The sequence below is a fragment of the Drosophila gunungcola genome, unplaced genomic scaffold, assembly GCF_025200985.1.
Source record: "Drosophila gunungcola strain Sukarami unplaced genomic scaffold, Dgunungcola_SK_2 000059F, whole genome shotgun sequence".
Classification (NCBI taxonomy): Eukaryota; Metazoa; Arthropoda; class Insecta; order Diptera; family Drosophilidae; genus Drosophila; species Drosophila gunungcola.
In genome coordinates, this window is record NW_026453222.1 from 201,841 (window position 1) to 327,722 (window position 125,882).

Sequence of the window (125,882 nt, forward strand, 5' to 3'; positions counted from 1 at the left end):
AACGTACTTCTTCATATATAGCTTTTGCTACTGTACATATTTACACTTTTATTCGGTATTGGAATTGCTATAAGATATTTTGTTAAATCGCAGATTAGAGTTACTGCATATTCATTTCCTTGTTCAGATTTGGGTAGTGGACCGATCGTATCCACAATTACCCTCTCGAAAGCCATTTGTGGCGTTTCAGTGATAGTCAATGGGGTCTTTGTGTGTTTCGTTGTTTTTGATTTTTGGCATTTTCTTATATACTTTGATATGTCTCTGGTCATGTTTTTCCAATAATAATACCTTTTTATTTTTGCTAATGTTCGAGCTATGCCTGTATGACCTCCTTGTATTGGATCGTCATGGAGTGTAAACAGTATTGCTTTCTTCTCTTTATCATTATTTGATAATAGGGTCACCGGCTTGAGTAGCGCTACTCTTAGAGATTGTTATATTTTATTGCCCATTATTTTGAAAGATTCCATTGAGATGGTGTCAAAGATCTTTTCGCTCGGTGCCTCTTTGAGTAGGCTGATATTTAGTATACCGGCTTGCTTTTCAAGCCTTTGAAAGAACTGACCTAAGTCGAGAATTCCATTGGTGTACATATCGCTAACGTAAATTCTTGATATAACTTTCTCTCCATGCTTTAGCAAGCAAAGTGAATTCATTAATCGCAAGGTCACTACTTTTCATACCTCATCATTTACAATGACTTCGTATACGTTGGGCTGAGAAGCTTCATTTAGAGTATGCCTAGGCAAATCTTTTTTTCTTGTTCTGTTCCTGCGCAGGAATTTTACTGTTTACTTTGGTTTCTGGTAGTGACTTTTGGAATTTTATTATTCGTTTGAATATTTTTTAAGTCCGTTATGGTTATTCGAGATATTGCGCCTGCAATGTGATTGTTAATTCCCTTAAGATATTCAACAGTAAAATCGTATTCCTCTAAGTCAAGTCTCATTCTGGTTAATTTTAAACTTGGGTTAGTCATTTTTTTTGTTTACATATGCATTTTATTTATTGAAACTTCTTTGAATTGAGACTAACAATAAGTATATAAAATCTTAAATTAAAACTATATCTGACAGTCAAGATGACTGACGCGAGATGTAAGGGCTCTGATAACTATTGCTGAGCTGGAAGGTCATTTCGTTGTAATCGGGTCCGGTTGGAAACCCTGGCTAGGCCCCTGGCGAGCTGGTTTGAATGAGAAGTTAGTTTGGTGTGGTAGGACGCTTTTTGTTTTGATATTTCATCTTTTACGGGTAGAATGCCAAGATCTCTGTGGAAGTTGTCGTTCCGAACATACCAAGGTGCCCCAGTGATAGTTCTCAGGATTTTTGATTGTGCTCGCTGGATAATATCGATGTTACTGCTGCTCGCGTTTCCCCACAATTGGGAGCCGTAAGCCAGACTGTCTTAAGCGTTGAGTTGTAGAGCAGGACCTTGAAGTCTAGGCAGAGGGGGGAGCGAGCGTTTATGAGCCAATGAAGGCTATTAGATTTTAATTTAAGATGCATTTTCTTAGCTTCGATATGTCTCCGTCTAGGTGGACGCCAAGGTACGTTACAACGTCAGCTTGTGGAAGTGGCGTGTTATTCAGTGTTAGCTGGGGACACGTTTGTCTGTTAAGAGTAAACGTTATGTGTTTACACTTTTGCGCATTTATTTTTTTTTGCCTGAATTGGGCATTTGGACCGCGGTATCGTCTGCGAATGTAGAAGTAGTTAGCCGCTCGTTCGTGGGAATATCTGCGGTGTAAAGGAGAAATAGAGTTGGACCAAGGAACTCCAGCCTTTATCGTGTAATCGTCGGATATTGTAGTGTTGCATCTCACGGCGAAGGCTCTGTTGTAAAGGTACGATTCAAGTATCCTGTGAGTGTTTTCCGGCAGTAACATCCTGATTTTATGCATTTATGGCCATCGAGCCAGACTCGGTCGAAAGCCTGCGCAACGTCAAAGAATACCGCACTGCAGTATTCCCGAAGCTCGAATGCAGTTCGTATTTCTGTTGTTAATCTATTGACTTGCTCTATTGTTCCATGGCTTTCTCAAAAGCCAAATTGATGTGCCGGAATAACGTTGTGATCTTTCAGATGTGGGATTATGCGCGTCAGAAGGTTTTTTTTGAGCAGTTTTGACAGACACGAGAGAAAACTTATCGGTCTGTATGAAACTGGTACTGTGTGATCCTTTCCTGGCTTTGGGATCATTATGATTACCGACTTTTTCCATTTTTTTGGGAAGTGGCCAAGTCGTGTAATCCCGTTTAAGAGTTTACAAATTACCTCAACTGCATAGTTAGGGAGTTCAATTAGAATCTTAGAAGTTATTAGTTACTTTAATTGCTCGCTGATGACTTTTGTAACTTCGTTTGGTTGAAACAGAATTGGCGCCGTCTCAGTTCCAATTTGAATTAACGGCGACGGTAGTGTGAATGAATTATTTGCAGGGTTTGGCTGAAAAACATTTCGAAGGTGTAAAGCAAATGTACAAGCATTGTCTTTGTCGCTTTTAGCCCAGCTGCCTGAAGAGTGTCTTATGGGAGTTACTGTTTCGGCCGGCGCACTTAGATTTGGGTGGGACCTCCACAAGGGATGCTTGGTGCTGGTGGGTGAAAGTTTCTCAATGTACTGGCGTTGTGCTTTTTCTTCTTCGTGCCTTAGAGCCCTGGTAAGTCTGCGACCAGCTTCCTTAAGGCTATGTTTTGAGGATGGCGATCTGCTGGCTTGCCAAGCACGCCTCAAACGTCTTTTCTCCAAAACAAGCTGTTCGATTTCAAGGTTAGTTTTGTGCTGGTGTGTGCCCATCCCTCCCTTGCGGTGTAGAGACTTTGGCTGCTACGACGAGTACAGACTCCAGTGCATCGGCATAGCAGTCGATTTCCTCCTTGATGTTGAGCTGTGGAGTTAGTTCAATGTGGGAACTTACGTACTTTTTGAACTTCAGCCAGTTGGTTCGATGCGACGTCAACCTGCAAGGGTGCTCGATTAGTTCCAGGTTTTGAAGAAAAGTTATTAGCTCTGGTGAGTGGTCCGATGATGGATCCAAAAGCGATTTTGCAGATATTAGATTGCGAGGAATATTTTTTGTCACAGCAAAATCAATTAAATCAGGTAGTTTTCTAGGATCTGTAGGCCAGTATGTAGGACTACCTGGTGAAACGTAGTCCAGTTTGTTGCATGTTTTGGTGAGTGCATTATATAGTTGCCTGGCGTTGTAATCACCTGCTGCTATGAATCGCTCTCCAAGTGAATTGTAGAAGTCCATGAATTGGTCTTCGGAGACTGTAAAGCGGGGTGGGCAGTAGACAGCGGTAATGGCAAGGTTGCAGTTGCCCAATTGCAATTTTATCGATGTAGCTTGCAGATAATTTTTTGCAAACCGTTGGTGAAAGTGGTGTTTGATGCGGTCTCTTATTAGGATGCCGTTTCCGCCATGAGCTTTCCCATCTGGATGATCGGTGCCGTAGAACGTGTATCCCCGTATTTGAAAGTTATATTTGCTGGTGAGATGCGTTTCTGCCAGCAACATAACGTCGATGTGGTTTTCGTTCAGAAATTGAGTTATTTCGGGTATATGCCGTGAAACTCCGTTGGTGTTCCACAGAGTTATTCGAAGGCTAGGCATAATTTATTTGGACTGCTGAGCTGCAAGCATTTGTAACAAGATATTATGGTTTATCATTAGAGTTTGCATGGTGGTTTTTATGAAGGACATAAATTCCATCATATTTTGTTGCAAAGTTATCAAGCCTGCCCCATGGCCTGCTCTATTTTATCGATTTTCGGCTCTATGTGAGCTGTGCCTGATCTTAGAGCGCTGGCGTAGGAAATGCCGTTGGTGGTAACTGGCTGCTTTTGCGAAGAAAACTTCCGGTGTCGTTTGTGATTTCATGTAGATGTTCTGGCGTGCCGTTGTCGCTCGTTGCATACGACTTTTCATCTCCTTGTAGACTGGACAGCCTATGTAGTTTGCTGTGTGGTTTTCTTGGAAGTTTACACACTTTTTAGTGAGAGAGTCTTCCGTGTGGGCAGGTCAGGGTTCGGAGCCGTGGCAGTTTCCACAAGCTACAAAAACTGACCTGAGGGTGCAGTAAGCCCTTGTGTGTCCGTATTCCTGGCAATTTGTGCATTGCACTGGCCCGTTCCGTTTGTGCGGCTCTTGGACAGTGATCCTACGGTACAGAAGGTACTGCAACTTGTAGATTGGGTGCACTGCGTTTTTTTTTCAAAGTTCTGCTGTATGGCTCCAGCTCGACATTGAAAAGTGGTTGCGGCTTCTTGTTTTTGTTTACAATATTTATAACATGTTTTGCGCAAAAACCGTTTTCTTTTAAAGCCTCTATAATTTCGGAGGGGGTCACATCGGGTTCTATTCCCTTGAGCACAACTTGTAAGCCTTCGCAACTTTTCAGTTGGTACGTGTAGTAATTCTTTTTGACAACATTTAAGTACTTCGACACTGCTCGGAAATCATCTTCGGTTTTGGTTTGAAGTTTGGTTTCGCTTATATTCCCTTTTATAAGCGGAATAACATGAAAATTATTTTTTCCGACAAGCTCAACTATTTTGTTGACTAGGATGATCGAGATCTTCTCCCGAACAAAAATAGGTAATGGCTTAAGATTCTTTGGGGCTAGTTCTTCAGACTCTGTTTCAGGCTCCGCCAGAATGGAAAATCTATTTGTTGGTACGGTTTATTTTGGGCATATTGCCGTCAGATTTTTTTGGAAATATTAATGTAGCGATCCATGCCTGACTGCATGTCCGAACCCGCTTGCGGAATTGTCATTTCACCTACCCTAGCTTTGTTTTTGCCGCTTGACCCGATTTTTGCTCTTAGTTGTGTTGTTGCTTTACCCAATGCAGAAGAAGAGAGCGGAGTCGTTACTGCATTGTTGGCGACAGAGACCGTTGTGGTTGACGTAGTAGTTACTGTTGTTGTTGCACTAGGTGGCAGAAGCTCGCTCCAAGGCGTTTGAGCGGTGAAAAGTAGGGCGGGAGAGTAAGAACTAGCTCTCTGGTTTTCGGCGGTCAGTAAACTTGCACTTTCTTGCACTTTCAGTTCTAGAGTATTACTCGTGAAAGAGAAATAAGCATTGTTACGGGCCAAGAAAAGACGACGTTTGTCTTGCTCTCTCTGAGCTTTTTCACGGGCTTCGTATTGTTGTTTTTGGCGTTGAGTGCGCTGATCCACGTTCTTACTCATTTGTTTATTGTTAATGCGTAAAGATTAATTAATTAATTAATTAAAACTTTAGTTTACGATATGCGAATTAGCATCGCGAATCGCAAAATCTCGCGTTTATAAATTTTTTCGAACGTTTTCGACTGAGAGACTATTTGTTTTTCCGGAGCGTTAAGAATACACGTCCACACGCGACCGGAGCTTTTCACTTGAGGGTTAGTCATTGAAAATATATATGTTAGTGGTCTGTTTTTACTGTGAAGTGTTTTCCGTATATACATGGTCTAAAGTGTTTAATTGCCCAATGTATAGCTGCTAATTCTCGTTCTGTCGTGTTTTTATTACTTTCTCAGTTGTATTTTTAGGTACTCGAAGGCTTTTTGACATTGATCTGTCACTTCGTGTCTGAAAAATGTGCACTTTTTTGGGTGCAATTTAAGGTTGTGTTTCCTGCATAAATCAAAAACGTTTGTGAGGTTTTTAATCAGATGCTTTTCTGAACAACCAATGACAATTAGGTCATCCATATACGGGATGCCCGTGAAGGTTCGATACCTGAAAATGCAATTGTCATCGTTCTTTGGAAAGAATTTGGTGCTATTTTTAAGCCATAAGGTATTCGCGTGAAACGATAGGAGCCGTTGCCCGTGGAAAATGACGTTATATTCCGAGAGTTTTCTTCGAGTTCTATTTGATGAAATCCTGACATTAAATCTAAACATGAGAAGTATTTTGCTCTGCCTAGTTTATCGAGAATGGTAATGGGAATTTATCGGATAAGATTTTCTTATTGATATGGCGGTAGTCAATTACTAATCGCCATCTTTTATCGGTTGAATTGGGTAGTGACTTAGTAGTGGAAATTGTTATTCAATTTCTTTAAAGTATCTGTATTGTTGTCATTTTCGTTTGCTTTTACTATTTCGTAGTCATCTAATGGTTCAATTTTTAGTTCCTTTAAATTGATAATTTCGTTTTTATTTGTAGTAATTAATATTCGTACAAAAGTATTTTTTGAATCTGCAATGGAGTTTCCAATGAATACTCCGTTTTTGTGTTCTTGGTTTGGTATAAATACATACTTGGTTGCTGCATTTATAGCAATTTTTCGGACAACTTCGGACCTTGCTGGTAGAATTGTCAAATTGTTTTGAAGTATATGATTTATTGGAATGTTTATTGGGTGATCAAGATTGTTGGGCCTTAGTATAAGCCAATCGTTTTCTGGTTTTAAGTCTATTTGACAATTATATTTTTTCATGAAGTCGATGCCAATTATTCCATCATATGGAATTGGAAAATCTGTTGTTACTAAATAGAAATTATTTGGGATGGCATTGTTATTTGAAAGAAGTTATTGAAGTTAGTCCCTCAGAGTTGGTTGTTCCTTCACCAGCACATGATATTTAAATAATATTTGTGTGATCTACGTTAAATGAATCTGAATTTTCTTTTATTAATGAAATATCTGCACCAGTATCAACTAATAATGTATATAAAATCTTAGTTTGTTCATTCCGGAGTGAAACGAAAAGATTGAAATTAAGATTGATTGTATGAACCGTTTGCTTTACGTTTGTTTCTATCTTAAAGGAGTTTACGAGTTTTCCGTCGTAGCTTGTACAGTTCGGACATTATTATTATTATTATTACTATTATTATTATTAATATTATTATTTCTGTTTGCATTGTTATTGTTGTTGTAGTTACCGTTATTGGGTCCGCCACGGTTGTTACCTCTGTAACTTCCACGACCTTTATTATTATATTTGTTGGTCCGGTTATCATAACTTTGATTAAAACCGTTGTATCGGTTATATCAATTGTTTTGGTATTGGTAGTGACCGTTGTAGTTACCAAGGCCTCCTCTACCACGAAAAGAACCTTGTCCTCCACGTGCGTATAATATGGAGTTAGCGTTGCCCGTCATTTCCGTACGTCTTTATATATACTTTGTGATAGCATCATTCATTGTGGTAAAGTTACCAGCTTCTAGAATTGTTTTAAGTCTGCCATGCTCACAGTTTTTAACCATTGTGTTGATGGCTTCTTTTGTGCTGAACTTATCAGCATGTGCGGCTGATAGCCCTTCATCGATATTCAAAGCTTCAAGTAGCTTTCGTAAATTGTCTATTCCAGTGGTAAATTTTTCAGCAGTTTTTCCTTTCCGCGTTGTCTTAGTCATTTTAACCTTTAGTACATCAGATGTTTCACCGACGACATTGGCTTCCAGCTTCGCAATTATTGCCGTAATAGTGGTTTCATTTAGCACCTTGTATAAGGTTGACCAATTTGACTGCTGTTATGAATCTTCGTAGATTCAATTTTTGGCCATTAAGTTAGGGTATGGCGCTTTATATATCTTTTATGTATGCCCGCTGGGCAATGGTTTCGTCTGCCATTATGGTAGGCTTGGATTCTATTATTTCCAGTATCCTCGGGTAGATCGGTTTCTTCTAACTCAGTTTCTTCCTCTACCCCAGAGCTTTTTTGTGTGTATGACTCAGTTGGGTCAGGGTTATTTGATTCAAGTTTTTCACTTGGATCTATTGTCAGAGGGGTATTTAAAATTGTTGGTATAGTAATATCCAATTTATACCTCTCTCTGACTGTTAATAACTTCGAACGTAACTTGATCAATAATTTTGATACCTTTGACCAGTTCGTTTTACTTATTATTTTTCTATTTTCATGCACTAATGTTCTTGCCTTATTAAATAAGTCGACAAGTATTTTTGGATGTTTTCTTATTTATCTTATTTTATTGTCCTTTTTTGTGCTTAAACACTTATAGGATTTATAAAAGTGTCTTTTATTCTATGGATATGAATAGTTGATTCCTCCCATTCTATACTAAGGCTTTTTGTAAGCGACGAAATCTAGTGTTCGTCCTAAATATTTAATTTAGTTTATAATTGATTTTTCGAACACTCCTGGAATTGTTGATAATACAATTCCTGTTTGTGTTCTTGAGCAATGAATCATTGGTGAAAAATCTAACCTGAATAAATCTATGGAACTGTATTCGAGCTATAATATGCTCCTCGGGGTCGTTGAGACCAATTGTAGAATTCTATGTCGAAAATTTGGGTCATTCGTATAGACCTCTGTAATAGCTTCTAGAGTGTTCATTTTTGGTTATTTAAAAAAAATAAGAATGATATTGGGAATTATTGTAAGTTGAATGACTCGATCTTATTTAAAACGTTTGCCGTTGAGTCTACCACTTTGGTGTCTACTAAATTCATTTTGGGTGTTTTATAATTTATTCCAATTATATTTGGTGTTTTTCTCAATTTGTAATTAATGTGCCATGTATATTGGCTCATGAAAAAAAATGATATAATTGTTTTATTTTTAAATGAATTTTTTTTTTAATTTAATTTTTAATTAATTAATTAATTTTGTTTTAAAATTTTTTTAGATAGTTTAATTTTGTATTTTGTTTTTACATGTTTTCCCTAATTTTTCGTATGGCCTTACAGGCCATGATTCTAACTGGGCAGAATAGGTTCCGCTCGGTTTTCCAAAAATTATATTATATTATTAAAAATAAATATGTATGGGGCGGTGAGCCTCTGGTGCAGTTGTCCATGGCACAGGTCGTGGGCTTCATGCAGGTTGATTTGCACACCGGGCTATATAGTGGTCCCGGGCAATCGTTGTGGCAGGATTTCTCTTTCCTCGGTAATGGCTTTAGAAAAGGTGGTTTCGTTATTTTGATTTTATTGATAACTTAAATATTTGCTGAGTGAGCTTGCGTTGTTGGGTTTTTATTTTTTATTTCCTTCAAGCCTGGCCTGTAGCTCAGGAGTTGTCTCCTCGGTGTTTTAGATTTTCTTTACCCATCACTCACAATACTTTACTCACTCAGCTTCTATCTTTTCCCCTTTGCCAGTGTTCCATATATCCTTGTTAGATCCAGGTCCTCCAGGACCATGTCACGGTCGCCATAAAGTAGAACCTTCCAGATCTCACATAAAAACATTAAGTTCTTTGAAATATTTATTTAATTCTTTATTTGACGAAGCAGCAATGGTGCCGCTTCAACGTTTAAATGTTTCTGATTCTTACATTATTCTTTTAATTCTAAGTAAGGCTAAGTCTCGTCGCTGCGCTGCCCACAGACGGCGGCAGAGAGACGGCTATGTATATGCTTAAGTATATGGGCTATGCTCTCTTAAGCGGGAGCGCGAGGTAAGTGCACATGAGGTCCGTTCGTGTTGCAATTATGCCGACGCTAGCACTTTCGGTGTGTAGTCCAAGGCATAGCGATCGGTTCATATTTCGGACACTTGGGCTTATGACCGGGGCAAGATTGATTATGTAAACACTACAACAAAGTGTTACAGTGTGTACCCTTTAAGTAATCTTGGTACAGTGGGTATTCAATATGTGTGCAAACTACACCAGAGATGGAACCATTCGCATTCGCATACCCGGCTGACATAGTGGTCATCGAACGATCGAAACGTTAACACCTGGAGAAAATGCAAGAAGTTATGAGATGACTTCGCAAGGCAAACCGAAGAATCAACACGGAGAAATTCCACTTTTACAAAGAAGATCTAAAATATCTTAGTCAGTTAGCCAACGCAAGAGGCATACAAACTGATCCGGAAAAACTAATCGCAATCCTCAACATACCAAGCCCACAGACGACGAAACAAGTACACAGCTTACTTGGGGTAGTCCACAGAACTGGCGCAACCGATATATAACCTGGTCAAGAAGAGCACAAAGCTTAAATGTTGCAAGGAGACAAAGGAGGCAACCAAAATTTTGAAGAAAGCTCTATCAGAAGCACCAGTCCTAAAGTGCCCTGACTTTGGCAAGACCTTTGTACTCCAGACGCCAGTAACTTGGTCCTCAAGAACTAGTGGGATGGTTCGAAGGGAGGCTTAGCTGAGGCCACCAGGCGGGTCGCAGGTTGCGGATAGCGAACGACCTTCTGGGAAGGTTAGTTGCGAATAAGCGTAAGCAAATAAGCAACCCCGGACAAACAGCGGGTATACCGATGGAGGTATACCGACAAGACGCTTGTTTGGCCGTCTTAACACCGTAGCCTTACACACCCCCTCCCTCACAACTACCTACCTCCATCCTATCCCCCACATCTCACCTTGGTGCCGGACTAAGGTGTCATTCGACCCGTGCCGATAGTCAGCCTGGCTGGGGGCCCGAGTTAACAAATAGCCCAGTCGCAAACGGAGGGTTCAGGCAAGTGGCGACCGTCTGTCCTAAATACGCCTTACCCGGGTACGGCGGATCTCTGCCCGGGCGGACCACATACTTCTCCGCAACTCGTGGGACCCCATGAAGAAAAATAAAACAATAAAAATCCCGCAGGATATCCCTGCAACCGGTGTCGCAAGACACTTCGAGGAAAGATCCCTCGAAGGCGACAGACCCCAGGCGGCAGCGCACCCGCCTAGGACTACACCAGCAGCCCAGACATTCCCAGCCAGGGAGCGTGGGGTGCCAGCAGGAGCTACCCTGCCAGCACGCCCACCTCTCGCATCTGATAGGCCAACCTCTATCAGACAGCTGAAGAAGCAGGACGCCCTTCCAGCCCTGGGACAGCCCGGAGGACTGGACGACCCCAACAGGCGTTGCCTGCCAGGGTCAAAGGTAAAGTGGTACCTGAGGTACCTCATGCAGGGCATGACACCGGAGGAGGCCTTGAAGAAGGCAAAGGAGCCGAGGGAGCACGCCGCACACCACCAACGGACACCCCCAAAAGGTCTAGGCACGGCCCACGGGCTAGTGAGACGTCCTCACGGGTCCCTGAGCAAGAGGGGCCTAGCACATCAGCAGCAGCGGCAGAAAAGGCAAAAGTGCAGGCCAGGAAGATACCTTCCCAGCCCCACCAAAACCAGAAGCCGACAACCGCTGGAGGAAGACCCTCTAGCTCGGCACCCCGGTCATCGGACCCCGTCCGACTTACGCGTAGGCTGCCAAGAAAGCCACCCTCATTAGGGTGGCTATACTCCCGGAGGGTTTCCCGGCGGCCAGCCTGACCGCAGAGGAACTATCCGGGCTCCAGGAGTCGGTCATGGACGAGATGCTCACGTCAGCGTCGTGTTCAGGGGAATCCACTTCAGGGTGGGTTACCTGATTATCGACTGCCTGGATGATGGCTCAGCTGATTGGCTCAAGATTGCCGTACCTCAGCTGCGGACGTGGAAGGGAGTACCCCTAGAAACCCGCACGGGAGCAGACATCCCGGCAGCGTACAACGCCACGTTGTTCTGCCCGAGGAGCTCCGACCGGACCAATGAGGAAATATTGGCCTTCATTGGTTTCCAAAACCGGGTCGAGACGAACGCCTGGAAGGTCATCTCCAGGAAGAACGACGGAGCTGGTGCACTTCTGGTCGTAGGGATGGACCAGACCGGAAGGGATGAGATAGTGGAGCGGTCTGAAAAAGTCCAAGAGAGCTCCGGAAGAGACGCCCAATGACGGCACATGCAAGGTTGTCGAGGATACCCTCGAACCACTGAATGTGGGGCCGAAGCTATAGAGTGGTGAGCAGGATGAACAATCCATCACCAGCATGGACATTGGGGACGACCAAGGGGATGGACACCCTATGTCATCCCAAGAGCTGGCCCAGGAGCTCCTCCTGGACGAAAGCTGCGAAGAAGCCGAGGTTACCGTGATAGACGGTGGTGGAGAGACTTGCTCTCTCTCTTCACCAGACCTCACGGAGCATCAAACCTCGGAGTGATGGCTGCAACAAGCAGCACTCGGCTAGCCCAGGTAAACATCCATCGGGCCAAAGCAGCATCTGCTGTCTTGGCGAGGATGTTCACCTCCCAACACCTCGGGCTAGCCCTTGTACAGGAGCCATGGTGGCACCATGGCATAAAAGGCCTGTACACGAAGGACACTAAGGTAATATGCGATCCAGGAGGATAACCTCCCAGATCATGCATCGTTATAAGGAAAGATATCAATTATAGTATCTTTTCAGTGTTCATGAGCAGAGACTGCGTCGCCGTAACCATCAACGGCACAGAAGCTGCACCGAAGCTAGCAGTGGCCTCCGCCTACTTTGCCGGGGAGGAGGCCTGTCCACCGCCAGAAATACCCGGGCTAGTGGACCACTGCCGGACGAACAAGATCCCCCTCATCATAGGATGTGATGCCAACGCACATCACGTGATCTGGGGTAGCACGGATGTCAACAACAGAGGTGAGCAATTACTAGAATTTATTTTAAACAATAACCTAGAGATCTGTAATGTCGGCGCCAGGCCGACATTTGTTACTAGGGTACGAGAAGAGGTGCTAGACATAACTCTAGTAACCAATTCTTTTAAACCCCACATTAAGAACTGGCATGTGTCACCAGAAGAATCAATGTCCGACCACAGGACAATTTATTGTTTGAAGGCTACTTACTAAAAGAAACCCCAGAAAAACAAACTGGGACAAATTCAGGTCAACTCTAGAGCTCAATCTTTCCAACGAACCGTCAGGATACCCTAGACATCCCTTGGAATTAGACAGAGCGGTAGACAACCTGGGCCACAAGATAGTAAATGCCTTTGAAGACAGTTGTCCTCTAGGCAGACAGAGGCGGGAAACAGACGCACCATGGTGGAATGCTAGTCTTGAACGACTACGAGTAACCACTCGGAAGCTCTTCAACAAACCAAAAACTGATAGAAACTGGGAACTATACAGGCAAAGCCTGACGCTCTACAACAAAGAGATCAGGAAGGCCAAACGAATAAACTATAGGAACTTCTGTGAGGCAATAAGCAACGTCAACGAGGGCGCGAGACTGCAAAAAGCAATGGCTAAAAGTGCAGCGGATAGTAATTTAGCCCTGAGGAAAGGGAATAACACCTTCACCTCCACGGATCGGGAGAAATTAGAATTGCTATTTGACACGCATTTCCCGGGGAATACTCCCACTATGGGAAACGCAAGGCGTGATCAACATAGAACCCCTAGGACAGTAGCCAGTGACTGGGCAGCAGCCAAATCTATAGTTACGCCCGAGAAACTCAAATGGGCTATTGGAACCTTCCAAGCATTTAAATCACCGGGATTAGACATGATCTCTCCAGCTTTCTTACAGCAGGGGCAGGAACTACTCCTAACCCGCCTAAGAAGACTAATGATGAGCAGCCTAGCCCTCGGGTATATCCCAAGTGCATGGTGCAGCGCTAGGGTGGTCTTCATCCCCAAGATCGGGAAGAAAGACATAACCAGCCCAAAGTCCTTCAGACCTATCAGCTTAACTTCGTTTTGTCTTAAAACGCTGGAAAAACTGGTAGACTACAACATCAGAAGAACAGCTCTCAGAGACTGTCCGCTGCAAAACACACAGCATGCATAAAGAGCAGGCCCTTCAACAGACACTGCACTTTATCAACTATGTCGCACCCTAGAAGGGGCAATTGACAGCAAAGAAATAGCTATCTGTGCCTTTCTAGACATAGAGGGAGCCTTCGACAACACATCACATGATGCAGTTCGAGCTGCCCTGTCCAGAAGGAACATAGACACTACTACGAGCAAATGGATTGGCAACCTACTTGAATCCAGGCAAGCAACATGTACACTGGGTTCGGAAAGAGTGACAATTGCTACCAGCAAAGGCTGCCCGCAAGGAGGAGTACTGTCCCCTCTGCTATGGAGTCTGCTAGTAGATGACCTTCTCAGCAAACTTGCTGGAAAAGGAATTCAATGTCAGGGATACGCCGATGACATCGTGATAATCGCCAGAGGCAAATTTGAAGCGACACTCTGCGACATCGTCCAACTCGGACTAAGGACAACGCTGGACTGGTGCAGGGAGGTTGGACTCAACTTAAATCCTGCTAAGACAGTCATCGTTCCTTTCACAAGGAAGTACAAACTACAGAGAATGAGACAAATCTCACTGCTAGGAACTCCTATAGAAACTAGCCGAGAGGTTAAATATCTAGGAATCACTTTAGATAGTAAACTGACTTTCGCTTCCCATGTCCAAAAGACATTGGAAAAGTGTTACAGAGCACTCTATACCTGTCGGAAAATTGCTGGGAAATCCTGGGGAACCAAGCCTCAGATAATACGATGGCTATACTTAATGATCGTGAGACCAATCCTCACTTACGGAGCACTTGCATGGGGCAAACGAGCTAAGCTCATCAGCATGCAAAACCAGCTAGGAAAACTACAAAGACTTGCCTGCGTATGCATGACAGGGGCAATGAGGACCTGTCCTACAACTGCCCTAGAAGTTTTGATGGAGCTAACACCACTCCACTATGTGATTGATATCCAACGCAAAGCTACACTCCTGAGAATAAGCACTGAGGGCACAGGTAGTGGTTGCATTCTAAATAACAGGGATGCGACTAATCTGTTAGGTGAGGTGCCCCTAATACTCCACCCTAGGGAAATGACAGCCGAACTAATCTTCGAGCAGAACTTCACAGCACACCTAGGCAATAAGAAAGATTGGACCACATTGTCTGAAGTGCACCCGATGGCTAAACACACCATTGCATGGTACACAGATGGATCCCTGACACAACAAGGCACGGGCCTTGGAGTGGTAGGACCTCGCATAAAATACCACGAATCCCTTGGCCAATACACCAGCATATTCCAGGCTGAGGTATGTGCCATTGGACGTTGTGCGGAGCTCAACATACAGCGTGGATATAAGGAAAAGGACATATCGATCCTTTCGGACAGCCGAGCAGCAATTACTGCTTTACATAGCAACAAAATCACCTCGAAGCTAGTCCTAGAGGTGAAGAATAAGCTAAATATACTGGGCAGCCGAAACAGGCTGGCCCTCAGATGGATTCCGGGACATAAGGATATATCCGGAAATGAACTTGCCGATAAAATGGCAAAATTAGGAGCCGAACAGCCCCTGGTAGGCCCAGAGCCCTACTGTGGCATAGGGAGGCACACTATAAAAGAATACCTTAGGAAAGTGGAAGGCGCCATGAGACAAGAACACTGGAAAAGTGTTACAGAGCACTCTATACCTGTCGGAAAATTGCTGGGAAATCCTGGGGAACCAAGCCTCAGATAATACGATGGCTATACTTAATGATCGTGAGACCAATCCTCACTTACGGAGCACTTGCATGGGGCAAACGAGCTAAGCTCATCAGCATGCAAAACCAGCTAGGAAAACTACAAAGACTTGCCTGCGTATGCATGACAGGGGCAATGAGGACCTGTCCTACAACTGCCCTAGAAGTTTTGATGGAGCTAACACCACTCCACTATGTGATTGATATCCAACGCAAAGCTACACTCCTGAGAATAAGCACTGAGGGCACAGGTAGTGGTTGCATTCTAAATAACAGGGATGCGACTAATCTGTTAGGTGAGGTGCCCCTAATACTCCACCCTAGGGAAATGACAGCCGAACTAATCTTCGAGCAGAACTTCACAGCACACCTAGGCAATAAGAAAGATTGGACCACATTGTCTGAAGTGCACCCGATGGCTAAACACACCATTGCATGGTACACAGATGGATCCCTGACACAACAAGGCACGGGCCTTGGAGTGGTAGGACCTCGCATAAAATACCACGAATCCCTTGGCCAATACACCAGCATATTCCAGGCTGAGGTATGTGCCATTGGACGTTGTGCGGAGCTCAACATACAGCGTGGATATAAGGAAAAGGACATATCGATCCTTTCGGACAGCCGAGCAGCAATTACTGCTTTACATAGCAACAAAATCACCTCGAAGCTAGTCCTAGAGGTGAAGAATAAGCTAAATATACTGGGCAGCCGAAACAGGCTGGCCCTCAGATGGATTCCGGGACATAAGGATATATCCGGAAATGAACTTGCCGATAAAATGGCAAAACTAGGAGCCGAACAGCCCCTGGTAGGCCCAGAGCCCTACTGTGGCATAGGGAGGCACACTATAAAAGAATACCTTAGGAAAGTGGAAGGCGCCATGAGACAAGAACACTGGAGAAATACCCCAGGCCTAAGGCAAGCCAAAACTCAAATAAATAACTATAACAAGAAGAGGTTCAAGGAACTTATTCAACTGGGGAAAAATTCACTTAGGATCGTTACCGGGTTACTAACCGGGCACTGTAGACTGAAAAGTCACCTAGGTAAGATGGGAATAACCAGCAGTAGAACTTGCAGATTCTGCGACATAGAGGACGAAACCTCTAGACACATCATTGCAGACTGTCCAGCGTTAGCAAGTATAAGATGTAAAATCTTAGGAACCAGAACTCTTACACCTGAGCTCCTAGGAAGAATCAACCCACTAAAACTCCTCGACTTTATTCAAGGAAGCGGGTTGATATCTGAGCTGTAGGCTCTGAATGGGGGTACAATAGATCTTACAGGTCGCGGTACACTGGACACCCCGATATTAATAATAATAACTGCGGATCGGGAGCAGTTTTAACACAAGAGGCGAACACGTCATCTCATACGAACACGGCATCCAGAATATGAGAATGTACTGGAGGGATATCACTTAGTCGTCATCACTGACCACCAAGCCAGATGGGCATTGACAATGCAGACATACTCTTTTGAGGTACGCTACCGAAATGGAAAGCTCAATGTCTGTCCAGAAGCACGGACAGATAGCGCAGTAATGGATGGAAAGCTTTATAGACACCTACCGTCATGGGCCGCAGACGAAGACACGCAACCGTGGAAACTATGCGAGGCAAGGAACCAACGGGAACGGGTTGTGAGAGAAAACCACAGCGATGCAAGGGCATGTCATCTAGGGATCAGAATTACTAAGCACCAGATAATAATGTCATACTACTGGCAAGGCATGCAAAGGGATATACAGCGGTACGTATGGCGCTGCGAAACATGCTAACGTCAAAAGCCTTCACAATAAAAGGCGGCGAGAAAAATGCTGACACAAATAGCAAAGGCACCTTTGGAAACCCTCTGCATAGACTTCATTGGCCCACTACCGATATCTAGCCACGGCAACAACATGCTACTGGTGGTCTTCGACAAGTTCTCGAAATCGGAGGAACTAGCAGCCGTCAGAAAGAAACGACGGAAATCGTGATAAAGGTACTACGAGAGCAAATCCTAACACGGTATGGAGCACCGGAAAAACTTATCTCGGACAACTCCTACCAGGAAGCCTGTCTATCGAAACCACACCCGGATACGGAATGGTGGAGTAGACTATGTATCACGACTTCAAAAAATAGTAGAAACAAGTACGTTGGCACATCAGAACATGGGAAAGGCAGCACAAGACCAAGCCAGTGCATATAACCTACGGAAGATGGACTGGAGGCCCAAGATAGGAGATCTCGTATGGGAACAACAAGCGGCTATTGGTTTCGCATCCAAAATACGAAGTCTTATTTAAATTGACAGGCTTCGTGTCTTCAGTGATAGCAACAATCAAACACATCGTGACAAAGAAGACACACAGAGCGTAAATTAACGAACTGAAACCCATTGTACATACCGAAGTAACCCAAAACTAACCACAAGTATTAAATTAGACTTCACCCTAAACACCAGGTCATCCCTTACAGGATTGACAACAAATTAAAAAACTGACACGCAAAGTACAGGGAGCGCCTGGAACGCTTGAACCAGCAGCGGCGTCGGGTAATTACACTCGAGGCTGTGGACTTTGCAGGCCCAGCAGGAGTAAGGACCGACCAGGGCAGCACCAGTCGGGAGACAGGCACCAGCCCGAGAAGGCATATCATCAAACACCCCGACGACGACACGGAAGACACATGGCAACGAAGAAGGACAACGGAACAAAGAACGACGAGTACAAGGAAAAAATAGCCCAACCCCCGATCACTATCCCCCAGACCAATGACAACAGCCGGGACAAAGCGCCACCAACTGATTTCCAACGCCCGAAGCCAAATTGAGTGACCCCAAGACGCCTCTCCACACTAGAGTATCCTTGCGTGAAACCGATAGACTTTCCAGAGAATACAGACGAGGAGTGGGAGCCGAAGCAACCGGCATCTTAGAAAGTTCCTCCCAGAGGTCACATTTCCGGCTCCTGACCCGGAAACTTTTCGGAACTAACGGCAGGTCGAAACTAACGATGCCCGGCAAGTCGAAGCTTACGATGCCCTACACTCCCACATCCCACTGGAAAACCAACTAGATCGTTTCTGCCAACAACCGAGAACACTATGTACCAAACGTACTCGAACGACGATATAGTGCCAAACCGGCCATTCCACAGCACCAACACGCGGAGCAAGCAGTGCGCAACCGACCATCCCACAATACCAACACGACGGAGCTAGCGCTGCGCAATCGGTTACCTATAGCACCGACGCGACAGACAGTACTTAGCTATACACTTCCGCAGGGCCGACCCCGTAGAAAATATAAGTATATTGCGTTCTTTCTCTGTGTCATTATTGGGGAAAGGAAGGTAAACCGATCTATAGAGGAAATAAATTTCTGTCTCGAACCCTGGGCACGGCGAGCAATACCGCCTACCGAAACAGGGGGGGTTTCACTAGCGCCCGAGCAAATGAAAGACAATTGACCTCGAAAGACAATTGGAGTAACCTCGAATAAGAACACCAAAGATCGTTTACCCTCTTCCTCAACACAACACAAAATAAACACAATGGCAGACAAGTTAACTCGAGGCTGTATAAGCGACACCAATAAAACCTAACTGGAAGCCTATCTGATAGAATTCAAAATCAAGCCAGAAGTACTGTGCGAGGATTTGTGCAGGCATATTTTGGAGTTGATAAAGAACGGCAACCACAGCGAGGGAACTATCAAACGCCTTCCATTCTTCTACTACCCCACTGAAAGAAAAACCAGTACCCAAACCCACAAGGACCGACGGGAATAAAGTTACCACAATGGGAGTAATACGAAGTTGCGAAGAAGAATACGACAGCACTCGCGACTTGACAGAGTTCATAAGCAGAACGGAGGAATTAGCCGAGGCTTACGGGATAGAACTCGATCACGCAGCGGGAGCCATGGTATTATTACTCAGAGGCTGTGCCTTGGACTGGTGGAACACCCACCCAACCCCAATGCCATCATGGAGTACTTTCAGAAAAGAAATCCTGGAGTACTACATACCAGCGAACCACGAGGAAAAAGCAATGGAAAGCATCACACGTAGGCACCAGGGTGAGGATGAGCCAGCGAACTCCGCAAAATCATGAGATTCACTACGCTTACAGAAGAGAAAAAACTGGAGTGGGTCTACCGAAAAAAATCGAGTAGAGTTCAAACGGTATGCTAAACGTAAAGAACGTCCAAAACTAGCGGAATATCTCCGACTAGCCGGTACCCAAACCCACAAGGACCGACGGGAATAAAGTTACCACAATGGGAGTAATACGAAGTTGCGAAGAAGAATACGACAGCACTCGCGACTTGACAGAGTTCATAAGCAGAACGGAGGAATTAGCCGAGGCTTACGGGATAGAACTCGATCACGCAGCGGGAGCCATGGTATTATTACTCAGAGGCTGTGCCTTGGACTGGTGGAACACCCACCCAACCCCAATGCCATCATGGAGTACTTTCAGAAAAGAAATCCTGGAGTACTACAGACCAGCGAACCACGAGGAAAAAGCAATGGAAAGCATCACACGTAGGCACCAGGGTGAGGATGAGCCAGCGAACTCCGCAAAATCATGAGATTCACTACGCTTACAGAAGAGAAAAAACTGGAGTGGGTCTACCGAAAAAAATCGAGTAGAGTTCAAACGGTATGCTAAACGTAAAGAACGTCCAAAACTAGCGGAATATCTCCGACTAGCCGAGGATTTTGAGGCTCTCCAATCACAGAAACACACAACACAGCAGAAAACACAACAATCGGAAACGCACTGGGGTCACCAGCAACCATCTGGAATTTACTGGAGACACGCAGACAGGATGGAACACGTACGATTTACTGCTGTCGCCGGAATGAAACGGGAAACGACAGGCCCATGGGATCAGAACGGGCACCCAGGGCACACACCACACCCGCAACGGAAATATCATTCAATGGCCGACGCTTGCTCGCACAAGTCAATATAGGCAACACAGGAGCTCGCGGTGCCATTGACTCTGGAGCCACACGGATTTTCATCTTCAGAGAACTAGCCAACAGAATAGCCAGACACGGGAAAAGAAAGCGAGTAACCGAAGCCAATAGACTAGCAAACGGAACAAACCCGACAGTCACAGAGGCTCAGGAAGTACCAATACAGCTTGGGAACCAAACGAGCACAACGACACTGCTACTCCTCGACGAGGTAATCGGAGACCTGCTACTGGGAGTAGATATCTTAGAACAGTGTAACTCCACATTAGAATGCGGAGGCATCACAGCAATAATCAAACAGAGCAAGATAAACCAACGCATGAATAAAAAGCACAAGAGACATGGCATCGGATCGCTAGCAACAGGCGATTTAACAGAGGCATAGGTCCAAGAAACCCTCAAAAGGGAATGGAGATCATGGGCCAAATCCAGGGATTTCACTTTGCCAACCACAAAATTTTTATGAGCATGACCGCCCAATCAAACAGAGGTATTACCCTCGAAACGCGGCAATGCAATCAATCATATATAGCAAGTGGACGAACTCCTGGCACAAGACCTCATAGAACACCCGCTTTCCGCTTACAGCTCGCCAGTAGCAATCTTAGAAAAGAATAACAAGGCATGGCTGAAGGAGCACTCAAAACGAGAGACCCAGTACCTCGAATGGATCACATTCTCAACCAGCTACGTGAGGCAAAAGGCAGCTACGGGACAAAGCGCCTCCAACTCGATTTCCAGCGCCCGAAGACGAATTGGATGACCCCAAGACGCCTCTCCACACTAGAGTATCCTTGCGTGAAACCGAAAGACTTTTCGCAGAAAACAGACGAGGAGTGGAAGCCGAAGCAACCGGAATCTCAGTAAGTTCCTCCCAGAAGACACTTTTCCGGCTCCCGACCCGGAAACTATACGAAATAAACGGCAGGTCGAAACTAACGATGCCCGGCAGGTCGAAGCTTACGATGCCCTACACTCCCTCATCCCACTAGAAAACCAATTAGATCGTTTCTCCCAACGACCCAGAACACTATGTACCCGACGAACTCGAACGACGATATAGTGCCAAACCGGCCATTCCACAGCACCAACACGCGGAGCAAGCAGTGCGCAACCGACCAACCCACAATACCAACACGACGGAGCTAGTGCTGCGCAATCGGTCACCCCACAGCGCCAACACGACGGAGCAACCAGTGCCCAACCAACCATTTCGCAGCGCTTACGTAACTAAGCAAGCAGATACACATCTCGGTCTTTCCCAACTGGAAGCCTATCTGATAGAATTCCAAATCAAGCCAGAAGTACTGTGCGAGGATTTGCGGAGGCAGATGTCGGAGCTCATATAGAACGGCAACCACAGCGAGGGAACTATCAAACGCCTTCCATTCTTCTTCTACCCTACCGAAAGGAAAACCAGTACCCAAACCCAAAAGGACCGACGGAAATAAAGTGACCACAATGGGAGTAATACGAAGTTGGGGAGAAAAATACGACAGCTCTGGCGACTTGGCAGAGTTCATAAGCAGAACGGAGTAATTAGCCGAGGCTTACGGGATAGAACTCGATCACGCAGCTGGAGCCATGGTATTATTACTCAGAGGCTGTGCCTTGGTCTGGTGGAACACCCACCCAACCCCAATGCCATCATGCCCAGTACTTTTAGAAAAGAAATCCTGGAGTACTACAGACCAGCGGACCACGAGGAAAAGCAATGGAAAGCATCACTCGTAGGCACCAGGGTGAGGATGAGCCAGCGAAGCAATATACGCGCGAACTCTGCAAAATCATGAGATTTACTACGCTTACAGATAAGAAAAAAAACTGGAGTGGGTCTACCGAAAAAAACGAGTAGAATTCAAACGTAGAGAATGCCGAACACAAGCGCAATATTTTCGATTAGCTGAGGAATTCGACGCCCTCCAAATACAGGCCCATGGGATCAAAACGGGCACCCAGAGCACACACCACACCCGCAACGGAAATATCATTCAATGGCCGACGCTTGCTCGCACAAGTCAATATAGGCAACACAGGAGCTCGCGGTGCCATTGACACTGGAGCCACACGGAGTTTCATCGGCAGAGAACTAGCCAACAGAATAGCCAGACACGGGAAAAGAAAGCGAGTAACCGAAGCCAATAGACTAGCAGACGGAACAAACCCGACAGTCACAGAGCGATTTAACAGAGGCATAGGTCCAAGAAACCCGCAAAGGGATTTGGAGATGACGGGCCAATTCCAGGGAGTTCATCACATTGCCAACCACAAAATCTTTATGAAGCATGACCGCCCAATCAAACAGATTCGAGATACCCTCGAAACCCGACAATGCAATTAATCATAGATAAATAAGTGGACGAACTCTTGGCACTAGACCTCATAGCACCCCCGCATTCCGCTTACAGCTCGTAGAAAAGAAAAACAAGGAATGGAGATTATGCATAGACTACAGGCAGCTGAACGAGCACTCAGAACGAGATGCATACCTAGTACCTCGAATGGATCACATACTGAACATGCTACGGGAGGCAAAATATATAAGCACTCTAGATCTGAAAAGTGGCTACTGGCAGATACCGATGGACAAAAAAAGCAAACAGTACACTACTTTTACCGTACCAGGACGCGGGCTGTGTCAATAGAAAGTAATGCCGTTTAGAAAGAATACAGCCCCCGCCCCTTTTCAAAGAGCCCTCTACTTAGTCATCGGACCAGAGATGGATGACGTAGTGGTCATCGGACGAACGAAACGTGAACACATGGAGAAACTGCAAGAAGTGATGAGACGATTTCGCATTGCAAACCTAAGGATCAACACGGAGAAATGCTACTTCTTCAACGAATGCTAAAATAGCTTGGTCATGGAACATGAGGTGCGTTCCTAACTTCAAAGAACTGGCGCAACCGATATACAACCTGGTCAAGAAGGGTACGAAGATTAAATAGAACAAGGAGACAAAGGAGGCAACCAAAAACTCGAAGAAAGCTCTATCAGAAGCAACAGTCCTAAAGTGATCTGACTTTGGCAAGACCTTTGTACTCCAGACGGACACCAATAACTGCGGATCGGGAGCAGTTCTAACACAAGAGGCGAATACGTCATCTCATACGAACACGGCACTTCGTCGTCATCACTGACCACCAAGCCAGATGGGCATTGGCAATGCAGACATACTCTTTTGAGGTACGCTACCGAAATGGAAAGCTCAATGTCTGTCCAGAAGCATGGACAGATTACGCAGTAATGGAAGGAAAGCTATATAGACATCTACCGTCATGGGCCGCAGACGAAGACACGCAAACGTGGAAACTATGCGATGCAAAGAACCAAGGGGAACGAGTTGTGAGGAAAACCACAGCGATGCAACGGCATGTCATCTTCGGAACAGAATAACTAAGCACCAGATAATGGTGTCTACTACTGGCAAGGCATGCACAGAGATATACAGCGGTACGAAACATGCGAAACATGCTGTAACGAACTGATTTTCTTTGTTATCTGCTCGCTACAAATGTCGTGCGGCTAGCTCAGAAGATGTAAGTGTGCGTCCCACCAAATTTATATATACGTGACCGCCCTGTTGACCAGTGAAAACGCACAGAAAGACTGGGAGTATACAGTGATCTTTTATTCGCCGACTTGACCCTCGGCCAGGGTGGTGTATTGATAATGTAGAACTATGTTCTGCCGTCGTCTCCTTCCCACGTTGAACGTCTCGCTGGATAGTGCTGGCTGCGAAGTGGTGTCTCCCTCGCCGGTTTCGCTTGCGATGTCTTCTGCTGCCCTTGGCTCGGCGGGTTACAGGGATTAGGGATGCGTCACCGTTCCCAGACTAGGGTGAACAGGCACTGTGCTCTCAAGGCGTACGCCTCTCGCAACCGCAGCCTCCTGTCCCTTGCTCTGTCCCGGCCGTTCGCACCGGACGTCGGCTCAGTTTCTCCCTGACGGTTCAGGCGTACGCCGGAAGCCGCCAACGCAGTCCCTGGGTCAAACGCCAGGTTCTAAACGAGCGCTTCCACCCTACCCTCTCTGCCGCAGGCTTAAGACGCTCGTTGTTCGTCGACCTGGGGTCCTCGTTGTCCTTGTTCTGCCTCCAGGTATCTGCTCCTTGTTGGCGACTCGGTAAGCTGCCGTTCTGGGACTCTAGCAGGGGACCGCTGTGCTCTCAACGCATACGCCTTTCGAGACACCAGCTGAACAAACCCGCGTCCTTCCGGGCTTCCTTGAAGGCAGGCAGATAGTTCTAGACAACTTTACTTCTGAGCCCACGGTTCTTTGTCGAAGGACTCTATTTGTTCAGCTCTGCTCTTACTTGTTGACTTGGTAGAAATCGACTGATTCAGCTTCCTGCGCTCGGCCGGTTTATATAGGCCTCCGTTTACCGCTAGTTATCGGAGTCTCATTGCCTCCTAGTCCAAAATCCATGATTTTACAGTTCGACCTTTCGCCCTCTGCGCACGGCACCAATATCAGGGTCCAAAGTCCGGTGCCGTCCCGTTACTTTCTTCTGCCCAGGGCCCTTCGCCGCTCTCTTCTATTGCTGTCCCTCCCGGACTCTTCTTGTCCTTGTCTGGTGCTCAGTGCACCACTTTCTCTCGCCGCACTACCGTTACTACGGGCGAATTCGCCGCGTATCTGGTAACTGGTAGGCCACTGCTTGCATGCGCTTACTCTCCCACATTCTCCCGTTACTTCGGGAATGAAAAAGAGACTCGCTGTTTTCTCTGCCTTGGTATACTCCACATTCTGACATCCTTCCCTCGACGTGTCTTCTCCTCGCACTTGTCCTCGTTTGCTTGTAGTCTTCTAGTCGACTCGCTCCTCCAGACGGTTCCCACGACGCTCACAGCTCCTTCTTGAGTTCCACAGCGCCGATCCTCCTTCCAGATTTTGAATCTCCCGCCCCAGACGTTTCCCCCGTAGACTTTAAATTCCCCCCAAGACGTTTCCCCTGTAGACTTTCGAATTCACGCCCCAGACGTTTTCCCCGCAGACTTTAGAATTCCCGCCCCAGACGTTTCCCCCGATGACTTTCTCGATCTCCATGATTTGTCTTTTCCGTCGGATGGTCACTCTACGTCGTGCCGATCGGTCTCCAGTCGTAATCGGTGTTATCGATATTCTCCCGTGTGACTGTATGTTGTATGGTATGTTGTATCGGTCTCCAGTTGTTATCGGTTCCGTGACCCAACGTGGCGTTGCCACCCAATGTATCGATGTTCCACAGTGTGACTCCTTGTGCCGATATTTTCAGTATTTTGTGCCCACCGATCGACACTATCGTCTAATGCCAATCGACCGCCATGAATCGAAGTGCCCCCATCCCTTGTTTATAGTGACTTCGCACAATGATATGGTAAGCGCAACCTCCTATCTACTTCGTGTTTACTTATTGTCTCTTCCCTTCAAAGCTTGGCCCAGGACTGCCGAGTTGACCTTTCCTACCCTTGGTACCTCCTTGTTTCCTGCGTTCTAGTCCGTACTTTTTGTCGTTGAATGCTCGTGTTATCCTGCGATCTATATCGACTCTGGCTTATGCCCGACGATATAGTCCGTACTTTTTGTCGTTGCATGCTCGTGTTATCCTGCGGTCTATATAGACTCTGGCCTATGCCCGGCGCTATAGTCCGCACTACTTGTTGTTGTTTCCTGCTTGTGTTGTCCTGCGTTCTATATAGACTCTGGCATATGCCCGACGCAATAGTCCTCACTACTTGTTGTCCTTGCATGCTCGTTTTATCCTGCGTTCTATATAGACTCTGGCATATGCCCGACGCTATAGTCCACACTACTTGTTGTTCCTGCCTGCTTGTGTTGTCCTGCGTTCTATATAGACTCTGGCATATGCCCGACGCTATAGTCTGTACTACTTGTTGTTGTTGCCTGCTTGCGTTTGTTGTTTAAGCTCACTGACGTGGACGGTTCGTTCTTTTTGTGTATCCTTGTGGCGGATTCTACAAATGACTGTTGAGACGAAGTCTATTACCGTGTACGGTCCGTCATATCTCGGCGCTAGCTTTGCCGCGAAACCCTCGGCTGACTTTGACAAATGGTGCTCCTTCGCCCAGACTGTGTCCCCTATTGTTGGATTCCATTGCCTCCTTCGTAGATTGTAACGCCTGGCTTGGTCCTGAGCAGCTTTCTCCATGTTCCGGCGCACAATTTCGAAGATCTCCTTCATCTTATTGGCCTTATCTTCAGGCGTTTCCGTCTGCTTTCCTGTGCCGAAGGTTTCCCTGTCGTACAGGGCGCTGGGCAATCGAGGCTCCCGAGTCTGCGTGAGGAAACACGGGGAGTACCCTGTTGCTTCCGACGTTCCGCATTGATTTCCCCTTGAACCTTTGGATTTTTCATGTAGTATCTCTGTTTGATTGGTTTGTCGTCATGGGCAATCGTTTTTTGCCGAATTCGATCTCCACATCGAGCTGCGTGTTTATCCCGCTGCACCTGCCATCTGCCAACCTATCTTGCCTTCTCGTCCTTGTAATCTTTCCATAAGCAGCCAGTATATCCGTTAGCTCCTCGCTTATAAAGCTCGCTGTTGCTCCGGTGTCGATTGTGGCTTTGTGTGAGGTTCCGCCAATCTTTACCGCTGCGGATAACTGCTGCTCTTCTTCGAATAATTTGCCAGTTAGTTTGGAGAGACAACACCTTGCGACCCCTGCTCGCCTCTCTACGGCTGGGATCGCGGGCCATTTCCCGATCTCTGGCAGCACTCTACACTCCTAACACCAACCTTGCCGCAATTCCAGCAGAACAATAGCCGCTGGTTTTGGCATCCTCTGGCCCAGTGCCCGTGACCGCCACACCGCCTACATGCTTCGTGTGGGTTCACGATGTGTGTCTGTGACTTGTGGTTTCTTGGTGCTGCGCTGGGTGGCCTCTGATTGGTAGCAGGTGGCCTCCATATCGTGTTCTGGTGGTTGTAGGTGTTTGGAGTCCATTGGCTCGGTCCGTCGATGGGTGCTTGATGTCCGCCTTTTTCTTTGCACCTTCTATACGTGACTGGCTGCTGTTGCTTTGCTTCGCGAGAATTTATTTTCTTGAATAAATGCTTCTCGCTCTTTCTCGAGCTCTTCATACTCGTCAGCCAGCACCATTAGAGACTCTAGATCGTCTATCTTATACGTCCTCAGGGAAATCCTCAGGTCAGGCGTGCAGTTTTCCTTTATCAGCTCGAGTGTTTCTTTTGGGGAGTAGCCGAGTGGTCTCATCATGGTCTGCATGTCAACCATATAGTCCTTGAACGACTCTCTGAAGCCCTGTTTCCTTTGTTTGACCGGATCTGCGAGCTTTGAGAAGAAACCCCTTGGCAGGAAATACGTTTGAAAACTGTCGCTGAACTCTCCCCATGTCCTCCAGTGTTTATTGTTTGATATAAACCACTTTAGGGCCTTGCCTTGCAGCAATTCAGGCATGGCTCGGGGAATGAGGCTCAGGTTCAAACCGTATGTGTTTGCTGACCATTCCACTTGTTCCAGAAACTCCAGTGGTTTCTCCGTGCCGTCAAACTTAAACGACCATTCCCTGACTTGCTTTGCGACTTTTGCATAGTCTGGTGCGCTAGGCCTTTGCTGTTCTGTTCGTCTTTTCTGGCTTGGGCCCCTGGATCTTCCTGCCTCCTTCATGCTCTCCACGCCCAGGCCAGCTATGAGCTGTTCGGCGTCTGGGACTTGAAACTTGCCACTTGAGCCTGGTTTGTCGTACAATTCCTCCAGCTCAGCCCAAATTTCCGCCATTTTTGGGTCGTTTTGTGTCTTCGTAGCATACTCTGAATGGGCTTTTCGCATGTCGTCCGACCTGCCCTCCAGGATGATGCCAAGCTTGGCTGCCACCTTTGGGAAATCCTCTTTCTTGAGGAGATAAATCCAATTTTTCCCCATTTCTGTTTAATGCCGTTCTTTCACTGTCAGGACAATCACGTTGGGGGCCAGATGTAACGAACTGATTTTCTTTGTTATCTGCTCGCTACGAATGTCGTGCGGCTAGCTCAGATAATGTAAATGTTCGTCCCACCAAATTTATATATACGTGACCGCCCTGTTGACCAGTGAAAACGCACAGAAAGACTGGGAGTATACAGTGATCTTTTATTCGCCGACTTGACCCTCGGCCAGGGTGGTGTATTGATAATGTAGAACTATGTTCTGCCGTCGTCTCCTTCCCACGTTGAATGTCTCGCTGGATCGTGCTGGCTGCGAAGTGGTGTCTCCCTCGCCGGAAGTGGTGTCTTCCTCGCCGGTTTCGCTTGCGATGTCTTCTGCTGCTCTTGGCTCGGCGGGTTACAGGGATTAGGGATGCGTCACCGTTCCCAGACTAGGGTGAACAGGCACTGTGCTCTCAAGGCGTACGCCTCTCGCAGCCGCAGCCTCCTGTCCCTTGCTCTGTCCCGGCCGGTCGCACCGGACGTCGGCTCAGTTTCTACCTGACGGTTCAGGCGTACGCCAGGTTCTAGACGAACGCTTCAACCCTAACCTCTCTGCCGCAGGCTTAAGAATTCGAAGTATACGCTGCTCGCCCGACGCTCGTTGTTCGTCGTCCTGGGGTCCTCGTTGTCCTTGTTCTGCCTCCAGGTATCTCGACCGGCTCTGCTCCTTGTTGGCGACTCGGTAAGCTGCCGTTCTGGGACTCTAGCAGTGGACCGCTGTGCTCTCAACGCATACGCCTTTCGAGACACCAGCTGAACAACCACGCGTCCTTCCGGGCTAGTCGCACCAGGACCTTGTACAGTTCCTGCAGGACGATCAGGCATACGCCGAAGTTCGCCAATGCAGTCCGTGTAGGCAGGCTCCGCTCCTTGTTGGCGACTCGGTAAGCTGCCGTTCTGGGACTCTAGCGGTGGACCGCTGTGCTCTCAACGCATACGCCTTTCGAGACACCAGCTGAACAAACGCGCGTCCTTCCGGGCTAGTCGCACCAGGACCTTGTACAGTTCCTGCAGGACGATCAGGCATACGCCGGAGTTCGCCAGTGCAGTCCTTGTAGGCAGGCAGCTAGTTCTAGACAACTTTCCTCCTGAGCCCACGGTTCTTTGTCGAAGGACTCTATTTGTTCAACTCTGCCGGACACGCCGGGTGGGATGCCAAGCTCAAATCGCGACAGAAGTTGTGATAAAGCGCCTGGACTTAGCCATGTGATGCCGTAAGGACCTCAGCTACCTGTGTCTCAATTCGGAGACTTCAGCTCTAAGTCCCGAACGTCTCGACGTAGCGATCTTGTTTCCTTGATGACTCCGCACGGCTTTAGCTCCTTCACGTTGTTTCACTGGTTACTGGTTCACTTGATGACTGTTACTTGTTGACTTGGTAGAAATCGACTGATCCAGCTTCCAGCGCTCGGCCGGTTTATATAGGCCTCCGTTTACCGCTAGTTATCGGCGTCTCCTTGCCTCCTGGTCCAAAGTCCATGATTTTACCGTTCGACCTTTCGCCCACTGCGCACGGCACCAATATCAGGGTCCAAAGTCCGGTGCCGTCCCGTTACTTCCTTCTGCCCACGGCCCTTCGACGCTTTCTTCTATTGCTGGCCCTCTCGGACTCTCCTTGTCCTTGTCTGGTGCTCAGTGCACCACTCTCTCTCGCCGCACTACCGTTACTACGGGCGAATTCGCCGCGTAACTGGTAACTGGTAGGCCACTGCTTGCATGCGCTTACTCTGCTTGCTTTCTAACTTGTGGGGAGTTATTCAACTCCTCACAATGCTAACGTTAAAAGACTTCACAATAACAGCCGGTAAGAAAAATGCTGACACAAATACCAAAGGCACCTTGGGAAAGCCACGGCAACAACATGCTACTGGTGGTCTTCGACAAGTTCGCAAAATGGGTGGAACTATCGGCCGTCAGAAAGCAATGGTGATAAAGGTACTACGAGAGCAAATCCTAACACGGTATGGAGCACCTAAAAAACTTATTTCGGACAACGCCTACCAGGAAGCCTGTCCAACGAAACCACACCCGGGTCCGGAATAGTGGAGGAGACTATGGAATCTCGACTTCAAAAAATGGTAGAAACAAGCAAGTTGGCACATCGGAACATGGGAAATGCAGCACAAGACCAAGTCAGTGCATAAAACCTCGATTTCCAGCGTCCGAAGACAAAATGGGTGACCCCAAGACGCCTCTCCACACTCGAGTATCCCGGCGTGAAACCGATAGACCTTTCGGAGGTTACAGACGAGCACAAGCATCCGGCATCTCAGTAATTTCCTCCCAGAAGTCACTTTTCCGTCTCCCGACCCGAAAAGGGTACGGAATGAACGGCAGGTCGAAACTAACGATGCCCGGCAAGTCGAAACTAACGATGCCCTACACTCCCACATCCCACTAGAAAACCAAGTATATCGTTTCTCCCAACGACCCAGAACACTACGTACCCAACGTACTCGAACGCCGATACAGTGCGCTACCGGCCAATTTACATCTCAAACACGGCAGAGCAAGCAGTGCGAAGCACAACTCGGTCCTTCTAATTTTTTTTTTTAATTTTATTTGTTTTAGTATTTCGACGATATAAGACTAAGTCTTTTCAGATTCATCGGTCACTTTGTGATTGTTACATTTAAACTTAAATACTTTGGGATTCGTGCAATAAAACTTAAATACTAGAAGTACAATTACATTACATTACGTTACAATAACAATACGCATTTTAACATTTACAGGATAATACATTTCATAAGTTATGGTGACATGAGTACCATAAAAAAAAATGAATTGAATTTGAAACAAAATGAGATTAACATTAAAAATAATAAATTAAGAATAAAATAAGAATAAGAATTAGCTTGTGCCCTTTAAATAGTTAATAAGTTCGTTTTTAAAGTGCGTTTCATTTCGTATAGTTTTAATATTGTTTGGGAGGTTATTCCAATAGCGAACAGCCTGTATGAAAAAGTGTTTTTCAGTTATCGCCAATTTTAATCTTTTGCAGACAATGTTGTTTGTTCTAGCAGACGAAGCCAGTTGCACATGTTCAATTAAGTACTGCGGCTCTTTTTTAGTCAGGAGTTTATGCAGAAATAAGAGGGTTTTTAACTTAATCCATGACTCAAGGCTTAGTTCAAAAATTTTGTTTGAGTAACATGTTATGTGCTCCCTGCGGTTTAAATTAAAAACATATCGCGCAATTGAGTTGAAGGCAACTTTTAGTTTTCTCATGCTTATGGCGTCACAGGAACCAAATACTTCAATACCGTAAAACAACGTTGGAATTATGCAGGTTTTCGCTAAAAGCATCCTGATATTCTGTGGTATAAGGAATCTGGATAAGGAAAGCTGCCTGAGCAGGCCATATGCTTTTCCTGTGGCATTGCTCACATGGTCATCCCACTTTAAGGTAGAATTAAATTCTATTCCCAGATTTGTGGCTCGATTAACAAATTCTATTTCAACATTTTTTACCTCAATCTTTGGAAGACAGCTAAAGTCAATTGATTTTTTATGAATTAGATTGCACTTTGATTTGGATGGATTGAGTCTTAACCCGTTCGCATCAGCCCAATCATTTATTTGTTTAATTTCATTGTTGCTTATTCTAATACACTCACTAATTTGACTTAGGGGACGGCTAACATATAACTGGACATCATCTGCATATAGGTGCACATCACAAACAGAAATACATTTAGGGAGATCATTTACATATAACGAGAAAAGCAGTGGACCTAAAACTGAGCCTTGTGGGACTCCTTTTGTGAGAGGCAGAAATGAAGATTTTTGCGACCCGGAGACGACGACCTGCACCCTGTTTGTGAGATATGTTCAGATGAGGTTTATTACACTTGAAGAGAAATTGTACAGTGTGCGAAACTTTGTGCAGAGTATTTCGTGGTTTATCGACTCAAATGCTTTGCTAAAGTCAATAAGTGTTAGGAGGGTTACTTTGCTGTCATCAATTTTTTAGCGAATGTCTTAGGATATCATTAAAATGGCAGTTGTACAACTTCTGTGCTTTTTAAATTCAGATTGCTTGCAACTTAGAAAATTATTGTTCTCCAGGTCAGTTTGCATCTGCAGGGCAACTAATTGCTCAAAAGACTTAGCAAGGAAAGGCAAGATGGAAATTGGTCTAAATACATTTTTTTTTTTATTTCGGGACGGGCAAAATTATAGCAATTTTCCAGCAATCAGGAAACATTGACGTTGTAAAAACTGTATTAAAAATATGGGTAATATAACAAATTAGTTTTGGGAGCAAAATTTTTATAAATTTGGGACTAACATTATCTAGACCTTCTGCATTTGATTTTACTTTAAGTATACATTTAAGGACATCACATGGACGTACACACATAAAGCTAAAAATAATATCACAGAATGTTGTTGAGTTCAGGTACAAAATATGTGTAGGAATGACGGAAGGAACCTCTGAGAATTTCTTAATAAGGGCGCCTACATCAATGTCCGATTAAGTCATAGCATTTTGTTTTCCTATACCTAGGCTTCTCAAATCCGTCCAAACTGGACCAGGAGTCTCTGCATTGGCAAATTTATCATTATAAATGATTTTATCATTAGTCACAAAGAGATCGAGTTGTGACTAAGTTTCTCAGTTGTTTAAAAATGATGTGCAGGCTTTCAGTTTTATACCTTTTCCAGTGTTTGTTGGCATTATCTTGCAGGCGAATTTCTTTTTTAATTTTTAAATTAAACCATGGCTGTACGGCAGGTTTTTGTGTTCTTGTTCTTAATGGAACACAGTGTTCAAATAACCGTCGAGTGTTGGAGTTAAATAATAGAAGTTGATCCTGTGGCGAAGTCAAGTCATAAATATTTGTCCAGTCATAATTGTCAGATTCAGTTAGTAGGTTGTTGAGATTGATTGATTTATAGTCCCTATAGTTTAAAAATCGTGTTGAATTGTCAGAAATAAAATCTTATGTCATAAATATCAAGTCATGTTTAGAGAACGCTGGCACACACAACTGGTCATAGAGAAGGATTTTCGACGATTCACTCATAAAAAAAACATCTAACAAAGAGCTACAGATACTTGTGAAATGCGTAGGTAGTTGGCAGTTTACCAAACTTAGGCCATGAGAGTTAAAGTCATTTTGTACACTTTGTTCTCTGATCATGTTGCTGTTAAGATCTCCAGCCAGGATTACGTTTTCGTACGCCACAGATATGTCTGATACGGACTCTAAGAGATCAGTTCGGTCATTCGATGGGGGTATAAATACAACAGATAAACATTTTTGACTTGAAACTAGGATCTACGACTTCTACAAACAAATATTCAACTCTACCTTCGATCGGGTTTGATTTAATAAGTTTCGAAGTGTATTTGTTGCTTACAAAAATCGCTACACCACCTGCGTGCTTTAATCTGTCGGACCTATGCAGCACGTAGCCAAAATCAAAGGGACGTCACTGTAGCCACTTACAAACCATGTTTCTGAAAAACACACTACATCAACATTTGATCTGCTCAGCAGACTGCTCGCTGTTGCATTATTTGTATTGACCTGCATTAATAGTGGGGTATAAGGTAAATTGGGAAACGCACATATGAATTGAGAGAGCACAAGCTAGATTTGAACGAAAAAAGATTACTACTAGAAAACCTAAATTACTCTTAAGAACTATAAAAATAAAGAGGTCAGAGAGATGTTATTTACGAAAGCTATTTTGGACAGCACGAGGGGTAACTTCGGCAACCAGTGCGCTGGATCCAGAAAGGGGGAGAGCAGACTCAGCAGCCGTGATCGCTGAGAGCTCATCAAGCTGCAGGATAATGTCCTCCCTCCCACTGCACTTCATATGCATAATCCCATGGCGCGTAAAAACAGCAGCAAGAGATTTCCGCTTCATCAAACGCATGGCTTCTTTAAATATAAGGAAATTATCTCTCGTGTGCTGCTCATTAACGCAGAGAGCGGCCACGTGCGCACGCCACGCATTTGGCACGCTGTGCGTCAAGCTTTCCTTGCACCGTGCCAATTTGGCAATTTAGAAGGGTAGCTCCTCAACCTCCTGCTCCAGCTGCAAAATGCGATCGGCCATCTGCTTCATCTCCGTGGTGACACCCAAGAGCGGTTCCTGTAGCACCTCGAGCATCCTCATCTCGACCTCACGGATTCTTTCCAGCTGCTTGAGTGTTTTTTGCTTTGTTGAGCCTCCTCCAAGTTTGCGCCGTTGTATTGTGTATGTTTGTGTGTGCAGGTTTAATGAAATGGATCGATGAGTGAGTTTTTATATTGAGTCAAATTTTTAAGTTAACATCAGAGATATCAACAAATTTGCTCATTCAATAGAAAAAAATTAAAAAAATTACGTCCGGCTTTGTTAGTTTATACGATTGTATTATATATGCATTTAGCTTTGCGTTTACTTTTGTAATTGCCTTTATTTTTGGGCACTATTCTGGCTTAGTTTTAGACACTTCGCTATGGGAAATACTGGGATTTATTTGTTGTAGGCCATAGCTGTTGGTTAGCAGCGCGCAGACGGATTTAGAATCATTTTTTTTTTTTTGGTATCATATGTCTGTCGAATTAATTGAAATGCATAGCCAAAAAATTAATTCGACAGACGTATGATACCAAAAAAAAAATGCGTTTTAAACTATTGCGGCATGCGTTTGGCGCTGGCTATGTTGACTTCCTGATGGGGTTTTCTTGTCCTCCCTACACCGGGATTTAAATGAAGACTAATACGAACTGAGCTGGCCTCTTGGAGCAGCAATTTATACTGATATGTTCGCTACTTCTGGTTTCGCGGCAGAGGTACTCGGCGACGACAAATAAAACGCCTGAATGAGGGCATGTTCACTTGCACCGGTTTTAGGTTATGACTTACACGTGAGGGTGACAAATTTGGACAAAATTGGTTCACTGCCACTGTAAAAGCTTATGCTGCGCAAAATGTGTGCAGCGGTGAGCTGCGAAAGTCTTGATCGGCCACAACCTATTTACTTTCAATGTATAATCGCTGTACTTATGCCAGCTATACAACGCTCAGGTCGAGACTCAGATTAAGAAGAAATCATGAGGTTTTCAAGGGCGGATATTACAAGATGGGTTACAACCGGGTTTAGAGCTGGGTTATCTCTAAAAACGTTAACGCTAATGCAGACCTCGATTAATCTCTCACGGATAAGGTTGCATTTTACGGCCGATAGGTGGCGCATCTAAGCATATGATCTGTGGTTCTATACTCCACTAAAGATTTGAATAAAATAAAAGCGTAATTATAAACTATTAAATTATTACTATGACTAAAGAATTTAAAAAAGGATTTTTTTTATATTTTGATCATTCCCTTGGGAGACAGACGGACATGGCTAGATCGACTCTCCTAGTGATGCTGTTAAGAATAAATATACTTAATAGGGTCGGAAATTCCCCCTTTACTGCTTTGCAAAGGGTATATAAAAAAGGGATACTGAGAGTCCAGTAAATTTTGTAAGTTTATTAGTTATCTATATAATTTGTATTACAATAAAAAACCAAAATTGCTAATGGACAAGCTTTGTAGTTTCTCTCAAAAAATTGTTTTGTAGCGGAGAAGCTTCTTTCCACGTCACACGATGTAATTAAAGCAAATTTAAATTTCATAATATTCTTGTTTTTGACTGGTTTAATCCCAGAGAGCACTGAGATTAAGAGTCTTATCTTTTTTTTTAAATTAAAATTGCTTCAAATTTTGTCTTTAACTCCGATCCAACGTTACCAGTTATGCCAAATACAAAAGCTTCAGCTTCCTTAAACAAATGCATTGACTTTGTCAAAAGCAGTTCCTTCGTTTCCAATAAAGTTAAATGTTATTTGTTGTTTTACCTCTGTCATTTTGTCCATGTTGTTTTCATAAAATAATGCTGCCTTCAACCATGCTCACCATCTGGTTAGGAAGGGTTCCGGTGGAAACTCCTTATCTAGTATTTTCGATACAACGTTTTACTCTAAGCGGAGCTTTTACGAAAAATGATGTAAATTTGGGGCTAACATTATCGAGAAATTTTACTTTGAATATACATTCAAGGACATCACATGGACGTACACACATAAAGCTAAAAATAATATCACAGGATGTTGTTGAGTTCAGGTACAAATTATGTGTAGGAATGACGGAAGAAACTTCTGAAAATTTCTTATTAAGGGCGTCTACATAAAAGTCCGATTTAGCCACTGCACTTTGTTTTTCTATGCGTTTGTAGGCGTTATCCCGCAGGCGAATTTGTGTTTTAATTTTTAAGTTAAGCCCTGGCTGTACGGCAGGTTTTTGTGTTTTTGTTTTTAATGGAACACAGTGTTCAAATAACCGTCGAATGTTGGAGTTAAATAATATAAGTTGTTCCTGTGGCGAAGTCAGATCATAAATGTTTGTCTAGTCATAATTGTCAAATTCAGTTAGTAGGTTGTTGAAATTGATTGATTTGATCATGTTGCTGTTAAGATATCCAGCCAGGATTACGTTTTCGTACGCCACATATATGTCTGATACGGAGTCTAAGAGATCAGTATATTCGGTCATTCGATGGGGTCTATAAATACAACAGATAAACATTTTTGAATTGAAACTAGGATCTACGACTTCCAGGAACAAATATTCAACTCTACCTTCGATCGGGATTGATTTAATAAGCTTCGTAGTGTATTTGTTGCTTACAAAAATCGCCACACCACCTGCGTGTTTTAATCTGTCGGACCTATGCAACACGTAGCCATCACATTCAAAAGGGACGTCACTGTAGCCACTTACAAACCATGTTTCTGAAACACACACTATATCAACATTTGATCCTACAAAAAGTAGGAAACTCATCCATTTTTCTGACCAAGCTTTGAGCATTTATGTGGACAATCTTCAGATCAACTTTCTGTTTACACAGAATTCTCAGCAGACTGCTCGCTGTTGCATTATTTGTATTCCCCTGCATTAATAGTGGGGTATAAGGTAAATTGGGAAACGCACATATAAATTGAGAAGGCACAAGCTAGATTTGAACGAAAAAAGATTACCACTAGAAAACCTAAATTACTCTTAAAAACTATAAAAATAAAGAGCTTAGCTACATAAGAGATGTTATTTACGAAAGCTATTTTGGGCAGCACGAGGGGTAACTTCGGCAACCAGTGCGCTGGATCCAGAGAGGGCGAAAGCAGACTCAGCAGCCGTGATCACTTAGAGCTCATCAAGTTGCTGGATAATGTAAATGTCCTCTCTCCCACTGCAAAAACAGCAGCAAGTGATTTCTGCTTTTTCAAACGCATGGCTTCTTTAAATATAAGGAAATTATCTCTCGTGAGCTGCTCATTAACATAGAGAGCAGCCGGCGAGTCAAAGCCCAATAGGTGTATGCTCAGTTGCTGTTTTGTTGTTCGTCGGAAATCAGCCAGTGCGCGAAGAAGTGAAACTTTTTCCCTCGTAGTTTCCAATTTTATCAGGCGGGTCAACCAGTGAATTTTACGATTTTCGGACCCTAAAAATGTCGCGGACTCTCGGAGCCGGAACAAGGTTTGTCGCGAAGCACAGCTTGTTAAACAGCGGCCTTAATTTTTCTCCTTCCACAAAAGGAACGCCATGCATACGCACTGCGCACGCCTCGCTTTCGGCACGCTGTGCGTCAAGCTTACCTTGCACCGTGCCAATTTGGGATTTTAGGGAGCGCAGCTCCTCAACCTCCTGCTCCAGCTGCAACATGCGATCGGCCATCTGCTTCATCTCCGTGGTGACACCCAAGAGCCGTTCCTGCAGCACCTCAAGCATCCTCTCCTCGACCTCACGGATGGTAGACTTGATCAGCTGGACTTGTTCATCAAAAGGGCTATTCATTGCCGCGATAAGCATTGGTGAGGCAGTCTCATAGGCAGCGTCAGAAGGGCGCCCGCGCTTAGAGCCAGAGGTTTCTTTCAAGCGTGTTTCCTCTGGCAAAACCATATTTTGTTTTGTTTTTATTCTTCGTTGAGTTGGTCTTGTGTTGGTGTCGAGAGTTTTTCGAGTGAGTGTTTGATGTGTTGAGTGTTTTGTCTCTGTGCTCTTGTGTTATGTTATGCACTGTTTCTTAAATGATTTGTTGTTGCACTTAAAATTGTGCAGCGCTGACGCTACGAATCAAACAGTAACCCAACTCGGTCTTTCCGCAGCACCGGCGCGACAGGCAGTACGTAGCTCTGCATACTTTATACTTAGTTTTATCCAACCGTGGAAAATATAAGTATATGTATGTCGGAGAATTAAAGTCATCCCCTTGTAAGTCGTCGTTGCTGGTTACTTGATCGTTTGGTTGTTGATTGCCTGAACTTAATTCTGGCAAATGCAGCGAGTCTTCGATGCCTTTGTTGCTCATAATTCTCTCTTAAGGATCAAGCACGTGTCTATCTCACGGCACGCTACTAACCAGAAGCATGAAAAAAGAGAGGCCAGACCTAGCAACGCATACGAAGCCACACTCGGCCTCAGCTCGCAAACTGAGTCCCCATTCTACCAAAACTAGTATCAAGTATATCTAGTATACCCAGCACAACCCATGGTCATACCTGTCGAGATGCTGCACTACATACTCTCCGACACGGCCATTCTGACATAGACATAATAAACCATTTCTTTCATTTACATTTCCAGTCAAAAGATCATTTAAACATTATCAAATTATAAATTAATCATTTCAAATCATTAAGTCATAATCCATGAAACATAACTTGTCTTATACTAGCCAACTTTTAAATATTCATCAATCGCCAAACACATTGGCTTCACGCATTTTATTATGCTCTCAGCTCGTCCATCGATCCAACCTTCGATCATCGCCAATCACATGGCTTCACGACAGTCTTCTGTTTCAAAAGACTTTTCTAACAGACTTTGTTCTTTAAAACAACTTAACTTTCTCAAACTTTCGTTTTTTTTTTTTTTTTTTGCGTAAATTTTAAAACATGCTGTCTCCCTCCAATGCCTCAACGAAGGACCCTCTAAACTTTGGATCCAATTTCGTTTGCTGTTTCCCACTGTTTTTGAGCACAAAGTCACCCACACTGAATCTAATTACCTTAGCCTTGCTTTCGTCAAATTTTGTTTTCTTATATCTTGTCAATTTCAGTTTCAGTATTTCAATCAAAAGTTCATATATACAATTAGTACTACGATTCACTTAAGGGTCATCTGTACCTCCACTAGTGCTTCTTGCCACGACATAGAGCTTGTCTCAACAGCCGTCAACAGATTCGTAAGGGTTCTCATAAGCCTTTCAACTTGACCGTTGACTCGACTTACACCTGTGGCAATTAAATGTAGATCTATCTATTGATAAGAACAATTGCATAAACTTTGAACCAGTCAAGCTTCGCCGCTGATCGCCAATTAGACGTGTTGTCACACCTTAAATGACTATCGTAGATTTCAGTGGGTTAATACAAGTATAAGCATCAATAAAGAAGGTGCAAAACATATAAACAAACTAAGTAAAAGCATCAATTGGAAACTAAGGATCAAAAATAATCAATACTGGCTTGTTCGTTAATACAGTGATTATTCTTTTGCTAATTTCTTCGTGCTCTACATTCCAAAACAAGCTATTATTTTCAGATGTGAGAAAATACAAAGGGTTCAAAAATTGTGCAAAAACCTCGGAACAAATTTTCGAAAATACGACATCAAACCGATGAGCTGTCGTAATGTAGCGATTGATTTCGATGTTGCTTTAATTTTTCGCCCCGTTTACCTCATAACCAATGTACCGAACTATAGTTTTCAGAAAGAAACATTTTGAAATGTTAAATAAAAATCCATCTTTCACTAAAATTTCTATTTCTATTGATTTCGATTTTGCTTTAATTTTCCGCCGCGTTTACCTCATAACCAATGTACCGAACTATTGTTTTCAAAAAGAAACATTTTGAAATGTTAAATAAACATTCATCTTTCACTAAAATTTCTATAACAATTTCCAACCGTTCTTTGAAACACAGAAAAAGCGTTCTTTAATCCAAATGGCATCGATAGAAATTCGTTCATCCGATCAGGTGTAACAAAAGCAGTATTTGATTGTTCCGAGGGCATTGGAATCTGATGAAATCCACTAGACATGACAAGAGAAGTGAAATAATTTGCTCCCCGAAGTCTAGCTACTTTATCTGATATCAGAATTAACGGAATTTTATCAACTACTGTATTTTTATTTAATTCCCGATAATCAACTCAAAGTTTTGCTGAACCATTCTTTTTATAAATAACAAATGGAGATTTACTAGGTCTGATAACTTTATACTCAATTAATTCTCTATTTTTGCCACGTACTAGCGCCCACTCACTTGGACCAAATCTTAGTTGATTCAACCAGTCATATACAAAAAAAAAAAAAAACAAAAACTTTACCAAAAACATTGAACCAATATTTGTCTGCCAATGACAATATTATTTTTGATTCCACAATCTGGTAATATGTGAAACAAAACTACCAAAGAATTACCATCAACTGATATCTTGATTTTCGAAGTACTGTAGTACTGTACTTTCTTTAATTAATGAACACTTAGCTTCCGGATGAAATGTTATTGGAAATCTCTCACCATTAACCAGCATACTCAATTTAGGCTCCACCATAGTGCACAGCACCACTCTCTTCCGATCTTACTCCCAATCCGGTATTCTGCACTTTTTTGGGACAATTTGTGGCAATGTGCCCCGGCTCCTGGCATTTGTAACAAGTTACATTTGCCCTTCCATGAGGAGGCTGCCCATAACGCCGCTCCTTTTCAGTTGATGAAAAGTGATTTGTTGTTGCACTTAAAATTGTGGATTTATTAGGAAGCAATTTTTGTAGCTTAGAACCGATTTATTCCAGGCAAAATGAATTTTTATGTAGTAAACAGTTTTTAGTCTTTTTAAAGCCGTGTTTAAGGTATTTTTGGTGTTAAAGCGGAGCTTCACAAAAGTGCGTCTATTGGATTCGATAACGATTTGATTTTTTTTCCGCAGCGCTGACGCTACGAATCAAGCAGTAACCCAACTCGGTCTTTCCGCAGCACCGACGCGACAGGCAGTACGTAGCTCTGCATACTTTATACTTAGTTTTATCCAACCGTGGAAAATATAAGTATATGTCGGAGAATTAAAGTCATCCCCTTGTAAGTCGTCATTGCTGGTTACTTTATCGTTTGGTTGTTGATTTCCTGAACTAAATTCTGGCAAATGCAGCGAGTCTTTGATGCCTTTGTTGCTCATAATTCTCTCTTAAGGATCAAGCACGTGTCTATCTCACGTCACGCTACTAACCAGAAGCATGAAAAAAGAGAGACCAGACCTAGCAACGCATACGAAGCCACACTCGGCCTCAGCTCGCAAACTGAATCCCCATTCTACCAAAACTAGTATCTAGTATATCTAGTATACCCAGCACAACCCATGGTCATACCTGTCGAGATGCTGCACTACATACTCTCCGACACGGCCATTCTGACATAGGCACGACCTCGTGTCTACAATAAACCTCTTAGTTTCATTCCAACATTATAATACTATTGAATACTTCAGAAATCTTAACCAAGCAATCTCAGTTTCATAGAATATTTCAAATCATTACGTTTTCTAATAAACCATTTTTTTCATTTACATTTCCAGTCAAAAGATCATTTATACATTTTCAAATAAATTAATCATTTCAAATCATTAAATCATAATCCATGAAACATAACTTGTCTTATACTAGCCAACTTTTGAATATTCATCAATCGCCAAACACATTGGCTTCACGCATTTTATTATGCTCTCAGCTCGTCCATCGCCCAACACTAAGCTTCACGAATTCATCAACCTCATCGCTCGTCCATCGCCCAATACTTGGCTTCACGAATTCATCAACCACATCGCTCGTCCATCGTCCAATACTTGGCTTCACGAATTCATCAACCACATCGCTCGTCCATCGCCCAATACTTAGCTTCACGAATTCATCAACCACATTTCTAAAGCAACCTTCGATTATCGCCAATCACATGGCTTCACGACACTCTTCTGTTTCAAAAGACTTTTCTAACAGACTTTGTTCTTTAAAATTTGCATCAAGCTCTTTGCAATTTACACATCCAGTAACTTTCTCAAACTTTCGTGTTTTTTTTTTTTTTTTTTTGCGTAAATTTTAAAACATGTTGTCTCCCTCCAATGCCTCAACGAAAGACCCTCTAAACTTTGGATCCAACTTCGTTTGCTGTGTTCCACTGTTTTTGAGCACAAAGTCACCCACACTGAATCTAATTACCTTAGCCTTGCTTTCGTCAAATTTTGTTTTCTTATATCTTGTCAATTTCAGTTTCAGTATTTCAATCAAAAGTTCTAATGGACTACATAAAGTACTACGATTCACTTAAGGGTCATCTGTACCTCCACTAGTGCTTCTTGCCACGACATAGAGCTTGTCTCAACAGCCGTCAACAGATTCTTAAGGGTTCTCATAACCCTTTCAACTTGACCGTTGACTCGACTTACACCTGTGGCAATTAAATGTAGATCTATCTATTGATAAGAACAAAATTGCATAAACTTTGAACCAGTCAAGCTTCGCCGCTGATCGCCAATTAGACGTGTTGTCACACCTTAAATGACTATCGTAGATTTCAGTGGGTTAATACAAGTATAAGCATCAATAAAGAAGGTGCAAAACATATAAACAAACTAAGTAATTTTGCTTTAATTTTCCGCCGCGTTTACCGAACTATTGTTTTCAAAAAGAAACATTTTGAAATGTTAAATAAAAATTCATCTTTCACTAAAATTTCTATAACAATTTCCAACCGTTCTTTGAAACAAAGAAAAATCGTTCTTTAATCCAAATGGCATCGATAGAAATTCGTTCTTCCGATCAGGTGTAACATAAGCAGTATTTGATTGTTCCGAGTGCATTCGAATCTGATGAAATCCACTAGACATGACAAGAAAGTGAAATAATTTGCTCCCCGAAGTCTATCTACTTTATCTGACATCAGAGGTAATGGAATTTTATCAACTACTGTATTTTTATTTAATTCCCGATAATCAACTCAAATTTTTGCTGAACCATTCTTTTTATATTTACAAATAACAAATGGAGATTTACTAGGTCTGATAACTTTATACTTAATTAATTCTCTATTTTTGCCACGTACTAGCGCCCTCTCACTTGAACCAAATCTATATGGTTGCTTTTGAACAGTCTTGGTTGATTCAACCAGTCAAATACAAAAAAAAAAAAAACAAAAACTATTTGTATTTGTATTTATTATAAAAATTCATCCTAACGCTACAAGTTTGGAACTTATAAATTAATGCGATAGTCACTAAGAGTTTGCAAATATTGAATTGTTACATTAAACTTAAAACTAATTTTCATAAAAACTAACTTAAGTCGCCTTCTATTTTTACTTTAATTTACGTAATAGTGTTATTAAGGTGTGTGAATAATTTTATCTTGAATTGCGTGCACTGCTAATATCTTTAAGACGGTTTGGGAGCTGATTCCATGATCGAATATCATTAATTAAAAATTGTCTTTCGGATGTCAATGATCTAGGTCTTATGCAAGTAAGATTATTTGCTCTTCTAGAGGATGTAAATTGAAGTTTTTCGAAAAGATACAAAGGTTCTTTTTGGAAAATAATTTTTTGCAGAAAAATTAAGTTCCGCATCTTTATCCATTCATTTAGCGAGATATCGAATATTTTCAGCGAAAATTCGGATACGTGATCTGTACGTGGTTGGTTGAATATATACCTGGCTATGCAATTAAATAGAACTTTAATTTTGTTCTTACTGGTAGTGTCACAGTTTGAAAAAACTTCTACTCCATAAAAAAGCGCTGGGACAATGCAGGTTTTAGCTATTAGTTAACGTATATGGGTGGGCAGGCAATTTTTAGTTACGGCTAATGTCCTTATTATGCCATATGTTTTCCCTACAGACTTTGTAATATGATCATTCCAGGTAAGAGTTCTGTTGAATGTAAAACCTAAGTTTACAGCTGTATTAACGTACTCAAGTGGCGTGCTATTCATACTCAGTGGCTGCAAATTGTTAAAAATTATCTTTCTTTTACTTATGACAAGACATTTTGATTTTGATGGGTTGATCCCAAGTCCATTGTTGCCGGCCCACTCATTTAAACGTTCAAGTTCTCTGTTACAAACATCTATACATTCATTTATTCTGTTTAAAGGACGACTCACATACATTTGGACATCATCAGCACACAAGTGTACATTATATTCAGATAACGCATTGGAAAGGTCATTAACATATAAGGTAAACAATAAGGGACCAAGCACGGACTTTTAAGGTACACCACGATTAACATTTTCATATGAAGACGAAACGCTAGACAGTACAACAGATTGACGACGATTTTGTAGGTACGAAGACACAAGTTTGACAGAAGTTTAAGGAAACATAAACATATTACGTAGTTTTGCACAAAGGACATTATGGTTTACTGTATCGAAGGCCTTACTATAGTCCAGTAAAACTAAGAGTGTAACATTGTTTTTGTCTATTTGATCCCTTATGTCGTCTGCAATTTTTAAAATAGCTGAGGTACAGCTTCTGTTTACTCATTATTTGATTTACTCATTATTTGATTTAGGAATCGGAATAATTTTTGCCGCTTTCCAACAGTCCGGATAAGTAGATTTTGTCAGTACAGTATTAAAGGAATAGGTTATGTATGGCAGGATTTTTGGCAGCAGAATTTTTAAGAATTTATTGTTTATGTTGTCAGACCCAGTGGCGTCACTCTTAATTCTTAGTATACTTTGAAGGACATCACACTTATTAACACACAAAAAGCTAAATCTAATATCACAGACAGTTTCAGGTACAAATCGTGGGTTCAGATATTTATTATCAGTGATTTCAGATACTGTGCAGCTAAATAACTTTTTATTAAGTTCATTTACATTCATGTCTTGTTCAAGTCTTGGTTTAACTTTGCATATTTCTAGGTTTTTAATTATTTTCCATGTCTGAGCAGTGGAAGATTCGTTGTTGAATTTATGGGAATAGAAATTTGTCTTTGCGGTGTCAGTATGTTTGGTCACTTTTTTTCTCAATGACTTGAACACTGCGTAAGCTTGAGGTGTCCTGTACCTTCTCCACTTATTGTACGCCCCGTCATGCTGTAATATTGCGTCTTTGATGTTTCTTTGCAACCATGGTTTTTCAGAAAAACGAATAACTTTGCTACGAACAGGTACAAGACAGTTATATAAATAACAAATATTGTTTTGTAAAAGGTTAACTTGTTCGTCTACTTCGGAAAGGGAATGTATGTCATTCCAATTGCACAAATTAAAGGTGGAGTCCAAAAGGTCATAGTTGATATTTCTAAAGTCCCTAAAAACTATTGGATGGTCAAGGTATTGTAGGTCAAGTGCGTAAGTCAAGTATATGAGGCCGTGTTTTGAAAACGATGGGACAATAAGTTGGTCATATGTAGCTACTTTGTCTGTATTAGACACAAAAAATAAGTCTAAAAGCGAGTTGCGGGTTTTGGTAAAATGCGTAGGGGACACAAAGTTAACCAACTTCATCCCCAGCGATTTCATGTCCTCTGCAAGGTGGGATTCGCTTAAAATATCGCTATTAAAATCGCCTGTTATAATGACGTCTGAATAATTAATTGACACGTCAGGAATGATGTTTAAAAATTGTTCATAGTCAATCTGGCAGTTAGGATGGTATATACACCCAATTAGTAGCTTATCAGCATATCTATGGCATCTAATTTCTATAAATAAATATTCAACTGCACTACTGGGTGAGTGTTTACATATAAACGTGGAACATAACTTTTTACTAACATATATTGCAACCCCACCCCCATGACTATCACGATCAGAGCGATGCAAATTATAGCCATCACATTCAACTAAAACATAAATTAGGAACAACCCAAGTTTCAGAAACACATATAACATCTACGCTCGAATTGATAAAGAGGTATCTAAATTCTTCAATTTTTCGTGTGAGGCTTTGAGCATTTATATGACACACATTAAGACCAGCTCTCTTCTTTCCGAGAATCCTTAACATCGCATGGCTATTTGATCGATTTGGATTTATGTTTATGTTATTGTTGTTGCTGTCACCCATTTTAAATTATTTAATTGAAATATTAGCTGCGCTCGCAGTCTATAAATATTTATGACATAAAGACACTACACCAAGAAACAAAATAAAATTAAAATTAATGCGACTGATACTAATCCTAAGTAAATATAATAAAACTACTGATAATTTCACAACAATGGAATATAAATAAAAACGCCTCTTAGGTGCGAAATGAATTATCATTTAATGTCCCAGAACTAGCAGCTTCCAGCGCAGCTAATTCATCGGGGGTGTAAATCTTCATTTGAGCCAGTTCGCCCAGGCTTTGCACATATGGGTTTATTTTAAGAAACATCATTTACATCATCGCCACCCTCTTGCATTATTTTTGAAGATCTCACCAGTAAAGTAAATTATTTTGACTTGGCCTTGCTATATTTGCCTGGGAGAAGGTTTTGGTTTTGAGGGACTCTATAATATAAAGTACGTTGTGTTGTGTTTAAACTTCAGCAATAACATACCCCACCCGGAATTAGCTGCCGTTTAAAGGGTCCCGGCGCCGCTGATCGTACTTAAACATTACCATGCAAAGCATAAGTGCGTTGGAAGGCCAGCAGCCAGCTAAAAAGTTTCTCGCCCACGCCCTAGCATGCGTCAAAAACACGGCAAACAAGAAATAACACAAAAAATAAATTAATAAATGTCATTAAAATGTAGTAAATGTAATTTTTTACTAGGAGGATTACTGTGGTGATTATTGGGGATTTTCAATAGAATTCTCCCGTAATTTGTGTGGATTTTGATTAGGATTTCCGGTGGGATTCCTCCAAAAATAACAATGATAACATTTAAACGATGGAAAAAAAAGACAGTAGAAGATTAAATCAAAGGTTAATTTAATAAAAAAATAAAAAAAAGGGCCTAGAATTTTTACTTCAAAATGTAGACGTTCCATCAAGTCTAGTAAATTGTTCAATTGAAAAACTGCTGAAACGTGTAAGGACTTTTTCGTAGGCTGGTATAGGCTTCAGTCCGGCCAGAGTCCTCTACACTTAAATTTGTAGAAAAACAGGAGACGAAAACGGGGCTGGGAGTTGCCGCCGGGATTTTGTTATCGGGATCACGTGGCCTCCTGTAGAGAAAACAGACCTCGGAAACACAACACGAAAAACGGGACCGGCGCAGATTTAACTCGCGGGGATTTCGACTGGGTCCTGCGCGGAACGAAGGGGGGGCGGGGAAATCGACGGAAATTCGCCCGTCCGATAAGCGTTCGGAAACGAAATACGGGAACTTGTCCGACGTGAATAGGCACGCGGGCAGCTTTGGCGTCCGCGTTGCGTAGAGAAAACAAACCTCGGAAACGCAACTCAGAAGCCTCACTGACCCGAAAAACCCCTCCGTGAAATTCACTAAATTTTATTAACCTGTCCCTATCCTGGACGTGAGTAGAAAAGGCCGATAGCTTCCCGCGTTTTTCTCCGGTCTGGTAAGCGTTCGTGTTGCGTAGAGAGAACAGACCTCGGAGACGCAACACGAGAACTTGTCCGACCTGGAGTAGCACGTGGGCAGCTTTGGCGTCCGCGTTGCGTAGAGAAAACAAACCTCGGAAACGCAACTCAGAAGCCCCTTCGTGAAATTCACTAAATTTTATTAGCCTGTCCAGCACTTGGGGTTTTAATTTCACAAATTTATCTTCCCTTTAATCATTCATCTATTCTCCCTAACCTTCGCACTCAGTTTTGTCTGTCTCTGATCTCTGCTTCTTATCTTACTTCGGAGCTTGGTCTGATGTCGCCGCCCGCTGGTCCATGTTGGTGATTGCGATAACTTATCGATACTATCGACATTCGACCCGACTGGCCAGCTGACCGATCTTGCTGATCAACACTGGCAACCTCGCGCGCTTATATTTGAAACTAGGATAACTTTGGTTTTAAGCTTAAATTTATATTTGAAAACTTAACATATAATGAGACCTTCAATTGCTGGAATATAATAATGCCTTCAATTGCTGGAACAATTGGCTTAGCTGCTGGGTTTCAAGTAGGGAGATGTGAGGCGCCTTAAGCGTCGTCACAAACGGAAAATAATACATTTCGTTAACGCTCATTGTGAAATCTGTTGTAAAATTGTATGTTTAATTTGAAGAAAAGGAATATGGAATTGAGCGCAATGAATTAAAATGTATTCTAAATCGAAGTGTCGTCATTGTACGAAAACAAATTCCAATAACTTTGGGATATGACATAACCATTTATAAAAGCCAAGGGCTATCGATCACCTCTTGATATTAATGGCAGTGTTTTTGCAAATGGACAAACGTTACACATTCTTAGCCTAAGCCCAAAAAATAACATATTAAAACAAATGCATTTTTGTTTTAGATTTTATAAGAAAATTGAAAATGTAATACTAGTTTTTATTAACGAACGCGAAACTTGTGTGACTGCAGTAGGATTCGAGATTATTTATTTGCGATAATAACTTGTGTAAAGCTAGCGAAAATGCGACGACGAAAGGGAGTGGTTTTGATGAAGTTCAAATGATCACTAAATTTAATGTTAGGTTTTTCTTAGAACCTAACTTATGCTAAGGTGGCAAGAGACGGGGCGAATTCGCAAGAGCGAACGGACGAAAGCTCTCGCTCTACAACAAGTGACTTCAATTTAAATAAACGCGCCCGCCCCCTCTGAAGGTACGACGTCCTTCAGCCCAGAACGGGCAACAGGGCCAGTCGATGGAACCGTCTCCGACACTCCCCCTCCTGCGTCCTGACGTCCACCACGCGAACCTTGTTATCGGCGCCGGCGTGCACCGCTGCCACTCGGTCTTTTCCCCACTGCTGTGGCGGAAGATTGTCTTCAGCGACGACGACGAGGACGCTTAAGGCGCCTCACATCTTCCCTACTTGAAACCCAGCAGCTAAGCCAATTGTTCCAGCAATTGGTGTTGGGCTGCCTCTGGTGCCACTTGGACCATCGATTCCAAAACCTGTGCCTGAGAGACGAGACACCTCGCCATCGTCGCAAGCAGGTCAGGATGATCTGGTCCGGGAGCGCCGCTGATGGTGGGGCCAGAAGAGGGCCGCCTATGAGCAGATGAACGGGGGTCCGGGCTTCGCCGTCGTTCGGGTCGCCTGGAATTGAGCACGTCCTCCACGCTGGTGAGCAGAGTTCCGAGCTCCTCCGTGGTCCGAAAGTCTTGGCCTACCGTCCGAAGGAACAGGTGCTTTGCAGACTTCACACCTGCATCCCATAGTCCGCCGAAGTGCGGTGCTCTGGGCGGTATGAAGCCAAACTCGCATCCTTTTTCTGATGCGAATGTTTCGATACCGCCCCCCTGCTCTTCCAGACGGGCTCGGAACTCCCTCATGTGCCGATCTGCGCCGACGAAGTTGGTGGCGTTGTCGCACAACACCTTCTCCGAAATCCCGCGACGACTCACGAACCTTTGAAATGCCAGACACGAATTCTAAGTGGACCGCCTTGGACGCAAAACAGGCGAACAAGGCCACGTAAGTCTTGTACGGTGGCTTTCCACGGATACGATACGTTGTGCTGAAGGGACCACAAAAATCAAAACCACATATATTGAACGGGCGGAGAGCTCGAAGTCTATCTGCTGGCAAGTTCCCCATAATTTACGTCAAGAGTTGCGATTTGCAGCGAAAGCAGCGCATGCACGACCGAACTGTTCGTCGGCAGACTTCTTGAGCATTAACTAGCCATATTTTCTCGCGCAGACGACTTACGATAGCTCGTGGGCCAGCGTGACAATTTGAATTTTCGAAGCCACAGTTCCTGCAACAACATCTTTGCCTTTGTGACCAAAGAACACAAGAGGCCAAGTGGGTCGGAAAGTCGAGCAGTCAGGAAAGAGTCATCCAACCGAAATTGAAAGTAATCTTTAACCGGTAACCAAACCACGCCAAGAGTCTTAGTTACGTCTGAGTCTGCATCCGGCGCCAGTCATCAAATCGTCAAAATAAAAATCATTCTGAATAACCTTTGCGGCCTTTGGATGAGTTGCTTGCGTCATTTCTCCTAGCCGCATTAAACACCGAATCGCCAAAAAGGGTGCTGGCGAAGTTCCATATGTAACGGTGTTTAACTTAAAGATTTTCAGGGACTCGGAAGGATCTCGTCTCCATACTATGAGCTGGAAGTTTCGGCCAGCTTCGTCCACCATCACTTGGCGATACATTTCTTTGACGTCGGCCGCAAGGGCAAACTTATGCATTCTAAACTGAAGCAGAGTCGAGTACAGCTCCTATTGGATAGTTGGGCCACCATCAAGATGTCATTCAACGCTACCTGTGTGGAAGCAACTCTCAACTTAGTTGAAGTACTTTGTGGCCGTATAACGTGCGGAATGAAATAGTGCGGAGTTTTCGGAATTTTGTCATGTGGCCCATTGAAACGTATTCCTCCATGAATTCAAGATACATCTTGTTCAGCGAAGGGTCCTTTGACAATTTCCTTTCTAGCGACAAAAATCTACGTTTCGCAACTTCGTATAATGAACCAAGAGTATTTGGGTCAGATTTGAACGGCAAACGAACCGAAAATCTACCGGACGACAATCTTTGAGTATTTTTCTCAAAGTGTTGTTGGCGGAGTTGTTGCTCAGGAGTATGGACTTTAGCCTTGGGCGGCAAGTCCTTCACAGACCAAAATTTCTGCAGGGTTGTGTCAATTAACTCCAACGCTTCCTCCTGGCAGCTGAGATGTACCATTTTTTCAGCAATTACTTTATTTTCAGAGTTACATCTCCCTGGCACTATCCAGCCGAGAACTGTCTTTTGTAAAATGGGGAGTTCAGGCCCCTGCTTTACCTGGCCAATAGATAAAAGTTCAAAGAACGTATCAGCATATCTATTTTTTGGAGCTTGAAGAAGAATGGATCTGCCAACTGAATATTTTCAGGCACCCTCCACCCGCTGGTGTTCACCGCTTGATCCGGATGATAACCAGAAATATTTTTCATAATCCAAAAATCGGACGACAACTGTCTGTTCCCTTCTTGCGACTTCACAATCGTGTGTATTTTTTTTTGGCTTGGGCATTAGTTCCACCAATGCCTCGCAAGCTCATGCACACGTCCTCTCTTGTAGTTTGGAGCCTCTGAGTGAGCTCATCGGTCACAAAATTTATTTGTGAACCAGAGTCGAGCAACGCTCGAGCTAATACAAACTCGCCACTTTTGGTTTGAACGCTCAAATTAGCAGTTGCAAGAACGACTCGATCAGATACAGTCCCATGCAAAACATGCCAATTGGATGGAGTCTCCTGCATGAGCGTGGGATGAGAAGGGGGTGGCAACGCGAGATTTGTGTTTGGGGAATATATGTGTAGCAAAGTGTGATGTGAGTGACCCTTTCTTAAGCAGTTAATGCATAAGGGTGCTCTTTTAGCGAAATCCAATCTTTGCTGAACTGTTAGGGCTGCGAAGAAAACGCAGTTTCCAATCTGATGTTGCAATACACGCATTGAGCAGAGTCGTTCTTGGCAGCGACAAACGAAAAACTCCTATTTCCATTCTTCTTAGGATTAGATTGGGTCTGCTAAACAATTTTGGGCTTGGAAGCCTCTTCCGCTGCCATATGTTGGTATCGCCTGTTGAGGGCCGCCTCACATTCGCACCAAAGTGGAAGCGAAGTATAATCTAGCTGTTCTTCCCATTTTCTTTTATTTCCTGCATCGACTTTGCTCATTACCAGATGTATTCAAATAGAATTAGTAATGCGTCTATCATCCCAATAGACAGCAAGGAGTCATACAAGGTTGTGACCGTGTCGATTAGGGTTCTCAAGGCTGTAGCTAAAGGCTGGTAAATTTTTTGTAAATTAATCAGTGTCGGTATGTTGTCAAAAAAAATAAGACAATCATTATCGTACACCAGCTTCAGGATAGCAAGGCCCTAACTGTTCCTAAAGCGTCTCCAACTAAACACGAAATTAAATGATTGAATTTTTCAATGTCGTGTAAGGTGTCGTCTTTGTCAACGAAAGTTTCGAAAAGGCTTATAACATTTTTAATTCGGAGTGTTTTCCGCTAAAAGTTGGGAGAGCAACGCTTGGCAGGCGGCATTGAGGCGGGCGATTTGATGGCGGAGCGGATTTCTCGATATTATTTTGTTTGCACTTATTTAAAATCGAAATCAGCAATGACTTTGTCAATACGGCCCTCTCTTCCAACTCTTCGCGGTAAAGATCTTTTGTAATTTTCTTTTCTATTTGGTTTTGCAAAAGTAAAGCATTTTCAATGTGCGTATTTAGAATCTCTAATCGACACTCAAGCTCAACCAGATTCACAGATAATTTAGCTTCTTTTAATACTTTTCATGCAAACAACGCGTTGGTGTATAAGCTCTTCGATATTCTTGGTTGCCACTGCGTTTATTTGTATTTATTTTGTTGGTATCGAAGAGGTGTTAAATATTTATTTTTATTAATATTAATTATTTGGAACCAACGAGTAAGTGCCGAGAGAAGTACAGCCAAAAATATCTAAATAGAGTTTTTATATTTTTTTATATAAGCCCTGCGACAGGAGCTAACGCTCAAGCTCAAGCATACCAAAAAAACGAACAAACGTTTAAGCAGACCGAAAATTGCACTGCTGCAGCGATCCAGAACGAAAACGGCCAAAGATAACTGGAAGTAGCGGCAGCGGTGTCGGTGTGAGTGTGTATGTGTACGCGGTTAGCGGCTCTTCCTAGGCAAATGCTAACGGAGAATGATACACTGACCGATAACTAAGGGCAACAAATATATAAGCCTAATGCCGAAAGGCGCGCAAAAATTATGAAAAGCGCGGGAAAATGTTAAGACAAACTGCGGCGAAAGTTTTTGCCGCTAATTTTTGAGAACTACACTTTTCACAATTTGCACTTTTTTCCAGCTATTTTTTTTATACTCTAAATTGGAGCTCACTACGACGAAAAATGGGAGTATTAATTTTGCTTGTTTATGGGCCAAAGCGATTCACATATAATTCGAAATAGCTCGAAAGTTTATTGCTCGAGCTAATACATGCAAATTTTTATTTCTTGGTTAGAATGCTCACTATCAACCGATTTTTACACGAATGCAAAAAGTTGAAAGATGGGCCAAAACACAATTAACAAAGCTCCACAGATTAACTTTCAACTTTTAGCACTTTATACCTGGTTGGCCGACTCGACAATTGCTACTTCCTTTTTTACATCCATGTTCCAGCGGCAGTAGCAAATTAAACAATTAAAGTTGCAGCGGCGGAAGAAACGTCTTGGGTATCAACCAAAGGAACGGCATAAAATTTCCACCGACGAAATGTATTTCAAAATTTAATTTTTTAGCCGAACCGACACGAATAAATTGCTTTTGTGTGTTTGTTGGTAATTATTCTAGTTTTTCAAAAAAATGGGAAGCAAATCCCAAATTAAAATATTAATACTAGTATGCATTAACGAACGCGAAACTTGTGTGACTGCAGTAGGATTCGAGATTATTTATTTGCGATAATAACTTGTGTTAAGCTAGCGAAAATGCGACGACGAAAAGGAGTGGCTTCGATGAAGTTCAAATGATCATTAAATTTAATGTTCCAATAATATTTCTTAGAACCTAACTTATGCTAAGGTGGCGAGAGACGGGTCGAATTCGCAAGAGCAAACGGACGAAAGCATTATTGGCTCCCGCTCTCGCCCTGCAACTAGTGACTTCAATTTAAATAAACGCGCCAAGTGCGCAAACAAATATTTAATTTTTTTCCATAGCCGCAAGGGTATATGTTAAGGCCTCCAAATTAAGGAGATAGTAAATATGATTCGTGAAAGGCGTCCAACCAATTTACTTCGTGTACTTATTTCGCTTCCTTGAAGCATACAACTTTCCGTGTATGGTAAAAGCAAGAGAATTCTTAACAACAAGTTTAGAGATAAATGTAAATAATAATATAAGAGAGTGACCATGAGTGATTACATTAAACATATTCCGCGCGTTGAAAGCACGATGTCAAACGTCATTATCTAAATGCAACGGCAAAAGCAGTGGAGCAACCTTGTGGATTGGATCAAAATGGCCTTAACTTCTATTACGATGGTTTGTATCTCCTCGAAGGCTAAATTTAATTCTGCAGCGTTTTTAACAAGTAAAAAATTCATATTTTTCGACAGCTTCCCATAGCAGCTTCACGGCGAGCTACAAATCGTTTCAAGCAGAGAAGAAATATGTTTGTCAATAAATCAGACGAACATTGCGACGTATGTTTTATACGGTGTTCTTCCTCGAATTCTATGTGTAGTATAAAACAATCCACATAAATCTACTCCAGATATCAAAAAGAAAGGAAGCAAACTTCGGCAAGTCGAAGTTTATATACCCTTGCAGCTATTGCAAAAATTAAATATTCTTGAAAACATTCAACAACTTGCGTATATGTTTAAAAACGTTGAGGCTATGATGATTTGCAGCTCAATTATTCGATTTTAATAAAATTAAAAGCGTAATTCGGAACTGTCAAATTATTAAGAAGTCATAAAGAAAAAATTATTTTTATATTTTTATTGTTTTTATGGAAGCTATAGGAGCTATAGTCGCCCGATTTTTATGAATTTTAAACCGTAATTTTGAAATATTAAACCATTACTAAATGACGAAGAACTAAAAAAATATTAAATAACATCAGTTATACTTTTTTTTTCATTTATGTATACGATTGTTCCTATGGGAGCTAGATGCTATATGCGTTCGATCCGGCTCGTTCCGACTTATGTACTACCTGCAATAGAAAGTCAACTTTTGGGAAAATTTCATGCAGACAGCTTTAAAACTGAGAGACTAGTTTGAGTAGAAACGGACGGACAGACGGACATGGCTTGATCGACTCTCCTAGTGATGCTGATCAAGAATGTCTCCTTCACTGCGTTGCAAACTTCTGACTGAAATAATAATAAACTCTGCAAGGGTATAAGAAGGATATCGATCAAGAAAGCGATCAGAAGGTAATCATTATTTGTGTCAACAATTTTGGCTTATAATGAAAGCAATGCACACACTTTCGAACTACCTGGCGAAGAAAAGTTCGGGCATTAATAATCCAGGCTTCTATTCGAACAATTCTAATTAAAGCCTTAGGCGCAGCGTGCATTGGCTTCTTGTGTAAGGGTTCGGCAAAATGCCGAAGAATGATCGGAAACCTTGCATTGACGCTGATTGGTGCTTTTAATAGGCGTCCTCCAACACGTATTAAATTAAAAGTTCCAGTTCGTGTTTTTGTTTTGGAAAGAAAAGCTGTTAATCTTTGAAGTTCGTGGCTAAGAAATTTGTTAGCTTCTAACGCTGCGATCTTCATAGAATATTCTTTCCGATCATAAAGGCGATACGAAGAAAGGTTTCTTTTGTTTCGAGAGGTGATAAAGTCTTGACATCATCAATTGTTAATTGTCGCTCAGGAGATGTGCGGTTAAAGGACACAATAAATGCTTATTTTGTTCCATGTTTTGCAAAGTAAAACTGCTACGCACAACTCCAATTTCGGAAGAAATGCTGCATTATTGAGTGCGACCTTAGACTTGGCTCTTAACAAGGAGCAACAAGCTACTGTTGCTCCCACTGGAGCGTATGTACAAGCAGCATCAATATGCACGTTGTGATGCATCGGCAAATCCATGAATTGAAAATAGTCTGTAAGCATCTATATTTACTTAGCGTGAAATTTCAATCCTGTGCAATTGGGAAAAGTCCGATTGTAAGTTCAGGCGTAATTGGATCATCCCAATTTTTCATCTGATGATCATTGGGCTCAGCATGCCAAGCGGATCGTAAATTCTGGGCACCACCGATACTATTGAGCGTCTGGTCATCACCTCAATTGTGGTTAGTTCATAGGTGTCCATACGAGGTTTCCAATCCTTCGATATCTCCTCATCGTCGACTTCTATTTTAACTTCTTTGTTTCCTTTTCTCCGCTTCTCATGGTTTGAGTTCCATTTTGCTAGTTGTAATCCAGCATTCGCTATAAGAGAACTGACTTTATCAGCCTGGCGCTCAAATTCTGTCAGTGTATCTACACCTGTCAATAAATAATCCACCTACATATTAGAGCGCAAGATTTAAGCTCCGATGGGATTCTCCGCTGGATGGGTAATAACCAGATAGGGTGCCTCGAAAGTCCATAAGTTACTGTATTTAACTTAAACAATTAAATAGGATCTGTAGTATTGTTTCTCCACAGAATCACCTGGAAGCATCGAAGCATCATCGACGCTCATCGGGGCGTTGAGGCTGCTTCTTATGAATGCACTTTAGGATTCACGATTTGACAGTGATAAAAATATCTTTTAAGTCACCCCGACTATTATCACCTGGACTCAATTTTTCAATTTGTGCTTGTATATGAACAGCCTGCCTAAAATTTGACTCCAAATTTTGTAACCTACGTTCGAAAATATTTTGATCAGCAGTCGACGATTCTTCCTGTTCTTTACGTTTTGTACTTTCAAAGTGACGGGTCAGAGTTGTTCGCTGATGGACTAGTTTGCGTAGAAACGGACGGACAGAAGGACACACGGACTTACAGTCGGACTTGGCTATCTTATATCCTATATCTCACTTGAATTTATTTATTTATTTTCAATATTATTATTTACATTATTATTTATTTTTTCATGCCCAATTCGTCCACGTGCCAAAACAAAAGTGACGCGTGCCAAGACAAAAGCGCGTAAAAAAGAGCAGACAAAACAAATCCCAAAAATGCAGAAAAAAAACACGCGCTCGAATTTTTGCGTGAGTAAGAAATCATAAACAACAAAGGAAGCAAACTTCGGCAAGCCGAAGTTCATATACCCTTGCAGCTATTGCAAAAACTAAATATTCTTGAAAACATTAAAATTATGATTTACTTGCGTATATGTTCAAAAACATGATGATTTGCAGCTTAATTATTCGATAGTTCCTATGGCAGCTACATGATATCGTTTTAAGTCTATAAGCATTTAAAAAAAAATGACAAAATAGAAAAGTTGCATTACAATTTTTTTTTTTTACTGGACGCTATACTAGCTATATGATAAAGTCGTCCGATTTTGAGGAAATTTAAACCGTAATTCTAAAATATTTAACCATTACTATATGTTGAAGAACTAAAAAAAAATTAAAAAACAGCAAAGTCAGAATTTTTGTCCGATCCGGCTCGTTCCGACTTATAGACTACCTAGTATCTAGTGATGTTGATCAAGAATATATATTTTATAGGGTCAGAAATATCTCCTCCACTGCGTTGCAATCCTCTGACTGAAATAACAATACCCTCTGCAAGAGTATAATTAAAAAACAGCAAAGTTATAATTTTTTTTTATTTATTTCTTCGATTGTTCCTATGGGAGCTATATGCTATAGTCGTCCGATACGGCTCGTTCCGACTTATGTACTACCTGCAATAGAAAGACAACTTATGGGAAAGTTTCATGCAGATAGCTTTAAAACTGAGAGACTAGTTTGCGTAGAAACGGACGGACAGACGGACTTGGCTAGATCAACTCTCCTAGTTATACTGATCAAGAATATATATACTTTATGGGGTCGGAAACGTCTCCTTCACTGCGTTGCAAACTTTTGACTGAAATTATAATACCCTCTGCAAGGGTTCAAAATAAATCAACTTAAAATTATGCTTACATTATCTTATATTTATTTATTTATTTATTCATTTATTCGCCAATGGATATATCCTTATCTGGCTATCAGCTAACTTAACTTAAAACTAAGTATTAATTAAAAAATATTCCCTAAGTAATTGACTAAGCACATCCTTCTTGGATCCCCAAACCAATCGAATACTTAGTGGCAAAGAGTTAAAAAGTCTTAAAGTTCTTAAGATTGGCTCATTACGCGCATAGTTAGTCCTCGCAGCACTTTCAAAAAATGGGATGACGGTACGGAGACTCCTGGCAGGGATATTGAATTTAGTTGAGCTTAATATTAATGACTATCTATATTACCAATTATAACATCATTAATAAAGAGCAAGCTCGCTACCGAACGGCGATCTTCTAGACTGCAGGTATGCAGAAGGCAAAATTGGCTAGAGTAAGCTGGCAAAGGTTCCGAAAAGTTTAACGGCTGAAGTGCAAATTTTAGGTACTTTTTCTGCAGCCTCTCAATTCTATTGATATGGACAACACTTGACGGGTTCCTATATATCCTATATCTCACTTAAATTTATTTATTTATTTTCAATATTATTATTTACATTATTATTTATTTTTTCATGCCCAATTCGTCCACGTGCCAAAACAAAAGTGACGCGTGCCAAGACACAAGCGCGTAAAAAAGAGCAGACAAAACGAATTCACTTTCGCATTTGTGTGTGAGTAACAAACCATAAAAAATGTGCAACAGGGAGAAATCATTGGAATGGATGGAAAGGGAGAGTGAGAAACGCAAACAATGCCCCATTACAAGCCTATCTTCTAAAAGCTGGAGAAACCATCGATTACGGGTATCTTCGCCGATGCATCTTGCATCGGTTACCAAAATCGGCGGAAGCTAAATTGCGCCAATGGTTGTCGGTGCAAGCCCAGTCCAAGCCCAATGACGCATTATGTAATTCCAAAGATTTAGCCAGTACTTGAATAACGACAACGAGTTGTTACAGCTTCATTAAGAAAGGTTCCAACGAAGTAGTCAATATTTTCCTTCAATCCGATGAGCAGATTCCAAAAGATTTAGGACTTTTCCTAGCGGTGTCCTGTCACGGTCGTCAACGTTGAGGCCTACAAATTGAAGAGGTATAAAAAAACAAACAATTTATTCTTAGGTGTCCAGCCAATTTACTTCGTGTATTTTTTTAACTAACTTCAAAAAAACAACTTCGTGTGTATGGTACAGACATGTGAATTCTTATTAACATTCTTAGTGATAAATGTTTATAAAATAGAAGAGAAGGACCATGAGTACCCATTAAACATATTCCGCGCTTTGACAGCACCATTTCAAACTTCATTACCTAGATGCAATGTCATAGGCAGTGGAGCATATATATATTATATATTATTATTATATATTGTATCCACCACACGGACTCAACTATCGTGGCCACGGATTGCGGACGATCTGAGCTAGCTTCCAGAGCGAATTGTCCTCATGTTTGAGCCATTTCGATCGAAGCTGAAGTTCATGCAAGTATTCGCGGTGTCCCACATTCGCTGCTTCAAAAAGGTAAATTGTGTTAAGGCTGACATCTTGCGAGGAGTCTTAAAACTCCCCACAAATTCCGAGGCAGGAGAGCTGCATAGCAACAGCGAAGGAGACGAGAATGCCGGAGGAGTCAAGGGCAACAAGGTCAAACGGTAAACAACGGACCTTGGACCCGGGCAAAGCGGAGACACCGTGAACTAACGGTACCACGCTGGACATTGGACCCTCACACGGCAAGGGCAACAGGGTCGAACGGTAAAATGGCGGACTTCGGACCCGCACAAAGAGGACGCACCGTGAACTAACGGTGCGGCAGTGGACCTAGGACCCGATCACGCGAGCTGGAAAAGGGAAATAACGGGACCATCACAGGCTATAAAAGGCGGCGCAAGCGCAGCACAGAAAAAAGTAATAGTGCGAGAATCAAAGCGAGTGCGTGTACGCGAGACCAGTAGCAAGTTAATCAAGTGCCGAGTACCAGGATCAAGATCGCAAAGTCGAGACGCCGAACGACTGAGAGTCTACAAGGCTGAGGCTTCAACGCTGAGATCCAACGGGTGCTAGGTCGTGGTTAAATCGAGCTCAGGGAGTCCTTGCGTGGAGTCTGCGATAAAGGTGGCTGGGCGAAGAGGTCGAACCGAGTTCAACCGGCTAGGCGATACACCTTGCCGACACAATCCGGACCAACTTAGGGAGCCTGCGATAAAGGTGGCTAGGCGAAAAGGCAGAACGGCGTTCTACCTGCTAGGCGAAACACCTTGCCGGTCCCGATAGTGAGGTTCGCATAACATCCAGAGTCTCGACGGAGCCGTCACGAGGCAGATACCAGCAAGCAGTCGACGACGAGGAGCGACGCCGCGAAGGACAGCGACGAGGAGCAACGCCGCAGAGGACGACGACAAGGAGCAGCAGCAGCTGAAGAGCCGCGAGGCTTGCACAAGGAGACGAATAAAGACAGTTACGATCCCAACAGAACTCTTGCGTTATTCATTGGTCAAAGGCAATCACCCAATATAAATTTGGTGGAACGAACCCATAACCTCTCTGAGCTAGCCGCCCGTTAACGTAGCGAGCAAGAATACATAGAAATCAGGTCGTTACATCTGGCGCCCATGAGTGATTGCCCTGACCAAGAGAACAAAAGATCAAAGATGGGAAAGTCCTGGATTTATAATATCAGGAAGGAGGACTTCGCCGAGGTGAGCAATGTTCTGGGAATAGAACTTGAGGGCTCGGTAGAGGCGATGAGGAAGACCCTGGCAGAGACGGTTGACCGCATAACAGAAGACCCGGTCGTGGCAGAGTTAGGGGCAGGTCTGGAAGGTCAAATTCCGGAAGCTGCCGGTCCCAAAATTCAAGCTAACAGCCGCAGATGCCGAAGGCCTTATAGCAAGCCTGGATATTCAGAGCATGGCAAGCGACGGCAGGCAGCGAGAAGGCAGCCGCGAGAGGAAAGAAAGCGTACGGCCACATCCGCAGGACTACGCCAAGGTGGCCAAGCAAGTCCGAGAGTGGAACTTTCGATATGACGGCAACGACAAGCCACTGGAGTTCCTGGAGCAGGTGGAGTGGACAGCCGTGACATATGGTCTGGATATAAACCAGATCCCACGAGCAATGCCGGAGCTGCTGCAGGGCAGAGCCCTAAAGTGGTTCATAGCCAACAACCGGCAGTGGGACAAGTGGGGAGACTTCATATTCAGCTTCCAAGGATATTTCCTTCCTCGAGGCTACATGGAGAAGCTAGCGGACCAGGTCAGACAGCGGAGGCAGACATACGGGGAAAAATTTAAAGATTACATGGTGGACATGCAGACGATGATGCGGCCCCTGGGTATGTCTGCCAAAGAAGTCCTGAACAGGATAAAGGAGAACAGCACGCCGGCCCTCCGAATTTTTATCCGGCCGTACGAGTGTCGGCACCTGGACACCCTGATGGCGCTGGCAGACGAGTTCGAGGAGCTGGAGGAGCAACGGGAGAAGTTTGAAATGGAAAACCACTCCCAGAGGACACAGAACCGCCCAGTGCCAAGGCCAAGGGCAGAGCAGGGTGCGGTGTGTAGGCGGTGCCAGGAGGACACGGAGGCGCCACGGAGGCATACGCCGCAGGAACACGGACCACCAGCCGATCGCAGTGGATTTATACAGAATCCGGCCAACGCGTGTCGCAGATGCGGGGGCGCGGACCATTGGACGAAGGAGTGCCGGAACCGGCGACTCACATTCTGCTGGCGATGCGGAAAGATAGGCGTCCGAACGGTGGAGTGCTGTTCGGGAAACGCGCAACGATCCCAGCCTCCGAGGGGCGGCAAGGGATCGTAAGGTGCTGCCTCTCAAAAATAATGGGCGACCTGAAGGCGGAAGAAATGCAACTGTCCGCCACAGTGCTCATAGGTGACGCGAACGTTAAGGCCACGGTAGACACCGGCGCGACAGCGAGTTTCATCAGCAAAGAGCTGGCGGACAGGCTGCAGGCGGCAGGAAAGGTTGGACCCACAAAGAGGCAAGTACGGATGGCGGACGGTAGATGCGGAGACGTAAAATCGCAGTTAGAAATTCAAATCGGACTTGGCACAAGAAAAGTGTCAATGGAGCTGCTGATCCTCCCAGGATTGATTGACGAACTGGTGCTAGGATGGAACTTCCTCACCAAAATCGGAGCCGAGGTGAAATGCGCAGGTCACAGAGTGATGATACCGGCGAGGGACAGACACCGAGGCTGGCTAGAGGAAAAACTGTCGGTAGCAGTCGTGGAAGCCGCGAAGGAATTTTCGGAGAAGGATGTGGACCAGTTTTTAAAGACCGAGTTGGAGAGCATGGAAGATCTGCAAGGCACGTCAAACGTGGCAGTACACAGGATCACCATGAAGGACGATCAGCCGGTCAAACAGCGGTACTATCCGAAGAATCCAAAAATGCAGGGCGAGATCAACGCCAAAGTAGACGAGCTACTTGAAAAGGGATGCATCGAACCGTCAAGGAGTCCGTACAGCTCACCAATAGTCATGGTGAGAAAGAAGACCATTTGGAGGCTCTGTGTGGATTTCAGGCAGATCAACGCAAAATCCGTGAAGGATGCATATCCAATGCCGATGATCAACTACATCCTGGACCAACTCCGAGAAGCTATATATATTAGCAGCCTCGACTTAAAGGACGGGTACTGGCAAATACCGTTGGAGGCAGCCAGCAGGCAGTATACCGCATTCACAGTGCCAGGGAAAGGCCTGTTTCAATGGAAAGTTATGCCTTTCGGTTTACACTCGGCATCAGCAACATTCCAGCGGGCGTTGGACCAGGTAATTGGACCTGAAATGATGCCGCACGCTTTCGCGTATCAGGATGATATAATTGTCATCGGACGGACACTAGAGGAGCACATGCGGAACCTAAAGGAAGTATTCAGAAGACTGCGAGCGGCAAACCTGAAAGTAAACGCGGATAAGTGTAAATTCTTCAGGAAGGAACTTCAATACTTAGGGCATCGCATTACAGACCAGGGCATCGGGACGGATCCGGAAAAGGTATCAGCGGTAGCATTGTTAAAACCACCGGCAAATGTCAAAGAACTACGGCAGTACTTGGGAGTGGCGTCGTGGTACAGGCGTTTTGTGCCAGATTTTGCCACGCTAGTGCATCCGCTGAACGCCCTTCTCCGAAAGGGTGTCAAATGGGAATGGACGACCACCAGCAGGCCTTTGAAGCTGTCAAGACAAGATTGGTCGCCGACCCAATTTTGGCATGCCCGGATTTTACAAAGCCGTTTGTGCTGCAGACCGATGCCAGCGATTATGGGCTGGGCGCCATTCTCACTCAAAATACCGACCAGGGTGAGCGGGTGATATCCTATACCAGTTGGACCCTAAACGGGTCGGAAAAAAGTTACTCCGCCACTGAAAAGGAATGTTTAGCAATCGTGTGGGCCATAAGGAAATTAAAGCCATACCTGGAGGGATACCACTTCAAAGTGATAACAGATCACATGGCCTTGAAGTGGTTGAATAGCATCGAGAGCCCAACCGGAAGAATCGCGCGGTGGGCACTGGAGCTCCAGCAATACGACTTCGAAATAACATACAGGAAAGGCCAGCTGAATATTGTGGCGGACGCACTGTCGCGGCAGCCCTTACCCGAAACCTGCCGAAGGTTGAAAACGAAGTCACCTGGTCAGTCAGCAGAACAAGCCGAATGTAGCTGGATAAGGGACATAAGGGGCAAGATAGCACAGAACCCCCAAAAATATCCGGACTATTTAGTGGAGGCCGACCGGCTGTACCGGCACATTCCTCACAGAGCAGGCAACGAGTCATGGTGGAGAACCACGATACGCCGACGGCCGGACACATGGGCAGCCGGAAGACGATCGCGAGGGTGGCAGCGAGGTATTATTGGCCGGGCATGCACCGCGACATTAGGAAGCACGTGCGGAACTGTGAGAGCTGCCTCAGGTACAAGCCCAGTCAGCTCCAGGCAGCCGGAAAAATGCTCACACAGATCCCAGAGGAGCCCTGGGCCACAGTATGCGCCGATTTCGTTGGGCCGCTTCCTCGGTCGAAACACGGGAACTCGATGCTACTAGTGCTCGTAGATCGGTTCTCGAAGTGGACGGAAATAGTGCCAATGCGTAGGGCTACCACGGAGACGCTGGAAAAGGCAATCCGGGAAAGGATTGTCTCAAGGTAAGGCGTGCCGAAGGTCTTAATCACCGATAACGGGGTGCAGTTCACGAGCAGGGCGTTCAAGCGGTTCCTGACAGAGTTGGGAGTGCGGCACCAGTTCACAGCCCCGTACACACCCCAAGAAAATCCCACGGAGAGGGCCAATAGAACTGTAAAAACAATGATCGCCCAGTTTGCCGGACAAGACCAGAGAACGTGGGATGAGAACTGGCCAGAATTGCAGCTGGCCGTGAACACTAGTGTAGCCGAGTCCACAGGGTATTCGCCGGCATTCGTCACGCAGGGTAGAGAGCCCAGGTTACCGAGCGCGTTGTTTGATGAAGAAACCACCGGCACAGGAAGGGAAACCCAGACCCCGTCGGAGAATGCGAAAAAAATAAACGAAATCTTCGAGCTGGTCAGACGGAACATGGAGAAGTCGGCGCAGGATCAGGCGCGCCACTACAATCTCCGGAGGCGCCCTTGGAAACCACAGATTGGAGACACGGTATGGGCCAAGGAGCACCATCTATCCAAGGCGGCAGAAGGATTCGCGGCGAAACTGGCCCCCAGATACGAGGGACCGTTTAAAATAATTAATTTCGATTCTCCGGTTATTTGCAACCTGCGGCACGAACACACGGTCAAAGAAAGGAAAACACACATAAGCCAGTTAAAACCCCAAAGCAAAGAGGGGCAGTCACAAATCCGGCGTATCGGAGGAGCACTGTACCCTAACCGAAGAAAGGGGGAGGACGATACACAGTATCGAAATTAACGGTCAAGCACACACATACAGGCACACAAATCAGGAGCGCGAGAGCGGGACAGGGAGGGTTTAAAAAGCCGTAGGCACCGTTACCGGCTAAACACACACATGCACGGGTTGCGTAGGAGGCGTGTACACGGAGGGCACCGTTACTTGTAAACGTTACACGGACACAGAGCGGAGAGCGAGTCCCGTTACCGGTACACGTCTCCGCGAATAACGGAACCGAGGATACGCGGAAGAACCGAGGTTTCGTCAGCGACGGCGCTGCATGGTGCAGGTCTTTCCAAAAAAGATAACCATCATGAGCGCACGTAAGAGCAACACCCAATCGCGAGTGGAACACGAGGTGAGGGAGGAGCGCGCCAGGGAACAGCCAGTGGCGAAGTGGAGACGGGACTCCGATTCCGTTCTCCAGCTTCTGGCGTCCCCCCTGGTGTCGCGATCCCCGTCACCGGTCAGCGAGGCTGACGAGGAGTCCACCGGGGAGATCTCGGACGTGGAGCTGCCGTCCGAGGAGGAGGACCCAGGAGCAGACGCGACGGAGGTCGCAGAGGTCGTCGCCATCTCTTCCGACGAGAGTGGGCCAGAGGACGCGATTGAGAAGGAGGAGGCGGAGGAGGGGACGGAGACCGTCAGTCCCGAGGTGTCCTCGGACGAGGACGACGTGGCGCGGCGAGCGGCGAGGGACCGGATGATCTTCCGCCGGTTGAGCAGGGCGACGGCAGGGCTCGGGAGGATCTGCCTAGGGCAGATGCCACCGTCGGGCAAGCCCAAGGAGTGGGCTCGGATCTTGGAGGCGCGGGCGGTCACTGTCCGCCAATGGGAGGCCCGGCGGGCGGCGAGGAGTGCAGCAGTCGCCGCGTGGCAGCAGAGGCTGAGGGACGCCGAGGCCGAGGAGGCCGCACTGTGGGAGCCGCCGCAGCCGCCGCAGGAGCAGCCACAGCCGCCGCAGGGGCAGCCGCAGTAGACGGTCACGTGGACGTGGCCCGCGCCCGAGGAGGCAGCAGAGGAGGCCAGGATGCGAGAGGCCATCAAAGCCATCGAGTGGCGGCGCCCACCGCCGCTGAGCCCGCGCGATCCGAGGGCCAACACCGCCGGAGACGTCGCGGGACACGGCGCCACCCCCGAAGCTGGCGCGGCAGACTTCGTGCCCGGAGTCGCGAGCCCCACCGGCGAGGCCGACGCTGCGGAGACAGCAGTCGGAGGGCGCGGAACCGTGGGCGGAGGTTCCGGAGGCGGATTGGCCGGCGCGGGTGGCCGAAGAGACGCAGCGACAGCGAGGGAGGCAGAGGATGCCAGGTGGGCCAAGCTCGTGCTGGAGGAGGGACAGCGCTACCGAGTCAAGGTAGCAGGGGGCCGGGTGCGGGTGTTTAAGGCCCAATAAACAGATAACAGCATTTGAACCCAGCAGTTATTTTTTTTGGGCAGGGGATCACAACAAGGCACAACACAGGAAAAAAAAGAGTGGTCCGCCGCAGCAGCCGATCGCGGAACGGGGGCGGTGAGGGGGTTAATCGCGGGCCAAGCACGCGGGCCGGCAGAAAACACGAGGCTGCCGCAGGCGTAGGGCGAGGGGGGTCACTTGCCGCCGCAAGGGTCTCCCGGGGCACGCGGTCCAGGGTCAGCACCCCGAGACATGTCAGGGGCATCAGGGGCATCATGGTCATGGTGTCGCTGTAAAGAAAAAAGTCGTTAATTAAAGGAAAACTATCATCAGCAAGTTCACTTACCAGTTTTTTCAAAACAACGAGGCCGTGAGGAATTAGGGACGGGGGCGCCAGGCGATAGGCGGTCGATCGATAGTTGCGATCGATGGGTACAAAAAAATACTGGATTTCTCAAGAAACGGTCACACGGAGGCAACTTAAGACAACGGAAACGATAACGGCAACAACGATGGCAATGCTGGACCCACTATTGATATGTGCGATCGAGACAGGGTTAGTAGAGTGGCCAGACGACGGGAATCGAAATGGTGATTTCAAACACGGGGAAATGTCTGGGCGGGAAATTCAAATTCTACGCGGGGAATTATCGAAGGAACGAGATGCAGTTTTGGGAAAGTTCAAGTTCGGGGAACTGTCTGGGGAACAGGCTAACGCAGCACAGCCATGGGAAAGTTAAAGGTCTTTCAGAGCGCTGTCTGGGGGGAGTCTTACGAGGGCAGTTGAAGTCTTTTGGGGAACTGAATGGGGTCACGAGGAGAACGAGTCTGGCGGGGAATTTGAATGAACGAACAACAGGGGCGGGGAGATCACACTTTCATAACATTTCCGAAGAAAGGGGGAAATGTGAGGAGTCTTAAAACTCCCCACAAATTCCGAGGCAGGAGAGCTGCATAGCAACAGCGAAGGAGGCGAGAATGTCGGAGGAGTCAAGGGCAACAAGGTCAAACGGTAAACAACGGACCTTGGACCCGGGCAAAGCGGAGACACCGTGAACTAACGGTACCACGCTGGACATTGGACCCTCTCACGGCAAGGGCAACAGGGTCGAACGGTAAAATGGCGGACTTCGGACCCGCACAAAGAGGACGCACCGTGAACTAACGGTGCGGCAGTGGACCTTGGACCCGATCACGCGAGCTGGAAAAGGGAAATAACGGGACCATCACAGGCTATAAAAGGCGGCGCAAACGCAGCACAGAAAAAAGTAATAGTGCGAGAATCAAAGCGAGTGCGTGTACGCGAGACCAGAAGCAAGTTAATCAAGTGCCGAGTACCAGGATCAAGATCGCAAAGTCGAGACGCCGAACGACTGAGAGTCTACAAGGCTGAGGCTTCAACGCTGAGATCCAACGGGTGCTAGGTCGTGGTTAAATCGAGCTCAGGGAGTCCTTGCGTGGAGTCTGCGATAAAGGTGGCTGGGCGAAGAGGTCGAACCGAGTTCAACCGGCTAGGCGATACACCTTGCCGACACAATCCGGACCAACTTAGGGAGCCTGCGATAAAGGTGGCTAGGCGAAAAGGCAGAACGGCGTTCTACCTGCTAGGCGAAACACCTTGCCGGTCCCGATAGTGAGGTTCGCATAACATCCAGAGTCTCGACGGAGCCGTCACGAGGCAGATACCAGCAAGCAGTCGACGACGAGGAGCGACGCCGCGAAGGACAGCGACGAGGAGCGACGCCGCAGAGGACGACGACGAGGAGCAGCAGCAGCTGAAGAGCCGCGAGGCTTGTACAAGGAGACGAATAAAGACAGTTACGATCCCAACAGAACTCTTGCGTTATTCATTGGTCAAAGGCAATCACCCAATATAAATTTGGTGGAACGAACCCATAACCTCTCTGAGCTAGCCGCCCGTTAACGTAGCGAGCGAGAATACATAGAAATCAGGTCGTTACAATCTTCCCTGCTTCCATATTTTATTCTAGGAGTGCCTGTAATGGCTTTACTTTCATTTGGATCTTTGTATAGTGCAGTGAGGGTTCAAAATTGTCTCAACTCCTATTACGACGGCTTGTAACTCCTCAACGGTTAAATTTGAATCTGCAGCGTTTTTAACAAGTAACATATTCATCGATTTGAAGGCAGTTTCCCATAAACAGTGTTTTAAACAGTGCTTCTTCCTCGAATTCTATGTGTAGTTTTTTCCAGATATAAAAAAGGACGTCGCTCAAGAAAGCGATCAGAAGAAATAGAGCCCATAATTTGTGTCAACAATTTTGGCTTATAGTCGAAGCAATGCACACACTTTCGAACTACCTGGCGAAGTAACAATTCCAATTAAAGCCTTAAGCGCAGCGTGCATATGCTTTCTGTGTAAGTATTAAGCGTCTGATCAGCACCTCAATTGTGGATAGTTCATACCGAAAGCAAAAGGTGTCCATACAAGGTTTCCATGCAATGCCGGAGGCCTTCGATATCTCCTCATCGTCGACTTTTATTTTAACTTCTTCGTTTCCTTTTCTCCAATTTTCTTCAAATTGGAATCCAGCTTTTGCTAAAAAATAAAATTCATTTTTATTGTTTTTATGGAAGCTTTATGTTAAAGTCGTCTGATTTTGATGAAATTTAAACCGTAATTCTGAAATATTTAACCATTACTATATGTCGAAGAACTAAAAAAAAACTAGGAAGAAAGCAAAGTTCGGCAAGCCGAAGTTTATATACCCTTGCAGCTATTGCAAGAATTAAATATTTTTGAAAACATTAAAATTATGATTTACTTGCGTATCTATGATGATTTGCAGCTCAATCATTAGATAGTTATTTTATATATTTTTATTATTTCTATGGGAGCTATGTGATATAGTCGTCCGATTTTGATGAAATTTAAACCGTAATTCTAAAATATTTAACCATTACTATATGTTGAAGAACTAAAAAAAAATTAAAAAACAGCAAAGTCAGAATTTTTGTCCGATCCGGCTCGTTCCGACTTATATACTACCTAGTATCTAGTGATGTTGATCAAGAATATATATTTTATAGGGTCAGAAATATCTCCTCCACTGCGTTGCAATCCTCTGACTGAAATAACAATACCCTCTGCAAGAGTATAATTAAAAAACAGCAAAGTTATAATTTTTTTTTATTTATTTCTTCGATTGTTCCTATGGGAGCTATATGCTATAGTCGTCCGATACGGCTCGTTCCGACTTATGTACTACCTGCAATAGAAAGACAACTTATGGGAAAGTTTCATGCAGATATCTTTAAAACTGAGAGACTAGTTTGGCTAGGAACGGTCGGACGGTCAGACGGACAGACTGACAGACGGACGGCCAGACGTACATGGCTAGATCGACTCTCCTAGTGATGCTGATCAAGAATATATATACTTTTTAGGGTCGGAAATGTCTCCTTCACTGCGTTGCAAACTTCTGACTGAAATTATAATACCCTCTGCAAGGGTATAAAAACGTCCAAGCTTATGGAAAAGTAATTAATGTTTTAGTATGAAGCCGAATGCATACCAGATTCGAAGTATGGCGGAAGCAATCGATTCTGAAATGTGAATTTGCGCCTCTGGGAACTCACTGATATAATTCGAATAGCAAATGTATGAGTAAAACCAGGTTGAATGGATTTTACTTTCGCAGTGGCGTGATCTTATGAGGGAGTAGGAATTACCGCATTTTCGGTCCACGAGGTAGTGCAGACAAGCCCATGTAAATTAAATTTTTTTTATTCACTACTCTGGGTTAAATTGCATACATACAAGTAACCCAACGGGAGCTTATTTGGTGAGTCCAAAAGACTTAGGACTTTCCTTGCGGTGTCCTGTCACGGTCGCCAATGTTAAGGCTTCCAAATTAAGGATGTAGTAAAACTGATTCGGGATAGGTGTCCAACCAATTTCCTTCGTGTATTTATTTCGACTGACTTCAAACATACAACTTCGTGTACAAGCAAGAGAATACCTATCAACATGTTTAGAGATAAATATAATTAAAAATAAAAGAGAGTGACCATTAGTGTGTACATTAAACAATATATAAATGTACATAAACATGTGGTAAATTTGAGCAGTTAGTATCATACGTTCTGTCAAATGAGTACCCGGAAATTTCCGGGTACTTTTTGACAGAATGTAGACCTCCTATTCAGACAAAAGAGAATGTCATGGCCAATTTATATATTCTGGAATGTAGAAAGTCCACACCAAATTAACTAGTTAATTTTAACTACGGTGTTTGGGAAACTTTGAAAATGACAAATGTCCGCATTGCAGACAAAGTCATACTCTAATTAACACTGAGGCTCAAGTCGTGCTCTTATTTTGCACTTCGTTTAGTCGATCATTTTTATATGAAAATACCCAACTTTCATTTAAAAAGCACTTCACAAAGTGATACATTTGCAATATTGTGCAATATTTCACCACGGACAAGCATTTAATGAAGGACATTTTACATCCATTTTACGAAAAGATAGAATCTTTTTTAAAGCTGATGGTGCAACAATTACTAAATCTTCTTGGCCTTGTAATGGCATAAATCTGTATATATCTATACCCTTTCAGAGGGTATTATAATTTCAGTCAGAAGTTTGCAACGCAGTGAAGGAGACATTTCCAACCCTATAAAGTATATATATTTTTGATCAGCATCACTAAGAGAGAGTCGATCTAGCCATGTCCGTCTGTCCGTCCGTTTCTACGCAAACTAGTCCCTCAGTTTTAAAGCTATCTGCATGAAACTTTCCCAAAAGTTGTCTTTCTATTGTTAGTAGTATATAAGTCGGAACAAGCCGGATCGGACGACCATAGCATATAGCTCCTATAGGAACAATCGAAAAAATAAATGAAAAAAAAATTATCACTTTGCTGTTTTTAATTTTTTTTTTAGTTCTTCGACATGAAGTAATGGTTAAATTTCATTAAAATCGGACGACTAAATCAATCGAAAAAATAAATACAATAAAATTATTACTTTTCTGTTCTGTTTCTTCGACATATAGGAATGGTTAATTTCATCAAAATCGGACGACTATCATATAGCTCCCATTGATCCAGTAAAAAAAAAATAATTTTTTTAAATGTAACTTTTCTATCTTGTAATTTTTTTTAAATTCTTTTAGAAGTTTAATAATTTGACAAATTAGAATTACGCTTTTAATTTTATTAAAATCTGAAAACGATATCATATAGCTGCCATAGGAACTATCGAATATTTAAGCTGCAAATCATCATAGCTTCAATGTTTTTAAACATATACGCATAATAATCATAATTTTAATGTTTTCAAGCTTTTGCAATAGCTGCAAGGGTATATGAACTTCGGCTTGCCGATGTTTGCTTCCTTTCTTGTTTTCTATTGTTATTAAAGAAAGAGAAAAATACATGGTTGGCAAAAATCCTCGAGGGTTCCGACTGGAAATAAAGCTACATTTCCTGTGCAATGTTAAATGGGTCTCAGATAAGATCAAGAGTCGGAACTGTGTGCTCTGGGTTTTTCAAGATATCCAGGGATGACTCATGATCGTAGTAATGAAGTACTCTTTTATTGTTATTGTTGGCGTTCTGCCAAAGCTTATGATAAAAAATTTTGTGACGATTATTATTAACTTTAACAAAAAATTAACTTTAGCTGATTTAATTAGTTTCGTTATCGACACAAAGCTGCACAATAAAATACTTGTAACTAAAAAATTGTAAAGCAGCGTACCAAATTAGAAACTAATTAAGTAAATATAACTTCATTTTTTGTTAAAGTAAATAGTTATCGTCACAAAATTTGATATCAAAAGTTTTTGGAGTCTTAGGTGCGATAGTCACATTGTTCATACCTCGTCAAACGGTGTGTTTGCTTGATCTTTAATAATCATTATTTTTTGAGTTTTATTTATTTTTTATCAACAATAATAATTATCCCTATGTTTTATAAATATACTCAAAAAATATGATTTCCATTGAAGAAAGAAGTAAAAATTGATATGTAATCATTACCAAATAATTTTTATTATAAAATTAATGATTACGGTTCCCAGATTTTTATAATTAAAATAGTGCGTATAAAAATGTGTTATTTAATTTAAAAAAATTTTTTTAATTATACTTTTTGTAATTTTGTTTGTTTGAAGTCGTGAGGTATTTTTTTTTTTAATGGATTGCACATTGCACAGGAATGACTCTTTTCAACTAAAAACACCCGTCGTAGAAAGTTAGGCCCTCAAATTGTTTCAATTACTTTAGTAATTTTTATTAAATGTGAGTTTTTTTATTTACCTTACAAAACAATCTAAATGCATTAAATATTACCTTGCCTTTTATACAAATTCTCTTAATATAAAACATACATTTGAATTTGGATTTTTAAAGCGTTTATTAATAGTGTGTTAAGGAAATTAAATTGGAGGCTTCTTAGCACGAAGCGAGCCACATTATATTGCAACTACGAAGTTATCATTTTCAGGTTTTCTGGTCGCATATTTCGGAATGCAAATGAATATAAGCGTTTTAGTCAATTATATTCAACTTATTTAAGGCATTTTTCCAAAACTATATGAAACAAAAATTTAATTCTAAAAACTTTCGAGAGTTTACATGATGACTCGCGATTAGGCTTTTTTAACAAAAACTGCAATTTTTACTGTTTGATTTTATTTGTTACAAATATATTTTTTCTTATATAATTTTTAAAATAATATTACATGAAGAAACATTCTCCAATTTATTGCAAAATGAGATGTCATACTGTATACATACTATTATTATTCATGCTTCTTAATATACAATAAACCTTTATAGCTAAATTAAAGTATTATTAAGAATTGTATACCTATGCTTTTCCAGTTAGAGGTCAGACAAACTAACATTGATCTAAGACTATTATAAGCTAACGCAATTAGTTTTTACTGCTTTCATCACATGCAGCAAAAATCTAAATTGGTATACTTTTTACTTAATAAAAATATTATCTACGGTTTTTATACAATAAATATGTTTTCATCGAAAGAGGAAGTTGAAGTTGTTGTATACGGTCCTCCAAGTTCTCGCGGCCAATTTTCTGTCGAATAGTTCTTCGGCAAAGATCCATTAGGGGCAAGGGTTCGGCTTAAAAGATACAAAAAAAACTTGTTAATATTACGTTTTTAATTTTAAAATACGAAGTTAATTTGGAAGACGACAGCTACAACACGACGGATTGAAAAATATTGAAAACCAAACAAGTACACTGTAGTTGAGTAAATTATATTATGGGTTATGGGTTATTTCCTTTGATATGAAATGGTTTGTTGTTCGTTCATAGATATATATTTTTTACTAGGATTGTATGAAAATCCTTTCTATCCAAATTTAATTTAAGGGGAAGAATGGTGAATTCGTGTAAAAACAAACTAAATTTTTTTATTTTTTGTATTTGACGAGTCTATTCTATTCTATTACTATGGATAAAAAGAAGGAAAGCAAACTTCGGCAAGCCGAAGTTCATATACCCTTGCAGCTATTGCATTAATTAAATACTTTTGAAAACATTTAAATTATGATTTACTTGAGTATGTGCTAAAAAAAACCATTGAAACTATGATGATTTGCAGCTCAATTATTAGATAGTTATTTTATATATTTTTATTATTTCTATGGGAGCTATATGCTATAGACGTCCGATTTTGAAAAAATTTATACCATAATTCTGAAATAATTAAACATTGCTATATGTCGAAGAACTAAACAAAAAATTAAAAAACAGAAAAGTTATAATTTTTTTTCATTTATTTTTCCGATTGTTCCTATGGGAGCTATATGCTACAGTCGTCCGATTTTGATGAAATTAAAACCGTAATTCTGAAATATTAATCCATTACTATATCTCGAAGAACTAAACAAAAAATTAAAAAACAGCACAGTTATAATTTTTTTTCATTTATTTTTCCGATTGTTCCTATGGGAGCTATATGCTATAGTCGTCCGATTTTGATGAAATTTAAAGCGTAAATCGGAAATATTTTACCATTATTATATGTCGAAGAACTAAACAAAAAATTAAAAAACAGCAAAGTTATAATTTTTTTTCATTTATTTTTCCGATTGTTCCTATGGGAGCTATATGCTATAGTCGTCCGATCCGGCTCGATTCCGACTTATATACTACCTGCAATAGAAAGACAACTTTTGGGAAAGTTTCATGCAGATAGCTTTAAAACTGAGAGACTAGTTTGCATATAAACGGACGGACAGACGGAAGGACAGACGGACATGGCTAGATCGACTCTACTAGTGATGCTGATCAAGAATATATATACTTTATAGGGTCGGAAACGTCTCCTTCACTGCGTTGCAAACTTCTGACTGAAATTATAATACCCTCTGCAAGGGTATAAAAATATCGAACAAAGAGTTTGTGTGAAATTTTGTGTTTCAAACGAAATTTTTTGTGCCAAAACGTTGGAAATGTTGAAAAACACATTTGGTAATTTAACCATGTCGAAAACTCAAGTTTACGATTGGTATAAATCGTTCAAAGAGGGGCAAAAAAAAGGACGGCCTTCGACCTCTTCAACCAAGAAATGAACTTGTCTCATGAGATCACTCGTCATATTTTGGTTGATGTTTTGGGTATGCGGAAAGTCGCAGCGCGATTGGTGCCAAAAGATCTGAATTTTGTCCCAAAAGTGAATCGCAGTAGTTGCAGTTTTTTAAGGAAAATTCAACAAATATCATCGAACAACCACCGTATTCTCCAGATATGGCCCCGAGTGACTTTTTCTTTTTTCCAAAACTAAAATAACCACTTCGTGGAAACCGTTTTGAGAGCATTGAAGACATCAAAACTAATTCGCAACGAGAACTGAAGACCATTCCGGAATATAGCTTTAAAAAGTGCTTCGATGATTGGATTGTTCGTTGGAAGAAGTGTATTGCCTCAGAAGGGGCCAATTTTGAAGGGGATATAATACATTTAGATGATTGATAAGTTGTTTATGTTTTATTTCAAATTTCCGGGTACTTTTTGACAGAATGTAGACCTCCTATTCAGACAAAAGAGAATGTCATGGCCAATTTATATATTCGGGAATGTAGAAAGTCCCCACCAAATTAACTAGTTAATTTTAACTAAGGTCTTCGGGAAACTTTGAAAATGGCAAATGTCCGCATTGCAGACAAAGTCATACCCTAATTAACACTGAGGCTCCAGTCGTGCTCTTATTTAGCACTTCGTTTAGTCGATCATTTTTATATGAAAATACCCAACTTTCTTTCAAAAAGCACTTCACAAAGTGATACGTTTGCAATATTGTGCAATATTTCACCACGGACAAGCATTTTACGAAAAGATAGAATCTTTTTTAAAGCTGATGGTGCAACAATTACTTAGTTTTCTTGGCCTTGTAATGGCATAAATCTGTATATATATATATACGCTTTCAGAGGGTATTATAATTTTAGTCAGAAGTTTGCAACGCAGTGAAGGAAACATTTCCAACCCTATAAAGTATATATATTTTTGATCAGCATCACTAGGAGAGTCGATCCGTCTGTTTCTACGCAAACTAGTCTCTCAGTTTTAAAGCTATCTGCATGAAACTTTCCCAAAAGTTGTCTTTCTATTGCAGCTAGTATATAAGTCGGAACAAGCCGGATCGGACGACTATAGCATATAGCTCCCATAGGAACAATCGGAAAAATAAATGAAAAAAAATTATCACTTTGCTGTTTTTAATTTTTTTGTTAGTTCTTCGACATGAAGTAATGGCTAAATATTTCAGAATAACGGTTTAAATTTCATCAAAATCGGACGACTAAATCATAAAGCTCCCATAGAAACAATCGGAAAAATAAATACAAAAAAATTATAACTTTTCTGTTTTTTAATTTTTTTTTTTTAAGTTTTTCGACATATAGGAATGGTTAAATATTTCAAAATTACGGTTTAAATTTCATCAAAATCGGACGACTATATCAAACTTCGGCGTGCCGAAGTTCATATACCCTTGCAGCTATTTCAAAAACTAAATACTCTTGAAAACGTTAAAATTATGATTTACTTGCGTGTGTGTTTAAAAACATTGAAGCTATGATGATTTTCAGCTTAGTCATTCGATAGTTCCTATGCCAGCTATACGATTGTTCCTATGGAAGCTAAATGCTATAGTCGTCCGATTTTGATAAAATTTAAACCGTAACTCTGAAATATTTAACCAATACTATATCTCGAAGCACTAAAAAAAAAATTAAAAAACACCCAAGCTATAATTTTTTATTTTTATGATTGTTCCTATGGGAGCTATATGCTATAGTCGTCCGATTTTGATGAAATTTAAAACGTAATTCTGAAATATTTAACCATTAATATGTGTCGAAGAACTAAAAAAAAAATTTAAAAATAGAAAAGTTATAATTTTTTTAAATTTATTTTTCCGTTTGTTCCTATGGGAGCTATATGCTATAGTCGTCCGATCCGGCTCGTTCCGACTTATATACTGCCTGCAATAGAAAGACAACTTTTGGGAAAGTTTCATGCATATAGCTTTAAAACTGAGAGACTAGTTTGCGTAGAAACAGACGGATCGACTCTCCTAGTGATGCTGATCAAGAATATATATACTTTATAGGGTCGGAGATGTCTCCTTCACTGCGTTGCAAACTTCTGACTGAAATTATAATACCCTCTGCAAGGGTATAATAAATAAAATTTTTTTAGAATATTCTGTTAAAGTTTTATAAAGAAATATTAAAAAGTACGGCAATGTCAGCAATTGCTCTGGAGCGGTTCGGACTAAATTTATACTTACTAAAATTTTACAGAAAGAAAAGCATAATAATATTGTAAAGTCGCTTGGTTTAAATGAAATATTGTAAAAAACAATCTAACTTGAGAAGTTTACAAGTTATATCGTTCTATTTGCACATCTCTAAGCGATTGTATTTTCTTATTTCTCCTTTCTTGCTCTGATGTCTTACTCAATAAAAATTGTTTGTTGTGTGCGCACGTAAATTCGGCGTTCTTGCATGTGTTTTGTATCGGCTAAATTTCAACATTGAGAAAAATAATGATTATTTATGAGCAAAATCAATAAAAAAAACAAAAAATTAAGATTGTTCTTTTATTACTATAAACTTATAATGATTACGGACCCTGCTTAAAACACTTCGTAGAGAGTAGCCCATCAACGCAAGTTATTTGAACTGATTAGAGTAATAACCTTATTCCATTGCCGCATTAAAGGACTTTTTAAATGTGCCTGATTCCATTGGCGATCTGGGTTTGTTTACTTTTAAATTTTGGCAAATCCAAAAGAAATTAATTTTAAATAATGAAAATGAGTGAGTTTACTCAACTCTTAAATGCTCAGCAGGACATCCAAAATGCGACTGAGGCATTTGCCAGCTTGGACGACAAGGAAGGAAGCTGATGGTGTTGTTTGACGGGTTTGCGATGGGCAAGGATCCCCGCATATGTGGGAGTTATTTCCTGCCAGAGATCCAGCAGTAATGCATTGTAGTACTGCGAGCAGAATTTGCAGCGTGCGCTCTTGTTCTCAGTCATTTTTATACAAAATAGATTTTATACAAAATAGATTCGAAAGAAACCAAAAATTGCGCCAACCTTGCCTATACACGAACAAAATATCGTTAAACATCCGTATTTTTTGGTATTTTTTTTTTTAGAACGTTCGGGGCGAATGATTTTTTATCGCATTTATTTATCGCATTTATGTATTGCATTTATTTTAAATGCGGCATTAAGCCTAATGGGATTCCCTCTGTAAATAAATGCGCATTAGGCTAAATGCCAATGAAATCCGGATATATAATTGTTCCGTTTGGTAGAGCATGTTCGACGTAATATATTGGAAGTAAAAATATTGTTTAAAAGCTAAAAGAAATGGCGCTCACCTTGATATTAAAAAAGTCGTTACGACAAAAGGCACTGCCAAAACATTGGTAAACATTTTTTTTTCTTATAACGTAAAAATTTGCAAACATTTTTTTTACATAATTATATATATACTGTTTCACTTCGATGTATACGAAAATACAAGGTCATTAAAACCAACAACAATTTCAAAAGGGGAATTACACGCCTAATACTTGACATGGCTAGAGCGACTCTCCTAGTGATGCTGATGAGATGTCTCCTTCACTGCGTTGCAAACTTCTGACTGAAATAATAATACCCTCTGTAAGGGTATATATATTCTTGATCAGAATCACTAGGAGAGTCGATCTAGCCATATCCGTCTGTCCGTCCGTTTCTACGTAAACTAGTCTCTCAGTTTTAAAGCTATCTGCATGAAACTTTCCCAAAAGTTGTCTTTCTATTGCCGGATCGGACGACTATAGCATACAGCTCCCATAGGAACAATCGGAAAAATAAGTTTAAAAAAATTATAACTTTTCTATTTTCTATTTTAGTTCTTCGACACATAGTAATGGTTAAATATTTCAGAATAACGATTTAAATATATAGCTCCCATAGGAACAATCATAAAAATAAATTTAAAAAAAATTATAACTTTGGTGTTTTTTAATTTTTTTTAGTGCTTCGAGATATAGTAATGGTTAAATATAGCATAAAGCTCCCATAGGAACAATCATAAAAATAAATTTAAAAAAATTATAACTTTGGTTTTTTTAAATTTTTTTTAGTGCTTCGAGATATAGTATTGGTTAAATATTTCAGAATTACGGTTTAAATTTCATCAAAATCGGACGACTATATCATTTAGCTCCCATAGGAACAATCATATAGCTGGCATAGGAACTATCGAATAATTAAGCTTAAAATCATCATAGCTTCAATGTTTTTAAACATACACGCAAGTAAATCATAATTTTAACGTTTTCAAGAGTATTTAGTTTTTGAAATAGCTGCAAGGGTATATGAACTTCGGCACGCCGAAGTTTGCTTCCTTTCTTGTTTTAATTTGATTTAAATCGGACGAATATGTCATATAGCTCCCATGGGAACAATCGGGGTTCAAATGTTTTGAGTCAAAACAAAACAATCGACAAATTGAGCTTTAAATCATTATTGCTTCAATGTTATTTAACGTGTAGGAATAAATATCGATTTTTTTTTTTTTTTAAAGCTGCAAGGGTATATAAATTTCAGCTAGTTGAAGTATGCTTCCGTTCTTGTCTGGTACTGGACTAGAACCCAAGAACGTCAGCACCATGACCAGGAGTTGTTCCCAAATGACTTGTACATTAAAAAAACGAAGAAAACAGTTCTGTCCTCCGATCAAAAATAATTATGTTTATAATAACCTTGCTTGATTCCAATACGAATTTTTCATAATCATTTAAATAAGCAATTGTAAAACCTCTAGAACACCTTCTTCTAATCTTGGGTGCTGGAAATAAGACCCCCAAGAAATAAGCCCCCAAAACATAAAACGAAATAAGGCCCCAAAGTTGGAGGTTTATTTCATAATGGAATTAAACCCCAAACCTTGTTTAAGATCACATGCAGTTAAGAAAGTTAACTGTTCTTCAGTTACTTATTATGGCTCTGTAAAATAAGTCCCCAAAGCAATAAGTCCCAAAAAAAAACGAAATAAGGCCACAACAATTTGTACAGGAAACAATGACAATGATATTGAATGGAATTTGGGGTTTATTTCCTATTTAAAGAAAAATCTTTATATTTTGTGATTTGCATCCCGTGAAGTGTACGTGTCCATAATGATGGAGTGTGAAAAATTTATGGATTACGCCGAACTCGCCATTAGTTTTATGTAAAGGGACAGAAAATGCTAAACAAAAACAAGTCGACCTACAAGATATAATAAAATTAGAACAATACCTACCTTGCTAGAGTAATCTTGGCAAAATAAGACGAGGCCACCAACATATCACTAGCCAAACTTTTCTAACTTCGCCTCAAAGTCCTCTGCAAGTAATTGAGGCATTTAACTTAGAATCTGTGTGGATAACTCAAATCCACTAAAAAAAAATCTTTTTGTATATTTTCATCTTTAAAAATAATAAATGAAGTAAAAGAGAATATACCAACGCCGAACAGAAGATATGTAATGGACGGAACATTTAAAATAGTTTCCAAAGGTTGCTCTAAGCAGCTTCTTATTATTTATATTCAGCACTTTGACAAGGTAATTACTTTGAAAATTATAATTGAAAAAATTGATTTAAAATTAGTTCCTTATTGCAAGGAACTTGTTGAAAGTTTCATACAAGTATTTATTTCAAATTAAAATAAATTTAAGTACTTTGTACCAAGGACCGTAAATGATTTTTTTTTTCAAATAAAACAAGAGAGGAAGCAAACTTCGAAAAGCCGAAGTTTATATACCCTTGCAGCTATTGTAAAAATTAAATATTCTTGAAAACACTTAAAATTCTATTTTTAAGCGTTTATGTTAAAAACATTGATGATTTTCAGCTCAATTATTTGATCGTTCCTATGGCAGCTATATGATACCGTTTTCCGATTTGAATTAACTTAAAATCGTAAATCTGAACTTTCAAACTAATACTATTTCCTAAAGAATTTTTTTTTAAATATATAAATAGAAAAGTTACATTTTTTAAAAATTTATTTATTATAATATTTATATTTATTATGAAATAGCAGTTATCATTTTCTTTTCTGATTGTTCCTTTGGGAGCTATATGCTATAGTCGTCCGATCCGGCTCGTTACTACTTATGTACTACCTGCAACAGGAAGATTTGGAGATGTCTCCATCAGTGCGTTGCAAACTTCTGACTGAAATTGTAATGCCCTCTGCAAGGGTATAAAATTCAGACACTTGTAATGGGCCTAGAAATGCATGGTATATACCAAAATCATTATTTTTGTCCAATATTTTTGTTTATCCTTGTACAGTAATCCCAAAGTACTCTTGAGGATTTTTAATTGTTTTCTGCACTGAAATTAATTCAATTATTTGTATTATTTCGATCAAAATAAAACTCAATTGTATTTCACCGACATTGTTGAAAAACGTTTCAAAAAAATTTGTTTGCTTAATAGTTACGGCAACGTTAAAAATTGCAAAGTCTGCGGTAATGTGCAGACGAAAATGGCGCTAGTCCTATCTAATTATGTATACAAAAATTCGAGGTCACTAAAAACAACAAAAATTAAAGAACATTATAACATACGTCTAATCTTGTGTCACCCCTGTTTTTGAAATTAGAAGAATCAGATTTCGGTAGGGGATATGGGCATCCAACGCTATCCTTCTTCATGCGCTTTAAGCATGCTTCGAAGAACAGCCCAGACCACAATCAATGTATACAGTTCAAGCACGCAAACACATATTTCAAACTACTAATGATTGAACTGCACTGTAATTTTTTAATTTGACACTTTGACTTGTCAAGCGTTAAGAGAAATCAAGCGATTTAATATTACTCAATTTCCGCGGAACTAAGTATAACTGCATTTTGTTAAAAACTGAATATGCACATACATTTATTTTAATAAGTTGCTGTAGTATAATTAATAAAATATACTCACGATCTAATCCACCAATGTAACGCATGGTTATTTCACAGTGACCCCATACCGCCGAAACAACTGGATACAATTTTTTCCTCTCAGCCCTTTGAAGGCAATACCAAGATACTGCTGATCAACAATGAAGCTTAGTGTTCCTTCGTCCATATCTAATGCTACTAAGAACTTGTCTGGAACTAAAAAAGCTTCGTCGTTTTTAATATGGCTGGATATGTCAAACCAGCGCAGTTTTTTGAGTCATGATACAATTTATTTCTTCCTAAGTCCCAGCCCCAACTTTGTTCAGTTGATCCGACTAAACTTTGATACCCAACTGAATGTAACGGCGCATCTGAAGTGGATACGCCGACAACAGCGTGTGTACCTCTTTGCCTTGTTGGCCAATAAATTTCCCAAATATGCAATCCCTTTGTGAGTCCGACCTTTCCGCGAATACAATCAGTACTTTGAGCGACTGGGTGTCTATGAAATGTCAACTTGTCGTCCTCTTTTACAAAAATGTTTAACGACCTATCTTCGGAGTTCCAGGAATGCTTCAGTTGTAGTTCTCGAGACGCTGGCGGCATATCAAGCAAAATATCGATGCGCGCTGGTTTAACAAAATCAGCTTGTAACTCTCTTGGTATTATTGGTTTAAAGGTAGACTGTGAATCATTACGACTAACTGTTTTGACTCCACCACTAATTTTTTGACCCATGTTCATGCCACGGCAGCTTCTAGATCGTCTTTGGTCGATTGCAACTTTGTAGGATAATCGAAGACGTTCGAACTCCCTGGGTTCCAATCTTGACAACACAACTCTTGGGGAAAGTGTGGATATAGATGAAACACTTTGAGGACGTCGCCTTTCACTGGACCTAATAGAAGGTGTCCGACCACCCTTATACCTGAAAAGAAACCATATTGTAAGATTTTAATTTTAAACGAAGTTCATATTTTGAATTTGACAGGTATAGAAAGCTTAAATATGTACATATAAATATACATACATATCTACAATGTACATACACAAGTGGTTTGTGTGCACGTTTATATTTAACCATGCATGTATGTATGTAAGACATTAATTTTGAAGGTATGTACATATGTACAAGTAGGTTCTACATAATGTATACAGATATGTTAATATTAAGAAAAACAAATTGAAGGCTTTACTTAACTTCAATTAGAAATAATAGGAAATACGAAATGTTTAAACTGAGTTTCATTTCTAGAAAGTTTACCTTTTTTTTCCAAATTCCATTTATAGAGCAGTAAATTAAAAATTGTACAAAATGGCGTCTCCGACGAATAGCCAAATATTTCCTTAAGTTAGTAGTAAAACAATGTTGTTCATTATTCACGTTATAATAAAGCTAGCACACAAATTTATTTCAAAACAATAACCAACTCGTTTTAATGTGATTATAGAAAATTATTTTTCCAAAAAAAAAAACGGCGTCTTCCGATCATAAAATACGATTACAAACCCTACCACAAGACTCATACAAGCTGCACACAGGGACACAGGGTGTTTACAATCAAATAAATCAACTCTTAAGGCCAAGTACACGTTACGATTTTGAATTAATAATGTTCAATGGTTTTAAAATAAACATGTTAAGTGTCCAAGTTCCATTAAATTATTTGTGTATTTGTGTAATTTTATTAATTTTTGGTCTTTAAGTAAACAATTGTTCAAACAAATTTAATTTAACCAAAGTCTACTACAGCAGGTTTTAGGACCAATTAATTTGTTTGAGATTATGTATTCCAGTTAACTAATAAAATTGTGCCAAGATTAAGTTAAAATGAAATTGGTACGCGCGGTCTTTCTTTTTTTTTTTCAAATAAAAAGGCCCGAGCTTTTCCCTCAAAAGGCACGGGCTTTTCCGTTGGGGGCCTGATTTTTTTTTAAATGTCGAAAATGATGCAAATACCATTCTTTTTGGCAAAAAACTGTTTTGCCTATATCTTGAAATGAAAAATTTTGTAAAAACACATGTTATATGTAATCTTATACATTTTTATACCCCTGCAGAGGGTATTAAAATTTCAGAAAGAATTTTGCAACGAAGAGGAGACATTTGTGACCCTATACAGTATTAATATTCCAAATCAGCACCACTAGAAGAGTCGATTTACAAATTTCCGTCTGTCCGTCCGTTTCTTCGCAAACTAGTCTATCAGTTTTAAGGCTATCTGCACGAAAATTTTCCAAAAGTATGGTTTTCCATTGTCAATTGGAAGGAGCCGCATTTGACGGTTATACCAAATAGCTCCCATAGGAACAATCGGAAAAATAAATGAAAAGTTGCTGTATTTTAATTTTTTTTTGTTCTTCGAGATGTAGTATTGGTTTAATATTCCAAAATGGGAGCAATCAGAACATAAAAAAAAAAATATTTAACTTAAAAAAAAAAATTATTTTGAGTTCTTTTGAACATAGTAATGGTTTAAAATTTCAGAATTACGCTTTCAATATTATTAAAATCGGAAAACGATTTCATATAGCAATATACAATTGAAACGATCGAATAATTGAGATATAATTGGTCACGGCTTCAATGTTTTTAAACATACAAGCATATAAATCGAAATGTAGATGTGTTAAGGAATATTTAATCTTGGCAATAAAAGCAAAAGTTTTCAGTTAATTTAATCGTTATCGAGAAAAACGCCAAGTAACCTAACTTTTAATCATTCGTTTCAAAATAAAAAACCGTTGAAACACATTTGCGTCGCAATGCATAAAATATCACACGGAAGCTTATCGTTTTATAGAAGTGTAGTTACTAAAACAAAAATAATGTACACACCATTTCAGTTGTCGCTGTTGCAAAGAAAAAAGATGTTAGACTAACAACTACAAATTATTAAAAAGAATTTGTTAACAAAAAATAGAACTTATGCCCTCTTTCCATCCGTTGGAAACGGTTGGAATTTTCAACAAAAGTGAAACTACAATTTTCACAGAGCAAATCCACCATCCAAATTCATCTGATCTGAACAGATTATAGCCCCTTAATTTATAGCCCCTTTCCACAGAGATCCATCTACGTTCATGGTTGACCTGTTGACTTTGTTTATGTTTTGACGAGCCACATATGTTCAGAAAAGCTTAAATCGGAAGGTTGATTTGCTCTGTTGAAATCGGAGTTTCACATTTGTCAAAAAATACAACCGTTTCCAACTGATGGACTGAGTGGAAGGAAGGTATTGAATAGTTATTATATACATAACCCGCAAAATAGGCAAAAGGTCAAATATAGTTTTTTCATTAACGCAAATTGTTTGACGCCTTTATTATACTGCAATATTTTAAAAAGTCTACCTCCAATTTCAACAAAATACATTATTTAATTTTTTTCAGTCATATTTCTTGAATTTATGTTTTGGGTATTCCCGAAACGACTGAATCTCTGAATTTTTGAAAATTCGTCAGAAATACACTGAAACTCGGTCAGCTGTTCCATACAAATTCAACTTGCTGAAATTTCAGCAACCTAGTGGCTGGTGAAAGTTTTAAGTATATTTATGTTGAATTTTCTGCGATTCAGAAATATATAGTCCTTTCAGGAATATACAAATTATTTTATTATTAAAATTTGATTTAGATCTTGGCAACTAAGAGGATGCCTATTGTAAATTGATCTAAAAAGCACAACAAAAAGCGGCTTAGCAATTATATTTAATCAATATCACCTCTGATAAGATTAAGCATTAAAATAGAATTCTTCGATTTACAAGTGGAGCAATATAATAGCCGGATTCCATTGGCGCATTAAAACGCATTTAGCCTAGTGCGCATTTATTTACAAAAAACCCAAAAGGCTAAAGGCCGCATTTAAAATAAATGCGATTAAAAATCATTCGCCCCGAACATTTTTAGAAAAAATACAGAAAAATACTGATTTTAAACGATATTTCGTTTGTGCCACCACAATAGCAGCTGGGTTTTTATGCAAGGATGGCGCAATATTTGATTTCTTTTAAATATAAAATCTATTTTGCGTAAAAATTCTGAAAACAATAGCAAGCGCAGAAAATCTTGCTCGCAGGTCCACAATGCATTACTTCTGCATGTCTGGCAGGAAAAAACTCCCACATATACGGGGATCCTTGCTCTTATTTAGAAACTGTGGTGCTCTCCTTTGCAAACCCGTCAAACAACACCATCAGCTCGCCTTTCTTGTCGCCGAAGTTGGCAAATGCCTCGATAGCATTAGGGATGACCTGCTGCGCACTAAAGATATCCGTAAACTTGCTCATATTCATGATTTTTAATTCATTTCGTTTTGATTTGCAACAATTCAAAAGTAAACAAACCCAGATCAGCTGTTCGTGCCAATCACATTTCGGAGTAGCCTTGGCTAAATGCTAATGCGCCAATGGAATCAGGCACATTTAAAAAGTCCACTAATGCAGCAATGGAATCAGGCTATAACTCCACTAGGGTAAATATTTTGATCCCAAGAAGACATTTTTTTTGTAACTACTCATTACGATCGATGTGTACTTGACATAAAGAAATCCAAAAGGGATGTCAATATTCTAATTAATTTAATTTAGTTGTATAAAGATCATCAAATTCTTTCGACCATCGCCTTATAAACCCAAGAACCCCTACATCCTCGTAAACAGAAGGCGTTGAATCGAATTTCAATTTTGGATCAAGAAGTAATCCTAAGTCCTTAACTGAATTTGGCATTGGCATATTATGAAAAAATTAATTTATAAACTTAGCCGTGCCCATATAATAAGTCATAACGTTACTTTAAAGTAAGTTTAGATTTAAGAGGTCAGATTGGCAACATCTCTGAAAACAATCAATATCAAACATCAATATCAAGCCGAAACCGGACAACAAATTATTATAGAATTAATAGCCTGCTTCCATTGCCGCCTTAGTGGACTTTTTAAATGTGCCTGATTCCATTGGCGCATTAGCATTAAGCTAATGCTACTCCGACATGTGAGTGGCACGAGCAGCTGATATGGGTTTGTTTACTTTTGCATTTTGGCAAATCCAAAAGAAATTAATTAAAATTAATGAACATGAGTGAGTTTACTAAACTCTGTAATGCTCAGCAGGACATCTATAATGCGTCCGAGGCATTTGCCAACTTGGACGACAAGGAAGAGAAGCTGATTGAGTTGTTATGACGGGTTTGCAATGGAGACCACCACAGTTTTCAAAAAGGGCTAGGATCCCCGTATATGTGGGAGTCATTTTATGCCAGAGATCCAGCAGTAATGAATTGTGGTACTGCGAGAAAAATTTGCAGCGTGCGCTTTAGTTTTCAGTCATTTTTATACAAAATAGAATTTATATTCAAAAGACATCAAAAATTGCGCCAACCTTGCATATAGAAAACAGCTGTTGTAGTGGTGGCACGAACAAAATATCGTTCAACATCGGTATTTTCCGGTATTTTTTCTATAAATGTTCGGGGCGAATGGTTTTTAATCGCATTTAAAAATCGCATTTATTTTAAATGCGGCATTTAGCCTAATGGGATTCCCTGTGTAAATAAATGCGCATTAGGCTAAATGCGTTTTAATGCGCCAATGGAATCAGGCTATAACAAAGCTTAACATCATCATGAAAGATTATTAATAAATTGAGTAAACAGCACAGGACCCAAACGACTTTCCTAAGCCACTTAAAATATTACATAGATCATATTGAAAACAGCTTTTTAAAAAGAGAACTATCTGAGTTCTTCCATTCAAATAACTTGAGACCCAAATTAATCGATTATTTGGAAACCCAAGTTTATCTAATTTGAATAAAATAAGAGAATGGTTCAGAGAATTTTGACCATTTGTTCCTTAAAAAACGTGGAAACTGATACTAAGAACGAAATCGGGGGTGTGTGCTTTGCACATAAAATTGGTTTAAAAATGTAAAAGAGTTTGAAATTATGAGTTGTTGATTAAACGGTGTGCGAAATGCACCAAATTAAAAAAACATAGACGTCCGATCGGGGCGCTTTTCAAAATTGAACTAAAATTAAACTAAGCCCGCAAACGGTATTGAAACAGACAGACATACGGACATTGCTATATCGACTCCCGTATTGATCCTGATCAAGAATATATATACTTTTTGGGGTCGGAAAATTCTCCTTCATTGCGTTACAAACTTATGCCCATAATTATAATACCCTCTGCAAGGGTATACAGGAAGGATAAATTTCCAAGGAACATAGCAGAAGGGACTAAAAAAACATTGTTCTTAGATTTGACACCATTCCAAAAAGATTTTGGCTTTTGTTTTGGCCCTCTTTCGACTTTTGATATGTACTGATGGTAAAGAAATTTCCGACGACTTCCGAAAGTCGATGCCGCAGCTTCGACTTTCGCTCATAACTGTGAGCAACAGCAAATCAGCAAGCAATTAAACGAAAACAAGTGACTATTGCTGCTTTTTGATTTTTGCATTAGCTTCGACTGCAACTTCTGCTTTTCTAGGAGCAGACTTAGAAGCAAAATCATATGAAATCATACTTAAGTTTTTTAAACACTGCTTCAAACTATCATGCGAAAGAACTGTTTCCCAGAAGTGATATTTCACTTCTGATAGAAAATGCAGTTCTCATTAAAAATGAATTTGAAAGAATGGTCCGCTGAAGGCGCCAAACTATAAAATATGATGAATATCGCAATTGCTAATAGGTAAATTACATTCAATTAAGGAAATATTGAAAACAAAACTAATAAATACTAAATCCAAGACCTTATGTATGTCGTTGCGTATATTATTGACTTATATTATCTCATGTGGTTGATGCTGGCAATAAGGAATGAGTATAAGGACATCTGTTCTTGTGCTCAATGTGCTTAATATAATCACTAACCGTACAACATATAGACTGGTCATTTCATACAACGCATTTGGACACAAAAAAACGGATCGCGGGAGGTCCCCCGTGCTCACAGCAGCAGGTTCATGCTTTTCGTGTGCGTTCGGGTTTTTTGCTCTCTCATTCTTATTCTCATTTTTATGCTCGCGCACTCATTGCACGAGTTCAGTCATTCAGTCGCAGAGAGGCCCTTTTTGAAGAAGGCTGCCCTGCGTTTGAATTCGTCTTTGTATGTATGCGTGATCATGCATTCTCATACACGGGAGCATGTGTGCTTTTATTTCATTTCGGCGCATTAAGAATATTTTGTCTTTTGCCACTTTTCAAACTTGGTACCCTAAGAATATGGGCGTATTTACTATGATATAAATATGAATATGATATAAATATGAATATTATATATTGTAATATATTTTTTTAATATTTCAGCATACATTTTATTTTTGTTTACAAATTTAAATAAGTGGTAGCAGTAAAATGTTTTACATATATGTATGTATTCGAATTTATAGAAATCAGTCCACTGAGATGGGAACAGGGCATATCGCAGTCGTGTCACTTGAAACACCGACTGCTCTTCAGTGGTTGGGAAAACTTCAAACTAAATCAGTTCTTGTCGATGTCTTGCGAGCGGTTGGTGCCTGCATACCCTACCGACGATTGCTTTTAAGGGGAGCGGGCTTTTAGGACACTTGTTTTAAATGTTATGTTTAGTGATCTTTGGTTAATTTATTTTTTAATGATTCGCAGTGTAATTTTAATTGTCTTTAAACAAGTAATAAATATTAAAATACTTCTTACATTTTTGTAAGACGAATTCAAGCGCAGGGCAGCCTTCTTCAAAAAGCGCCTCTCTGCGACTGAACGACTGAACTCGTGCAATGAGTGCGCGAACCCGAAACCCGAACGCACACGAAGTGCATGGACCTGCTGCTTTGAGCATGGGGGACCTCCCGCGATCCGTTTTTTTTGTGCCAAAATGCGTTGTATGAAATGACCAGTCTATATGTTGTATGGTTAGTGATATAATATAGCCTTTGTTGTTGCGAGAACAAACCCAGGAGATGAGGAAGAGGATCGCAGAAATGCCCCGCATCTGAATTGGGTGCTTCCTCACCAAATCTGCTGACTTTGACTGATTCTGGCCAGAGTTGATCGCAAAACACTGACTCATAGTGTTGCCCAGGAACTCCCAGCTTTAAATTGATTAACTTCAAAGTTAACGTATGTACATCTTTTTTAATTAATGGGTTGCAAAGTATACTGTTGGCCTTAACGCATAGCTTTTTCGCAACATATTCGCACAACGCTTCTGGTAGGGTGTTAACTGCAAGTTTGCCTTGTTCCTGAGATTTGTATATAGTATCTGGTGGGGTCAGCTGCTGGGGCGGTGCGTACCGGAACAGGTTGGTTAGCTTGCCGAGAAGTGGAAAGAGCTGGTGCTGTAGTTTTCACCAATTTTTTACGCTGACTGTCATTATTATTGTCCATAGCAGGAACGGCAAAAGCATTTACAAACTTTGATTTTAAGTCCATGTACATACTCCTTAGCTCCCTTAGCTCTCTCTTTCATTACTTCTCCAAATTTAGAGTGAGAATCATTACAAACAACACAGCCGTCACACTGCCAGAGAAGGTTCGGCATATTAACTAGTAATTCAATTTCCTCTTCGGGCAGATCAGTACACGCTGTGTGTTATGTGCGGCGTCAAACCGATGAACAACGCACCGCATCGAAGCTACGGAGCTGCTTAGCAGTAACCTGGGAATTGCATTCGTTGCAAAGAGACATAGTGAAATAACAACCGATCGCAATGAGAGGATTCAATGAATCAGGTAGTGTTGGTCGGCTTATCATTTTTTTAAGTCGAGATGGAAACCTTGGGTCAGAACTGATCCATCATTTAATAGTCCAGCAGAATTTCTGAATTCATTTTCTTATTGCCACTCGCCATGTGGCGATTACAAGTCAACGTTAAAATAATCCTTAAAAGATCGATAAATCGGCGCTGCTGCACAGGTTGTCGACGCCCAAGTGCGCGTTTAAAGTCAACAGGCTACGGTTTAAAATATCAGCCGCCTCAGGTATTTCCAAAATTTCATCGAGAGTACTCTACAACATATACGAGGTGTGCTAAAATGCTTTGACAATATAGTAATCATGGGGAAATCAGAGGAACAATTAGACCTAATACATCAAGATGTACTAGATCGCTTTGACAGAGGAGGTCTTCGTCTACAAAAAGACAAATGCCAATTTAGAGTATTGTCCGTTCAATTCTTAGGAAGTGATGAAGTGGTAAGATTAAGGCTATTACGGAAGCATGAGCCCCCAAAGATAAGAAGCAGCTGCAGGCGTTCTTACACAGCCTACTCCACTGGACTTGACAGAAGAAGCACAACATGGCTTTCTGCGAGTAAAAACTCGCTCGTGAGATCAGACAACCTATTGGTACACTACGATTTAAATTCACCAACTCACCACTAGGGACCAGCAAGAGGCCCATGGTCACGCCTGCACATAGATCACGCCTGACAATTCCAGGGAAGGAAATATTTTGACTCTTTCTCCAATTGGAAGTTGCAGTGGTTTCATCACTAAAGGCACCAGAAGCGATGGAATCGCACATGAGTTTTCCCTAAGAATTGGAGACGCCACAACCGCATTCACCTGCTGTACGCAGTTCACATCAAAGCAGGACCCCAACGGAATTCTATGATTACTCATCTGGGTGTTAAGGGCTGTAATGTAGCCGTTATGTATGTAAAAGTGACAGCTTGCTGATCTTGGCGTTAGGCCATTACTCATACTTGCGAAATACTGCGGATGAAATTTTCGATGACAGGTTGCTTTAACTTAAAAAAAAGTTTCCAGAACCTTGGAATCTGCTTTTCATAACACATGTAAAAACTGCACTGGTTCCGCTTATATCACGTTTTGGCAAGGGGTTGATCAGAAATCAGAAAAATTGTATTCGTTAGTTTCGTAGTTACGCCGACTATGTTTTCCGGGGGTAGTTTTTTTTAAAGTGAAAAATTCATTTTTTTTTTCGCTTTTTTTTTTACTTATTAGAAAAATCGTACGAGGCCAAACATAGCGGTATTTTTTGTACACAATAGGAAAAAGAAACTATTAAAATCGGACTAGTTCTTCTAAAAAAGTGTTAATCGGCGGCCAAACAAACACTACTTTCGGGAAATCGGTTTTTAAGGTAAATTACGGTGTATAACTTGATTGAAATAGGTACCTAATGGTTACCAGGAACATGCGAAAAATATTATTTCGACAAAATCCTTTCTGCAGCGTAGTCCCAGACACATATAGATTAAAATAATGAAAAAAATTGATTTTTTCAAAACTACGAAAGTAGTTTCTAAAGTCAACCGCTGCCTGTAGTGTTGTTTCCGTTGCTTCGTCAAAATTTGGAGTGTGGCCGATTTTCGTACATTGGGTCATAGGTGTTTTTTTTAATATGTTTTTATGTTGTTAGTTGAGTAAGATTTATGGTGTGTTTCACCTTGCATTAGTTTAGATTTAGTCGTTTTTCTGTGCATATACCTCCGCGCTCCAGCCTAAGCGAGCATAGCTATATACTTAGGAATACATAACCCTCTCTTCGCTGACGCTGTTGGCAGCGCAGCTGCGAAACTTAGACCTCTTTAGCTGCTAAGTCATATTGATAACACAAGAAACTCCTAAGAGCTGGAAGCGGCAACAACAGCTGCTCCAGCTAAATAAATGAAACTAAATAAAGTTAAAAATCAACATAAGACGAACTACAACTACAACGCTGTTGACAGCAGTAGCCGATGGAATCAATGGAACTCAGAGGGCGAAAACATCTACTAAAAATTAAAAATGGAGTGATTAGAGTGTGATGTGTGCAAAACGTAGTGGCTTGGTGAAAATATTAAAAGCCAGAATGGCTGAGCTACTGAAGCTGCTGAAAAGCGGAAATGAAATTAGTTGGAACACTCGGTTAACATACATGCCGAAGTTGAACACATAAAAAATTTACTTACAGAACGAAAAAACAAAATCACAGCCACACACACATCCACCTACCTCGTAATTTAAAATCTTGCCAGACCTAACCAAAATCTGCCTCCACCAGAAAAAATTGGGATTCCCAAGCTGAAGAAGACGTGTCCGAACGACTGCGAGGGACCATTGTGCTCACCCCATTACACCTGTGCAGCCAGCACCGGTGCCCCACCATAGAGGTACAGCCTATGCTACACACTAAATCCTTAAACACACAATTCTGAAAAAGCACCCAAAATGGATCTAGATGTAAAAGAAGAATTAAATACAAATATTTATATGTTGACAGTGAGATATTAAAGAAAGAACTAAATGTTTTCAACAAAAAAATTACCTTGTTTTGAATTATTATTATTGAAAATGAAATAAAAATAATTAAAAACATAAAAAAAATAAATTAAATTAAAAAAAAAATACACGGGATTCCATTATAATTACTATCGATAAGGAATCAAATTTTGAGAATAAAGTATTAGCCATAGTTAGGAACGGAGCAGAGCCTCTATTAATTTCAGATTTCGAATATAAATATATAAATAGGTACAATCTAGGGTTTTCTCCATTAATTCATTGCTCAAATACACAAAAAGCAATAGTATTGAGTACCATTCCAGGTATATAAGTAAAATCAGTCATAAACGATAATGAAATAACGGGAAGAAATATTTTAAAGATGGTTTCAAAGAAATAATATTAATATTCCATTAAATAATGGAATGGAATGAGTTATATAAGGAGTAAAATAACTTAAAAAGTGATTTTGACAAATCCTTAAAGTCGTTAGCAAAAAACAGTACAGTACAGCAAATTACAGTAAATAAACATGGTGAAATATTAGTAAAACCCTTTAACACAGCGCATATACTAATACATGACCAGAGAGACCGGATAGACAAGTCTGAAGTATCTAGGTTCTTGATCAAATTGCGATCGAACTTAATACTTATAAAGCAAAGGTACAATTTAACTATTTCTGTACCACCTATATTAAATACTCCATTGACAGTAGAAACTAGAGACGATCCAGAATTATCAGATTCGCCAGCACTTGAGCCGGTTGAGACAGATGACCCCTTCTGTACAGGTCCCGAAATAGAGGAAAAAGATATTAATAACTTCACCATTCCCGCCGTCCTTATTCAATATGAATTATCAGATCAGGACTTAACAGACTCCGATACAAACGTTAGCCTTATAAAGAAAAACCGACCACAATGGCCGATGAAAAGGCAAAGGCTAAACCTTCAAAGATTCATAACAGCCTTGAAGTTGGTTAACTTGACTAAAGGCACATTCGAAGATTTGGCTGTAGAAGTCATTAAATAAAAAATTATAGAGTCTACACTATACAAAGTACAGAATGAATTAACAATAAATTCAATCATAAAAAATTTGCAAGACACTATAGTCGGCGAAACATCCGACGTATCAAAGCCAAAATGGCGAAAACATGCCAGAAAGGCAAAACAGCAGAAAAGTTTACAATATAAATAGACAACCTACGATGGCTCCTTGAAGCTTCGTACATTGATGAAGGCCTATCGGCCGAACACGCTGACAAATTCAGCACAAAGGAAGCCATCACTACAATGGTTAAAAATTGTGAGCATGGTCGCCTAAAAACAATTTTCGAAGCAGGCAACTTTTCAACTATAGTGAGTACTGAAATGACAGGCAACGCCAACTCAATATTTTACATACAAAGAGGAAACAACTATCGTGGTAATAATTTCAGAAATAATTATCGTGGTAGGGGTAACACCTGAGGTTACTACCAAAACAATAGATACAACCAAACTAACGGTTTTAACCAAAACTATAATAACCAGATCAATAATAACAATAAAGGTTGTGTATATTATTGAGGTAATAACCATGGTGGAACAAATAAAAACACTAGAGACAACTCACATGCCCAAGTAAGAACCGTTGGGTCTCCATCGGAAAACTAAATACTTCTCTTGAGAAAGAACAGAAATATTTGGTTCGACTGTTTATGTGCATAACAAGATAGGAAACGGAAATTTGACGATAAATCGTTTAAAACTATATTTTTCGGGTACGAACCAAATGGCTTAAAGGTATGGGATATTGAAAATGAAAAATTTATGGTTGCCAGAGACGAAGTTGTAGATGAGACAAATATGGTTAACGCTAGAGCTACTAAAAGTGAAATCCTGAATGATAGTAAGGATAATAATAAGAAAATTTAATTCCTGAAGGAGAGTAAGGAATATTTCGAATAAGGTTTCCTGAATGAGAGTAGGGATAAAGTAAATGAAAATTTCCAGAATGAGAGTATGGAATATTTTGAACAAGATTTCCTGAATGAGAGTAAGAATAACGTAAATGAAAATTTCCAGAATGAGAGTATGGAACATTTTAAACTAAAGATCCTAAATGAGAGTAAGGATTACGTAAATAAAAATGTTCAAAATGAGAGCTTTGAACAAGAGATTCTAAACGAAAGTAAGGATAGCGAAAACAACAGTCTAAATAATTTTATAATAAATGCTCACACTGTTTCTTATGAAGTTCCTTATTCATTTGATGAAGTACAAAGTAGAAAAGATAAGTCATTATGGGTCGAAGCTATCAAGGTCGAACTCTCTGCTCATGAATTATATAAAACATGGACTATTGTTAAAAGGCCTGAAAATCAGAACATTGTAGATTGTAAGTGTGTATTAACTTTGAAGCATGATGAAACGGGAAATTCAATTAGATATAAAGCAAGATTAGTTGCACGCGGTCTTACACAAATATATCAAATAGACTACGTCGAAACGTTCGCTCCTGTTGCGAGAATTTCTAGTTTCCGTTTTATTTTATCGATTGCAAATCAATATAATTTTAAAGTACGTCACATGGATGTTAAAACTGCTTTTCTCAATGGTACGCTGAAGGAGGAAATATATATGAAAGTTCCTCAAGGAATTATTTGTAATCGTGAAAACGTATGCAAATTGAACAAAGCCATTTATGGGCTCAAACAAGCAGCTAGATGCTGGTTTGAAGTTTTTAAGCAGGCATTAAAAGAATGCAGATTTAATAATTCACCCGTTGATCGTTGCATATATGTTCAAGATAGAGGCGATATCAAGAAAAATATGTATTTCTTACTATATGTGGATGACTTAGTTTAAAAGTATTAAACAATTTTAAGCAATACTTAATGACAAAATTTAGAATGAAATACGTTACTTTATTGGAATGAAAATAGAAATTGGCCGAGATCAGATATCTTTAAGCCAATCTGCGTATATTAAAAAGGTTTTAAATAAGTTTAATATGGAAGACTGCAATTCTGTAAATACTCCGCTTCCGTCTAAACTAGATTGTGAAATGTTAAATGCAGACGACAAATACGATGCTCGAAATTTAATTGATAGTTTAATGTACATAATGCTTTGTACACGTCCTGATATAGCTACTGCTGTGAATATCCTAAGTAGATATACTAATAAAAATAATACAGAGCTATGGCAATGTTTAAAAAGGGTCTTAAGGTATCTTAAAGGAAACATTGATTTGAAGTTAATTTTCAAGAAAAATATAAATTACGAACACATATTTGTTGGCTATGTCGACTCAGATTGGGGTGGAAATGAAAGTGACAGAAAAAGTACATCTGGTTACCTTTTTAAAATGTTTAATTCAAATTTAATTTGTTGGAATACAAAAAGACAGAATTCTGTAGCAGCTTCATCTACTGAAGCAGAATACATGGCATTGTTTGAAGCTGTAAGATAAGCATTAGGACTTAAGTTCCTCTTAGAAAGCATTTACATTAAATTTGATAAGCCAATGAAGTTGTTTGAAGATAACCAGGGATGTAAAAGCATGGTGAGCAATCCGTCTTGTCATAAGAGAACAAAATATTGTGACGACCCACCGTCACAAATATATAAAAAATATATATAAAAAAAAACGACCCAGAACACTACGAACCCGACGTACTCGAACGACGAGACACGAGGACATCAAGTAGTGCACAACCGGCCCTTCCGAAGCGCCGACACCAAGCAGTGCACCCAGCCACCGCGCAGCGTCGACACCAAGCAGTGCACAATCAGCCCTTCCGACACCAATCAGTGCACACAGCTACCGCGCAACGTCGAACACAAGCAGTGCACTCAGCCATCACACGTCGGTAACGCCAAGCAGTTCCCCGAACCAGTGCGCAGCGCCAGCAACAAGCAGTGCAACATACGGCCCTTCCGTAGCGCCGATCCCGCACACAAAGCAGTGCGATACTCAACGAGCTGCGATGTACTAGGCCCTTCCGCAGCGTCGATATCAACAAGCAGTACCACATTCGGCCCTTCAGCAGCGTCGACGGCACTTATCAATTAGTATCACGCTCGATATAATTATAGTTAGAAAACGTAGTCTTAATCAATCGTACTATTAAAATATAACCATACTCTGTAGCGTTCGATTTGTGTTATTCTTTGGGGAAAGGGTACCTACCCCCCGATCAAAAGAGGAAATAAATTTCTGTCTAGAACCCTGGCCAAGGCGACCTATACCGCCAGGGTCAGGGTCGTTACAGTGGCGCCCGAGCAAATTGAACACAAAAAGACAGTATCCTCAAATAGAAACACCAAAGATCGTTTACCCTCTTCCTCAACACAACACAAAAAAAAAACAATGGCAGACAAGTTAACTCGAGGCTGGATAAGCAATACCAATAAAGCCCAACTGGAAGCCTATCTAATAGAATTCGAGGTCAAACCAGAAACACTGTGCGAAGACATGCGAAGACAAACAGTAAACCCACCGAAAGGCATTAGTGGGACAACCGACACAGAGGAACACATCGAGGAAAACCATAAATACCTGCAAGTGCCGAACCCGACGGAGTTTGTCGAAGGAAAACCTAAGCCCACAAGGACAGAAGGAAATAAAGTGGCCACGATGGGAGTAATACGAAGTTGGGGAGAAGAATACGACGGAACTGGAAACCCGGAAGAGTTCATTAGTTCTACTGAACAGAGGAATTAGCAGAGGCATACGGCATAGATCTAGATCATGCAGCAGGAGCAGTGGTAATACTTCTCAGAGGCTGTGCCTTGGATTGGGGGCACACCCACCCAAACCCGAAGCCGTCATGGAGCACCTTTCGGAAAGAATTCCTAGAGTATTACAGGCCAGCGGATCATGAGGAGAAAGCTATGGAAAGCATCACACATAGACACCAGGGCGAGAACGAGCCAGCGAAGGAATATGCATAAGCTAGAGCTCAGGAAAATCATGCGATTCACTACGCTCACAGAAGAAAAAAAACTGGAGTGGGTGTACCGAAACAGTCGAGTGGAGTTCAAGCGATATGCTAAGCGTGGAGAATGCCAAACCATAGCGGAATACCTCCGACTAGCCGAGGAATTCGAGGCACTACAACCACTACAGCACAGCAGACAACGCAACAAACACCGGAAACTCGCTTGGGACACCAACCACAAGGAAGTTACTCGAGACCATCAAGGAACCAGTGGAGACCCCAAGAAACACAACCAGTACTTAACAGAGGCGTCACAAGATCTTGGGACATGAACAATAGATGCTCGCGGTGCAAAGCAGTGGGACACATAGCACGTGGATGCAATAACCAACCAAGACTGTTTTGCTGGATATGCGGACAGGACGGAATACGAACAATTCAATGCTGCCGCAGGTATGAAACGACGGAAAACGGAAGACGCCCATGGGATCAGAGCGGGCACCCAGGGCACACACCACACCCGCAACATCACTAAAGTTCAACGGTCGACGCCTACTAGCACAAGTCAACATAGGCAGCACAAGAATTCGCGGTGCAATTGACACAGGAGCCACACGGAGTTTTGTCGGCCAAGAACTAGCCAGCAGAATAGCCAGACATGGGAAAAAAACAAGTTATTGGAGCCATAAGACTTGCAGACGGAACAAACAGAACGGTCACAGAGGCACTAGAAGTACCAATACAACTCGGGACACAAACAAACACAACAACACTACTAGTCCTCGACGAGGTGATCGGAGACCTACTCTTGGGAATAGACTTCTTAGAACAATGCAACGCTTCACTAGAATGCGAAGGCATCACAGCGAAAATTAAAAAGAAGATGAGGAACCAACTCAGAAGCAAGAAACACAAGAGACACGGCATCGGATCACTAGAAACAGGGGATTTAACAGACGCACAGATCCAAGAAACCCTCAAAAGGGAGTTAGAGATGATGAGCCAACTAAAAGGAGTAAATCACATTTGCAAGCCACAAAACCAGTACCATGAATGGATCACATTCTTAACCAACTCCGCGAGGCAAAATACATAAGCACATTGGATCTGAAAAGTGGCTACTGGCAGATACCGATGGATGCTTCCAGTGATTTTCGACAAGTTATCCAATTGGGTGGAGCTAGCAGCCGTCAGAAAAGCAACAACAGAAATTGTATTAAAAGTTTTACGGGAACAGATCCTCACACGATATGGTACACCAAAAAAAATTACTCATCTCGGACAACGGGGTACAGTTTACGAGTAATAAGTTTAAGGCACAGTTACAAAAATGGGGAATCGTCCACCAGTTAACAGCGCCTACACCCCGCAAGAGAACCCAGCCGAGAGGGCAAATAGGAAAATAAAAACTATAAAAGCTCAATTTTCTGGAACCGAACACACACGGTGGGACGACTGGCTACCCGAAATAGCAATGGCCATCAATAGCAGCAGGTCAGAATCAACAGGATACAGCCCGGCGTACCTACTATACGGACGGGAAGTACGACTACCTGGGAGCCTTTATAACGAAACCACTCCTGGTTCCGGAATGGTAAAGGAAACGATAGAGGCAAGTAGCAAACTAGCACATCGGAACATGGGAAAAGCAGAACAAGACCAAGCCAGATCATACAACCTACGGAAAAGAGACTGGAGACCCAAAGAAGGAGATCTCGTATGGAAAAGACAACACCCAGTGACGGGTTTCGTTTCAACAGCTATAGCAACAATAAGACATACGGCGACAGGAAAAACACACAGAGCATACATCAACGAACTGAAACCTGTTGTAGAGAACGAAGTTGCTTAAAGTGATATCTCCCAACTGATCACCAAAAGCATTGCTTATTTCAGAATGGACAAGAAACTGGAAAGCTCCCTAAAAAAATACCGGGAAAACCTGGAGAGCCTAAACCGGCAGCGGCGTCGAGTCATCATACTCGGGGCCGTGGACGTGGCAGGTCCAGCTGGAGGCCGAAGACCAACCAGGGCGGCACCGGTCGCAAGACAGGCACCAGCCAGAAGAGAGGGAATTAACTCAACGAAGACGACTATGACAACACAAGGACACAAAGAAGGAACAGGATGACGACCCACCATCACAAATATATAAAATTCAACTTTCACATTAAAGCTTAAAAGAACATTCCAAATACTGGCCTTTTATTATTCAAACGCGCGCCCAAAGCCAACAGCACCCGGTCACACTTACTCGACGAAGTTATCGATAGCCGATAATCATCGCCCAATAAACCCGATTACCCAAAGCGGGATTATCATCATCGTCCGATCTGGTCACACTAAGCAGCGCCTATATAAGCGGAGACACTGCCCCAGACCAGTCACTTGCGTTCCGACGATTCTCGAGGAAACAACAACTAGTAGGAATACCTGGGTAAGTGTTCTGGTAGTTAGTCTTGGTAGTGGTGGATCCGTAAGAGTTTGATTTCAAGTCGGCTCTACGACCTGGTGAGGATCACCGATGCCCGGTGTGGTTTTTTAGTACACACTCAGGCCCGGTCGTGATCGCTGAGCCCGGCACGGTTTGCGTAATTCCGGCCCATCTCAGTGAGTTCCTACCAGAAGTCACGTTTCCGGCTTCCGACCCGGAAACGATACGGAATAAAACGGCAGGTCGAAACAAACGATGTCCGGCAGCTCGAACTAACGATGCCCTACATTCCCAAATCCCACTAGAAAAGTAAGTAGTTCGTTCCTCTAAAACGACCCAGAACACTACGAACCCGACGTACTCAAACGACGAGACACGACGACACCAGGAGTGCACAACCGGCCCTTCCGAAGCGCCGACACCAAGCAGTGCACCCTGCCACCGCGAAGCGCCGACACCAATCAGTGCACCCAGCTATTGCGTAACGTCTAACGCAAGCAGTGTACTCAGCAATCACACGTCGGCAAGGCCAATCAGTTCCTCGAACTGAATAGCCCAATTCTATAATTTATAACCGGGTCACATTTGAATTTGTCTCTTTCCTTTTTCACGATTCCTGAGCATGTGGCGTGTGTTATTAAAAGCTCATAAAATAATAACTAAAATATAAAACCAATCTCACTGTGTTATTTGTTTTGGTGCTAAAGGATTACAACAATTATAGATAAGATAAAACCCCTATATAATATAGACGACTATGCTAAAGAATCAAAATAATGTTAGAATCACAAAAAAAATTAATTACGACAAAAATACTTTAGATTTTGAGTTAAGAATAGGAGATCAGGTTTTATTGAAAAATGAAACAGGACATAAGTTAGATTTTAAATACAAAGGTCCCTATAAGGTAGAACGTCTATGCGATGGAGATAACATAAAAATCAAATAATAAAAATAAAAAACAATTAGCACACAAAGATAGATTAAAAATGTGTATTTCATAATCAATTTGGTTCCTTAGAAATATATCACGTGTGGCTATACATAATATAAGAACAATAACTATAAAAAATTAATTAAAATTACAAACAAAAAAAAAAAGAATTGCTTTAAATAATATCATTTCTTAAACTTTATAAAATCCATAATTAAATTGGAAAATAACTTCATTATATTACGTTATTTTTCAAAAGTAGGGAGATGTCGTATGCACATATATCGGAGCACCCACTGTACCAAGAGAACTAAAAGGGTACACACTGTAACACTTTGTTGCAGTGTTAACATACTTCAAAGTCCCGGTCATAAACCCAAGTGGCCGAAATACGAACCGATCGATATGCCTTGGCCCGCACACAGAAAGTGCAAGTGTCAGCATAATTGTATCACGAGCGGACTTCATGTGTGTGCATATACCTCCGTGCTCCAGCCTAAGCGAGCATAGCTATATACGGCGAGACTTAGACCTCTTTAGCTCCTAAGTCATATTGATAACACAAGAAACTCCTAAGAGCTGGAAGCGGCAACAACAGCTGCTCCAGCTAAATAAATGAAACTAAATAAAGTTAAAAATGAATTTTTAATTAAACTACAACATTATAATCATTGTCCTTGGATGTTTTAAGTTAAAGATTATTATTCGTCTTGATGCTGTAGGTTTTTTGCTCCATTTTAATTTTATTTCGTTTCAATATCTGATAATAAGATAGTCTAAGTATGGTAACTTCTTGTTGTCTTCTAATTCTATTGTAAATTTTATATTTTTATGGATGTTATTTAGATTTTGTATACAATAAAATTAATATTTCAAAAGCCAAAGACACTAACAAAATAACTATTTGCGACAATGAAGGAAGATAACATCTAAACTACTCTGGGCACGTCCAAATCGTTCCATTACAATTTAAAATTTACAATAGAATTAGAAGACAACTAACGATGCCCTACATTCCCAAATCCCACTAGAAAAGTAAGTAGTTCGTTCCTCTAAAACGACCCAGAACACTACGAACCCGACGTACTCAAACGACGAGACACGACGACACCAGGAGTGCACAACCGGCCCTTCCGAAGCGCCGACACCAAGCAGTGCACCCTGCCACCGCGAAGCGCCGACACCAATCAGTGCACCCAGCTATTGCGTAACGTCTAACGCAAGCAGTGTACTCAGCAATCACACGTCGGCAAGGCCAATCAGTTCCTCGAACTGAATAGCCCAATTCTATAATTTATAACCTGGTCACATTTGAATTTGTCTCTTTCCTTTTTCACGATTCCTGAGCATGTGGCGTGTGTTATTAAAAGCTCATAAAATAATAACTAAAATATAAAACCAATCTCACTGTGTTATTTGTTTTGGTGCTAAAGGATTACAACAATTATAGATAAGATAAAACCCCTATATAATATAGACGACTATGCTAAAGAATCAAAATAATGTTAGAATCACAAAAAAAATTAATTACGACAAAAATACTTTAGATTTTGAGTTAAGAATAGGAGATCAGGTTTTATTGAAAAATGAAACAGGACATAAGTTAGATTTTAAATACAAAGGTCCCTATAAGGTAGAACGTCTATGCGATGGAGATAACATAAAAATCAAATAATAAAAATAAAAAACAATTAGCACACAAAGATAGATTAAAAATGTGTATTTCATAATCAATTTGGTTCCTTAGAAATATATCACGTGTGGCTATACATAATATAAGAACAATAACTATAAAAAATTAATTAAAATTACAAACAAAAAAAAAAAAGAATTGCTTTAAATAATATCATTTCTTAAACTTTATAAAATCCATAATTAAATTGGAAAATAACTTCATTATATTACGTTATTTTTCAAAAGTAGGGAGATGTCGTATGCACATATATCGGAGCACCCACTGTACCAAGAGAACTAAAAGGGTACACACTGTAACACTTTGTTGCAGTGTTAACATACTTCAAAGTCCCGGTCATAAACCCAAGTGGCCGAAATACGAACCGATCGATATGCCTTGGCCCGCACACAGAAAGTGCAAGTGTCAGCATAATTGTATCACGAGCGGACTTCATGTGTGTGCATATACCTCCGTGCTCCAGCCTAAGCGAGCATAGCTATATACGGCGAGACTTAGACCTCTTTAGCTCCTAAGTCATATTGATAACACAAGAAACTCCTAAGAGCTGGAAGCGGCAACAACAGCTGCTCCAGCTAAATAAATGAAACTAAATAAAGTTAAAAATGAATTTTTAATTAAACTACAACATTATAATCATTGTCCTTGGATGTTTTAAGTTAAAGATTATTATTCGTCTTGATGCTGTAGGTTTTTTGCTCCATTTTAATTTTATTTCGTTTCAATATCTGATAATAAGATAGTCTAAGTATGGTAACTTCTTGTTGTCTTCTAATTCTATTGTAAATTTTATATTTTTATGGATGTTATTTAGATTTTGTATACAATAAAATTAATATTTCAAAAGCCAAAGACACTAACAAAATAACTATTTGCGACAATGAAGGAAGATAACATCTAAACTACTCTGGGCACGTCCAAATCGTTCCATTACAATTTAAAATTTACAATAGAATTAGAAGACAACTATAAAATAACATACTTAGATTCCCTTTTTGTCAGACATGCAAATATTAACATCCAAGAACCCTGATTAAAAATACAGCAAATGGCTGTATCAGACGGTTGTTAGGCATATCGGAAAAGATATACCCAAAAAAACAAAAAAAAAAAAATAATTATAATTAAAAAAAAAAAAACAAGCACCCAAAAAACAAAATTATCGGAACTACTAATGAAATCTGACTGCTACAAAACAATTGAAACAATAGTAATTGCCCACCAGCCAACAAACACATAAGAATATATATTTTATAAAACCAAAAAAAAAATAAAACCAACTGACAGAAGCAATTTAGTTTACAAAATTCGATGCAAAGGAACGGACAAAGAAACGTGTCAAAAAATATATAATGAAATTTAAAACAAGGATAAGAGAACATAAATCTAACTACAAATAAAAAACAGTACCTACGTCAGGCAGTCGTTCAATGGGCTGGTTCCATTGACGCATTAAAAAGCATTTAGCCTAATGCGCACTGAAATTTCATACAAAATGATTGTAAGCTTTTTTTGCCTACGGTATTTCCACAAAGACTCCCATAAGGCTAAATGCCGAATTTAAAATAAATGCGATTTAAAGGCCTACTCAGACAGGCGGGTTTTCTGCTTCAGCGACCAAATTCCGCTTCAGCGGCTTTTTCTTCCATGAGAGGTGCATGTGCTAGAAAGAGACGAATTAATTACGCTTCAACTCGACGTTGCGAGCAGTAGGCTGTAAATTCGGTAGTGGTTAAGTATTTTTTAAGTATTTAGATGATTTTTACTTGGCTATTTTTGGGTTTTTAGGAAATGGAGATGCCTACTAGCCAAGTATGCGGTTTTAGTTTAAGATAAATGCAATTAAATGAACAAATGCCAATTCGATATGAAAGAATAGGAAGATATTGTCTTCATTTGACCTGCGGGGTTAAACGCTGGATGATATTTATGGGGGAAATCCAGCAGATATTAATGGATCGGGTGATCCCCATATCACCATATCATTCATCAAAGGCTAAAATAAGTGCATAAATCATTAACAGAGGAAAAACTTTCCAAATTATATTTAGTTTTGCGTTAATATCAATTTTTTGTCGTTTCGTTAGTGCCACCACTATAAAAGCAATGCATTAATGCTGGAAATCTGGCAGGAAAAAACTATATAAAAACATATAGGGTGATTTTGCTCTAAGAAAGAAACTGTGGTGGGCTCCTCAGCAAACCCGTCAAACGAGACTATCAGCTCCCCTTTCTTGTCGTCAAAGTTGGCAAATGCCACAATACGATTATGGGATTAACACAAAGTTCCGTAAACTCACTCATATACATGATTGTTAATTTATTTTGTTTGGATTTGCGACAATTCGAAAGTAAACAAACCCAGATTAGTTGTTCGTGCTGATGGAATCAGGCACATTTAAAAAGTCCATTTATGCGCCAATGAAATCAGGCTATAACATAATTGTATAAGACCGATACTTACTGTCAATTCGAAAACAGTAAAGAAACAGTCAAGCTGAGCAGTGCAGACGTGTAAGTAATGTATGTTTTATGTTTAAAAATTGTTTAAACTAGACTTAATTATTGTTTTTATGATTTTTAAAAAATAGTTGCAATGAAATAGTTGCCATTGTAGCAACAGAAATTTTTTAAAATAAAATATTAAAACAATGTTTTCAATTTTCACCACCATCACAAGACACAAGAGCCGGCTTTCAAAAATTACTTACTTTAATACTTCAATTCGTAAAACTGACTTCCAATTTTGGATATCAGCACAGATTATACAATACATGATAGGACATCTCAAACAAAAATATATAATGTATAACGGATTCCAGCAGTGGAACCCGCTCTTTCTGGCTTCTAGTTTACATCTTGTTAGACCGAGCTCAGTTTGTCATGTGGTGTAATGGTTAAGACTTGCGCCTAAACCATGTTACACTGGTTCAAAACCTTTTGTCTTCATTTTTTTAAATTATTTTTATTTATTTGCCAATGGATAAATCCTTATCTGGCTATCAGCTAACTTAACTTAAAACTAAGTATTAAATAAAAAATATTCCCTAAGTAATTGCCTAAGCACATCCTTCTTGGATCCCCAAACCAATCGAATACTTAGTGGCAAAGAGTTAAAGAGTCTTAAAGTTCTTAAGATTGGCTCATTAAATGGGATGATGGTACGGAGACTCCTGGCAGGAATATTGAATTTAATTGAGTTTAATATGAATGGACTATCTATATTACCAATTATAACATCATTGATAAAGAGCAAGCTCGCTATCGAACGGCGATCGTCTAGACTGCAGGTATGCAGTAGGCAACATTGGCTAGAGTAAGCTGGCAAAGGTTCCAAAAAGTTTAACGGCTGAAGTGCAAATTTTAGGTACTTTTTCTGCAGCCTCTTAATTCTATTGATATGAACAACACTTGACGGGTGCCAAATAAAGGAAGCATATTCCACTCTTGAACGCTGTCAGTCGTGCGTATGGGTCCTTAAAAAGTATAGTGTTTCTTTTGACAAATCCGAACGTTGCATATGCCTTCGGCAGAACATGGTTCATATGGTTAATAAACAAAAATTTACTGTCGAAGAGGACCATAATCTCTGCACATAATCTCAGTAAGTGCAGAGAGTGAATGGTTATTAATAACATATGTAGAAAGAATATTTAAGATACATTAACTATAGCGAACAACATAACATTTATTTAGGTTGAGAGGTAAATTGTTCTGAACACCATAAACTGATTTTGTTCAAGTCCGATTGTAGCAAATAACTGTCATTTAAGGAATTCACGGGCATGTATATTTTAAGGTCATCCTCATAAAGAAGATACTTGGCAGATTGAATGCAGAAACAAATATCATTAATGAAAATAATGAAAAGCAAAGGACCAAGAGAACTGCCTTGAGGAAGACCAGAGGTTGCTTCAAAGAGGTTAGAAACAAACCTGCTGACTTCAACATGATAGGATCGGTTTGCCAAATAAGAAGAGATCCAATTTAGAAAAGAGCCGTGAATACCAAGCTTAAAAAGTTTTGCTTGCAAGGCAGAGTGAAAAACCCTATCAAAAGACTTGGCGAAATCAGTATAAACTGTGTCCACTTGGGAATGTAACTCAAAGTCTTGTATGCAATGTTTCGCGAAAATAGCTAAATTCGAGGTAGTAGAACGACCAGGCATGAACCCGTGCTGATTAGGCTCAATATAAGTACGTATCAGAAAGGATAATTTTTTAACTACAATTCTCTCGAATAGCTTTGCAATATTGCTTATTTTAGCAATCGGCCTGTAATTAGAAACCTCAGACTTGCTTCCGCCTTTATGAACCGGAAGAATTTTGGCAATTTTCCATCTAGAAATAAACTTACCCTGAAGTAGCGAAGACGAGAAGATCATCTTAAGAGGTTGAAGAAGACTGTGATAACATTTTTAAGAAAATATGAAGAAACTCCATCAATGTCAGGCTTAATGGAGTCGTCAAATTGCGAAATAGCTTCAGAAATGTCCTCATCATTAATTTCAAGGGAACCAATATTACAAATTTCTGGAATGTTACTTAGAATTTGCTGGTAATTCCAGTCACAAGCATGCTCAAAATTGGCCGAAAAAAAGGAAGCAAATAAGTTTGCAATATTTGTCCCAGAATTAGCGGTAGTATTGTTATATGACACAGTTGACGGTATGGAAGAGTAAGATTTCTTTGAATTAATAAAACGCCAGAACACATTTGGATTTGACTTTAAGCTATTTTCAATGTCGGAAATGTATTGAATATATAGAAATTTATAAGAAACTCAAATTCCCGCTTATTTTGTCTATATCTATCACGATCCAATGGATTACCCCATCTAATGAACCGTTTGTAGAACTTATTTCTTAGATTTTTATATTTCTGGAGACCTTTTGTATACCAAGGAAGCCTATAGGAACCCCGTACCTTGGTTGAACATGTGCTGTCAAGAATATTTTTTAAAGCGACAAGAAAGTTATTGTAATTGGTCTCAATGCAAGCATTTGATAGTAAGGAAACCCAATCCATAGACGTGAGGCAATCACTTACGGCAACCAAGCTGGCATGATCAAAATTATACATAGGAATAAAGTAAGCAACTGGTAAGAAATTATAAAATTCAATATTAAAGCATAAGGGCTTATGAGGAACATCACAACTAGAAATACTAAATTCAGCAAGGCTTACAGAGGAATGAACAATAGAATTGATGAATATTAAATCTAGTAGCCTATGCAAATCATTAAAGATATAATTTATCTGGGTGAGGCCCATACTATAACAATCATCGATAACAATAATTTCATGTGGCTGGTGTACATTGCCAGGCACCATAGCATGGGATTGCGGATCACATAACCATACAACAAATCCCAAATTAAAATCTTCTGTCACAACAAAACCAACAGAGTTATCTATGCTGGCATGTAGGCTGGCAATGTTATTTAATTCGCCTGATAGAGCGTAAAGTCACTTCCAGGGATAATATAAGAAGCAACTATTACAGTCTTCCCAGACAATCCAGATACCTCAACAGCCAACTGGTCCAGAACAGAGTCCTCGTTTGAAAGTACAGCTGCGCAGCAGGAGAAGGTACGGCGGACTGCCACGATGACGCCTCCACCTCTCTCGCACTTCATTCTGCTGAAGTCTCTATCCTTGCGATAGACATGGAATAAATTAGTATCGAAGAACTCATTGGAGTTGAAGTTGGGGTTGAGCCAGGTTTCAACCAATATAATTATGTCATAACCACTGTTGGAAGTGCTCATAAAGACAGACTGAGTTTTAGTTCTCATTCCAGATATGTTTTGAAAATAAATTTTAAGGCAATTAGTTCCAATTCTTTTGACTGATAAATTCTCAGAAACTGTTGCCATAGTTTCATAACGGAAGTCATGAAATGGTATCGTCACATACGGCCTTTTCCTCGCAAGTCCAAAAAAGCCATTCAGAGCCGTACGCAATATTCCAGCCCGGATACGTATTGGTAGTGGAAGACTATCATTACGAAGGTTATAGTTGCAATCCATTCGCACAATCGTAGAAGACCAACTTGCAGATACTTCCAGAGTCGATGAGTGCCCTTGGGAGCGCAATGCAGAAAGCTCAACATCAAAGAGAGGCAACAGAAGAGAAACTTGTGGAGAGAGCAAGCGTCCGTAAAAATGTAAGATTTTAAAATCCCCCTTTAGCAACCATGAGGAAGTGAGCGGAACTCCAAAAACACCAGTAAGCCATACAAACGTCGGCCGAAGCGCCGATGCAGCGGGAGGTGAAGGGAGCGCAACTCGGAAGAGAGCGCTATATAGCAGCGGACTCTTTTCAAGTAAGGAGCTGCATAAGGAAAAGGGCAATGTCATCCGATTTTGTTTTTGTTGCAAATATGGGTGCGAAGAGAGTGATAATTCAACGCAATCGCTCAGCCATCCACGAGTAAAGCGAAGCAGCGAGGCAGCAGGAAATGGATAGAGCGCCAATATGAGGACCGCGCCACTATCATATGCATTGGGTACATCAGAAAAAACAGCCGTCAAGAGCGACTGAGCGTATGAAGCTGCATGATGATGAGAGAGCGAAACTCCGAAGAGAGCGCCGTATTGTTGTTGATGCGAAAACAGCTGCGGCTGCGCGCCTTGATTCGAAACGATGTAGAGGACAAGCGGCCTAAGCACCAGCTTAAGCATTTGTTGTTGGTGAAGAGGTTGAGAACTGCAGTTAAATGATGCACGAAAGTGAACCAATAATGACGTCAGAGCCAGTGACGTCGATTACTTGTTGTTACGATTCTTTTTATTTTTCTTGGAGGCAACCGTAAAGCCCTCATTGGGAGGGTTATGGTCTGACACAACGGGGTTGGTATGATGGGAAGTAGATAAAGCCGGTGGTTTATTGGCAACTTTTTCCTTCTTCCGCTTGTTGGTGTTAACATTAGCCGGGGCATCCACAGATTCAGGAAAAGCGATTTGAAACTTTGTATTTAAGTGCAAGTATAGGCTTTTAAGTTCACAAAGTTCTTCAATGATTTCGTCTGTTTTCGAGTACGAATCATTGCTCACCACGCAGCTATCACATTGCCATAACAGATTCGGCATAATAGTTAGCAATTTTATTGCCTCGGAAGAGAGCGCTGTATAGAAGCGGACTCTTTTCAAGTAAGGAGCTGCATAAAGAAAAGGGTAAAGTCATCCGATTTTGTTGTTGTTGCAAATATGGGTGCGAAGAGAGTGATAATTCAACGCAATCGCTCAGCCATCCACGAGTAAAGCGAAGCAGCGAGGCAACAGGAGATGGATAAAGCGCCAATATGAGGAGCGCGCTACTATCATATGCATTGGGAACATCAGAAAAAACAGCCGTCAAGAGCGACTGAGTATATGAAGCTGCATGATGATGAGAGAGCGAAACTCCGAAGAGAGCGCCGTATTGTTGTTGATGCGAAAACACCTGCGGCTTCGCGCCTTGATTCGAAAGAACGATGTAGAGGGCGAGCGGCCTAAGCACCAGCTTATGCATTTGTTGTTGGTGATGAAGTTGAGAACTGCACTTATAAATGATGCACGAAAGTGAACCAATAATGACGTCAGAGCCAGTGACGTCGATTACTGGGGGTTTTTTGATGGAAGCTTGGCAGGGTTAGATGTACGCAATGGTTCACCACCCAATGTGTCCACCACGGTCGACTCCAAGTGGATGAATCGGCTCACCTTAACTGATTGTGGCCAGAAATCACCGCTGAAGACAGTCTGATAATACTGCTCCGGGACTCCAAGCTTAAAGTTAATGAACTTCAGTGTGCTAAGATCTACCTCTTTTTTTGTTATTGAATATCATGATATGCTGTCAAAATTTACTTTTAACTTGTCAGAAACAAACTTGCACAGCGCTTTTGGCTTTGTGCTTACAGCGAATTTGCCAATATGCAAAAATCTTTTGCTGGGCAATACTGTAAGTTGATCACAAGCTAGCGCCGAACCAATAATATGCTTCTTGTTGTTACGATTCTTTTTGTTTTTTTTGGAGGCAACCGTAAAGCCCTCATTGGGAGGGTTATGGTCTGACACAACGGGGTTGTTATGATGGGAAGTAGATAAAGCCGGAGGTTTATTGGCAACTTTTTCCTTCTTCCGCTTGTTGGTGTTAACATTAGCCGGGGCACCCACGGATTCAGGAAAAGCGATTTGAAACTTTGTATTTAAGTGCAAGTATAGGCTTTTAAGTTCACAAAGTTCTTCAATGATTTCGTCTGTTTTTGAGTGCAAATCATTGCTCACCACGCAGCTATCACACTGCCATAACAGATTCGGCATAATAGTTAGCAATTTTATTGCCTCTTCAGGCAAATTAACACAAGAAGTGTGGAAAGTGCGATGACAAAGCGATGAACATCGAACCGCCTCAAAACCACGAAGTTGCGCATGCGTAACGGCAACATTGCACTCAGAGCACGTAAATGGGGTCATAACGAAATGAAAAACGCGTCTGCTCGCAACGAAAGCTGATCAGAGACTATGATATTTTGACTATGACTATTTTTAAAGAGGGTCGCCTCTTGTGACAGTTTTTAAGAATTTTTTGGGATTTTTTTTGCAGAACTACAAATAATAATAAATAATTATTTGGGACATATATAATATAGCTAAAGAGTGGGCTTGCTAAAAAAAAAGGGTTCCCATCGCCCTTAATGGAGACTTTAATCGCAAAATTTATTTAAAAAAAATTATTTATTAGTGCTTAGAATTCATCTGTAACATTTCATTATCTCGTATACATATCAACAATAAAACATGGTTATACCTTGTTTCTACATTTTTGTATTGGCCATAAACTTTATTTCTGAGTTGAATTTGTTACTTGGACGAAGAGGGTAGACATTTGAAGACATATATAATGTATATGAACTTGATTAGCATCACTAGGAGAGTCGATCTAGGCACTTCTGTCTGTCCGTTTATATGCAAATAGACCATACTTTCACAAAAAACTTCTTATTATTGTTGTTGGTATATATAGGTCGGAGCGGGTCGGAGCTGGCCGGATCGGACGACCTTACCATAAAGCTCTCTTAGAAAATAAATGAAACACTTTTTAGTTATATAGTGATGGTATACTATTTTAAAATTACCGATCTAATTTTATAAGAATCGGACAACGATACCGTTACGGCATGAACCTAACATATAACAGAACAGTTGATGGCTGGCCCTCGCCAGCGAATGGTTACGCCGGCCGATTAGAAAATAATAGAGTAAAAGCGGGTGGAAGCAGAAAGTTAAACCGGCAGCCTTACAAGTTTTTAAGTAAACGAAACCAGTAATCATTACATGCAGTTAAACAATTGAAGCGAATTTTGGTTTGGGAACCTAAAACATACTTAAACAAGAAAGGAAGCAAACTTCGGCAAGCCGAGGTTCATATACTTTTGCAGCTTTTTCAAAAACTAAATACTCTTGAAAACGTTAAAATTTTGCGTGTATGTTTAAAAACATTGAAGCTATTATGATTTGCAGCTTAATTTTGATAGTTCCTATGGCAGCTATACGATTGCTCCTAAGGGAGCTATATGCTATAGTCGTCTGATTTTGTTGAAATTTAAACCGTAATTCTAAAATATTTAACCTATACTATATCTCGAAGAACTAAAAAGAAAATTAAAAAACACCAAAGTTATAATTTTTTTTTATTTATTTTTCCGATTGTTCCTATGGGAGCTATATGCTATAGGCGTCCGATTTTGATGAAATTAAAACCGTTACTATATCTCGAAGAACTAAAAAAAAAATAGCAAAGTTATAATTTTTTTTATTTATTTTTATGATTGTTCCTATGGGAGCTATAAGCTCTAGTCGTCCGATTTAGATGAAATTTAAACCGTAATTCTGAAATATTTAACCATTACTATATCTCGAAGAACTAAAAAAAAAATTAAAAAACACCAAAGCTATAATTTTTTTGTATTTATTTTTCCGATTGATCCAATGGGAGCTATATGCTATAGTCTTCCGATCCGGCTCGATCCGACTTATATACTACCTGCAATAGAAAGACAACTTTTTGGAAAGTTTCATGCAGATAGCTTTAAAACTGAGAGACTAGTTTGCGTAGAAACGGACGGACAGCCGGACAAACTGACAGACGGACATGGCTAGATCGACTCTCCTAGTGATGCTGATCAAGAATATATATACTTTATAGGGTCGGAGATGTCTCCTTCACTGCGTTGCAAACTTCTGACTGAAATTATAATACCCTCTGCAAAGGTTTAAAAACACAAACAAAATGTGAAGTGCTAGTGTGCTTAAAAATAAAAAAATGTATACCCAATCTTATATACAGTATACGCTCAAAAATGCACATGATTAAAATTGTGAGTGGCGGTTAATTGAAAAAATAAAAGGAAATGTATTTGTGAGCATACACTGCAGAAAGATATCAGTTTAAATTTATAATGCATTTAATTAATGCGTTAAACATATTCTTTTTGTTTTACTCCAGAACAACCAATTTCAAAACATAAGGTACTTCAAGTCTTTATCATATGTATGTAAATTTGTATTAAATTTCAGTTTTATAAACTTTTCTTTGATTTGTTTGCTGGCCCTCGCCAGCGAATGGTTACGCCGGCCGATTAGCATACGAGAAAAAATAATAGAATAAAAGCGGGTGGAAGCAGAAAGTTAAACCGGCAGCCTTACAAGTTTTTAAGTAAACGAAACCAGTAATCATTACATGCAGTTAAACAATTGAAGCAATTGAATTGAGGCAAGCCGAAGTTCATATACTTTTGCAGCTTTTTCAAAAACTAAATACTCTTAAAAACGTTAAAATTTTGCGTGTATGTTTAAAAACATTAAAGCTATTATGATTTGCAGCTTAATTTTGATAGTTCCTATGGCAGCTATACGATTGCTCCTATGGGAGCTATATGCTATAGTCGTCCGATTTTGTTGAAATTTAAACCGTAATTCTAAAATATTTAACCTATACTATATCTCGAAGAACTAAAAAGAAAATTAAAAAACACCAAAGTTATAATTTTTCTTATTTATTTTTATGATTGTTCCTATGGGAGCTATATGCTATAGTCGTCCGATTTTGATGAAATTTAAACCGTAATTCTGAAATATTTAACCATTACTATATCTCGAAGAACTAAAAATAAAAATAAAAAAACAAAGTTATAATTTTTTTAAATTTATTTTTCCGATTGTTCCTATGAGAGCTATATGCTATAGTCGTCCGATCCGACTCGTTCGACCTATGTACTACCTGCAATAGAAAGACAACTTTTGGAAAAGTTTAATGCATTTAAACTTTAAAACTGAGAGACTAGTTTGCTTAGAAACGGACGGACATGGCTAGACCGACTCTCTTAATGATGCATATCAAAAATATATTTACTTTAGAGGGTCGTAAGCGTCTCCTTCGCAGCGTTGCAAACTTCTGACTGAAATTATAATACCCTCTGCAAAGGTTTAAAAACACAAACAAAATGTGAAGTGCTAGTGTGCTTAAAAATAAAAAAATGTATACCCAATCTTATATACAGTATACGCTCAAAAATGCACATGATTAAAATTGTGAGTGGCGGTTAATTGAAAAAATAAAAGGAAATGTATTTGTGAGCATACACTGCAGAAAGATATCAGTTTAAATTTATAATGCATTTAATTAATGCGTTAAACATATTCTTTTTGTTTTACTCCAGAACAACCAATTTCAAAACATAAGGTACTTCAAGTCCTTATCATATGTATGTAAATTTGTATTAAATTTCAGTTTTATAAACTTTTCTTTGATTTGTTTGCTATTTTTTCTTTCAGTTCTGTTTAGGGTGAACTCAAAATAAAAGTGGTCTCTGTTTATGGTGGACAAGGGATAAGAAGTGTTTTTTAATTTATATTTACATTTTTTACAAACAGGGTTTTACATTTCAGAATTTTTAGTATTTTAACTGCTTACACTTTTTGAGCACAAATGAAATTGTCATTTATTTACAAATACTGTGTTAACTGAAAGCAAAATAATTTTCTAATTCTTAGATTTCATGACTCACAAAGGAGAGACTGGTGCGGCTTACCGACCACATTAAGAACTTTAAGCTGGCTTTCACTTCAAAGATGACTTAAGAATCAAACGAGCCGAAATAAAAAAATAACGAGATAATAATAAAAGTATATATAAAAACAAAATTAAAAAAAAAAATTGAAATTAAAAAAAAATTGGATTTAACAATCTTGGGTATAAGGCATGTTTTATAACCACTCTAACTATGTTCTTGCGGAACGAACTGCTTGTTTTGTAACAAATCCTGAAAGTTTTCCGAGAAACAGTTTTAAGTTCGTTCTAGTAGTGCGTTGTAGCATGCTTGATTCGTAAGGCACAATTGAAAGGGAAAGCCGATTCCAATGGACTTTCCTGTCCCTTTCACTGAAATGGAAGCATTTTTTAGATGCAAAAAAAGCGTGAAACAACTCATTTTAGAATGGGTCCACTTCCGATTGATAGTGGTTCTATAACATGCTCGCATTTCTTTGCGGTTTCATACTGTCCATGTCGTGCAAAACACTATCCTATGCCCTTGAGATAGGGACGGGACGACCATATGGTTCTTCCGTCAGAACAGTCTCCAGGCATCGCCGACATAAAAAATTCTTATAAAGTTTGAAAATATATGATTTTTAGCATAAATAACCCAAAAGGGGTGCCTTTTAATCAGAAACAATAACAAAATTGGTGGATATAAGGTTTGTAATACTATACATATATAAAAAGCTTTTTTAACGGCGATATGTGGTTCAACTCTGAGATCTTTTCGTTTTCTAACTAAAAAAATATTCTTAAAAATTCTTTTAATAAAATAAAAGTTAATTTTATCATAAAATAATTATGCTGCATTAAAATCAGTTTGAACAGTTTTTTAGTTAGGATTTCATATATTGTTTAAGTTTTGGATGGTGTTAGGTTTAAATAAGCTGTGAGCCCTTTAGCTGAATTACAACAGGATCGATAGAAAAAATTCATCGGCATAAAAATCGAAATAAAGTGGTTTTATAGAATATGTATTTCACTTTTGTAAAAGCTTCGAGGGTATGTAGACTTCTTCTTGCCGAACTTATCTTATTTTTCGTTTTTAATTCTAAAAAAAAATATTTCAAAAATTCTTAAAAATACCTTTACTAACTAAAAAATAAATAAATTTGAAAATTACACTGTTCAATTTAGTTTTAGATGTTTAAGTTTTAAGATTTCCACCACTGCACGTGTGTATGTACTTTTATATTTAATTACCCAAGAAAATGTATTTAAACAAAATTTAGTATTTTAAAAATACTGTTTTAGACTAAGTAAATAAGACAGACAGGCGGATTTTACTCAATTGGTAATGCTGATAAATAATACACATACAGTTGTACAAATTTTTCTATATACATATACGTTTATGTATATTGTAGGGTCGAAATGGTCTCCTTTGCGATTTATGTACATATGTATCTGACCACATTGTTGTATTCTCTGCAAGAGCGTAAAATTATCTTTTATATTGGACTAAATATTAGATTCCTAATGACCTTAAAATAATTTAATTTATTCCATTATGAATTTAATTTTGAACAAGACTCTTCTTTTAATAAGCTAAGCATATGTACATACTTACATATGTACATAAGTATGTACATACATACAGTGTACATACATATGTATACATGGTTACGTTTGTACGGAAATTATCGCATAAAACTATTTAAATTATTTTTAAAGAATTTAAACACAAGTATAACTATTCATGTAATGTTAACGATACAAAAATTAGAGCACCCTACGCGTGTATGTATACGGTATTAATACTTTGTTATTTTGCTATACGTAGGTATTTGTCAGTTTAAGAAATTGGTTTAGCCTAACGAAAATAATTCAAGCTGTTTTTATAAACACTATTATAAGACACATTTTAAAATTTAAATAAGTTAACTTACATTACTTCTTTCTTGTTGATATTTCTAGAATAAAAACAAAACAACACATAAAGCAAATTACCACAGTGGAAATTCGGTACATTGCAGCGTACATCGGCAATGTCGCGACATGTAACGATATTTGTCTAATAGCCTGTTCTCATTCATTTGCTACATAATACCAAAACTCCACCAAGGAAAATTTACCATATATGTCAGGGATAGTAAATTGGGTTTGATCAGCCGACAAAAATGAAGAGTTCCGTGAACAGACTTTATCAAAACGTTTAAAAAAGTAGATCCGTTTTTATTTTCAGTAACATGTTAAATATCTGAACATATGGCGGTATTCGGTAACGTAAACCGTAATGCAACTATATCAGGTGGTCTCATCAGCTTTGTCGAGGACGTTACATCTTTAAGATTTCTCTCTCAGCTTTCACAAAGACGAGCGCTAGAAAGAGGTAGCAATTGTTTTACATATGCACGATTAACAAACGGCTGGCAAAAACGTTCTCATAAATGCTCAGCTCTCGCCTTGAGATCACCTTACATATGTACATAGACGCATCATGACGTAGATGACTTGGTATTTGGATATTCTTAGGAGAGAAAGAAATATTATGAAAAAAAAAACGAAATTGTGAAATACAACCATCACTGTTGAAGGTCGTTCACGAAGTGACGATAATATATATACATAGCAACAATATTGGAAATCTGCAAAGAATAGTCCGATCTTATATTCGGAGCAATGAAAGTGAAAATTTTGGTTCTTATAATTAAGCTGTTGCGGCCGGAAAATCAAAATTACCTTTCTGACATTGTTGTATTTTGGCCTTAAATACGCGTCCAATATTCAATAAACAAGAGTTTGGCAGCATTTTTAAAATGAAAACTTTTGTCCTTCTGTTGTTTTGTTTGTGCGTATCAAATCGATGTTTTAGGGCCCGAAAACCAATCTAACTGTATTAAACTATTACTGTCGCCTAATCAAAAAATAAAGTTACAAAAGAAGTTAAAAGTTTTTTTTTAAATAATTGGTTTATATATTCCCATTTTTACCATGGGAGCTATATGAAATAGGAGTCCAATTTTATTCAATTTGAATGCTCTCTTTCCATACAGACCTTACGTTGAAAACGGTTGGGAGATTTTAATTATGTGAAATTCCGATTTACACAGAGCCCATCGTAAAAACATAAACAAAGTCAACAGGTCAACCATTTTAAATAAATAATTAAAAACAATATAACAAATCAGCAAAGATATAATTTTTTTTCTTTTTTCTCCGATTGTTCCTATGGGAGCTATATTCTTTAGTCGTTCAATACGGCTCGTTCCGACTTGTTTACTACATGCAACAGCAAGACGACTTTTATAAAAGATTTTTGCAGATAGCTTTAAAACTGAGAGAATAGTTTGCGTTGAATCGGACGGAAGGACGGTTTAACGGACATGCTAACAGACGGACATGGCTAGATCGATGCTGATATACTTTATAGGGTCTTGCAAACTTTTGTCATAAATAAAAATAACTTCTGCAAGGGTATAAAAAAGTGTTTGTTAAAATATTTCCCTACGACGTCAGAAAACTGATATCATTAAGCCTTCCGCATTAGAAACAAATTTTACAAATGGCAAAATAAAAATAAAGAAATCTTACTTATTATTATTGCATGCTATGCGAAATCTGCTCTTTCAATGTCTTAGAAATAAAAGTTGCGTTTAAGTATCTGTTCTGAAAGATCAAATTAATATTAATTTAAAAGTACCGTTTTTTAAATTATACAAACCCTTTCATGATGGAGCAGATTTTAACACTGCTGATTTAAGGTCAATAATTTTGAATAACATGGAACAGCAAGACAGCGGAGAATTTTTGCGTCAGCTATTAGAATTTCATTCCTTAACAGGAATAAAACCATTATTTTATTACATAAACATAAACATACAATAAATTCGAAATGATCTAACTGCAACCATAGACCCCTAGTCAGACCACAGAGAAAGTCTGCCAAGAGTTGGAGCGTATGAAAGGTTGGAAACATAGCCCCAAAAAAAAATTCCAGAGCTGTCCAAAAGCGTTAAGTGCCTGAGAAAGGATACACATAGATTTTGTATTATTAGTTCCCCTAACTCAGAATTGCTCTATGGTCGCCCGGTGCGTTCGATCATAAATCAACTCTTCGACAAACAAACTGAAAAGCAGAAGATCCAAACAGCTTAATGTTTTCCAAACCGGATATGAAGAAGAGCAAATATCTAATACAACGCAGTCTTTTAAACTTGCACCTGGTTTCAATGAAGCACCAGTAGCATCCCAGCAACTAGTTCTTCAAGCGCCACAGCCACGTCGCTCAGGTATCCCAATCCGGAATACTTCCAGTACCCGGTAAGGAATCCTCCGGGAGTCAACGGGAATTCCACACCAATTCCCTCGGAATTCTCCTTACAAAACGAAACGGTATTTGTATGAAGGAGACGACTGTGGCCCAAAATTCAAACTCCGGGAGGATTCCAAAAAGGATTCCTAGGAAATTTTGAAAAGAAATCCGTGGGATTTTCCCCTTGTATTCCCCACGAAATCCCTCGGGAATTTCGTACACAAATTGTAGGCAATTCCCAAAGAATTCGGGAGGAATGCTCCAGGAATTCTTCGGGAAATCTCTAGGAATTCTCTCCGGAAATCCCCTGGAATTCTCTCGGTAATCATTAAGTATACTCTAGGAACTCCTGGGGAATTCCTTGAAAAAATTGGGACGAATCCTACCGAAAGTTCCTGGGGAATTCTTCGGCTTAACAAAAATTTCATCATTATGCAGTTCTAGCGTGAAAATTAATTTATTTGTTTTAAATTAAAAATTAAAAAAAATAATTAACTGCACTTACCTGATTAATAAAAAATCACTTAATTCTGGCTTTCACTTTTTAAAATAATTACCTACTTAAGCTGCAGCCGAATTCAAATGCAAAGGAAATGGGGAGAAGGGAGACGAAACCGAAAATTCTGACTGGCACAGGCCAGTGGCAGAAGTGCCGACAGAATTTTGTTAGCCGGCTTTATTTTGAACTTCGCTAGATAAAGCCCATGCGATTGTTTTTTGTTTTACGAAGGGAACTACAGGGTATATATTTTCCTATGGGCACAGGATTTTCTTCTGTTAAACCAACATCTTCTTTGAAATCTACATCTTCTGTGAAACCTACATATTGAGTGTGACCTACATTTGCGCTTAAAGTTTCCTGCTCAACCGTGTTTAGATTCTGTCTTTCACCATTTGATACCAGCATTTATTTACTCGCCAATGGATTAATCCTTATCCTTATCTGGCTTATCAGCTAACTTAACTGTAAAACTAAAAATTAATTAAAAAATATTATTTTAGCAAATGCCTAAGGACATCTTTCGTGGATCCCCAACCCAATCTAATACTCGCTGGCAAGGAGTTAAACAGTCTCAACGGTCTTAAAATTGGATCATTCCGCGCATAATTGGTCCTCGCAGCACTTTCCTTAAATGGGATGACGGTACGGAGACTCCTGGCTGGGACATTAAATTAAATAGTGGTTAATAGGAAGGGACTATCAATATTACCAATTATTAAATCATTGAAAAAAGCAGGCTCGCTATCGAACGCCTATCTACAAGACTGCAGGTATGCAATAGGCATTATTGGCTAGAGTAAGCTGGCAAAGGTTTCGAAATGTGTAACGGCTGAACTGCAAATTTTAAGTATTTTTTCTGCAGCCTAACAATTCTATTAATATCAACAACGCCTGAAGAGTTCCAAGTGTTTCTTTCAAAAAATCAGAACATTGCATATGCCTTCGGCAGAATATGGTTTATATGATTAATAAACAAATTTTAATACACTGTTTACTGATTTTGTTCAAGTCAGATTGTAGCAAATAACTGTCATTTCTGGAATTCACTGACATGTAAATTTTATGGTTATCCGCATAAAGAATATGCTTGGCAGATTGAATGCAGAAACCAATATCAATAAAGAAAATATTAAAAACCAAACAACCAAGGACAACTAGCAAACCCGGCGAACTCCGTTTCGCCACCAGATGGCTTCGTTTTATGTTACATTTCGTTCGGTGATTAAAAGATAAAAAACATTTTTTTGTTTTATAGTTGAAAAGGAAAAATTTTATTTAATTTTCAAACAGTAATGAATTTATTTCGATTACATAAATGAAGTGGTATTTAGATGAACTACTATAAGTTAATGAAAGTGAATCCAAAGTAAATACTGAATCGAAGCGTTATACGTGTCCGCAAATTATCCGCTTCAATGAAGTGCTCTTTGGTTAACATTTTCTGTTTTTTGGTAACACAAACAAAGCGGATGGGTTCCCAACTCATGAACACGCGTTTATGTGAAAATTTTTATAACGAATAAAAACTTCACGGTGCTTAGGAAAAATAAAATAAAATAAAAAAAAAACAATTTTAAATTATATTATAAATATTATAATTGTTTTATCTGCTGTTATTCATTTTTTTTAAGCCAACTTTTGTGACGCGTAAAATTTTACAATAACAGCACTTTTACATAAACTGCACTCTTATCACCAAAAACAAATTCATTTGCACAATTTTATTTACCGTGATTTAATTTCACAACACTTTAAACAATGATTGAAATCCTATACAGCTAATACGCTTTTGCCGCACTTAGACATCGTTGTTCAAATGTGCAAATATATTTATTTATTTATTATTTTTATATTATTTATTTATTATTTATTTGTATTTATCCACTTGCCTGATTAATTAAAAATCGCTTAAAGTTTTCACTTTTAAAAACACTTCTTTATTCTATTCCAGTCGAATTCAAAAGCAAAGGGGTTGGGGAGAAGAAAAATGAAACCCAAAAATTTTGCCTGGCGTGTGCCAGGATATGTCCAACCATAACAATGCTATGTAATTAAAATCACATAAGGCAGATAATCAAACATAAATATATTGGCGTTGCCTATTGCAACTTTACAATAACTTTATAAATCTTATTACATTTATTCAATATAAATCATTTATATAGTTGGTTTTGGCGACCTTTCCAAAGTATATTAATTGTTAGCCGGCTCGAGGTCAGGATGTTGAAAAAAACACAAAATTATTTCAATTTTGGTAATTTTGTCAATATATTTCGGTTGCTCTTGGGCAACCGTCTTCAGGACAACTATAAAATAATTACAACGATTTTAATATTTTTAACAAACAGAAAACAATTTACATGTGACATACATTTAATTTACACGTCTGCGTCCGGTGAGGTGGAGTTGTTAACTAATTTTTTCTTTCCCTAGTAAGTGTCTATATAAATGAGCGCAATTGTCAGTGTCCGTTTTGTAGTTCATCCGTATGTCTGTATGTGTTTTTATGATATGTAGCATTTCTATGGTGAATCGTTTGGAATAGTGTTGTTCTTGTAATAAAATACTCGCCTCTTCGAAGTTCGGTGAGTGATTACTCTTGGCACAGTGGGACATGAGTGCTGTTTTTTGCGCGTTTTTGATGTCTAGCTTTGAAGTCCGATTTATGTTGTGCTAGTCTAGTTTTTAGTTCAGATTTTGTTGTTCCTATATATATCATGTTGCATATTTCGTTGATGTTGCCGTTGCACGGTATTTTATATATTACGTCTTTTTTGTCAATTTCATTTATCTTTGATTTTGTTCTGTTGTATATAGATTTTAATGTGTGGTCCGGTTTATGTGCGATACTTATGTTTTCTTTGTCGTAGCATTCCGATTTCGCTACACGTTCGGATAATGCCGGGACGTATGTAATTGAAATATATTTTTAGTTTTTATTGTTTTTAACGCTATTTTGTTTTGTTGTTTTGTGTTCCGATAATAATGTTTTTATTATGTGTTTTGGGAAATCATTGTCTGTCAACATTGATTTTATCTCCTGGGTCGTCTCTTCGTGGTAATCCGTGTCTGAAATTTTGAGCATTCTATGTATACAGCTTCTAGCTGTATTTATTATCATTTGTTTTGGGTGTTTGGAGTTGAAATTGATGATTCGTCCGGACGCAATTGGTTTCTTGTACCATTTTAATTTTAATCGATTTCCACGTCTAATTATCACTGAGTCCAAATAAGGTAATTGGTCGTTTTCTTCTAGTTCCATTGTAAATTTAATATTATTGGAGAAAGAGTTGAGCATGGTCAGTGTAGTTTTAATGTCATCCTCTTGAATGATTGCGAACAGGTCATCTACGTATTTTGTCAGTAATCTTGGAAGTCGTCTTAATTTTTCTAACGTGTTGTCCAGGAGAGTTTCCATTACAATATCTGCAATGACCGGCGAGGCTGGCGATCCCATAGGCATTCCTTTTAATTGTGTGTACAAATTGTTTTCAAATTTGAAATATTTGTTTTCTTGAATACAAAATTTTATTATGTCCATAAATATTGTTTGCGGTATTTTACTGTGTTTTTGTATTATTGTCCATTTGTTTTTAATTATATCCAGGGCTAGATCTGTCGGTATACTCGGAAATAATGAAATTACGTCAAATGAAATTAATCTTTCATCGTCGCCAAATGAAATTGTGAAATCATGAAATTACGTCAAATGAAATTAATCTTTCATCGTCGCCAATATATGTGTTGTTGATTTTTTCTTTGAATTCTTTTGAATTTTTTATTTTGTATTTGGACTCTATTGTTATGTTTTTAATATGTCAATTATGTATTTGCATAGTGCATAGGATGGTGATCCGATGGAAACTATATAAAAAAACGGAAGGCACGCCGATAGCATAACACTCCAAAATGGGATATGCGGAAATTAAACGTAACTACTACAAAGCAAGACCAACGATTAACAATTTTCAACTGACGTCAACTAAATTAACCAAGTTAAATACAAATATTAAATTTCTTTTAAAATTTAGGAAGACAAAAATAATACCCAAATTCATAAAAGACAGCACTAGGAGCCACAAATTGTTTACAGACGATAAGGATATACATTTTGACATAAACAAATTACTGGACAAACACACACATTACTACCATATGAAAATATTAAGCTTGCTAATCAAACACAAACATCATATACAAAAAAGACTAATCAAAAAGAGAGAGGATATGAGAACGATATTACAGAAACAATTAGACCCGAACGACTTCACATCATTTATGGAGAGCGAGCAGAACATTACCAAAAAACTAACAAAAACAACCAAGATGAGACAAATAAGGAAACTAGACAGACTGCAGATGGAACGGAGCAAAGTTCTAACAGACAACAAAAAAACAGCTGATTGGTTTGTAAACAAAACTGACACCGAATTCCCGCCAGCAATAAAATCACTTTTGGCGAAAGGTCCAAAGTTCGCGCTCCCAATAGAGAAGAAGAAATTCCCTCTCTTAAAATACATTGCGGACGGAGAGAAAATCCTCAAAAATATTATTGACAAAGAGAAACAAGAAGAGGCGCGAACCCAATTCTCTTTGCTTATCAAAGACCACAAAACATCAAACAAAGAAAGTGCATTTGATCGTGCAATACTAGAAACAGTGGGACAAACAAGGAGAAAATGACGACATTTTAATATTGACCTCAGACAATGGTAACAACACGGTAGCTATGAACAAAGATGACTACAACCAAAAAATGAAGGACATATTAAAGGATATGAACACATACAGGACATTAAGGAAAGACCCCACCTCTAGACTACAAACAAAAAATAACGAAATAGTGGACAAACTATTAAAAATGGAACTTATCTCAAGGATCGAAAGAAATAAGTTGACAACCACCACAGCTTTACCACCACGAATATATGGACTACCCAAAATTCATAAAGAAGGAACCCCTCTACGACCAATCTGCTTCTCCATCGGATCACCATCCTATGCACTATGCAAATACATAATTGACATATTAAAAAACATAACAATAGACTCCAAATACAACATAAAAAATTCAGAAGAATTCAAAGAAAAAATTAACAACACATATATTGGCGACGATGAAAGATTAATTTCATTTGACGTAATTTCATTATTTCCGAGTATACCGACAGATCTAGCCCTGGATATAAAAACAAATGGACAATAATACAAAAACACAGTAAAATACCGCAAACAATATTTATGGACATAATAAAATTTTGTATTCAAGAAAACAGATATTTCAAATTTGAAAACAATTTGTACACACAATTAAAAGGAATGCCTATGGGATCGCCAGCCTCGCCGGTCATTGCAGATATTGTAATGGAAACTCTCCTGGACAACACGTAAGAAAAATTAAGACGACTTCCAAGATTACTGACAAAATACGTAGATGACCTGTTCGCAATCATTCAAGAGGATGACATTAAAACTACACTGACCATGCTCAACTCTTTCTCCAATAATATTAAATTTACAATGGAACTAGAAGAAAACGACCAATTACCTTATTTGGACTCAGTGATAATTAGACGTGGAAATCGATTAAAATTAAAATGGTACAAGAAACCAATTGCGTCCGGACGAATCATCAATTTCAACTCCAAACACCCAAAACAAATGATAATAAATACAGCTAGAAGCTGTATACATAGAATGCTCAAAATTTCAGACACGGATTACCACGAAGAGACGACCCAGGAGATAAAATCAATGTTGACAGACAATGATTTCCCAAAACACATAATAAAAACATTATTATCGGAACACAAAACAACAAAACAAAATAGCGTTAAAAACAATAAAAACTAAAAATATATGTCAATTACATACGTCCCGGCATTATCCAATAGTGTAGCGAAATCGGAATGCTACGACAAAGAAAACATAAGTATCGCACATAAACCGGACCACACATTAGAATCTATATACAACAGAACAAAATCAAAAATAAATGAAATTGACAAAAAAGACGTAATATATAAAATACCGTGCAACGGCAACAACAACGAAATATGCAACATGATATATATAGGAACAACTAAAAACTAGACTAGCACAACATAAATCGGACTTCAAAGCTA

At 40.2% G+C, this 125,882-nt stretch overlaps 1 protein-coding gene and 2 long non-coding RNA genes across 3 annotated transcripts; 1 reads left to right on the forward strand and 2 right to left on the reverse strand.

Moving 5' to 3' along the window:
- Positions 1 to 55,880: 55,880 nt before the first annotated feature.
- On the reverse strand, positions 55,881 to 56,625 carry LOC128264157 (uncharacterized). The gene is made up of 3 exons (XR_008268661.1): positions 56,469 to 56,625; positions 56,324 to 56,410; positions 55,881 to 56,243 (listed from the first exon to the last, which is right to left on the reverse strand). It is a non-coding gene; the product is annotated as an uncharacterized LOC128264157 (long non-coding RNA).
- Positions 56,626 to 72,480: 15,855 nt separating this feature from the next.
- LOC128264155 (protein gustavus) lies at positions 72,481 to 83,236 on the reverse strand. Its single transcript, XM_052999518.1, is given in 5 exon segments — positions 72,481 to 73,359; positions 81,736 to 81,810; positions 81,813 to 81,935; positions 81,938 to 82,623; positions 82,960 to 83,236. Coding segments are annotated over 5 exon segments (1,044 nt in total). The 5' UTR covers positions 82,980 to 83,236; the 3' UTR covers positions 72,481 to 73,219.
- A 33,656-nt stretch (positions 83,237 to 116,892) lies between these two features.
- Positions 116,893 to 121,232, forward strand: LOC128264156 (uncharacterized). The gene is made up of 3 exons (XR_008268660.1): positions 116,893 to 117,000; positions 117,186 to 117,332; positions 120,258 to 121,232. It is a non-coding gene; the product is annotated as an uncharacterized LOC128264156 (long non-coding RNA).
- The last annotated feature ends 4,650 nt before the right edge of the window (positions 121,233 to 125,882 follow it).